This window comes from Symphalangus syndactylus, chromosome 1, assembly GCF_028878055.3.
Source record: "Symphalangus syndactylus isolate Jambi chromosome 1, NHGRI_mSymSyn1-v2.1_pri, whole genome shotgun sequence".
NCBI classification, from domain to species: Eukaryota; Metazoa; Chordata; class Mammalia; order Primates; family Hylobatidae; genus Symphalangus; species Symphalangus syndactylus.
In genome coordinates, this window is record NC_072423.2 from 150,324,401 (window position 1) to 150,456,251 (window position 131,851).

The following is a 131,851-nucleotide window of genomic DNA, read 5'->3' on the forward strand; positions in this document are numbered from 1 at the left end:
TAGCATTAGGTATATCTCCTAATGCTATCCCTCCCCCTTCCCTCTACCCCACAGCTCTTTACACATTTCTTTTCCCCGTGAGGCTGAGCTGCTTGAGGGCAGGTCACATCTTTCCACTACCCTCCTTGCCGGCACCTAAGGCTTCCTGATGGAGACCCACGTGAGCGCATGCTCCGTGGCAGACACGCCCAGGCGGGCTTTACTCACATCAATCACTTAGTACGCACACTCCCTCTAGCCAATGAGCGAATACGTACTCCTTTCTCCACCTCCCGCAGGGAGGCCACCGCCCCCTCAGTCCCTGTCCGGTCACCGCCCCAGGTTGCTCCGCCCTGCTCCGCCCCCTCGCCGCCGCGTGCTAGAGGAGCGAGTCGCGCACCACTGACGTCACCAGCACGCGCCCCGTCCGCTGCACTACGCCGGCGAGGGAGTTAACACACGTTTTGATTCTCCTGGCGTTTCCTGCCCGCTCAGTGGCCGCAGTCACCCAGGTCCAGAGGCCGCGGTATCACAGGTTCTCCGACATGTCTATGCTGGCTGAGCGTGAGTGTCGGAAGCGGAGGCCCGACCCGGGCGCGTTGGTGAAGATGCCGGGTGACGCACGGCAGCCCCGAGTGCCTGGGAGCTCGGGTTCCCTGCGCGCCTAGCGCATGGGGTCGGGGGACCGGGGAGCCGAGCCCGGCTATGATTGTCCTGCTCGCCGTAGAGCTCCCCGAAAGTTGTCCGCAGATCTGGTAGTGCGAAGGACCGCGAGTGTCTCTTGGAGACGCCGTCCTCAGAATCACTCTGGGGCGCGCGCGAAGTGGGTCAGAACACCGGGTCCTGGGACTGGCCCCGCCGCCGCCTTTTGTGGGGACCCGGACTGGTTGCTTCACTCCCCCGGACCTCAGCTTCCTCAGGTTAAAAAGAGAAGACTGAGCAGATGGATCACTTCAAACTGTAATGACATTGTCCAAGATGTCTTGGACCCAGAAAAAGAAAAATCAAAGGAGTTAGAAGTCTCAAATATGGGACGTCAGCCACTTAGCAGGGGAGTGCAGGGCTAATGAGTAATTCTAAGTGAGACTGGCGTTTTTGACCTTGTTAGTTGGCCACAGCGCCCCGTCCTGCCTGTTTACCTTTGACATTTACCTTCACTTTGTGGAGTCGGTGAAAACCCCTGTCTCTGGAGAGGCTGCTGAACTTCTCAATTGTACCTGTAGCTAAGGTCGCTTGCCACCAGATGGCAGTCATGGTTTGATCCTGAAAAGCGGGTCCTTCTTGGCGGGTTGTATAGTGAGGAAAGAACAGAAACAGCTTATTTAACAGATCAACCAGACCAGCACAGGGATTTTGTGAAATAAATGCTGTTAGCACTCTCTTTTCTAAGAGGATGGAGGACTAGGAGCGCAAAACGAAATGGGTCAGGCACCATCCCGATTTTACAGGGGCAGAAATTGACGTTCAAAGGAAAATAATTTGCCTCTAGTCACTGAGCTAGAAAATGGCAAAATTGATCCAGTTGTCTCTGTATCTTTATATTCTTGCCAGTCAGACCAGCAGAGACCCATAGAAATGAGTATGTTTTAGACTGAACCCGTGGGTTCTGTTTTTTCACCAGTAAAAAAATGAGGAGTCGGGTTTGAGCCTAGATAGCTAAGATCTCTTCTGATTTTCGTATTCTTTGGTGTTTGCCTAATTCAGCATGCACTTGGCGACTTTGGCCCTAGTTCTGCTATTCATTTATGTCTGTTCCTTTGATCAGTGTTTGTGAGGCCACTAAAATCTTTCACTATGTTTATCCCTAGGTGGCTTTAAATCAATGAGATGGTGAACGTGAACATAGATTGAAAAGTCTGAAGTATAGAGATGTACAATGCTATTTGTAGACATCAGTAATTCAGATTACATGATTTCAAGAGGATGTTTTCAGTTTTCCCCAACGTTATTCCGAATTGTCAAATCCTTGTCATTATAATATGTAATATTTTTGTGTTTTCTTTTTCATAATTTGCTAAATGGATATAGCATCTTCTGTAATTAGATACTTAGGATTGATGTTGTTAAGAAGAAAAACCTTAGACAAATTACACAGAGTTTGACTGAGCAAAGAATGATTCAAGAATTGGGCAGGCTTCAGAACTAGAACAGGTTCTAAGAACTACAGCCTGCTATGAGGTCAGGCAATATTTATGGACCGTAAACGGAAGTTAGGTACAGAGACAACTTGGTTAGGGTTACCGCTCTGATTTGCCTATTTGAATCAGCTGGCTGCCTGTGATTGAAGCTCGGCTGCTGTAATGGACTGAGACTCAGTTATATGTTACAAGAGTATACTCCTACGATAGGCTTTCGCTTCCTTTAAGTTCTAACGTAGGTTGTAGTTCCTTATGTAAGGACTCAAGTACGGAGGCCTCCTCAGGGCAAATTTAATTTAGTGTAACAATTCTCTCCTTCTGATCAACCTCTGAACTTTGAGAGATTGTTTAAAACTTCTGCCCCTGGCTCTTGGGACTCAACACGCCCTTCAGAGTAAATGGGATCCTAGCATAAGTCATGTGGTATTGAGCTGTTGTGTGGATGGTTTTTATTGGATTTGCCCCAAAAGTATCCCAACAGACCCATTTACAGTTAGATCTCCACACAGGCGTACCTGCTAGAGGATGGTTAAATACATCCCAAATAGTGATTCTGCAGATTCGGGGCATTCTACCTGAGGCCCAGCGCCATGCTGTAAACACTGCTGTTCCAGATGGTGTCAAGGGTCCCCAAGATCATCCCCAGATTCAGTGATGTGCTGGGGGATTCAGGCACAGGACTCAGCGTATAGTCGCACTGACTGCTAAGATTTATTACAGCAAAAGGATGCAGAGCAAAGCTGGCAGAAGGAAAAGATGCATGCGGGCAAAGTCCAGGGTAAGCCAGGCGTCAAGCTTCCAGAGCCCTCCCCCAGGGAGTCACACATGACACGCTTAATTCCTCCAGTAGTGAGTTCTGAGAGCAAATGTGGAATGTTGCCCACCAGGGAAGCTAGTGAGAGATTCGGTGCCAGGGATTTCCTGGGGGCTGGTCACATAGACACCCTCTACCTGGGAGGCACCAAAATTCCAGGCTCCCAGAAGGAAAGCAGGCGTTCAGCATAAACTGTATTATTTGCATAGACAGGCACAATGAGCCGCTCTTACCAGTTCTGCGAATGGTGGGAAGCCTTGGGTTCCCTGTTATAAACAGGGCTTTCAAAGAATAGCAGTCAGGCCTGCTGTATTAGTGAACAAAGCTGAGATCTGAGCACAGAACAGACCGTGGCATGAGAATTACAAAGGACATGTAAAAGGTGATCCAATTGGAAGAGCTCAGAGGCAGTCTTTTCCTTACCATGATTTTCCACACCTGGAAACCTGGGTGACATTAGAGCCGGGAAATATTTCAGGGAAGCAGGGTTCTGGTCAAGTAAGTCTGGGAAGCATGGCAGGTGTGCTGTGGCCTCCTCTAAGAGGATCTGCACATTTGCGTAGGAAAGTTCCCGGGAGATTCTTCAATATTAAATTTAGTTTAACCCAGTGTTACTCGTTTTCAATGGGAAATTGCCCCCGCCCCCCAGCTCAACATCCTTGTTTGGAAACACTGGTGTGATCCCATTGATTGAAGCTAACTGCCATTTCACCAGGAGACAGGAACTGACTTTGAATAGCTAATCTCTTGTGTAGGCATTATAGTTTATTTTATATAAGTATGTAATATGAAGCGTGTGCAGTTCTTATTGCAGAGTGTGAGCTTATTCTCAAAACTATCTCCTTCATACAAGCCCTAGTCAAAGACCCCTGGCAAGCACTGCACAGACACATGAACTCTGACACACTGATGCCAGCTTGCATATAGAATACTGGCTAACAGGCTTCTCTCTGGTGTGTTGTTCATTAGCAGAGGCAGTGTTATGCTGAGTATTTGCCAAGATAAGTAAAGTGGTAATTTAGATGGAACATTTTTAGGTCACCTTTTTTTTTCTACAAAACACTACAAATACGAGCCCAACATGTTTTGCTTTGTTAAGGGCCTTTTTTCTGCCTGTGTATTTGTAAAGGGTTTCCTATTTTTGCTGGAGTGTGCATAGTTACGGGCCTCTATTGATTTTATGCGTGGCACAGTGAGCCCCTTTGACAGGGGGTCATGTTATTTTTAAATTATGTGATGAGATGGGCAAGGTAGGAGGGGTTGTGTTGATGGTGAGAAAATGTGCTTATATTGATGTGGCAGATAAATGATAATGACACCTCCAAATTTCTCATTTGGCCACAGTCTGCTTTTGGGTTTCATATTCTTGTTCTTTGAACCTTTGGAGTTCTTTATTTTTGCCATAATTTTCCTTAAAACTACAGTGATAAACTCGAGTTCATAACGATCAGTAATTTATATGCATTTTAAAAAGTTGCTTTGATGAGATTCAAAGCAGTTCCCTTAATTCATTTGTACTCCTTCGTTCCTTTTTTCCTCTCCCTCTTCTTTCCTCCTTTCTTCCCTCTTTCCATTCTTTTTTATCATTTATTTCATTCACATATTGAGTGCCTGCTGTGGGCACGGTGATTTTTTTACTTCTTGCAATGAAGCCTCAGAAAAAAGACATGAATGTGAGCCCTAATGAGATGATGGTCTAATGGGAGACCCGAAAGGTGGATATCAATATCCCTAATACAGTGGATGTTAAGAAACAGATAAGTTATTCTAGAAGTTCAAAGAGGGGTCAGAGGGCTTCAGGGCATCTCAGTGAGAGGGATGGGATTGTTATTATCTGTAGGTCACACGTCTGGAGGGTACAGTTGACTCTCCCCAAGAGGGTAATGACTATTGTATGTTGTGGATTAAGAATATAAGCTTTGAAGTCAGTAGGACCAAGGTTGGTTTAAAGAGTCTGGTTTTTGCTTGGGGATGTTGGGCAAATTTCTTTCTCTTAAGCCTCACATTTTCATATCTGCCAGTGACGATGGTACTATCCACACTCGTTGGGTTACTGTGAAAATTCAGTCTTTATTATGTACAGCGTTTGGAGCAGATCTCAGGTTGAATAATTGGCCTTTGCCATTTTAAGTGCATCCTTGGTATTGCATATTCTTTTGTATGTAGTAACGCATGGCAGTGGAAGCTGTAATGCTGCTGCTACTACTGCTGATGGTGATGAGGACGCTGGTGTCCACAGGTGCTTTTAGTTGTGCTGATGGCGGAGTATGGAAGGCCCAGCTGTAGTATATTGAGGATTTGCTTTGCCACATTATGAGGGAACATTTCAATTTTAATCTTAAGAGGTCAACGTACATGTCTAGAATATACATTTATTAGGGAAATCAGGATAAATGATCCAGTCTGTTAACATTCTCTTGAGTGTTAAATGAATTTCTGTATTATAATGTATCTCATATTTTACATACATACATAAAATACACAGAGTTATGCATGTGTATGTTTGTGTGGTATTTTCCAGGTCTGAAAGGTAGTGGTGCATTGCTAATGATAATGATTTTTCATTTACAGGTCGGCGGAAGCAGAAGTGGGCTGTGGATCCTCAGAACACTGCCTGGAGTAATGACGATTCCAAGTTTGGCCAGCGGATGCTAGAGAAGATGGGGTGGTCTAAAGGAAAGGTATTTTGGAAAAAAGCAGAAAAAATCTGAGCTATGAAAAGAGATTAGAAATTAGGGGAAAACTTCCTTATTAGGAGACTGGAAGAAACTTATGCTTTGGATCAGTAAGTGATTTTGATCCCAAATCAGAAATTGTTGGGACCTTATGATGATACATTAGGATTGGACATAAGTGTCAACTCTATCATTTAAGCTGCCATGGTTAGCATCTTTCATAGACATTGCAACTAGGCTACACGCTTTTTCCCTTTCCATTTGTTCTTGACTCCAGTAGAGCTTCTGCTGATATCTCTGTACTTAAATGGTTCTTGTTGAGGTCTTTAGCAATCTCTCAGTGCCAAATCAGTGGGCCCTTGTTTTGTTCTCACATTACTTAACTCCTCAGCAGTGCTGGATGTAATTGACTACTCCTTGAAATACTTCTGTCTTGGCCTCCACAGTACTATTGTCTCTTCTGCTCTTCTTTTAACCTCACTTGCCACTCCTAAATGTGTTGCTGTCTGTTCTTTCTGTAGACTTTTGATTATTAGAGCTCCTTGAGGCTCAACCTCAGGCCCCTTTTTTGCACTCTGCTGCGGTGATCTCATTCATTCCTGTGCCACACTTTGAATTAGCTAAAGTCTGGGAACTGTCATTTTTCTATATCGAGTCCAGTTCTGTCCTCTGAGCTCTAGATTTATAAATTCAATAGCCTACTTGATATTTCCACTTGAGTAAGCATTTCAAGGGTATCATTTCTATTGTAAAACTTTTGATTCCCCCAAATATGTTTTTCCCAGGTTTTCCCCATTTTTCATACATGGTACCGTCTGCCTCTTTTACAAACCAGAAACCTGAGAGTCATGCTTGGTTCCTCCGCCCTCTCGCATCCCGCAGCCCCAGTCGTCATTCTTCTCCAGCCTCCCGCACCCCAGTCGTCTCTTCTCCATGCAGGGCAGAGCCCTGCTTTAGCCACTGTCATCACTTGCACTCACTGACTCCTCAGACTCTCAGCTGCCTCCCTCCCTCCCTCCTTTTTCTCCTCTGGCCCACTTGCTGTACAGCAGCCAGAACGATCTTTTAAAATATGGAAATTAGATCATGTCATTCTTAAAAGACCAGTGGTTTTCCATTGTCTTTAAAATCCAAATTCCTCCCGTAGGTTATGTGAGATCTAGCCCCTCCGTCATCCCATTTCCTTCATTCCTTCATTTGCAGAAGCCACCGTGGGTGCCTCTGAGGTTTCCCAGTACATTGAGTTTTTTCCCACCTTCCGGTCTTTGCACTTGATCTTCCCTTACCTGGAAAATCTTACAGATGAGTGCTAATTGATGCAGAGGACTTAGAGTCGTCCCCCGTGTTGCTTTGTGAAAGTATTTAATGGAGAGAATCATCTACTCGGAACACCTGCCATAGGCATCTGTGAGTTTTGTAGCAGTGCTCTGCTTCTGCGTATCAGTGAGAGGCATGTTCTAACTCTCTGTGTTTAATCTCCACAGGGTTTAGGGGCTCAGGAGCAAGGAGCCACAGATCATATTAAAGTTCAAGTGAAAAATAACCACCTGGGACTCGGAGCTACCATCAATAATGAAGTGAGCAGCAGTGTGTGCCTCCTGGGTGTCTTTGCATAATTGGCTTCAGTCTTGTAAATCTGAAAGTTGATTGGTTCGTCTGCTTCTGACCGTTGGTGCAGCACTTCTTTTTATTCACGTTTCCTCTTGAACACTGACGCTTTGAATGCGTGGCACTGTAATTCAGAGTCAGTGGCCTACCGCGCTTTTCATTTTTAGTATCATTGTTCCCTTTTGGAAAGGATCTAAACTAAAAAGTTTTGTTTCTAAGTTTTTGCAGCCAACAGAATCTGGTAGGAAATCTGGGAAATTAGTTTAGGTAAATTGAATTACTTTGGTTAGTTCCGTATCTCTGAGTAGTGGATTGGCGGAGCTAAAATTTTTAGCCACTAAAGAAAGAGTTTATATAGGGTTGATTTCAAATGTAGTTGTTGAGGGATAGATAACACAGATATACTTATTTTCCTAGAAGAAGCATTGCCCTGTTAACCTATTCCATATTCCTTTACCTTAAGCGTTCTTTTTTTTTTTTTTTTTTGAGACGGAGTCTCGCTCTGTCACCCAGGCTGGAGTGCAGTGGCGCAGTCTCGGCTCACTGCAAGCTCCGCCTCCTGGGTTCACGCCATTCTCCTGCCTCAGCCTCTCCGAGTAGCTGGGACTACAGGCATCCGCCACCACGCCCGGCTAATTTTTTTGTATTTTTAGTAGAGACGGGGTTTCACCGTGGTCTCGATCTCCTGACCTCGTGATCCGCCCGCCTCGGCCTCCCAAAGTGCTGGGATTACAAGCGTGAGCCACCGCGCCCGGCCAACCTTAGGCGTTCTTAAAAATGCGTAAGAATGTGAGTAAGGCAGATTCCTACATTGAAACCCTGCTTCCCACTGGTTTGGGAGATCTTCATTCTCTTAGAAAAGCCAGGTTCATTTTTTTATAATAAACTTATTAGGTAACCACCTTACAAATGGGAACTCATCCATTCAGGGGACTTAAGGTCCTTCCTCCTCCCCTTCCTCAGAGTTCTGTAAAATTGGAGTTGATGCAAGTCATTAGAAGATTTTAATGCTACTGAGCAAAGAAGAGCATTTCTATGTCCCTCGTGGCTCTTGTCCTTTGAACTATGGAATTTCCCCTAGTGAGAAAAAAATAGTAATTTCATTATGTTTTACTTTAACATTTAGCACACAGGTTGCCTGTTGATTATTTACTATAAATTGACGTGATCGATAACTCATTCACATTTGAAATCAGGCCTTAAGCTTCCAGGAAGTCCCTTTTAAATATTGAACTGGATAAAGAGCATTTTAACTTTATATTATTTCTTAAATCCACTTAAATTTATCAAATAGTATTTTGATGGAACACTTAAAATTTCTTAATTAACCACTGGATTTTCTTAATTCCAAAATGTATCATCTCAGTCAGTGTAGGTAAACTACAGGCTTACCTCTGTTTCATTTCTTTGATATTTTCAGGACAACTGGATTGCCCATCAGGATGATTTTAACCAGCTTCTGGCCGAACTGAACACTTGCCATGGGCAGGAAACCACAGGTAGGGAAATCAGATGACATAAGTTCTCAATGAAAATATGTTTATCTACTTTTTGTTTTTTGCTTTTATTATTTGTAATTGACACAGAATTACACATATTTATTGAGTTTAGTGTGATATGTCAATACCCGTGCACAGTTTGTAATGTACACATGTGTTATGTTCATCAACGTAATTAGCATATATGTCACTTCAGACATTATTTGTGTTGGGAGCATTTAAAATCTGTTTTTCTAGCTATTTGAAAATATAAAATAAAATATTATTTACTATAGTCACCCTACAGTGCTATAGAACACTAGAGCTTTTTCCTCTTACCTAGTGGGACTTTTACATCCATTAGCCAATCTTTAGCTGTTCCTACCTAGCCATTCTCCTTATGCAGCTCTAGTAACCACTATTCTGCTATCTACTTTTATGAGCTGAACTCTTTTAGCTTTTCCATATGAAGGAGAATATGCGATATTTATTTGTGCCTGGGTTATTTCACTTAATGTTCTCCAAGCTCACCCATGTTGCCTCAAATGAAAAACTCTCATTCTTTCGTAAGGGTAAATAGTATTCCGTGGTGTGTATGCACCACATGTTTCCCCGTTCATGTGTTGGTGGACACTTAGGTTGATTCCATATTGTGGCTGTTGTGAATAGTGCTTCAGTGAACATGGGTTTACTGGTACCTCTGCAACATGCTGATTTGCTTTCCTTTGGGTAATGCTCGGGAGTGGATTGCCGGATCATTAACTTTTTGGGGAGCTGCCATACTGTTTTCTGTAGTGGCTACGTCAACAGTGCATAAGAGTTCCAATTTCTCCATATCCTCGCCAGTAATTATCTTTTATATTTTTGATGATAGCCATCCTAATGGGTGTGAGATGATGTCTCATTGTGATTTGGATTTCCATTTCCCTAATGACTGTTGTTAAGCATCCTTTCTTCTGCTTATTGGCCATTTTTATATCTTCTTTGAAGAAATGTATAAGTACTTTGCCCGTTTTTAATTGGATTTTGTTGTAATTTGCAAGCCTTTTTATAAACATTCTAGTTTATAAACAGTCTATTCCTTGTGTATCATGTGTGAATAATCAAAAGATATTTGGTAGATTGAAAGATAATTTTGTGGAGTGAAATAATGAATTAGACTTGAGTTCAGCAAATACTTATTGAGCTGTGTGCTGGGTACTACTTTAGGTGTGAGGATCTGCAGAGGTATAAGACACAGTCCTGCTTGGAGGTAGCTATCAGAATATGCTGGTTATTACCTGGTAAAAGCACACATCTAACCACAGGAAGGTGTATTGCACTGCTGTGTGTAGAAGTGAGGCCAGCAGCATGAAGGGAAAGGTGCTTTGTTGGCATTTTTTCTAACCAGATTGGACTTTTTGTTGGAATGTATATCTTGGACAGTTTTCCTTATCCATGGGATCGTGGTTTTAAAATACCCTGACAGTTCTGTGTGTGGTCCTAATATGAAGGGCAATAATTTATTAGCAGAAGAAAAAGATAAGGAAAATGTTTTCTGAAAATACAGAGTGACTCATATTAGGCAATGCAGGATCTTTGAAGTAGTAAAGTTCAAGGACACTATTCCTTACCAATTATACACAGAAAACATCTTGATATTTACGATCACAGTTGAACTTAGTAGAACTACAGATAAGAGTGTAAGCTTGGCTGGGCACAGTGTAATCCCAGCACTTTGGGTGGCTGAGGCGGGTGGATCACCTGAGGTCAGGAGTTTGAGACCAGCTTGACCAACATGGAGAAACCCTGTCTCTACTAAAAATACAAAATTAGCTGGGCGTGGTGGTGCATGCCTGTAGTCCCAGCTACTTGGAGGCTGAGGTAGGAGAATCGCTTGAACCTGGGAGGCAGAGACTGTGGTGAGGCGAGATCACGCCATTGTGCTCCAGCCTGGGCAACAACAGTGAGACTCCATCTCCAAAAAAAAAAGGAATGTAAGCATGACCATATAAAACTTGGAGATTAAATAGAATGCAGTGGTTTAGAGACCAACACCAGAGTTAGACTGCCTGGATTTTAATCCTGGTCTGACTTTTCATTTGTATGACCTTCGGTAAATTGCTGAACATGGCTGTACCTTGATTTCCTCTTTGGTCAAATGGAAGCAGTAGTATTATCCTTGGAAGGTTGTTGTGAGGACTAAATGCGTTATAACGTCTAAGAAAAGCAAGCAGAGATACTCAGCACCGTAAGCCTCCTGATAGTGTGGCTGGCAAATCTAGAGCCATAAACCACGATTAAGGCCAGAAAATTTACTTTACTCTGAAGGATTTCATAAGGAATCTAGGGTTTTATTTTCTCTCTCTCTTTTTTTTTTTTTTTGTTGTTTTTTTTTTTTTTGAGATGGAGTCTTGCTCTGTCGCCCAGGCTGGAGTGCAGTGGCACAATCTTGGCTTACTGCAACCTCTGCCTCCCGGGTTCAAGTGATTCTCCTGCCTCAGCCTCCTGAGTAGCAGGGATTACAGGCACACGCCACCACGCCTGGCTAATTTTTGTATTTTTAGTAGAGACGGGGTTTCACCATGTTGGTCAGGCTGGTCTCCAACTCCTGACCTCGTGATCCACCCACCTCAGCCTCTCAAGGTGTTGGGGTTACAGGCGTGAGCCACTGCATCCGCCCTCATGATTGGTAGATTACAGTTAATAAAATTAGCAGATTTGTTATAAATTTTAATGAATGCTTATTAAACACATTTCTTTGGCAGTGCACCTCCTGATGAGCTGGGTTGGTGTAGGGGTGTGGGGGCTGGGCCAGCTGCTTTGATTGCTGCTTTGAGAACAGTATTGTGCCTTTTCCCTCATTGATCCCGGTAAGAGGAAAGTTGTGCCTTTCCTTTGTAAAGTGGGAGGGGGCACCTGGGAAAGAACGGCCAGATTGGCACATAACTCAGACTCCGAGCAGTTTCAGGCACAAGTGCAGGTGAACAAATAGAAAGTGATTCCTCAAGGCCTGGCGGTGCTCACGCATCCTTCTTGATACCTGCATACTGAGAAGGTAGAGATGCTCCCCAGGTGATTCTTCTGTCCTCTCAAGCCTGAGAGCTGCTCTGTGAGGGCACAGTGTGGTGGTTCAGGATGTGGCCTCTCAGTCATGTCTGCCTGGGCTTCGGTCCCATCACAGCGGCTTCCTGGGTGTGCCTTATCAGTGTCGTCCGCTGTAGTGAGTTCAGGCATCACAGCAGCTCTCTTATGGAGTGGCTGTGGGAAGGAAATCCAAGAATTCATGGAAAGCCTCCAGTTCAGCACGTCGTCCCTCATACACTTGCAGTCAGTAGGAGCCACTTTAAGCTGATAACTTCCTCTGTGATTTGTGATTGGAACATCAGCATTGAAAATGTTATGTGCCATATGAAGTGCAAAAGAAAAGAGTTTACTAGTGGGATGTCTTTGCAAGAAAATCCGAGGTGTCCCTAGGAAGTGGCTGCAAAAGAGAATGTTTCAGCTTGTGGAAATGATGAACCCATGCTGGGCTTTGCCTCGAGTGTGGAACATCTGCCTTCATGTTCTTCTGAGCCTGCTGTATAGTTCCCATAGGGAACTGTACCTTTGAAATAAGTGACTCCTGGGAGGGACTGCAGTGCAGTCACATGTTGAATGGACACGTGCTTGTTTCGCTCCATTATCAGGGTGAGAGTTTCTCTTTCTCCAATTTCTTTTATATACTCTCAAGAAGGTTGGTTTGTTGGATTTTTTTTTTTTTTTTTTTTTGAGATGGAGTCTTGCTCTGTCACCCAGGCTGGAGTGCAGTGGCGTGATCTCGGCTCACTGCAAGCTCCGCCTCCCGGGTTCACGCCATTCTCCTGCCACAGCCTCCTGAGTAGCTGGGACTACAGGCGCCCGCCACCACGCCCGGCTAATTTTTTTTTTGTATTTTTAGTAGAGATGGGGTTTCACCATGTTAGCCAAGATGGTCTCGATCTCCTGACCTCATGATCTGCCTGCCGCGGCCTCCCAAAGTGCTGGGATTACAGGCATGAACCACCGCGCCTGGCTGCTTTTTTTCCAATTTCTCTAACCTCATATCTGAATGTTCTTAAAACTATAGGAAAATTTAGTCTCTCTTCTACCCGTGATCGTTTCTGTGGCGCTCTTCTGTCTGAACTTGACAAGCAGATACAGGTGAGAGAATGCAGGTGGCTAGCTAATTTATAATTGAATCTAACCCCAGATCAACCTGCTGTGATATTTCAGGCAAGGGACTACTTTCTGTCTCACATTTTTCTTTCTGTCAGAGGCGTTCCCACTCGGATGTCTTCCTCAGTGGTGTGTTCCTGCTCCTTTTGGCCTTCCAGTTGTCCTTCCCGAAACCCTGAAAAGGTGGCTCAGAGCCAGTGCTGCTCCGTCACGCGTCACCTAATCGTCATCTCTGATCTGTATTTAGATGATCATTTAACCTGTCTTACCTTTATTCACTTTTTAAAGGAATTTTTATTTTGAAATAATTACAGGCTTGTAGGAATTCGCAAAATAATACAGAGAGTCCTGAATGTCTTTCCCTCTATTCTCCCAGGGCGGAGAGACATTACATTGCTGTGGCTTTTCGAAACCGGGAAGTTGACACTTGGTGTTACTGTTAACTGCACCACCAACCTTAGCCAGTTTTCATCGTTTTTTTTTGGTCTCCATTCATTTGTACATGGGTGTATGGTTCTGTGCAATTTTATCACAAGTGCAGATTCATGCAGCAACCACAATGGTGAAGATATAGGATTGGCCACCATGGCACAGCAACCTCCATGCGTCATCTTTGTATTTGTACCCACTGTACCTTCATCCTTGTCCCCTGGAAACCATTCATCTGTCCTCTCTGTCTATAGTTTTGTCATGTCAAGAATGTTCTGTAGATGGAGTCATATGTTGTGTTTGTAGATGGACTTGTTTGACTAAGCACAATGCCCTGGAGTTTGTCCTGGCCGTTGCGGTGGCAGCGGCCGCCCCTCTTCACTGTGGAGTGGTATTCCACTGTAAGGATGGCCCAGGGGTTGCTCAGCTGTTCATGCATTCACACGTTGAAGGACTTGGGGGTGATTTTTGGTATTTTGCTATGATGAATAAGGCTCATATGAACATTTGTGTGTAGGTTTTTGTGTGAACACAAGTTTTCATTTCTTCCTCAAAGATTTTCTAAATTTCTGGAGGGCAGCCTGGCCTGATCCATAGTATGCAAATTAAGGAAATATTTCTAATCATTTGACCCGTAGAAAGAAAACAGAAAGAAAACAGCAGAAGGGTGCTGTTGCAGAGCAAATGAATGAAAGATTTCAATCATAAATGATAGGGCTCCTAAAATTTTCTTTTAAGACTATCCACTGTTAGGAGAATAAATGAGATTGGATTACAAAGACTTTAATGTATTTTTTTCATCTTTTTTAAAGATTCCTCAGACAAGAAAGAAAAGAAATCTTTTAGCCTTGAGGAAAAGTCCAAAATCTCCAAAAACCGTGTTCACTATATGAAATTCACAAAAGGTAAGACTAAGCGTTTCTTTACTTGTTGAAATCTATGTGTTTGTCCTGAGGTGCTTGAAGCATTTTAGCTCTTGGCCAGTAGTGACTTCATGCTTTATCGACAGCCCGACTGCATTGCTGTGAAACAGTGCTGGAGTCTTCGCATTGACTGTGGTGTGCCTGAGGATCTTGTTAGAATTCAGATCTAGGAGATCTGAGATGGGACCCAGATTAGGCTTTAGACTGTGAGCAAGTCCTGTGGCTGAGCTAAAAAATGGAATCAGCTTATATTTAGAGGAAAAAGGGACTTTATGTAGCTAGGTCAGAAAATAATTTTAATTTCTTGCCCAACATTTTTAGCTGCATGGTGTTTTTTCACAGCTGAATGTTGGTGTTAAATAGCTCTTAGTATGCCAGGTTAGAGAATTATGCTCTATATTGAGACCTGCAGTGTGATAAAGCACACTCCCTGGTTGACCCTTTATTCCACTTAATTTCTCCATTTCACAGCATAGGTATTCCATGGTCATTGCCAAGTCGGGTAGAAAGCCCTTTGAGAACTGGGTGAGAATTCCTATTCCTTCATCACCATCTCCCCAGCCCCTTCCCAGTATGTGAAATCATTTGTGCGTGCGGTTGTCCTCTTCAGCCACTAGGTGGCGATCTTGCATTGGAAAGAAACAATTTAACTTAATAGAATCAACTCCCTAGTTTGCCTGTAGAGCGGTATCATGAATTAGAAACCTACTTATTTCATAGTTTACATAAGAAGCGTGATGATGCTGCTGGTGCTGTGATATCTGGTCTCTATTGATGGTTCTTCCCTGGGAGGTTGGATGTGTTTCTACCTTGATATGCCAGGAAAAGCACACCTCTTTGCTTTGGTCTTCTCTGAATGTCATGCATATCATGGCATTGCTGGGAAGCTCTTAACTTGTAGAACCATCCTGGATAGCAATGGCAGCTGGAATTCCCACTACTCTGAAGTATTGATGATGCTTTTCATTTAGGGCCAGGAGCCCAAAAGTTAGGGCTGGGTTTGGTTGAGGTGAGAGGCCGTGGCAGAGATGAGTGGATTGGGGATTGTGTGCAGGGAGAGGCTGCGCCTCCCTTCCCTCTCCAGCAGCCGTGGCTCTTTCGCTTCATCCCTTCTTTCTCTCATGTGGAACTTTCTTAGCCGTCGCCTGTATCCCTTCTGACTGGGGTTCTTCTCCACCCCAGCCTGCTATGGAACAGAATACAGGCTTCCTTGGCCCTCAGTCCTTTTGAAGATAGGGTACATGCTCACTTCATACCCAATCCCTGAAATAGCACTTCTTTTTTCATTAGACTGTAGAAAAAAACTAGAGATCACAGAAGGTGCTGTTGCAGAGCAAATGAATAAAACTCAGTGACCTGTAACTTTCAGATGATGTGGCAGCCTTTTATGCTTTCACTTTTACAGGTAGAATCTTCTAATTTTCCTTTGGTGCCAGACTGCATGCATGATTTCATCTGAAGCGTTTGCTGAGGCTGGGATAAGCCTCTGTAATCTGCTTTAATCTAGTGGATGCCGGTAGCATCTGCTTTCTATTTCTAGTTAAGCCACTCCTATGCTGGGTGACCCTGTCAGACTGCTGGGTGCCTCGTGCCTTTGTTTTCTGTCTTCCAGCAAGGGTTCTGTATGTATTAGCCTTGCCTGGAGAGAAGAGGGAGTCAGTATGCAGAACAGAAAGAGTCCTGGATCTAATGTCAGATTGCAGAGAAGAGCTGGAGTGGAGACAGGAAGGACGTGCAGACTGTGCCTATGTAGGACAGAGAGAAGGAAGCAAAGTTCAGGGAGTGAAGAAAAGAATGGTTTACCATCTAGCTTTCCAGTCACCGTGCAAACTTATTTTCAAGTTTCCTCTAGGGCGGACTGTCTTAGATCACAGAAAATCTGACTCTGGCCATTACTCGCTCAGACAAGTCACCTACCCATTTCCCTTCAGACTCAGTTTCCTCTTCTGTAAAGTGTGGATACATTTGTAAGTGACTATTAAGTTCTAAGGTAGGTTCTGTTTTATGATTTATTAGAAATGACCCATTTTATGGAACTTTTGCTTTTTCAGCATTATAGATATTAAAGATTTTAACCAGTGGGTATGCTGATGATGACAGTAACTCGTTCACTTAGTTGATGAGGATGATTCATATTGTAACTGATGTATGGTCCGGGAAATCAAACAGGAAGATGGAATATTACATAGCTTGGTAAGAGTGAAGATAAAAATTTTACTTTGTTAAGATTACAGTAGCTAATAGTGTTGTAAAAGTTGCTACTGCCTAAATATCGGCTATATCATTATTTTTATTTTTATTTTGAGACAGGATCTCACTCTGTTGCCCAGGCTGGAGCACAGAGGAACAATCTCAGCTCACTGCAGACTTGACCTTCTGGGCTCAAGTGATCCTCCTGCCTTAGCCTCCCAATGTGCTGGGACTACAGGTGTGAGCCACTGCACCTGGTTGGTTATATCGTTTTAGTTCTGATATATAATTATTCCTTTTCCTGGTCCTGAGTTTATAATTCTAACTTGGGCTAATTTATTGTATAATTTTAAAAGTCAGTTTTATCCATACTTATTTCAAGGCTCAACTCCCTCTTTGTGGTTTTTTGTTTTTGTTTTTTTTTTTTAATGCAAAAGATGTCTGCAGATAGAGGAGAAAATGTCAATCGATACAAAGCCGTTTTTGAGGTTTTCTGACTGGATGGTGAGACGCTGGCAGGAGAGCAGGCGAGCAGTGCTTCCTCCCCTCAGTTATGCAGTCGTTGGATGAAAGTTGCATAAACTGTAATTATGCAGCTTTATCCTGGGAATCTTGCAGACTTCTTAATCCTATGAGAGTTTGGGCTGTGTTATGTGCTTCTTAAACATGGAAACTACATGCCTAACACATGTTCAGGTGCTCGGCATCCTGGTCGGAAAATACAGAATTGGTATTCACAGTGCAGTCAGCCCCGCCCCTCAGTCGCACACTGGTAGAGATGAGCATTCAGTTGCCTCTTCTGATTCTTTTGACAGTTAAATAAATATCAGGTAGCACCTTGTAGGCTTTTTGAAAATTCTGACTCTTATTATTGGTTATTAGGATCTGACCTTTGTCACCCACACTGACTCTTTCCACTTTCCTGGTTTACGGTGTCTTTTAGTGGAGTTACCCTTATCTTCTGCCCTCGGTTGACTGCCAGTTCTGTGTGTTTGCAATTTAAAAAAATAAAAAAGTATGTCATTTTATTTGTCCTTCTTGATTGAATAATGCAAATGAATTTTCTAAACTATTGAAGCTACCTACATAAGCCCTAAGTGTTTTTTTATTTTAGCAAACATATTCCTTGCCCTTTGCGTGTGTTCTCTTGGCAGCTCAACTCTGCTTTTCCATAGAGTTGGTGTTTTGAGCCTCAGTTCTAATACAGCTTGTTGGGTTATTGCTAAACTGTTTCCAAATCATCTTGATTCCTAAGTTCTCGTGCCTGTAAAAGTTTTGGTTGCCTCCCGTGTGGACTTCTTGGTATTGTAAATGTGCCTGACTATAGCAGTAATGTTCCTCCCTTCCCAGTAGCTGCTCTGATAGACTGGGAAGCTGATAATCATGATTATTAGACCAGCAGCAAAAACGATCCTAAACAGAGTGTTCTTCCGTGAAAGCACCTGCTCATCCTTGCCAGAACTTTCAGTTTGACTCTTGGAGGCCTTTCTTACTGCTTCTGGAAATGTTACTCACTGAAGACTAATAGATGAACCAAATCCAGATAGATCTGTTTCCTATTCAGTTTTCTTAATTGTCATTTTCTCTGGGTTTATCAACAGTATTTTGTATGATTTGACCATAATTCAGAACTGAAACAAGTAAGCTTTTTAAATGCTTTTTAAATTTGTGGTATTTATTCAAAAGTGGCCATAATTTCCTGGTGTTTATAAGCTTTCCATCAGGACCATTAATTAGTAACTGTCTCAAGGTTACTTCCATCTTCACCTTTTTATCCACCTTTTTTGTTCCTTTCCACTGGTCTTTGACTCTTCTTTCTTCTGTGTGTTCTTGTTTTCCAGATCAAATCCAGAGCAAGGCCTGTAACAATCCTGGTTTCTATGTTTACTTAAGTGAACTTTGCTAAAGGATAAAAATTTCTGGTACAAGAATCCATCAACAAAACTTTAGACACAGTTGCACCTTCATTGGTGTAGCTTACTGTCTCTGCCAGCTTGACAGTTTTCCCTTTGACTTTCAGATCTGTTTTGAATCTCTGTGTGTTCATATTTTGACATCGTGTTTTAGAACTGTGATATCGCATGTACCCTCTCTTTCTTAATCCGTCTAGCATTTCTTTTAGTCAAATTGCTGTGAAAGAGATCTTAATTTGCATTTTCTAGAGTGTCTGTATTCCAGAGGATAGGTTAGGGGTAGATGGCCAGTACACATTTTGAATTAAGTACAGCTGCCTTTTCTGAAGTACAAATTGTGCTTTGCATTGGAAAATGGGTTGTGTTGGCAGCAAAGCTGTGAGGACATCTCTACACTTCCGATGAGCTTGTCCACCTCTTCCCACTGCAACCAGTTTTCTTCCGCACTTTCCCAGTTCATTTTCTACCCTATCTGTGATGTGCATCGTCTATTCTTAAGTAGGTTTTCCTTTGGGTCTTTCTGTGTAGGTCCTATTTAATCACAAATCAGAAGCAGGAGGGCTTAGTGTCAAGCTCAGGTAGGAAGGAGAGCAGCAGGCAGAGCCCAGAGGAGCCTGCCCTCCTGGCAGGAACAGGTCATACCGCCTGGGCCACTTCATCTGGTACTGCTGCCTAGGAAACTGGTTTTGGCACCTGCTTTTGCATTAAATTGAAGGGTGTTTTGTTTTTTTAATTTCACGGAGTCACTGAGCAATATCATATTTAAGTGCCCCAGTGATAGTCAGTGAACTAGAACCTTCTGGGTCATGACATTACTTTGCCAAGTCAATGTGCTACAGGAAACCAGGAAGACAAGTGAGTCTGTGATGGTGGAACTTGGCTTCCAGCGTGAAACTCACATTCCTGTGTCTGACTCAGAACCTCCCTCGCCCAGAGCCTCAAGCCTTTACATGGAGTAGTTACGTTTTAAAATGCATTTACCATGCAGTTGACAAATGGGAATAGATTTGGCCGACTGCTCACAGAGGATTATTGGGTAGAAGTGGAAATACCAAAGAAGTGAATTTTAAATTAGTTGGTTTGTGGGTTTGAAATTAAAGAGTTTAGTGTTTTAAATAAGAACCATAGAGCCATTTAATTTCCTGCTCTCTCTGTGTAGCCTTTTATTTACAGACAATATAGCTAGAGCAGTAAAGAACATTTTAAGAAGAAAAATCTGAAACCCTGTCTCCCTTATACAGTATTTTTTATTTACATATATTCCTTTAGAATTTCTATTTGTTGCGTTAATTATTAAGGTCCTGTGTGTCAAATATGATACATTCTCATTCATGTGCATATGTGGAGTTTGGAGCTGTGTATCTAGTAGTATTTTTTCGTCTGTATTTCATAATCTTCTAAGTAAGTAGCTCATGTCTCTGAAGCAAATGAGATCTGTTTCTAAATGAGGAACCCAGAGACCCAGGAATTGCACCTTGAGGGCATACCAGGAGTAGGGTGAGCTGTAGAATTTAGCTTTCCTTGCAGTCAGTATGCTCTAGGTTGTTTCTGCAATTAAGAGAATGTCAAGAGTTCTGGTTCTAAAACATTTACTTGGTTTTAAAATTTAATTAATTTTGTTTACTAATGAAAGAGTTGAATGAAAAAGTGGGTAGAAAGTCAGTAGTTATAAAATTGTTTCTTTCTTTCCCGAAAGCCGTTTTCCTTTGAGGTGCTGCATAGTTCGCGTCTGCGCTCGTTCCTTTAGGAAGAACGGTCTTACTGAAAAGCATCACCTTGTTTTTCTAGGGAAGGATCTGTCATCTCGGAGCAAAACAGATCTTGACTGCATTTTTGGGAAAAGACAGAGCAAGAAGACTCCCGAGGTAGAAAGCCACGTGCAGTTTCCGTGTTCCGCTTTAATACTGTCTGATTTTCACCTGTGTATAGGACTGTTTCTATGTATGACCAGTACTTTTCTGACAGTTTCCAAAACACTTTGGAGGCTTCATGCACAACCTAGATATGATCCTTTTAATAATATTAGTGGGTAGATAATATGTTTTATAAGGAATCTTAAAAAAACAAGAATAAGTGTTTTCTGGTGTTTGGCTTTTGTTCTTTTTGTTTTGGTGTGAGGACTAGATTAAACTTGGGGAAGAATACCCCTTGCCGATATAATCAGAGGGGAAAATATCTCTTCCGTGGCCAAGAAGGGGAGGGATTTTGTCCGTTCTGCTCAAACTGCATTACTCCATTTGGAATGGAGGTGGGAGGAAGCATGTCACCTTCATTCTCTAGAACCAGCCTGTCCCATTCTAACATCATTTGAGACAGCGCTAGATCAGCACCATCTATAAGGGGGTTTGATGGGGTGTTTCCTCTGTTTTACAATATTATTTGCCTTACAACTAGAAGAAAAGAATGGGGTGACTAAACTACACCCTCAATGGATGAACTCCATAATTTATTCTAATTATTAAATTGGGCTGTATAATATTGCAAAGAATTTTGTGTGCCGTTTTTAAGTGTAAGAGACAGCCCTGGATATAGTTTGACATATATTAGGATTATGGATTTCCAAAAATAACAGGCTAAAAATATTTAGAACTGGCATTGTCTGAGAAAATCTGGAATATATGGTTGTGACCACTATTACTCAGCTAATCTGGTATGTTGTACTGATGTTCTTTTATTGGTTTGTAGCCAGGGCCCTTGGTGACCATAGAACAAAAAAGAAGACTTGGTTTATTGATTCCTGGCATTTTTCCAGACTGACAGAAATCTTTATTTCTAGGGTGGTAGATATTTATTTCTTAATAGTAATAATTTTTAGAGAGTTCAGAATTACCAGTGGTTAGAAGTCTCATTTGGTGATTCCCTCTGCAGATTGGGACTAAATTCTCAGGTCTTTTAGCCCTTGTCTGCCCCTGCACCCTTAGCAGATGGAAGCAGCAGGCTGGGAGAGGATACCTGGCTTTGGTGCCTGCGTGGACTATGCTGAGTCATGGGATAGGCAGTGGTCACTAGGGAGGAACCGCTCTGACATCAGGCCATGCCGGCTGCTCCTTCACAAGGGGCTGCTGGAAAGAGCTTTGGTCAGACAGGTTGGCTTCTGGTTGCACCTCTGCCCTCAGTGCTCACCGTGAGACCTGGAGTAGGCCACTCTTCCTTGATCACTGAGGACGTGGCCTCTGGCTTATCCCAGCCTCCTCTCCAGCCCCACTTCCTTGACTCTTTCAGTCGTCTGCATCTCCTCAGGTAGAACTAGAATTCCATTTCTGCGCCTCTTGCACTCCATCTCCTTTGCTCTGCCCGACAGCTGCCCCCACCCCACAATCACACCCTGAGCCTTTGTATCAACTCCTTGTCCCTCCCATACCTTGAGATAACCCCCATCTCCCCAGCCCCGTGGGGCTCACGTGCCTTCTGTACTGGCGTTTCCATATCCCCGCACATTGATCCTCTCTCTTCTGCCTGCCGCTCACCCACCACCCCCAGCCTTTGCCTTCCCGGACACCGTCTTTGAAAATGTACAGTTGAATAGATCAGGGAGGGAAATATTACTTGTGGGCTTTTGTAGAACTTTAAGAGAATTTATGTGTTTGGTGCAGAAAGCTCTTAGTTGTAAGAGATCAGAGGTTTCTGATCCTCTGGCAGATTTCTGTTTGAGAATTTATTGGTGTTGAGTGCCTTGAGGTTTTCAACACTGTGTGGTGTTACTTGACTCTTTGGTAGCTAACTTTTATTAAAGTGAGACACCCACCTGTGTTTGAGGAGCTTCAAAAGCAGTTCCCTAATGCTAGCCCCAGGAAAATCTCTTTTGGTCCAGTGTGTGTGGAGATGATCAAACTTGATGCAACGTGGTGTTTTGTGCAAGATTTCCATTACTCACATCTTTCTCTCTCTCTTCCAGTTCAGTGTTTTCTTCCAGTGATAAGTTTAGGTCCTACCTGTTGGTGAGGCGGTCTTCTTCCAGGCCCTGCTCTCCGTCTGTAGCCATAGTTCTCAACAAGGTCGTCCTGGCATTGTCTAATGAGCTTTAAACAAACGCTAATGCCAGGGTTCTGCCCAAGACCAATTAAATTAAATCTTGGATCAGGGTCCAGGTATCTGTATTACAAAAGGAGAAAAATTAAAAAAATTTTTTTTCAATACCTCCCCAACTGTTGCAGCAGTTATTCTGATGTTCAGTAAGGAACGAGGGTTGAGAACATGGGGAAAGCCTGCCATGCAGCTGTACTGAGAGCTTCTGGCTTCCGGGTCGTGAGTAACCCTGAGGACAGAGCTCCTCAGTTCCTGCCATGTGTACAAGTCTTCCTTGTCAAACTGCAGATTCCAACTCAGGAAGCCTGGGCGGGGGCTGAGAGCCTGTACATCCCCATCCGAGGAGCTCCCAGGTGACGCTGCTGCTGGCGTGTGTGCCACAGTGAGGAGGTCGCGTCTAGGCAGTATTTTCCATTTGATATATGCCCGCATGTGTGCAGAAAACAGAATCTATTTAAATGTAATCACATTTAAGACAAACAGAATATCTTTCTATAAAGCAAAATGACCTGTACATTTATCTTTGACATCCACGTGGATTTTCATATGTTAAGTTTGCTTTTATTGAGGTATACCGGTACCTTCCTTCAGTAGACTATTGCTGAGAAACCTTACCTTGTTAGTTACAACAGCCCTTATAGTCATAGGCAGGAGGCCTTTGATCAGATTTGTTTGAAAATACAACCTCTTTCGGCTCCCATCCTCAGTTGGCGGGAATGTTGCATGTTTTTGCTTTGCTTGACTCTCATAGCCGCATCAGCCTGGTTTTATATTTGGCGTTGCAGAGGCCAAGGTGTTGCTGGAAGTCAGCTACCTCCAGTGTCCTGGAAATCATGGTAGTGCGGGCCGTTAAGGTAGCAGTAGCTCTGTGGGTGCTCTAGTTAGGTGCTGGCGCTAATCTGTCTTCAGCATCCAGAGTTCCAGAACCTTGGCGTTAACCACGTTCTTGGCTTGGGTAACAGCATCACCCTTGCATTCAGCGAAGCCTACTGATTTTAATTTCTACAGCTCCTGACTGCCATCTTAGAATTCCAATTTTATTAAGCACCGGTGTGCCAAACCCTGTGCTGGATTTTTCTCATTTCATCCTCACAGCAGTCCTGTCATGTAAACATCAGTATCCCCTCTGTAGCAGTGAGGAAACTGAGGCACAGAGAGAATTGTTAGAACGCTCCAAAATGGCACACGTGGGCTTTAAACCTGTGTCCCTCCAATTCCAAAATCAGCATTCTTTCTCCTATACAGCAGTCCTGCCGAAGTTAATGAACTCTTTCTCATTTAACAAAAAATCTACATCGAAGGGGGTTAGTTAGGCCTTAGCAGCTTCTGTTGAGCTTCACCAGAGACACCAGTGGTTGATGCTGTATCGTGACTTTGTGGGAAAATGATTGGCTGTTGCTATTTTGTGGAAAATAATGGTTTAAATTTCAAAACTTCTTTACCTTACCTCTAGTCAGAGGTGAGCTGTTAGGGGTTGACAAGCATGTGACCAGGTGTCCGGGCCAGCCTGAGGAAAGACTTGACTTCCCTGTTGGCTGGAGGCTGAATTAAGAAAGAGCTTGAGCATCTGGAGCATAGATGTTGTGTTTCTTGTGTATTTTTTCGTCTCTCTATTGAACTGGATGATCTGAATATATTTATATCAAAGAAACATCTGCAGCTCTTGATTAATAGTCATGAGGGTTTTTTCCTTAACTTTTTATAGATGAACAGGATGTTGCAAAGATAGTACAGGGGTTCTGTGTACCCTTCATCTGGTTTTCCCCAGTGGTTACATCTTACATAACTACAGTACAAGATGATGAAACCAGGAAATTGGCATTGGTACCATCTGCTCATATAGCTCTGTGCCCCTTTATCACATTTGTGGATTGTGTAACCATTATTATCTCAGTGAAGATCCTGAACTATTTCATTACCACCAAGGCCTCCCTCATGCTAATCCCAATCATAGTTGCATACCCCTCCAACACTGCCCGTGACCCTGGCAACCACAGCTGCCGACAGAATTGTCTGATTAGGAGTAGAATATCGTGTGTACAGACCACATGGTCTCTCAGTTTGATGCTGAGGCTGCTCAGATCTGCAGGGGTCACTACCCAGTGCTAAAGGCCAGTTGTCGTTTCCATGATCTACTTCCTGCACTTAGCCATGCTCAGTGTTATTTTCTATTTTATGAGTCTTTAGAGAACTCCTTGTAGAGATCAAATCATTTGATGTCTTTAAAGTTCACTCCAATTGGTTAAATCATTTACTTAATAATTTCAGGGGTATGTTAAACTGTGAAGTGATATGTAAGTACAAAGTGGTATCGTGACAAGTTTTGTCATCTGTAGCGTGCTGGTATTGGAGAGCTCATGGTGTTGGCAGTATCTCAGGGTACACTCACTATAGTGAGTTTGTGACCTCCTTTAAATTGCATGCAAAACGTGTGGGCGCACGTGCAGTTTTCATTGGATTTTTGAAGGTGTCCTTGGTCCAAAAAAAAGCTTTAAAATCTAAGACTATGCATTTAAAAGTATTCATTCAAAAAAAAATTACTTAAAATGTAAATTTTTTTTGTGAGCATAGTAGGAATGAGCTTTATGTTGTGTAGTGGAACAAACTATGCCAAGTAAAGAATGTGCTCTCTTAATTATTTTGAATATAATGTATAGAAATTAAAAGAAAATTATATCAAAGCGAAACAACAATCCAAGCTAAATGCAGGATTTCCAGGACGTGTTTATGAAACTTAAATCATGCTTTCTGTCCTCTCTCTGACGTTTTTGCATCTAATGAAGAAATTGCTAGCTGGGCGCAGTGGCTCGTGCCTATAATCCCAACATTTTGGGAGGCCGAGGCAGGAGAATTGCCTGAACTCAGGAGTTTGAAACCAGCCTGGGCAATGTAGTGAGACACCGTCTCTACAAAAAATTTAAAAAATTAGCCAGGCTCAGTGGCATCCACCTGTAGTCTCAGCTACTCAGGAGGCTGGGGATGGGAGGATTGCTTGAGTCTAGGAGATTGAGGCTGCAGTGAGCTATATTATCACGCCACCGCACTCCAGCCTGGGTGACAGAGGGAGATCCTGTCTCAAAAAAAAAAAACAAGGAAGAAAAAGAAGAAATTGCCTCACTGTGTTTTACATGTGGACTTTTTCATTTGTGGCATAACTGGCCAGCAAACACCTTAGGGAGGATTTGTGTTCTCATTTCTGGGTCCCCAGCATGTGACTGGCTCCAGTGCTTGGCACGTGGTAGGGATTCAGTTAGTTGAAGCCTCATCATTCTTCTCTTTTTAAAAAATGGACTTCGTTACCATAAAAACCATGGTTTGTATAGCGTCATGGTTGATATTTGAAATGTCTTTTCCTTTTGAAATGTTCTAATCAATAAGTATTTCTTCTCTGAGAGTGGGAAATACTCATAATCTATATTCCACGCCATGCACAATCTACTCGTGGATTTTTGAGAAAGGATTATTGAATAAATGTTTGCTCACACCATTTTATGTTTTTAAAAATCAATCCAATTTGCCAGAAACTGGCTTTCAGACCTTGCATTTCCCTCTAGAATAGTTTTTCACAGCTCTGGCTGCTTTTCATTGCTCGGAAGATAAAGCATTCCTATTGCTTGAAGGACTCTCCTCTGACTTTATTGGTGCTTCCTATTTCCTCCAGACACAGCAGCTGTCAGGAGGCGCTGTTTCCCTGCGGAATCCGGCTATTCAGAAGGACTTGCTTCAACGGTGAAAGATCATCACGAACTGCCAGTTGCTCAGAAAACTTCTCATAAACTGTTCTGTGTGGGGACGGCTGGTTGCACATTTCTAATTTCCAAGTTCTTCCTTTTCCCACCATTTTTGTTGTGTATTGATTGGAAGATAATAACTCTGGTTTGGAGTGCACCGAAATTGGAGATGTGTGCACTTTCTGTGGAGACAAAGAAATGATCGAAGATAATGAATTGAGGTTCCCAGGGCCCCTGGAGACCTGTGGCAAGTACTTGTGCTGGCCAGTGCCTGCCGGGGCTTGTGTACATGAGCATGTGTCTTTTCTCAGTTCGTTTGCAATTTGAAGTTGGAGACACTGAAAAACAAATTCCATCAGTTCCTATCTGGTTGAACTTCCTGCTACTCTTTTTTTTTTTTTTCCCTCTCTCATTTTTTTCCCTCCCCCACCTTCCCAGTTTCCTTCCTCTCTCCAGCTCGTTTCCGGATTGAGCCTTATCACTAGAGAAAATACTCCAAAACCGGAGTGAGGATGGAGAATGTGTTACCAGCATTCTCACTTCGTTTCTCTGTTTAGCATGCTTCTGGCATGGGCTCCTGGCAAAATAATTGTCCGTTTCTTCACTTCTCTAACCTGATTGAATTAGAACTCTCCTGAGAGTTTCACTCTCTCAGGATACCAAATCAATAATCATTTTCCTTGAAATTCTTCTGCTGGCTTTTGCTTTTTGAGGCAAAGCATGACTTCTTTGCAGTTTGTGTTCCTTTCTCATCTCTTTGTCAATCTGCTTTTTTTCCCCCATTGCTTGCTGATTATCCAGTCTGAAAACGAATTCCAAGTAGACGCGTTTGTTTTGCTTGGTGGAATTCATGAGGTATTTTGGACCATTCATTGTTCTGGTTGGATTCAATGCCTTAAGTTCCTCATGGGGAAGATCATTGAGAAGAGTCTCTTTATTGCCTTAGTTTTTCAAGTGCCTTTTAATTCAACGGCGTTTCTCCTTTTGTTCTGAATTTTCACACTGATACCCGACATTTATGGTTAGGTGAGTTTCAAGAGGGGTTTATACGATATGGACCCCCCTTCCTGCACCCATCGCTCCACCCTCCCCCCACTCCACATCTGGACACCAAAGTAATCTAATTAAGAACCTTTTAGTTAGGGAGACATATAAGCCCACAAACAAGCCAGTTAGTACATTTGAGTTCCGAAATTCATTTTTTTCCCAACAGTGATGACTTCAGTAATTCTTGTCATCATTTTGACCGTTGATAACTGAATCCTGATTCAAAATGATCTCTGTGAGCTGGGACAGTTGGCCAAAACATTTTCATTGCTTTAAAGTGAAAGTTTATGAAGATACGTACAGTCTCATTTAGTTCTAGAAAGATCTAATTTGGTAGCAGCTAGATGAAAATTAGTTAGAAGGTAGGACATGTATCCTGACCACAAGTTTAACCTAAGCCAAATTATGTCCGGTGGCACCTGTCCTGAGCGCAGGCTTGGTGGTGTCAGGGAGGCTGTGCTCACTTGCTGAAAGCAACAGACTGGTAGCTTGTGTTCCTCACAGGTGACTGTGCTTGAACGGCTCTGTACAGGCCTGGGTGTCATGTTTTCAAGGAGTACCTTCAGGGAATTGGCTTTGGGGACAGTGGCGTCTGGAAAGCATGTTATGCCAGAAACAGATGGAAGAATTGGGTGTGGTTATCAGGGTGACAGTTTGGACAAAGGAAGAACTAGTCCTGACCGATGAAATTCATAGAAAGGTAACAACTCAGGAAAAGGAAGCAGCCTGCATGGGCTGGCAGAGCTGCTGGCCACAGCACACGCCTCCTGGGGAGCACCCTGTGCAGGTTCTGGTAGTAGGCAAGAGTCCCAGCTAAATGCATTCAAGCCCTTCCAGCTCTGACCTTCTCTCATTCTGGAGGAAAGAGAACACGTGAAATGATCACATTTGAAATGGTGCTGGCAGGTTTAAGTCTTTACATGAAGTTTTACGTTTTCCTCGACAACCAAGAAGAGAACATTACTTGGATTCTTCTTGATTCTTACATACTTGAGCAATTTTGGCTTTATCTACTTATGCGCTTTATCCAGTAGATGAATGTGAAAGACTCTTGATGTGTCCAAACAAGAGATCAAATAGACTTCAGGTAAAATAGCAAGTCATCTGTCTTAGCAGATTCAAGACTTAAAAGAGTAACTGGAACTGTTGAGTGTCAAGGTGAAGTTACCTTCACCTTGTGGTAGGGTGTCCCTATTTTATCTGTAAACTCAGTTATCTGTAAATGAGTCTTGAGTTACATGTTTGTGTAGCAGATTCTGTTTTCCAAAGATGGCCTCAGTGATACCTCCCATTCCACATGCTCTTCTAAGTGGGCTCTTACCACCTCCACACCAGTAGGTGGAGTCTGGCCCCCTCCCGTCTACCCAGGCGGGCCTGGAACTTGCTTGTAGCCATGACAGTCTAGTAGTAGGGTTCCAGGTGACTTCTGAGGCCTCGTTGGCTGGAACACTTGCTCTTGAGGCTTTCAGGTAAATAGTCCAGCTGCCCCGAGCCCCAGGCTGTGAGGAGGCCCAGTGCCCAAGCAAGCCTCCATGGAGAGACCATGATCAGTGAGCTATGCAGGCACCCCGAGCTTGCCTGGGGAGTGGGTGCCTGGCCAGCTCCCTGCTCTGCCAGCTCTCCCCTTTTGACAATATCCACGTGAGAGACCCTGAGCCAGGACTGGCCAGCCCAGCCCTTCCTTGAATTGCTAACCCACAGAAATAATGTGAACAGGGAAATGGGTGTTATGTTTGAAGCCACTGAGTGTCAGGATGGTTTGTTGTGTGGATAACTGAAATGGCTGTCTCAAGATTTGTCTTCCTGTGGTTCTATGATTAGACATTGATACCTGGTGTCAAATATATATACCTGGTAGAACCATCTGAGCCAGTAGAATGAGGAAATCAGGTCATCTAATAAATGTTCTACTCTAGTTTCTTCTAAAGGGCAACTCATTCAGGGCCATATAGTGTTGTGAATAGGCACTTGAGAGTTTCATATGCCTGCATTTGGGCCCAAGAGTAGTTTGAAGACTGTGTGATTTGGGGCAAGTTATTTAATCTCTCTGAGCCCCAGCTTCTTCATTTGTAAATGGGGATAATAAAAGATCCAGGGAAGATTAGATGGTAAGCCACGTAAAACTCTCAGCGAAGTGCCCAGCACATAGTAAATGCCCAGTGCATCTTAGCTGCTGCTGCTGAGACCACTGTCATCACAGTCAGCACCAACACTCTCACAGTTTAAAATGGCCAATAATAACTTCTATGAAACATCCTTTAGAACTGAGAAAATTGTGTCTATGTGTGCATAGTCACAATATTTAATATAAACGTAGTGAGTAAACAGGGTCATTGCTGAGACGCACGTCCTTCTCAAAGCCCTCTAGTGAAGTGACTCCTGTCTGCCATTTTCCCATTACAGCAGTGGTAGAGGACCTCATAACGCATCAGTTTTGTGTAATTGATGTTGAAGATAAGTAATGACTAAGGCAATAACCTTCTAATACCATGTTCTCTGCAGTTTTGGGTGGAAGTACAGACATTTGGTTACTTGTTTTCCTTCACAGTAGTGAGCACCTGCTGACGTGCTCGGTGGTTCCCTTGTTGACTGCCTGCCTTCCCTTAGGAGACTGGGATCACCGTGAGGGCAGGAATTTTTATATTTCCTCGTATCTAGAACTATGCCTGGCATGGAGTGGGTTCTCAGTAAGGTTCTTGCTGAATTGAATTCATTTGTTGAAATATGCCTTAAACAATGTGGGAACACAGGCAGGGAGCTGCTAATGCTCACTGAGTCTGTCAGGAGGCACAGACACACAGAATTGGAAATTGAGCTAGGCCTGAAGGGCGGGAGTTCTCTGGCTGGACAAGGCATCAAAAGGCAAAAGCAGCATGAGCAGCGACTCGTCCCGGCCTCAAACACAAATGCCAATGGGGTCCAGGAATATAACTGGCAATGTGGAAGTCATCGTTAAATCAGTTGGGAAGGAAGGAAACAGTAGTGTCTTGTCTGAAGGCTTCTGATATGGTTTGGACGTGTGTCCGTCCCCTCCAAACCCCATGTTGAATTGTAATCCCCAGTGTTGGAGGTGTGGCCTGGTAGGAGGTGTTTGGGTTGTTGGGACGGATCCCTTATGCATGACTTGATATCCTCATGATAATGAATGAGTTCTCACTCTGAGTTCACACAAGATCTGGTTGTTTAAGAGCCTGGCACCTCCTCCTGCCATCTCACCATGTGATGGGCTGGCTCTCCCTTCTCCTTCCACCATGATTGGGAGCTTCCCGAGGCCTCACCAGGAGCAGATGCCAGCGGCACACCTCCCGTGCAACCTGCAGAACTGTGAGCCAAAATCAAACCTCTTTACTTCATAAATTACCCAGCCTCACGTATTTCTTTATAGCATTACAAAAACAGACTAACACAGCTTCCAAGATTCATAAAATAAGAGTGATGAATGAGGATGGTGATGATAAAGTGTGTGATTGCATAGCAAAGACCAGCTCCTTAGACCTGCCTTGATAAGTGTGCTGTCAGTGGACATGTTGAACATGTGCTTCTTGTCCTGGATATGTGAATATTCCCATCTGTCCTCCCCTTGAACTTCTACTTCTTTGTGTTTTCAATGCCCTCACAGCATAGGGACAGGTAAGCAGCTTAGAGAACCCACAGTGCAGTGGGATATTGGCTGGCTGGAGTGACTTTGGTGTGAATAGTGCTTGAGATGGGTTACTCACAGCATCTTCTAATTCAGAGTGCAGGGAACATCAGCCCCGTGAGTAAGAAGCATTACAGAGCTAGATTTTCTACTGAGCACAGCTTTTGATAAAAGGAAGAAGGGCTAAATATTGACTTTTGGGGGCCTGTTCTATCAGTGGTCTGTAAATCAACAGATAAATTATTGCCCTTCAGAAGCAGGAAGGCTACTCTTTCGCTTGAAGACATGTGTGCCTTTCTTTTATTTGTTCTTTCTCTTTATTGGTAGAGGATCTTCCCTCCAGCCACTTGCTCCTTAGGGGTTTTGTTAAGGACTGAAGGGGAACTGAAGGGAGCTCTTTTGATTTATCTTCTGTTCTTTCCTTTTGGTCACTCCACAGGGCTAAAATAGCCGAGTTGGCTTTAATGTGTCGCCATTAGAGACCAAACATTAGCTGAAATAAACCATCATACCTCACAATGAAAAATGTCCCCTGATTGGCTAATTAATCAGTCAAAGGGGAATGACATGGCTCTCGGCTTGAGGGACTCTGCTAGAGAGAAACAGGCTGTTGATAAATGGTTTTCCAACAAATTCATATATCAAGGAAACTTAGTCATTTTTTAACTACAGTTTGTGTGAGTGCAATTTTTTTTCCAACTTTTCCTTTTCTGCTGCTCTTGCTTTTTAGGCTGTGTTTTTGTGTTGTTGATAGAAAAATATAGGATTTTAGATATGAGAAAATAAATGCTTCCTACTTATTCATGTCAGATAGGCTGATTGGTTTTGACTATCTCAGTTTACCAATAGGTGAAAATCAGATTGTTTTTTCCAAGATGAAATTGTCTTTTCCTGGCTTCCTTCCGAGTTAAGATCTCCAGATTCTGGTCCACGTTGCGCGAGTTAAAATCCTGGCTCTATCAGTTGATAGCACTGTGCTACTAGACACGCTGTGTAACCTCTCTGTACTTTAATTTTCGTATCTTAAAACAGGGATAATAGTAACATCATCTATTAGTACTGTTGTCAGAATTAAATGAGATCACATAAAGCATTTGAACAATGACTCATACAAAGAGAGTATGTGTTAAATGCTTGTTATTTTTTAATCAAAGTAATACGTGTACCTAGATGTAAAAAAAAATTAAGCTCTACGAAACAGCTTTTAAAGAAAGACATTCTGTAATCATCCTTGCCACTTCACCTCACAAGCCTCCTCCCTACAGCACTTTCAGTTCTTCTTCAGTTATTTGGTATTTACCTTCATATTTTACAATAATAACTTGCATTGACATTTTTTCGTGTCATAATTTTTAAAATGTGGACTTCTGTTTTGGTAGATTAAGATCTGGGCCTTTACACCACTCAAACTACTGATCGTATTGTATAATAATTAGTGAATTTGTTATTTGGGGTTTATATTTTTAGTGCTATGTAAATATCATACCCTGCCAAGCCAAATAGTGTACAATAATAACATTTCCTGTAACAATTTTTGGTTGTTTTCTGATGGAAAACAAAAGCATTCTATATATCTGTGTGATTTTGTTTTTTCCCTCTAGACCCTTTGGTAGCCTCTTAATATAAAACTTCCAGAGTGTCAGCTGCATCAGATCATCTGTCAGCTGGATCTGTCTCCCAGGAGACCTCTCTCTTAGGATTTCCACCTCCCGGCTCCCTCAGTACTGGTTGCTGGCTCCGCCACTTCCCTGGCCTCCTGGACTTTTCCCCGGCCTCCTGGACTTTTCCCCAGCCTTGCTCCTTTTAGCTCCTCTGTCTCCTCACTCATCTTCTGCAGCTTTCTGAAAAGGGCACAGGTCTGAAAATCTCTATTAATACCGTGGCAGATGGTCTGGGTATAGAATTCTGAGTTGAAAATGATTTTCCTTCAGCATTTTGAAGGTATTACTCTAGTGTCTTCTGATAGCCATTGTTGCAGTTCTTATTTTAGTCCTTTGCACAGACCTGTTTATCTCACTTTCAGGAGGTTTTAGAATCTTAACATGCTCAGATTCTAAAACCTCATGGGAATATGAGTTGGTTGGGCGTTTTTATTCACCAGGCACTTGGTAGAACTTGCAGTATGAAGATTCATATCCTTTCATGAGTTCTGGAAAATTAGCTCTTTGATGTTTTGTCAGGAAGCCAGTAGTTGCACTGACATCTTGAATTCCTCCTCAGATTTTTCTTTTGTCACCAATTTTTCTGTATCTTTGTTCTACTTTGGTGAGGGGGTGGGGGGGATTTTCTTGATTTTTATTTTCTAACCTTCTTATTAGAAGGTAAGTTTTGCTGTCATTTTTAATTTTCAAAAGCTGTGTCTTAACTATCTCATTGTTTGTTATTTTTTAATAATGTCCTGTTCTTGTCTCATGGATACAACCATATGTTCCTCGGCCTCTGGAGGCATTGTGTTTTTCACAGATTCGCAGATTGTTTTCCTGTCTTTGTCCTCTGAGTTCCTCTTTTCTTTTGGTTTTGCTTTGCTCCCTTCATGACGGAGGATTTCCCCCACATAGTCTGATGATCCTTTGCCGTCCGCTCTAATTTAACAGTCAATTAATGAAGAGCCATTTGGAAGCGGTTTGCAGAGGCAGCCTTCTCAGATGGGGAGTTGGCCATTTCCTTACGGAACCCCCAGTTGTCAGAGTCGGCGGGTCTTTCTGTCAGTGGGGCTTGGCTTCTCTAGAGAAGCCCTCTTGCTGGGGCCATGGACCTGGGCTGTGGTGGACAAGTCGGGAGGTCCTCCTACGTGCCCTGGCCTCCCTCCTGTCAGGAGCGCCTCTCCTGCCCTCCGCTGCATCCTAAGTCCTGCCGGCAGAGCCTCTGGGGGTCAGTTTTTCCAGGGGTTTTACCTTCTGTTGCCTCACATGTTTCTCTTGTAGAGGAAACACTGGCTGCTTTTCCCCACTCTGGAAAGTGGTTGGGCCATTAGGCTCAGGGTATTCAGCAAATCATTAATGAAGGAAAGGAGTGGAGAAAGACTAAGAGAAAACCCTTTCAATTCAAAAGTGTAACAACCCTTTTTCTCATCCGTCGGTTCCACAATGTTATAAACCGTTTCATCTCAATACATGTGGGAGTGGTGGGAGTGGTTGCTCTTTTCAAATCCTAGCCCTGGCATCATTCCCATTTTAAAACATAAACAGAAAACACAAAAACTTACTCTGTTTGCTCCTCAGATTGACTTCCTTATGAGTTGTATTTAAGTAGGGCTGTGGTCTCATGGAGACCTCTCCCCCACATGTGCTCCCACTGCAGCCTGTTGGATCCAAACCTGAAGAAGGCTGAGAAAGCCCCTGCTGTGCAGTGAAGGAGATGGTGCTCTGCCTCCTCCCTCAGCACTAGTGTGGCCTCTTCCTGTGCTCTGTCTCCTCCCCTCAGCACTAGTGTGGCCTCTTCCTGTGCTCTGCCTTCTCCCCTCAGCACTAGTGTGGCCTCTTCCTGTGCTCTGCCTCCTCCCTCAGCACTAGTGTGGCCTCTTCCTGTGCTCTGCCTTCTCCCCTCAGCACTAGTGTGGCCTCTTCCTGTGCTCTGCCTTCTCCCCTCAGCACTAGTGTGGCCTCTTCCTGTGCTCTGCCTCCTCCCTCAGCACTAGTGTGGCCTCTTCCTGTGCTCTGTCTTCTCCCCTCAGCACTAGTGTGGCCTCTTCCTGCACTCTGCCTTCTCCCCTCAGCACTAGTGTGGCCTCTTCCTGCGCTCTGCCTTCTCCCCTCAGCACTAGTGTGGCCTCTTCCTGTGCTCTGCCTTCTCCCCTCAGCACTAGTGTGGCCTCTTCCTGCGCTCTGCCTTCTCCCCTCAGCACTAGTGTGGCCTCTTCCTGTGCTCTGCCTTCTCCCCTCAGCACTAGTGTGGCTTCTTCCTGTGCTCTGCCTTCTCCCCTCAGCACTAGTGTGGCCTCTTCCTGCGCTCTGCCTTCTCCCCTCAGCACTAGTGTGGCCTCTTCCTGCGCTCTGCCTCCTCCCTCAGCACTAGTGTGGCTCCTTCCTGTGCTCTGCCTCCTCCCTCAGCACTAGTGTGGCTTCTTCCTGTGCTCTGCCACCCACTCAGCACTAGTATGGCTTCTTCCTGCAAGTTAAGCATGAATCATCCGAGTACTCTGGTTGTCTAAAGTATATCATGGAAATATGCCATTCCTAACTTATCTTACTGAAACATGGGGTGGGTTGCAGAAAGTGCTCTGAGCCTCCATAAATACATGCTGGTTGTTATTATCCTGACTTGGATGTCTTTTGCGTGTGCCTCCTGTAGCCAGCAGGCTGTCTGTGCTGGATGGTTCCTCCAAGCACACCCTGCAGGAGGTCGCACCAGGTCAGATAACTTGCCCCTGGCCCCATTTTCCTTTCCCACAGAAAGAATGTGAGGTGTTCTGCCGGGAGAGACAGGCCTCACCTATTGCAGGTTTGCCTTTCTTAGTAATAATAATTGCCCTATTGGGAAAGATTAGTGGAATCTATAGTTGTGATATGGAAGAGAAAAGAGGAATGAGCTGAGTGCCACCAGTCTTCACTTCAGTCCGAGGTCTGAACTCCCTTTGTAGCGTCACACCAAGTCTTCTCGGGTCCTTCTTGAGTTTTTGATGAAAGCATAAGCAGGGTCACTTCATATGAGAATGATGTTGAGTGGATTAAACCCATACCCAGGGTTGTGGGGGAAGAAGTACAAACACTAAGCACATTTTTAATAATTGGATATCTTACTTAGCTAGAGTTGTTGGATCTTGAGTGTGATCTGTGATTTCTTTTTTTTCTTTTGACATTACCAGGGTCTGCTGATTTTGTGTTTTTAATCCTCCACCATTCATCCTGCTTTTTCATTCCTTCCGATGAAACCATTCCTAATCATTATGACCCCTAAATTATAATCTGAAGTAGCCTCCCCGGCCCCAATGTTTCCTACTTGCAGGGCATCCTTTCAGAGCGTTTTGAGCGCTTATTCTCAAAATCGGCTCTTCTCCAGTGCTGCTGTCCCATGTCAGCAGTGCCCAGCATATGACAGATGCAGCTCCTTTAACGCACCCATCAGACCCTTGCCCAGCTCACGCTAATCTGCTTCCCTGATGCCGACGCTTGCTGGCTCTGGGTACAGACCTCCCGGGACTCTTCTCACCCAGCTCTGTGTCACCCACTCTGCTGCCGCCTCTTTCAGGACCCTGAGCACGTTCTGGCTCATTATTTTATTTGGCAGGTTTTTATTAAATTCTTCTGTGCTAGGTGCTGTTCTAGGCTCTGGTGATGCGAGTCACTGCCCCCGGCGGCTAACACCGCAGTGACATCTTCATGCAAAGTTTCCTCATCTCCATCCTGCCTCTCACTGCGCTCTGCGTTGGTCTGAATTTGCTGATTACTGTCTGCTGCCTGGCATGCTCTCCTTTCAACAGTGTGTGTCTTCCTCTTCTGCCCATACGACAGAGGCCATGGCTTTGTCCCTTCACAGGCCCTGGCTCAGGGTCGTTAGTAGTTGCTCACTAGGTAACTAGGTAACTATGAGTTCGTTGGTATAGTTAAAATGATGGCTAGTTTGAACTTCTTTAATACTCATGGGAATCAAGGGTAGTTTTACACTGCAGGTTGATTTCCTTGCTTCTTAATTGATAGCCCTATGAAAGAATTATTAAGTTTCTCCTTCCTACTAAAATCCAGACACATTATCCACTATACTAAGAGTTATACAAAATTCACTTTCATAGTAAATCTGTTTTCAACAGAAAAAGAATATTTCAGTCTAATAAAGAACCTACTATTTATGGTTCAGCCTTAGTACCACAGAAGTAGAACAATCAGACCTTGTGTGCTCCTGACATAATGCAGTATAAATCTGAACTCTTCCTGCCAAAAAGCTGAATCTAAATCTGATCAGATCTCTAGAAGTATTTTTCATTCGCAGAAATTACAAGTTATAGAGATGCCGTCTTAGAAGGAAACAAACAAAAACCCAAAATGTGAGACAGAGCTCAAGACAATTGACCCAATTTCTACAGTAAGTCAGTGGAATGAAAAAAAAATACGGATTGTGGGAAAGAATAGGGTGTGGTAACTAGAAAAAGCCTGAAAGATACAAGTATCATGCGCTATTGTAGGCTTTATTTATGAGCTGATTTGAACCATAAAAAGACATCCATGAGCTGGTGAGGAATCTGATTATAGATCGTATTAGATGCCAAGAAGTTATTGTCTATTTGATTAGATGTGCTAATGGCACTGTGATTGTGTAAGGAAATTTCCGTACTTTTTAGTGGTTTTTACTGCAGCATTCAGGATGAAATGACTTGATGTCTGGGATTCACCTTAAAATACTTTAGCAAAGAACAAAGCAATGATGTAACCGTGTGTCAAACTTTGTTAATTGTTGATAGGAATATTAGGGTTCACTAATTTTTTTTGTACATTTGAAATTTTTTGCACAATAAAGAAGTTTTTGTCATCTACTAATAATATGTTCTTTAACATTTATTTAGTCCCACCACAGAATGGTTTAATTTTGTGTGACATTGAAGTTCACAATGTCATGGTCATCCTGCAAGTGTGAAGTTGTTAGTGTCCAATTTATTTTTGCCCTCATATGTCCTAGTTTACTTCTTCCTTAAATCCTTTCAATAAGTCTTCTTGCTGTGTATACTAATATTGGTAGAAGTCAGGGCTGGAAGCAAACAAAGAGAAGAAAGATAGTTGTTCCAGGAGAATCCATATCTTGGTTCTTTCCTGGAATATAATTCCCCAGTCTTCTGAGCACAGCATCCCATCCCCCACCCTGGAGGTCTGGTACATTCCCCTCACAGAGATCTTCACCCAGATCGCATGGGACAGAAGTGAGGTGTAGAAGCAGTAGAGTGCCTGGTTCCTCCGGGCCCCTGCCCTCTGTGCACTCCTGGCTAGTGGGGAAGTCAAGGTTGGGAGTAGCAAGCAGTTAGGAAGATTTAGGAATGCAGAGTAACCAATAGGTTTTTGTTGATACTGGGTTCTGGCAAAGAGATAGGCGTTCCAGAATGGGAGCAAGCCCAAAAAGCAATTTTTAAATCATAAGATGATGGAGTGGGGTGCAAAGCTATTGCAGGCCTGGAATATCCATATTTGATTGATGTCTCCAGAGTGCAGGTTGTCTTCATACACGTCAACCTTGTTCTTGTCTGTGGGGTGAAGCGCTCCGAGGGAATGTCATGAGTGTATCAGTGTACGAGTGACCTGCTGTGTGTAAGTCACAGAAGTTTGTCTCCTTGGCAACGGTTCCCCAGGTGCGGTCAGCCTTGTGAGCTTCCCCCTAAAGCAATTCTCTCTTCCAGGGGAGGGAGTTCCCTGGCATTGAATGCTGCAGGCTTTTTGACTTGTTCCAAAGAAGTTCTTGATTATGCTAAAGTTTTTTTTTTGTTTCCTCTGCTCTTCCATCCCCCAAACTACCTTTTTAACTTGTTCATTTCTTTGAAGCATTTGGGCCATTTGCTTTTTCTTCCTTCTACGTCTTCCAGTTTGTCAGTAGGATGCAGCTGGCACTTGTACGGCACGCAGTGCATCTTCTGCTTCTCCGTGGCAGGGATGGGGCACTACTGTGAGATTGCTGCGTTCCAGTGGTGTTTGTGCCTTTGATGTTTTCCTTGACACTTCCTGTGACAAGGTCTCTCATGGGGCCAGGACGATACCCATGGTCGGCGATGGAGGTTCCTTTATCTTTTAGGCAAATCTGTTCTCCTAGCAGTCTGGATTCTTGAGATATTGCCACAGGTTTAAGGCATCCAGGAGCCAGGTTAGAATGATACCAGAAATTCTTTTTCATTAGAGGTGGTTTGGTGTAGTTCTGTAAGGATTGATTGTTTTAAAAGTCAGAAACTTAGGCTCAAGTCCCAGCTCTGTCACTGAACCCTTAGTGTGACTTTGGGCAAGTGGTAGAATTTTGTAGCTGGAAAAGACCATCTAGGTCTTCCCTGGACTTCCAGAAAAGGAAACTGAGGTTTATAGAGGTTAAGCTTGCCCACTTTAGAGCTGGGCAGAGAGAATTCCAGCTTTTTGCTTCTAGGTGAGGGGACCACACCACACCTGCTCTGATCTTCTGCCTCCTCACTTGGGGAATGTGGATGACAGCCTATGCTCACTTTACTAATTGATGAAATTGTATGGATTGAAAGTACTTGGAGACTCTTTAAGGCATAATGCAAATGTGCAGTCATCATTGTCTTGGAGGAAGTAAGTCTAAGCAGATAGCTGGGGCACCCTCATCCTCTCCTCCTTTAGCATATGGGAGGGGAGTTGGAAGCACGCTTTCTTAAGCCATCAGTGGAAATCCATCCCTTTCCTCTATTCACTTCCCCCTTCCTTCCCTTTCTGCAGGATAGACGTGATTAATCTGTAGTACTGGGAAGAGTTCACTGAGGTTTTTGTGTTCTGGAATTCGGTTTTCTACTAGCAGTGTCTTCCTAAAATATATTTCTCTTTATCTTGCTGAGATCATGATAAAATATAGAGCTTCTACTCCATTATCCATCTATTAAGAAAATAGAGAGAGAGAGCTGAAGAGACTGATGCCAGGGACTCCCTCGGGGGCCACCATCTCACACTGACTCAGTGTCTGTCTTGCAGAAAGGAGAATTGGGACAGATTTGTCATCTGCATGCTTCAATATTTGGGTCCTGTAAGGTGAGCGCCTGAATCAAGTGGTATGGTCTGAGGTAAAGCAAAGAGAAGAGAGTGCCATCCTTTTTCATTTGAGGCTAGTGTAACATTAAGAATTTTTACTTTATTCTTGGCCGGGCGTAGTGACTCACACCAGTAATCCCAGCTCTTTGGGAGGCCAAGGCAGGTGGATCACTTGAGGTCAGGAGTTCGAGACCAGCCTGGCCAATGTGGTGAAACCCCGTCTCTACTAAAAATACAAAAATTAGCTGGGTGTGGTGGTGTGCACCTGTAATCCCAGCTACTCAGGAGGCTGAGGTAGGAGAATTGCTTGAACTCAGAAGGCGGAGGCTGCAGTAAGCCGAGATCACGCCACTGCACTCCAGTCTGGGCAACAGAGTGAGACTTGCTCTCAAAAAAAGAAAAAAAAAAAAAAGAAGTTTTACTTTATTCTCAGTCAGATCATGTAAATAAACTCCATTCTTTTGTTTTAGAATGACCATGACCAAGAAAAACCCAAGTTACTTATAACAGCTCTTTCAGTAAAAGAACCACAAAATAATTATCATTGACATTGTTTCAAACCCTGGGGTAACATCTAATTGCATCAGTGTGGTTTAGCAACAGGTTGACTCTTAAGTCGGACAAGTTCATTTACACATACGCAGTGTTCTTATTCGTGAATCCTTAAGAATAATACCAAATGCTATACATCAGACTCTTGTTAGGTAATATTCCTGCACCCAAGATCTCACTTTGTGGAAGTGACAGTGGAGATAGAAAAAGTGTTATTTCCATCAAAGCTGAGAAGGAAAACAATCCTAAAGACTAGTAGTAACAGATGCAAGAATGGTGTAGTAGAAAGAGTCCAGGCTGTGTCATCACGCAGACCTGGATCGCAGTCTCGGCTCTGCCCTCGTGAGTCATACGACCTTAGGCAGGAATTTAACCTTTCTGAGCCTTAGTAGTCAGCTAGTGGAATGACAAATAGCCCAGGAAGGACTAACTCAGACCCTGGTTGAGAACATGTTCCCAGTTCAGCTTTGTTGAAAGTGGCGCTAACTTGGAAAAAACCTACTTTGCCCAGTAAAATTCCCAGCATCCATGTTCTAGTCTATAGTACTTGGACATCGTCCTCCGTTGATCCACTGCCAGCGGCTCCTCTTATCTAATGGCCCTGTGTCATGTCTCTTCACTCAGACATGCAGGGGTTGTGATTTTGTCTACTGCTTCCCAGTTTAGAGAGGGACGTTAAGTGGGATTAGACAGCTGCGGGGTGGTCACCAATCTGGTCTGAGTGGCTCCGCTTTTCCCTGAATCCTTTCTCCCAGTCAGGCCGCTCACCTGTCCCTTTCAAACTGTATTGAAGATGGACCTCCATAAGCCAAGCAGGTGTGTTAGGGAATGAACTGGAATCTTTGGTGGCAGGTCTAGAATGCAGAGTAAGAGAAATGGCAGAGCCAGGCAGAAGAAGTATGGAAACAGGAGCAGGCACGTCTGTCGCATCATTTCCCCAGCAACTGTCAGGCCTCTGGGGGCCTCAAGGAGAACTGTTCACTTGTAAAAGCAACAGCAAACACGTGAAGCATGACAACACCCTTTAAAGTCTCATCAGTTCTGTTGAGACCATCTTAAATTGATGATTGTATTCAAATATAGTTAACAGCATAAAACATAAGTTTAGGTTTATAATAAAATTATTTAACTGAATCTATTACTTTTTGCAGTTACTCTGTCTAGATATAGATTCCAAATGCACTGAAGTAAAAGAAAAAATGACAAGCTAGAAAACCTTTTTTTAAATACTGTGTTTTATTGAAATAAAATTTAAATATTATGATACAGATGATCAGCTTCCCAAGAAAGTAGGAAGGGTTCTTACCTCTAATTTCCTTGCTGTGAAAGTGAATGTGAGTACAAACTCATTTTCTTACAAATCATGTGATGGAAGGGGCAACCTTTCTCACAGAGAAAGGGCAGAAAATGATGTGCAGACAAAATATGTAATTTGGGAGTCATAAATAGTCAACATAACTAAGAAAAGGGAGAAGGATTTTTCTCTCAGAGGGCAAGCAAATGGCCTTTTCTTCCATCACTCTTACTGATGATTTGGATAATGATTCTTCTAACATCAAATCATTGCTGCTTGTGCACAATTTGGGAAAACTGATTATTTTCTGAAAAGGTAACACCAGGAGGAGCTACTGAGCAGTAATTGATTCACTGCCTCCAGTTCTAAGCTGGCAGAACCACCCGGTGGAGTTACTAGAAATGAATATTGTAGGATCTGGCTGGACACTAGAAATCAGCGTTTTTAACAAGCTCCCAGGTAATGTGGTATGTAATTTCAGAAACACTGACCAGGCCATTAGACTGAAAATAATTCACCTTTTCTGAATTTAGAAAAGGTGGCTCTACGTTTTGATAGAGATGCAAAACTAGTTGAGGAGGAGATGGAAAGAGTTTAGTTTTACCTGGCTTACTGGCGGGAGATTTTCCTAAACGGCCATCGGTGCAGCTTTTGAATTGCCTGGTTGGCTTTTTTTACCCAGGAGTCTTGCCTCCATGTTTGACTGATAAAAAGAAGTTATTTTTCTCTTCTTTAGTAATTTCCACTGTTATATTTTCTTTTATATATATCGAGTGGAAGTGTAACTTCATATTGACTTTTTAAATCATGTCCTAGTTAAAAACTGGTAAAAATGACATGTTGCCACAGTCTCATTCTGATTTGTTTCCAGTTATGTTTGAGGGAAATGGATTTGGGAGGGGCTGGAAGTCAACTTGAAGTAATAATTTCTCAAGGCTGGAGCCTGTGCTGCTCTCATTATTTCGACAGCACACATGTGAGCATGCGTACACGCACACTTTAGTGGGCATTTAATAAGCATTACCCAGGCCACATGGACTCTAAAAGAAATTCAGTTAAGTTTTCAAAAATGTTGGCTGACCAGTTTATTCAAAGGCAGCCTACGCATGTCTTATAAACATCCCAGAAACATGTGTGTGGATGGGGCAGTTCCAGGATGGAATCTGTCTCCCCATCTGTTCCTTACTTCTAGTGTAGCTCTTACTCCTGAAAAGTCGGTTCAGTACTTCCTTATTTTCTTCAAGAACACTTGCTTTATTTCTGATAGAGTGAAGTAGTAGTCACTGTTTAGCTCATCATTTAGAGTGTCCCGCCTGCATGCATTGGTAGATGGCTGAGATTCTCCTGACATGGTTGTGTTAGTGTAGATTTCTTCTCTCCATCAGACAGCGGAGAGGTCACTAGTTCCTGCTGTACCATTTCCTAATTCAAATTTTTGAAGAAGTTATTATGAATTATGAGTTAATAAATTTCTGTGACTGAAAATATGCTGTTTTCTTTCTCTTCAAATTATTTGAAGATAAGAAAAGGTGGTTTGAGGTACCTTTTGCTGTGATGATGAAGCGCTAGAAATAGTGAATTTCAGGTGCCCCTTGGTGGTCCTCAATGCTTAGTTTTCTTCTGAGTCTCTGATTCAGGGGTCCTCTTTTTATTTTGAATAAAATATTGGCTTACAAATATTCCTGAAGCTGCAGTAATCTACATGACTTAGTCCCTGTTTGTTTTTAGAAAGTTGTTTCTGTTTTTTGTTTTAAACAAAAATATTGTCTCCTATAACCATGTGTTCAAAACTTTGAGATCAGGAGAGGCCACTGTTGACTGTTTCAGGCTCTGCTAGCAGGCTTGAACTAAGTGCAGTAGAAGTGTCTTCCAGGACACCCTTTCTGTCACACAGTCAGTGGCTTACTAACAACAGTAATGCCTTTTATTTGAGGGAGCTTTTGGTTTTTAGAGTGCGATTGAAACACTGTTTCCTTCTAGGTCCCTGAAACACCAACCCTGAGAGGTAGGAACTACTCATGAGGAAGCTGACGAAGGTTAAAGTAACCTGGCTGAAGACTAGTGAGCGTGAAAGACTCCTGCTGAAAAACCAGGCCCTTCTCCCTCCACGGCAGCAACACTCTCTGTCACCCGCTTTACTGTACTGCAGGTTCACCTGTGTTGCAGGGTAGGGGAGACAGAGAGTGGATTAGCTTCCATTCAAGCTGTGGGGCTGTTTCTTCTGCTTGGTTCTTACTGTCAGCACTGCTGTAGGGTAGAGTTTCCCAAAACCTGTTCCTTGGAACCATCAGTGTTGCTGGTAGATGTTTGGGTTGGGAGGAGGGGAGTGCTGATAGTTGTCATTGTCGCATAGTCAGATACATTTGGGAAACATGGATTAAACATGTAGATATTTAACAACTTTTTTCATTGCATCCTTCTTAGAGCCTTTTCTGTGGAATGAACATGGTTCATCTCGAAAACTTAATGTTTTTTTTTTTGACTGGAAGGCTTTTTTTTTTTTTTTTTTAACAGCTCTTAGTATAAGTTGAGGAAAGCTACATAAGGTTACTAAGGGAAAAAAATCACAGATAAAAAATGTAGGCAGAGTAATGGATTTTTATCACCTGTCTGGAGTGAACAAGTTTGTTTTCTAGGACTTCCCATATTTTAAACATTGTATCTTTTAAAGGAAATCTATTATCAGAATAGAACTAAACAAAGAGAACAGCACCCTAGAAGGCATGCCTGGCCAGCTGAGTCGTCGTCTCATAGAGAGTTCTTCATTCCCTTTCCCAAGCTGCTCTCTGGAAGGGGGGCTGATGGCTGAGTGAGTCTTAATGGTAAATGCTGGATACGAGAGGTAGAAATGGAACTCATCGGATTCTTGTGGATGTCTCTACTCTGGTTGAAATTAAACAAATTGCATCTCTTTTACTGTCCATTTCCCCCTGGGGGATCCTGTGCCTTTCATATGCCTGGAGTCTTTGACTTCAGATGGAAGTTCTTTTCCCCCAAGCTGCCCTGTTTCTTGGGTTTTGCTCACAGTCGCTTGGAAGCCTCTCTTATCTGAGCAAACAAGCTCCTTCCGTGCACTCAGCAGATATTCTCTGTGCTCTTCTAAGTCATTATCTGCTCTTTTCAGAATCTCCCATCTAGTTATCATTTGAACTGACTGGTTCTCCAAATCTCTAAGCTCTTTCACCACTTGGCCTGCAAAGTCATCAGCCAGTTCGCTTTTGAAACACCTGTACCTTTCTTCTGTGATGATAATAGTTTTTCTTAAACCACCTTTAGGCAACTAAAGCAATGAGTCTATTTTATTCATGCATACAAATCTTTGTTCAGTTGAATGGGACAGAAGCTTAGTTAGGCATCATGAAAAAAAAATGAAATGGGATTTGTGAATAGGGCCTTTTTGTTGTTTTTTGCTAACTGTCATAATATTTGGCATTCCCTAACAGAGATTTTGGTTTAAAAAGTGAGATCACTTTACTTTTAACTTTACCTATTTAGGTAATACAGTATGCTTTGAGAGTCTTGGGATTTTTTCTTACAAGCAGTGACTATAAAAATAAGTCATAAAGTCACAAGTTAAAGACTTTTATTGGGCTGAGGTGAGCGGATCATGAGGTCAAGAGTTCGAGACCAGCCTGGCCAACATGGTGAAACCCCATCTCTACTAAGAATACAAAAATTAGCCAGGCATGGTAGTGTCTGCCTGTAGTCCCAGCTACTTGGGATGCTGAGGCAGGAGAATGACTTGAACCCGGGAGGCGGAGGTTGCACTGAGCCAAGATCGTGCCGCTGCACTCCAGCCTGGGCGACAGAGCAACACTCCGTCTTGGTTGGGGGGAGAGAGACTTTTAATTTTTACTTAAGGTGACGTTGATTGTTAAAAATGTTGCCAGCGTCTTTAGAAAGGACCCTTTCTGCTTCATTGATTAGAGCAGCTAAGACAGCCTGGGAGCAAGCCAAGCCCTCTGTTTGTAGCCAGGTCAAGGACAGTGCCATGAACTGAACTTGGCAGAGGCAGACGTTTGATAATCCTTAGCCATGGAGATTTGGTGAATTTTCTTACTTTGATATTAGGATTTTCACCCAACCCAAGTGATTTTTTTTTTGAGTGAATTAATCTTAGAATTTTGCATTTATAAAGTCAAGAAGCTTTTGGATTTTGTCTTCTGATTCTCTGAATGCGCACCCAGTTTCTAGATGAGTACGATGTTTGTCCTTTTTAAAAGTATTTGGAAATGTGAGGTGTTCATTTCTAGTGTCACCCTCCTTTATCACCACCTACGTTCTTCAGAATGTTAAATTTCTCAGTCTGACACAGACAGGAAGCTTGCCCTGAATACATACAGCAGATAAATGGTCTTTCTGTTCCTGGGAGGACTTCAGAGCACTTGTTATATTGATGTCACTAAAAACAAAATGCAATGTTAAAAACATAGATGCACTCAGATTTTAGTTTTAAACCCCTAAAAGTCTAATTTGAACACATCTTCCCACTCATTTAAAAGTAGTAACAGCAGCTCAGTGTGGTGGCTAATGCCTATAACCCCAGCACTTTGGGAGGCCAAGGCGGGCAGATCACGAGGTCAGGAGTTCGAGACCAGCCTGGCCAACATGGTGAAACCCCGTCTCTACTAAAAATACAAAAATTAGCCAGACGTGGTGGCAGGCGCCTGTAATCCCAGCTACTCGGCAGGAGAATCACTTGAAATTGGAAGGCGGAGGTGTTGCAGTGAGCCGAGATTGCACTGCTGCACTCCAGCCTGGGCAAGAAGAGTGAAACTCCATCTCAAAAAAAAAAAAAAAAAAAAAAGTAACAGAAGGGTTTGCTCCTTTTTACTTTAATACTGTTCAGATATTTTAAGTCAATATATGATGAAGCTACTTTTTGTGAATAAACAAAAATTTCTTTTCTGTGTAGGTTAAAGGAAATATTTGAAATTTTAAGATCTGTATGTCTTAAAGTGTAATTTAAAATTTTATTTTTAAAAAATTGTAATTTAAAATTTTAATCGTGATATATTACCAATGATTGAGGATTAATATTTTTGTTCATCTGAGCCCATTTCTAAAAATACGCCTTCATTGCCACTTCATAACGTTCTCACTTTTGAAGAGAAAAATTAATGAAGAGAGTTATTCTGGTGATGACAGCTGCTTAGCAACTAGCAAGGCCATTTTTTAAAACAGTTTACGTTTGTTCAAATTTAAAAACATTCCAGATCTTTGAATGTAGTTATGTTCTTACACGAAAGCTATGTTGAGCAGCGTAGCTTTTACACACCCCAGTGAAATTATTTTGCCGCCTCTTTGAATCTGTTACTAGATACTCATTGCAATATTTGTTTGAAGTTTATCTTAAGTTAAATCTGTACAGGTAATAAGGAATATACTAAAAGGCTCCTCAGTGACTCATGTTGTCATGATTTGTTACAACAGCATTAGGTGTATTCATGTTGCTGCTTTGACAGAGATCCCTGAGGCAAAATGGTTTGTAAATTCACTGTACTTTTATTTTTCAAGTAAGGTTTCTTTTTTGTTGTTGTTGAAGTTAATGACCTTTTGTAATTAAAATTAAAACAAATGCCCCCGTTCCAGTGGACGTCTGTGTCCTTTCTTTGGCATTAATTCCTTAGAAGCTTTTTGGTAGAAAGGTAATGGTGTAGATCAAGCTTGTCCAGCCCATGGCCAGTGGGCTGCATGCTGCCCAGGGCAGCTTTGAATGTGGCCCAACACAAATTCGTAAAGTCTCTTAAAATATTGTGAGATATTTTTGCAATTTTTTTTTAATAGCACATCAGCTGTCATTAGTGTTAGTGTATTTTATGGATGGCCCAAGACAATTCTTCTTCTCCCAGCATGGCCCAGGGAAGCCAAAAGATTGGACACCCCTGGTCTAGGTGAAAACATTTGGGCAAACTAAGCTCAGGAGCATAACTCTTGGCTCAGAAGAACTTGTCAATAACAATTTGGTTTGTAGACCAGTTAACTGAGCATTATGTAGATAATATGCTTGTTAAAATAGTTTAGAGGATGCAGACACTAGGAGTTACAGACTTGGGGGCAGGAGCTATTCAAGCTTACACTTCTTGAAGTACCTCAAGGGGAAGATCATGCTTTCGTTATCATGTGTATGTGCCCCTAGCAGAGCATTCGCGCATAGTAGGCACTCAGCAGATGTTAGCGAGGGTCAGAATGCCGTGCGGGGAAACACGTTCATCGGGAGCGGGATCTAGCAAATCCATGGAAGTGGGAACAAGAAAGTCTGGACAAGGGCTGAGGTGCAGTGTGCAGTCAGCTTCCACCTGGAAATGAAAACTGCATGACTGGGAGAGGTAAGGGGGCATCTGAGATAATGAGATGGTGTATTGTGTATACTCACACTAACTAACATAGTAAACATTATGAGCTAAGTAATTCACATAGGTGACAGCTATCCCGCGAGGAATACAATGTAGACTGCTGTGTATCACATCACAGCAATTAATCCTGTCCCTGAAGTAGTTCTTTTTTTTCCTATTACAGTCACCTATAGATACAACTATTTAATGTCGAGATGCTAAAAATACCTTTGCCAGAGTACCGGCGGCGTGTATGTGGTGTGCCATCTGCAAGTCTCATGAATTCTGTCCCTGAGAGTATTTCTGTTTGTTATGAATCTGCTTTACTTCATCCATTTCTCCCAGAACCACTCTTGAGTGGTGCCGGGTGCCAGGCGCTCTTAACCATGGACTGTGAAGAAGAGGCACAGTCGGTCCCTTCAGGGAGCACACGGCGTCACGGGGGAGCGACGGTCGATGATTTTGATGCAGTTTGGTAACTGTTGAGCTGGAGGCAAGGCGTGCACGTGGCCCCCGGGGCATCTCCCTCTCAGGTGGGTTCCTGCCGTCCTGGAGGAGTTGTTGTCCTTGCTAATCCATAAAGGACAAAAGGGTCAGTAAGAGAAGATACAGGAGGATTTTCAAGCAGAAGTAGCAGCGGGTGTGGACATGAAGTGGAAAGAGGGCGGAGAGGAACCTGCAGCTGCAGGCTCATCCAGCACGGAGAGTGCAGGGAGAGGAGGCCAGCACATCTGCGGGGCCTGCTGTCATCCAATGAGAGGATAATTCTCTAGGTCTCTAAATAGCTGGACCTTTATGCAGAGACTCAGACTCCAATAGCTGATCGTAATCTCCAGTGCTACCCTTGCTGGTCCTGAGCGGGAGAGAGGGGGTGGTCATGGCCAGCACGGAGAGTTAAGAGTCTCATCACTCCCAGGGGTAACTGGTACCTCTGTGGAGAGACTGAGATGGGGCATGTTGTCCTGGGGGTCTCAGGACCTTCAAAAGAGCTACACGCTTCTGGTCAGCCTGGAAGAGGGCAGTATGTCTCCCCGCTCCCAGGCAGGAACCATGGCAGCACCACAGGCCAAATGCAAGTCCTTTGCCTCGCGCAGTGCTGGCGAGAGGTTGCCGCCACCACCCTGGCATCTCTTCCAGGGTTTACAGTTTGTAGTCAGACTCTCTCTAGAAAGCCGGGGGGCCAGCAGATCCCCCAAGCACATCAGCAGCAGCCACAAAGATGGGGGCTGGAGCTCCCCAAACCAAAATAACCCACCAGTCCTTTTAAAAGAATATAGCTATGTTTCCAACTTTGCACTGAGGCCTAAATTCTAATTGTAGCTTAACAAGCAGGTTTCAATGGTCCCCTTTATTCTTAGGCAGAGTTTACCAGCTGGCATGCCACAAGTGGATTGTTGGTGATCCGAGGGGTTGATCCCCTCAGCCCTTGTCACAGCCAGGAGCCTGGAGCAGCTGCCGTCCCTAAGCTGGTCACTTCATATGGTGCCTGCAGTGACCCAAGGATGCCGTGTACAGAGCATTTGCAATGTGTGCTTCCACCGAGGAGGGATGGGAGTCACTAGAGGCTTCAGATGCTTTAGGTGCAGCTGGATGTTGTAAAAAAGAGTCTTGTTATGAATTAATTTTGACTTTTTGGGTGGGTGTTGAAAAATGAGCTGAGGATCTAAAAAGGGGGGGATTTTGGCTGGGCCTAGTGGCTCATGCGTGTCATCCCAGCACTTTGGGAGGCCGAGGCAGGCAGATCACGAGGTCAGGAATTCTAGACCAGACTGGCCAACATAGTGAAACCCCATCTCTACTAAGAATACAAAAAATTAGCCAGGTGTGGTGGTGCACACCTGTAATCCCAGTTACTCGGGAGGCTGAGGCAGGAGAATCACATGAACCTGGGAAGCAGAGGTTGCAGTGAGCTGAGATCGTGCCTTTGTACTCCAGCCCAGGCAACAGTGGGATACTCTTGTCTCAAGAAAAAGTGGGGGAGGGAGGGGGATTTTTTTTCCCTGAGAGCCCCCATTAGACATCTGCAGGGAGCATAGACTGTATATTTTGCATGTACTTGAGAGCTCCTGGGGCTTTGAAGTATGGGACGGGGCTGGTTGTTTTTGCATTTTAGAAAAATCCCTTTAGCAGCAGAGATAAAGCACTAAGAATGAAGAGGGCAAGGAGGGGCCGAACTGAGGCAGGCAGGTAGAGGCTGGTGTTCCAGAGGACGCCAGAGCCCGAGCCTGAGCCTTACCCTGAGCTGCTCAGTGGTGGCAAGACCTAAAGAGAAAGGGGCAGCTTGGTGGAGGCATGTTGGGAGGTGGAGGCATGTTGGGAGGTCGAGGCCCCAGGACTGGGGGCCAACAGTATGGACGAGTTGAGGCTCCGACAGCTTGGATGGATGGTGACACGGCTCCCGGGAGAGGAGCGCGCGGCAGGGTAGACGTGCAGATGGGAGCAGCTCTGGATGTGAAGCCTCTGCTGGCGCACCCTTGCTTCCTCCCGGTCGCTTGCCTGTTAATCTCATCGCTCATGCTGTTAACTTTTCCTCCACATCTGACCTGATGCTGTGAGGTCCTTCACTTCTTTCATGTACTCATCAATGCATGTCAGAGCCCTCTCTGCCATCGAGTTGTGACTTCGTGAAAAGCCTCCTTCATTCTCATTTGAACACTTTTTCCTGTCATTTGCTGTGCCAGAAGACTTTTTTATTTAGCCCCGTTAGATCCCTTACAGACAAAGCCAGTGGGGTGTGCTGGGGAAGGAACCTTGAGAGAAGCATGGGGACCTTCTGGAAGGGAAAGGGATGAGGAGGGAACCTGAGTCCTGAGAGTGAGTGCGGCGGCACCTCCACCTGTGTCTTGTCCAGAGATGAGGGTCAGCACCTGCCGCTTGGCTGTGACAGCATCCTGGCCTCCTGAATGCAGTTGTCCTCACAGAGAGCACTCTGCGGTAGGCTTGTAGGGTTTTTTCGGTGTGAGTTTTAATTTCAAATATTTTTAAATTATAAAAGCACTACCTGTCCACTCTAGAAAAACCATGACCTATACGTAGTACATTATGAAGAAGGAGGAAAAATCCATGATCCAAACAGCCAGAGATAACCGCAGTGAAAAGCTGGGCAAGTGGAGGTGTGTGCGTGTAGTCTCAGTGGTGTGTACCCTTCCTGTCTGTCTCAAAAGCAGGGTCATTGGATACGGACAATATTGAACTTGAAAAACAATTGAACACTTTGTCTCTTTAGCAGCTTGCGTTTTTGGCTCTGCCACTGGGCCTGTGACATGTGTTGTTTATGGTCCCTGTGCTATTTGAGGACATTCCTGAAGTGCTACTCCTTTGACCACTGCCCTCTCTACATTGCAAGGGAGCTCCCCTCTGGACAGAGGCTAAGATGAGTAAGTTCTGGAGACCTAACACAGTATGTTGACCACAGTTAATAAGAACACACTGTGTACTCGAAATTTGCTAAGAAAGTAGATCTTAGGTGTCCTCACCACTCCCAAAGGTAACTGTGAGAAGTGATGCATGTGTTAATTACTGTGGGGATCATTTCACTGTGTATGTGTAGATCAAAACATCACATGAGACACCTTAAACATAGAGTTTTCCTCGGTCAGTTATACCTTATTACATCTGGAAAAAAAGGATGCTCGTCCAGCATAGCTCCTCATCTCACTGTCCCATCTTCTGTCTATGCAGGGTCCCCTCAGTTACACTGTAGTTACATGATCAGTTACCGTCAGCCTTGGAGAAGGTGGGATTCTTTTATTCCTGCTCCATGTTTTGTCTGCCTATGAGATGCCTGCTCATCCCGGGAGGGAAGGCGCTGCAGGAGGGAAGGGGAGGCTGGCAGGAAGCTGGTACTGGGCTTGTCCCTTTCACGCTCCCACAAAGGGCTCTGCTCTTCCATCCCCACGCCCACCCTCATCCTGCTTTTCCTGAGCTCCTCAATTCTGGTATTACATAATATTCCTGTTAGGACCAGTTCCTGTTTTGCCAGGGAGAGGAATTGTGACTCTTTCAGGGAAAAACCCTGTTCTAACATTAGTAGCAGTCGCTGGTGGCCAATCCATGATCTCATAAGGGAAACCCACCACTTTGCTGTCTGAGTCAGCACACAGATGGGGTCACCTTTCTGCCTTGGTTGGCTTCCTCTCAGCCTTGTTTTTCTGCGAGAGTCCACGATGATTTCTCCTAGGATAATGGAACTGCCAGGCTTCAGGTAGGCCACTTTCTGTGACCACTTTCACTTAGACACAGATGCCTTGGGTTACTGACTGCACTCCAGGAAAAACTCTAATGATATTATACCAACAGATATACATTCACTTTTTTTCCCTTTTTTTTTTTTTTTTTTTGAGACAGGGTCTTGCTCTGTCTTCCCAGGTAGAGTGCAGTGGCACGATCTTGGCTCACTGAAACCTCCGCCTCCCGGTTTCAAGCGATTCTCTTGCCTCAGCCTCCTGAGCAGCTGGGATTGCAGGCACACACCACCACGCCCAGCTGACGTTTTTGTATTTTTAATAGAGACAGGGTTTCACCATGTCTCCAGCTGCTGGTCTCCAACTCCTGGCCTCATGTGAGCCGCCCGCCTTGGCCTCCCAAAGTGCTGGGAGTACAGATGTGAGCCACTGTGTCTAGCCTACATTCACTTTTTAAAACTGTTGCTTATGGAGAACTTTACATGTGTATAAAAGTAGAGAGAATAATAAAGGAGTCTCTCTGTGTCCATTACCCAGCTTAACAATGATCAATTCGTGGCCAGCCTCATTCCAGCTGTACTCCCACCCCTCTTTCCCATTACTGAAGCAATTCCTAGACATCACATCATTGTATCTGTATGTATTATATATCTAAAAGTTAAGCACTGCATAACACACAATCACAGTATTGTTATCACACCTAAAAAAATTAACCACAGTTTCTCAGTATCATCAAATCCAGTCAATGTTCAGGTTTTCCCAGCTGTCTAATAACTTTTTACTTTGAATAAGTATTTGAATCTAACAAGATCTGTGTATTGTAGATTAATTGATAATGTCTTTTAGACTCTCTTAACCAATAGGTTCTCATTCCTTCTCTCTTTTTTCTTTGCAGTTTATTGTTGAAGTCACTTTGGGTTCCTTGTCTTACAGAATTTCCCATGTCCTGAATTTTGTTGATTTCACCTTCCCAGTGGGCTTTAATATATTCACTTTGTAAAGAGACCCTACAGTGACTCACTTTACCATATAGATTACCATCCCTGCTGAATCCACATTTATCCTTAATTTCCCTTGTGTGGCTCTTTACCAAAAGGTAAATGATTCTTGCCATCACATAGCTTACAGTGTAATCTGAAAGATAATAATATTGTAAACTCTTTCAAAATACTAATGTCAAATAGAAGATACGTCAGCCAAGGATGGTAGCTCACGCCTGTAATCCCAGAACTTTGGGAGGCTGAGGTGGGCTTGCTTGAGCCCAGGAGTTGGAGACCAGCCTGGGCAACCTAGCAAGATCCCACTTCTACAAAAAATTTAAAAATTAGCTGGGTGTGGTGGTGCATGCACTTATAGTCCCAGTTCCTTGGGGGGCTGTGGTGGGGAGGATTGCTTGAGCCCAGGAATTTGAGGCTACAGTGAGCTGTGTTTGCGCCACTGCTCTCCAGCCTGGTGATAGAGCAAGACTCTGTCTCTTGAAAAAAAAAAAAAATGTGTGTGTATGTGTGCATTAAATATGTGTATGTGTATATATATATAAATACATTTATATATAATATGTCAAATATAGACATTTCTGCTATAACACAATTTATGCATTCATGAAAAATATTATATTTTACAAAAATATTATAAAAATAACAGAGCTCATGGGAAAAACTGGGTAAGAGTCACACTGTTAAAATGTATGTTGTTTTGCAACCAGAATACTTGTTGCCTACCCCTCCACACGCACAGTAATTGTTCCCTGATGAGATAATTCACTGAGATCAGGGGGGCTACTTGGGAGTCTTAAAAATGTCCAAAGACAGTCGAATAGACATGCTCCCCATTAGGGGTCCACAGTGGGGTGCAGTCTGCTACCAGCTGAGGGCTATATGGGGAGAGGCGCTGGGTGCAAGTGCATTTGCAGGTTCGTTCCTGGGAGTTGGCCTGCAGAAAGTTCCTAGGAGTGCTTTCAGGACTGATTTCTGGGGGAGCAAGAGGGAGGAAGCAAGACTACACAGGGAGAGGATTTGGCCTGCAGTATACACTGAAGTTTTCAGCTGACTCCACAGGGAGCTCTTCCCAGCTGCCTCAGATCTTTGGAGGGGGCAGAGCCTTTGTGCCCCCGCATTGAAAGTCACAGGGTCCAACCCTGTGGAGTGAGCCCTTCCGGGGCATAGCTCATGCTTAATTTTCCTAAAGTAGGCTGGAGGGGTCCTGCCTATGCTGCAGCCACGCTGAGACTTGGGACTTTTTCTTTCTTTCTCAGGGTTATAGTTCTAATCACACTGTCTTGGCTCCCCTTGCTTAGGAAATGTTACGTTTGAACCGTGCAACTCCCCGCTTTTACTGGCACCATCCCCCTGTTGACCAAGACAGGCACGCTACTTGGTGTTGTAGAGAGAGCCAACCGTGCAAGAGCGTAAGAAGGCCTCTTCACTTTCGTATTGGCTTCCGGAAGGTGTTGATGCCGCTTATAGACCTAACCCTGATGTTCAATTATTGGGTTTATCAGTCCCAAGAAATTCTCCTGAAATGTAACGTCTCTTTAAATATATTGGCAAGGAAGTGAACAAATGATTAAGAATAATTTTTTAAGATAACAAGGCATTTTGAATCGATGAAAATGTGAAAAATGAAGGATTGTAAACCAAAGGCACCAGTGATCCACATACAAGCTGGATGTCCTCAGTGAGGAAAGTGACTGCCTCCCTTTTACTCACTGTGGCCTAGCTCTGCGGTCGCCACATAAACTCTCTTAATCTGGTAGTGATATACCCAGTCCAGAATCTTTTCAGGTAGCTTATCCTTCCATCTTTAATTTGATTTTCCTGGTAACAAACCTAAACACTTGTCTAGCTAAAGAGAAAAGAACTATACTCAGTACATTATTTGTGTTCCATTAAGAGTATGTAGTGTTTGTTCCTTACATGGAGTGGGGTGCTGTACACACGTATATGTAGGTATACATACACAAGCAACAGACCTCCACACACTGGGTACTTAAAAATCAGTCTTTCAACACGAGTTAGTTCAGTGTTGTGAAAAGCATTTGTATTTAAGATCTTTCTTACTTGAGTTTGGGGTTTAAGAACTTTTGTTCTAGAGGAAAAAACAGCTTCAACCCCAGCTTATTGTTCAAACTGTCCCAGTGGGATTGCTATAATAAGAACTAATTGTAATTAGTACAGCAAATGTTTGTATAAGTGAGTGTTATCCTACTGCTTGAAGCTACCTGAAAGTGTTTTTTTATAGTAATTTAAATAAACATTTTCCTGTGCCTTAGGAGTTCTTTGTAATTCAAACTGTTTGTAATTGAGTCATTTGGATAATTTATCACCGAAGCATGATTGGATGGAGTCTAAGAATCTTGTCTTTTAGTAGACTGGTTCTAAAGTAAATTATTAAAGTAAGATTCTGATGTGTTAACTTGCTAGGCCAGTCCTTCCATAGAATAAGGCAAGAAGCAGCTTAAACTTAGCCTGAAGTTAGTAGGATTTCCTTAATAGCTCTAAGTGTAGTTTAGACTATCTCTTGATGCTTATCTGTCATTAAATTGTAATCTTACATCGTTCCATTGGAACTACTTTGTAACAACCAGAAATTTCTGTTTAAAACACAATCTTGAACTAGCTTAAAACTTTATGGGAATTTTCTAAAAAGAAGTTTTTTTCCTTGGTAAGATTTAAATGATACCCTCTTTATGTTTATTACGGATCAGAGTGCTGGTAGGTTTTTCTGTTTCTCAAGGTTCTGTTAATTCTTATCTGAAGCCGCCTGAGCCTCTAGGAAGTTCACTCAGAGTTTGTATTTCTTCGAACAGCGGGCAGTCTCTGCCAAAGAGCACAAGGCTGAAATGCGTTAGTCTTTGATTTGTCATCTGTTGTTCTTTGACAAGTTTATCTTTTCTGCATCAAAAAGGCTTGCTTTAAGCAAAGTAGTAGCAGTAATAACATCCCCCCTCCAGTCACCTCTGTCCCCTAATTTTAGTCCAGGCTCCTGTAATTCACTTTCTGACTCTTAAAACCACATGGAGGTTTTAAATTTTACCTGACTGGTTTTGAAGCATTTTGTGGGCCTGAACTCCAAATAGCTTTTTAACAAGTGCTTAAACTTACTTTACGCCTTTCAGTAAACTAGGTTTTGTGAGGTTTATTTTTCTGCAAGCAGAAAAGCTAACCTAGGAAAGCTACTTTACCTAAGTAAATCTGAACATTTCATGTCAGCACCCTTTCTAAACGGAACATAGCTTTTATAGGAAATTGTTGAGTAGGCTTGGGGAATCAGTGCCGTTCGTTTTATTTATTTCTAGGTAACACTGAAACTTGTAAGTAGAGTATCAGCTTTAAAATAATTTATCCAATTCTGATCCCAAATTGCTAAAGTTTTAGATTGGATTTGTGTGCCTGCTTACTTTGTGAGCCTAAGGAAAGCCACTTATAACTCTTCTAAAATGTATGATGTGCTTTATAAAGTAACACAGTGACATTATTCATTTAGTTAAATCAGTCATTTCATTTTAGATCAGCCCCCTCACTCTCATCCCCTGTGTCCTCCCTGCTATTGAGATCTGTGTGTTATTATGCAGGCAGAAGCATGACTTTCACATTTTTTTTTTTTTTTTTTTTTTTTTTTTTTTTTTTGAGACAGAGTCTTGCTCTCTCACCCAGGCTGGAGTGCAGTGGCCCGATCTCGGCTCACTGCAAGCTCCGCCTCCCGGGTTCATGCCATTCTCCTGCCTCAGCCACTCCGAGTAGCTGGGACTACAGGCGCCCGCCACCACGCCCGGCTAATTTTTTTGTATTTTTAGTAGAGACGGGGTTTCACTGTGGTCTCGATCTCCTGACCTCGTGATCCGCCTGCCTCGGCCTCCCAAAGTGCTGGGATTACAAGCGTGAGCCACCGCGCCCGGCCATTATTTTGTTTTTTTAATGGACCTCAGATACTCTAAATTGGATTAATTGCGATGCATGACACATTATCATCATTGGTTAGAGTTTATTTTAGACTCCTTATAGGGATTCTTACAAGGCTGTAACCACTGTTAGGCTCATACTGTGGAGGCACCTTCTTAACATTAGTGAATAAAATCAGCTGTCTTTGAGTTGAAGTTACAAGTAATCCATAAACAGAGCCTACTTTCTAGTCATCTGTGTCTTAAAATGTTAGGATCAGGCTTGAATTGACTCAGTGTCTTTACACAAGGCTATAATCTTAGAATGACTCCCTTCAGGGTAATAGCTCATTATTTCATAGTTCTAAGTAATAGTACTTTAATCATTTTCTTCCTATCTCGTTCCTTCTCCCCTCCAATGCCTTTTCCTACTTAAGTCAGATGTTTTTCTTGCTACCCAGTAGCATTATTGCATGACAGATGATTAAATGGGTACGGTATAATCCCTGTTCACAACCTCGTCAGGAAGTCTGGGACATTCACAGTCAGCTGGAGCAAAGGCCTTGAGTGCTGTGCCAGAGAACTGGGGGCATATGTGATGCAGAGCTGGATTCAGCTTGCAGAGTTCGAGGAAGATAACCTTTGTATGTGTGTTGAAGGAGCAGCAACTGGCAGGTTCAGAGGCTTTCCAGAGAGAAAAAAGACCATATCTGCAAAGACACGGGTTCTTGAAAGCACAGGTCCTTTTGGGGAACAACAAACATACTGATGGCTAGTCTGTAAGTGCTCCAGACACTTCTCCTTTCTGTGTTACTTTGAAACAAATCCATCCCAGAAATCAATATTTCATCCACAGGTATTTTAGTACTTGAGTATTTATCTCTAAAGGTTAAGACGTTCTTTTTTAAAATGTATAACTCCAATGCCATTATACTCTATAAAAATTTATAGTAATTGCATACTATTAATAAGTGTTCAAAGTTCAATTTTCATAAATGTCATAAATTTGAGTTTTCTTTACATTTTCGTTGAATTAAGTTTCAAATAAGGGTCACATGTAACAATTGGTTTATGTATCTTTTAATTTTCTTTCAATCTATGGAGTCTCCCTCCATATTTCTTCCTGTTCTTTCATTTTTGGAATGTGTATTTCCCCTTATTAGTAGATTACTCTGAGGCACAGTGCATATAGGAAAGACAGAATAAATATTTATATCCTTTATTTAGCAATTTCCAAATGAGGAGGTGCTCTAGCATTCTGCAAAGATGACTGGAGGGTTTTCCTTTTTTTATTGCTCGTGAATTGAAATGTTTGCTGTTTCAGTGCATTGCAGCTACTATCTTGATTGGTGATCAAATTTTCCATTTCTACCCAATGGGAGCCTGGCTCCTGAGTACTTTTTTTTTTTCTGGACAGATCTCGCTCTGTAGTCCAGGCTGAAGGGCAGTGGCACCATCTCGGCTCACTGCAACCTCCACCTCTTGGATTCAGGTGATTCTCCTACCTCAGCCTCCTGAGTGGCTGGGATTACAGGCGTGAGCCACCGCGCCCAGCTAATTTTTGTATTTTTAGTAGAGACGGGGTTTCACCATATTGGCCAGGTTGGTCTTGAACTCCCGACCTCAGATAATCCGCCTGCCTTAGCCTCCCAAAGTGCTAAGATTACAGGCGTGAGCCAATGCGCCTGGCCTCTGAGTACTTTAAAAAAAACAATTTTTTTTTTAATCGAGTATATTTAAAGCTGTACATGTTATGAGTTACATACATGTAGTGACATAGTTACCCGTTTTCCCTTCATGGCAAGAGCAGGTGTAATCTCATTTAGTGAAACTCCTGACAGAGTGCACTCTTATTAGCCACAGTCCCCGCACCATACCTTAGATCTGAAGTGCAGAGATCTAAGGTACAGAGTGGGGACCTACACACCTACTACTTTGCATCCTTTGACCTACATCTCCCCATTTCCATCCCCCACCCTGCTCCAGTAACCATGTTTTATCTTACTGTCTGTTTCTGTTCCATCTAATCAGTGAGATCATGGAATATTTTTCTTTCCTCTCTGGTTTATTTCACTTAGGATAGTGTCCTCTAGGTTCATCCATGTCATGGCAAATGGCAGGATCTTCTCCTTTTTAAAGGCTGAGTAATATTCCACTGTATACATACATACACACCACAGTTTCTTTTTCCATTCACCCGTGGACAGACACTTAGGATGTTTCCATGTCTTGGCTATTATGCAAACTGCTGCAGTGAACATGGGAGTGCAGCCATCTTCACAAGGTGATTTGATTTGCTTTGGGTATATTTCCAGAAGAGCGGTTGCTGGGCCATACAGTAGTTGTATTTTTAATTCCTTTGGGAACCTCCACACTGTTTTCTATGAGGGTATGCCAGTCTGCATTCCCACCAGCAGTGTACAGGGTTCCTGTTTCTCCACACTCTTGCCAACACTTATTATCTCTTATCTTTTTGATAATAACTCTCCTAATGGATGTGGGATGATATCTCATGGTGGTTCAGATTTACATTTCCTTGATGGTTAGTGATATTGAGCATCTTTTGGTCATGTGCATGTCATCTTTTGAGAAATGCCTGTCCAGCTCCTTTGCCCATTTTTTAATCAGGTTATGTATTTTCTTGCTATTGAGTTGCATGAGTTCTTTTTAAGTTTTAGATATTAACTTTATATCAGATACATGGTCTACAAGTATTTTTCCCTAATTCATCGGTTGCCTTTTCATTGTGTTGATTGTTTCCTCTGCTGTGCAGAAGCTTTTTAGTTTGATGTAGTCCCATTTACATATTTTTGCTTTTGTAGCCTGAGCTTTTGGTGTGATATCCACAACATTGTTGCCAAAAGCAGTGTCAAGGAACTTTTCTCTTGTGTTTTCTTCTGGGAGTTTTATGGTTTTAGGTCTTATGTTTAGGTCTTTAATCCATTTTGAGTTGATTTTTGTATATGTTGTAAGATAAGGTCCAATTTCATTCTTTTACATGAGAAACCCAGTTTTTCCAGCACCATTTATTGAAGAGACTATCCTTTCCCCATTGTGTCTTCTTCATGCTCTTGTCAAAAATTAGTTGACTGTAAATGTTTAGATTTATTTCAGTTCTCTATCCTGTTCCATTGGTCTGTGTGTCTGTTTTTTTGTGCCAGTACCACACTGTTTTAATTACTATAGCTTGTAGTATAATTTTAGATCAGGAAGTGTGGTGTCTCCAGCTTTGTTTTTCTCTCTCAGAATTACTTCAGTTATTCGAGGTCTTTTGTGGTTCCATGTGGATCTTAGGATTGTTTTTTCTATTTCTATTAAGAATGCCATTGGGATTTTGGCAGATTACACTGAATCTGTATATTGCTTTGGGTAATATGGACATTTTAATAATATTCTTTTAATTCATAAGCATGGAATATCTTCCCATTTATCTGTGTCCTTTTTCGTTCATCAGTGTTTTATAGTTTTCATTGTACAGGTCTTTTACCTCCTATGTTAAATTTATCCCTAAGTATTTTGATTTTTTTTTGATGCTACCGTAAATGGGATTGTTTTCTTGATTTCTTTTTCAGTTGGGTTTTCATTTGTTTGGGATTTATCCTTGGTGTGCAAGGCTGGTTTAACTGTGTAAGTCAGTCAGTGTAATGCATCATATTAACAGATGGAAAGACAAAACCACATGATCATCTCAGTCAACACAGAAAAAGCATTCAGCGTCCTTTATTGGTAAAAACTCTCAACAGTTAAGGTACAGAAAGAAAATTTCTCAACAAAATAAAGGCCATTTATGAAAAACGCATAGTTAGTGTCATAACTGATGGGGGGAAAGGTGAAAGCTTTCCCTCTAAGATCTGGTGCAAGACATGGATGTCCATTCTTGCCATTTCTGTTCAACATAGTACTGGAAGTACTAACAAGAACAGTCAGATGAGAAAAAGAAATAAAAGATCTCTAAATTGGAAAGGAAAAATTAAAACTATCTCTTGTTTGCAGATGACCTGATCCTGTATGTAGAAAACTCCAAAGACTACCAGAAAACTGTGAGAACTAAATGAATGCAGTAAAGTTGCAGGATACATGATCAACATACAAAAATCTGTGGTATTTCTATACACAGATAGTGACCTGAGTACTGTTGACATGACCCTAAGTGGTATTTAATAGCTTCCTTCCAATCTAGTGTAAGAGTTTCCAGGTCCACTGTGTACATTTTCTGTCCCACACTTGGAGTCGTCCCTTTCTCCCTGATTCCTTTCTTTGTGGTAAGTGATATTTAGCGACACAGGCTAGGCATTGGGGTTGTTCATTTATTCCTAGATTGGTCTGCATTTGTAGGCCTTGTTACATGTATAAAACTATAATTTCTTTTTGATAAAATATATCCTGAGTTTATAGTCATATTGCCAGATTAGATTTAGGACCACAAGGACTTAACCCCACTCATCTTTTATCTTTACTTACCCACAGTAAGATTCCTGGAATCAACAGGTTCCAGAAATAAAAGCATTAAAATACCACAGTATTCATTTGCTTGTTTCCCATTATACACACAATAGTCACAGAATAATGCCAATAACTTGATCATTTTAAAAAAAGAGAGAGAGATTCAGAGGGTTTGTTTTGGGTGTATGGCAGTTCTTTTTGTCTTTATGTATTTCCTATTCAGTCTATACAGTTAAATTATTATGTTTTAAGTCATTTGGAATTTCTTTTTGTGTGGCTCTTCACCAGCTATTTGCAGAATCAAGTTTGTTTCATTTCACTTTTAGAAATTGCTTTTTTGAATTTGATTTTGTTATATGTCCATTGACTTCTGAGTTCCATGTTTTATTCACTTGATTATTTTATACATTTATTCTTGGTTCTGTGGTTTGAACTTTGCACAGCCTTTAAGTGGAACCTGACGCCCAGGATCTTTCTTCTTCACAGTGGTCATCTCACTGTCAGACTCTGCAGGGCTTGCTGCTTACACATAATCCTTTAAAAAATGCGGCTTGATTGCAGGCAGTCTTAAAAGTAAACAGAGAAAATACATCCATACTTGGCATCATTTAGGATATGTTATTTCTCCGCTACCCTCCATTCCAAAATGGAAGCGTAATTTTTCTCAACCTAGGAACAGACATTCCCATTTCAATCGTGTGATAACTAGGAAAGACCTAACCTCTCCTTCCAGAGGCGCTCTGCAAGCTAGTGTCCATAGTGGGATGCTTGCCAGGCCCTCTTTTCACTTCCCTGCTATGATTTTGTCATTTTTGCAAAAACTTACATTGGTAAAAGCCCACCCTCTTGGACAATCTGGGACAAAACAAAGATTTAACCATAAGATTTAACAAGAGAACTACTCATTTTATCCAGATAATGGAACTATCTGTTTAAATAGCCCTTTCAAAGTAAGTTCAGCAGAGCACTAATTTCATGGGATGCCAGTGGGTGTTTACCAAAAAGGGTTCTAGGATCAAATAAATGTGGGCCATTCTGAAGTTTAACAGCGGCCACGTGTCTCAGATGGTGATATGCATTATGAATCAAAGGAGTAGCAAAGGCTTGTTTCCCAAACTTACATAGACGATGAATCCAGCCCAGTTTTTCATAAAACAACATGCTGGCGTTGGAAAAGTGCTCCATTAGAAAGTAAGGCTGCCTCTCACTTGAACCCCACAGGAGATACATGAGACAGAGAAATGTGTTAACCTATACCACAGGGATACATTCAGCAAAAATCTGATTATGAGAGAACTTTACAGGACAAATGGTTTGGTTTCATCAACAACAATTTGCAAAAACAAGAGAGGGATGTTCAACCTGGAATATCAATTTAGCATATTTATATTGATATTGCAGGTTGAATATCCCTAAATCAAAAATCCAAAACTCTTCTGGTCCCAAGCATTTCAAATAAGGGATACTCAGCCTGAACTTTCATGAGTTTATTATCAAAAACTGAGTCCATTATCAATAACTGAGTCCATAACTAAGTTAAAATTTCCCTGCTTAGTCTAGGTTTTTTTCCAAGAGTTATATTCACCCCCTCCCTAACCCAGCCCCCAAAGACCAGGGTTTCTAAAGAGTGTAATCCTTCGATTCACAGATGTTATTTGTTGCAGAACAAAGCAGCTCATTGATGCCATTCGTCTGTATTTGGAAGAGTGTCCCGTAGCCTCCCTTGTTCCTTTGCACTGTGAGGTGGATTGTCCCGTGTGAGGAAGCGTGTCCTGGCCCCAGGAGATCGCTGGGTGTGCACATAGAGGCTCGCGTGCCTGTAGAAGGCACCCACTCTGCAGCCTGGGCCCGCAGTCATTCCACGGAGCATCTGATAGCAGATCCATCCTGTGCTACGTGCCCAGGAGCCAGTCGCACAAGGCAGTGACGCGCAGGGCGCGAAGCAATGAAAGTGGTGGTTCATTCTAACCAGAACGGAAGTCCTTATAAAAACATCTCTCCTAGTTGCTGCAGTTCCAACAGAGATGCAAAATCCATCTGTTTAAAAAAAAAAAAAAAGCAATTTTGGGGGGACCAAACCATTTTAAGATACATGGAAGAACCTCTTCTCTTCCCTTTTCCCATTCTACACCCTGCCTACCTCACCCCCTGCAGTCCCCAAGCCACTCACACACCCAGCCCCCCTTCAGCTAGCTTCGTTCATTGCCAGCCATGGTGCTGTCTGCTCTGGAAAGTGGCAGGAAAAGCTGATAAGGTGCTGAGGACAGAATCTCTGGTCTTATCTCACTCTAGCACATGGTGCCGAGAGTGCATCCTTTTCCTGTCCTAGGACAAGAGACATAAACTGGCCATCTCCCGGCAGCAAGGACTTCAAACGGGGCTTGGGCCTGCCTCTACTTTCTAGAGGAGCCAGAAAGGAGAAAGTGGGTCATGACTTTTTGAAAGTTGTATTAGTACCAGTAAAAATTTATGTCGTCTTGTAGATCAGCAAACATAACTTCATAGTAAGACACTCATAAAGAAGAAATGAGAAAGCAGTGAGGGTGAGGGCAGGGCCTGCCAACACACCCAAGGGTTGGAAGTCGCTGGGCTGTTTTGTTTGGTTAGAGCTTCACCAGGACATAGGTTTGGCCTGAAAGGATTAGATTTGGCCTTTTGTTTGTTGACAGATGAAGCAAGTGGTTTTAAGAGCTTTTGTGATAGTAAGAAACTGACATACATATGGTCTAGTGCAGGAGAAGAGGAGGGAAACACTGGCTCATTTTTCCTTCTGTCCTTCTCTCTTGCCAGGAAAGCAGAAATAACATTCCTCCCCAGATTTTCCTTCTGTGACGTCATGAAAACAGGAAGAAGGGGGACCTTTCTTTGGGTTGCAGTGTGGGGGAAGGGTTGGTGGAGAAGGCAAAGCTCTGCGTCTCCAGCCGTAGTCTGAAGGGAACAGGGTGGCGACTCTGGTGACAGGTCTGGGCAGCACCATCCCGTCCCTTGCTTCCCCTTCCTCGTGGTCCCTTCCTGACCTCACAAGGCAGAGCCGGAAGAGTGGGCAGCCTGAGGTCATCATCAGCTGTTGTGAGCCTCAAGAAGACCCAGTTAGCAACTTGAGGCGGGAGTTCAGTCTTAATTCTGTGTTACTATTTTTGGAAGAAATTGGTTGGCTATACAATTCTGACAGCCAATTGTTGACATTCCAAAGGTTAATGACAGTGTTAAGAATTATATATATTATATAATGTTAAAGACCAATTTATTTTATTTTTATGTATTTATTTTTTGAGAGGAGTCTCACTCTGTTACCCAGGCTGGAGTGCAGTGGCACGACTTCGGCTCACTGCAACCTCCGCTTCTCAGGTTCAAGAGATTCTCCTGTCTCAGCCTCCCAAGTAGCTGGGATTACAGGCCGCACCACCACGCCTGGCTGATTTTTGTATTTTTAGTAGAGATGGAGTTTTGCCACGTTGGCCAGGCTGGTCTCGAACTCCTGACCTTAGGTGATCCACCTGCCTCAGCCTCCCAAAGTGCTGGGATTACAGGTGTGAGCCAGCGCCCCCAGCTCAAGACCAATTTTATTCTCGAAAGCTTTCGCCTTCTTCTGCTGAGTGCTATGGACTTATCTAGGCTATAATGAATGCTAGAATTGTAATGGACCTTAAAAATGTAGCTGTTGATTTTCAAACTGGATTCCATAGAGTTCTAGCATCCCCAGGGGCTTTTACAAGGGGATTCAAGGGGAGGGTTGGGACATGAGCTTTGGGTTGCCCCCACCGCGCTGCAGCCAAAGCTTCCTGAGATGTTGTCCAGATTGGCCTTCTGTTTAAGATTGTGTTTGAAGAGAGGCATGTCAAAAAACTATGCTGAAAAAAGTTACTGAGGAGCCCTATTTCTCTGTCTTGCAAATGATTGCATTTGAGGCCTGGAAAGGCCCGTGACTTGTCCTAGATCACACGTTTTGTCAGTTGTGCTTCCAATCTTCTGACAGCCAGGCCATTGCCACTTCTACTATCTTAAATTGAGTACCTGTTTTCTGTCCTTTGCTAGCTGATATTTTATAGCAGTGCCACTCAAAGTATGGTCCATAGACAAGATAGAGACAGAAATTAAGAGTAAGCATTTAGAAGCTTTTCTAATAGTTTGACAATAATTTAGGACTTGGGTTTTAGATGTCTTTTTAAAACTTCATTTTTCTGGTAACTTTTTTAACTTTAGAAAAATCTTGTCCTGTAATCCTGTAATGGATTCAAAATTTTTAAAGGCAAAAACAAAACAAAACAAAAAAAAAACCCACAAGACAGACAGAACTAATCCTTTACCCCTGATAGTTTGAGAAGCAGCATGCTGGAGGGCATTCAATTTCTGGTGGTTGGGTGGGTTCAGGACTGCAAGCAATGCTTTGTTGCAAACGAGGCAGCTCTTGCTGCAAGAACCTTTTTGGATTCTGAGCATGCAGGGAGACAGTCTTTCTTGTACTTTCTCACTTAAGCTTTCAATATATTTTTTGTTTATAAAATAAAAAATTATAGCTTATATAAAACTAAGAGAAGAGGTTATAGGATTGTATATTTAATAGCAGTAACAATTTTTATTTTTTATGAGCTCCTTGGAATTACAGTGTCAGTGTAACTGGTTAGGGTTTTTCTTGAGTAGAATTGGCTTTGTAGTTGGTTTGTTGTTTAGTTTTTGTCTATGCTAAAAATAAGTTGTGCCGGTATATTGTCTTTTTTTATTGTGATAAGAACACTATCTGGTGTATTATTTTATGTCATTTACTTCTTTAACATGACTAATTTTGGAATTTTATTTATTCTTACTAATTTCGGTATCTTTTAAACATAGAATGACTTTACTTTGCCAAATTTACTCCTAAAAATATTTCTCCAATATTTTTATTTGCTACATTGATTTCTGGTGAAAGAAAGAGTATGTGAAAATATTAGCCTTATGTAGTTTACAAGAATTGAAAGAGGAGACTTTTTTTGTTAGTCAACTATATTCACCTAATTTACCATCTTTTTATAAACAATCATTACTGCTTAATTATTCCGTATGACTATGCATACCCTATTCCTAGTTTCAAAATAAATATTTTATTCTCTAAGAAGACCTTATTTGGCCGGGCACAGTGGCTCACGCCCATAATCCCAGCACTTTAGGTGGCCGAGGTGGGTGGATCACCTGAGGTCGGGAGTTCGAGACCAGCCTGACTAACATGGAGAAACCCTGTCTCTACTAAAAATACAAAATTAACTGGGCGTGGTAGCACATGCCTGTAATCCCAGCTACTTGGGAGGCTGAGGCAGGAGAATCACTTGAACCCGGGAAGCGGAGGTTGTGGTGAGCTGAGATTGTGCCATTGCATTCCAGCCTGGGCAACAAGAGTGAAACTCCGTCTCAAAAAAAAAAAAAGACCTTATTCTTTTTAGAAATTAGAAGATTTTAGATTTAATAGAATCCTCAAGAACTGCTGTGCTTTCTATAGTAAGGAGTCTGCATTTGAGTTGTCATGGTTCTTCAGCAATTTTCACCTCTTCGTGTGGAATAAAGATGGAAGAGACAGAACCCTCTGGAAGCTTCTGCTCTGTTCTGCGAGAGGCCAGTGCTGGGTCTCAGCTGTTTATCAAAGCTGTTTGTCCTGCCTCTGGAGAGCAGGGGAGAGAACCATTTGACCTGGAATTATAAAATGCAGTCAATTTGGATTATTTTTAGACATCATTCACAGAAGTTGGGGCCTACGTCAAATTGATCATCTCCAGCTCTGGAGGAGCCTCGTTTATCTTCCATGGCCAGTATGTCAGGAAAGGTTGTCAGTGCAACTCTCCGAGCCTGAGGACCTTTCAGGGAGGCAGGAATCCTGCTCCTCTTTCTCTTTCCTCTTTTTCCACAGAGGCTTGATGACTCTTGTCAGTGATCCTGATGTTGGTTACTTGAGAAGCTGTTGTCATAGAGAACCATCCTTTTAAAACATGTTTATGTCGGCTTTTCCTAATAAGTGGCAATCGGAATAGCTGGTTAGTCATATGGGAAAAGATAAAAATAAAAAGACATAAAATTAACAGCTCTGTAAGCATTGGCCTTCATATGAGGAATTTGGCATTCTGTGTATTTCTCTTCTAAAGTCCAGCCAAGCTATTCTGTCCCTTCTAGTTCGCATTATCTTCTCCAGTGTCCAGTGTGTCTGTTTGTAAATTCCAAGCGGAGTCCTGATGCCTAATTATTAGAAAGGTATCTCTGCATACTTACTGGGTTGCTGAGAGTTCTCTTTGACGTCACATCACTTATTAAACAAAGTTTTTCTTTGTCTGCTATCTTGCAACGCAAAAGCAGGCAACAGTTAGCAGCCTCTCTGCCGCTTGCTGACACAGTTCAGAAAGGTAGGCATTCTGTCGCTGGCGGGAGACAGAGCTTGAGGACTTTGTCAAAGCCCAGTGTCCTCCAGTTCCATACGTGTATATATGTACATGCGTGTATATAAAGATATATCATGTGTGTGCACTTGAAAAGCACCTGCCACTTCCAAAAGGCAGCAGTATTGTGTTCACAGTCGCAGAGCTGATTTTATAATACATTTATTCAGTAAATATTTACTTAGCACCTATTGTATGTACTTGTATAATGAGAAAGAAAAATTTTCACAAGATTTTTACTGAGGAAATTCAAAACTTTAAGGACACTGGTATTTGAATTTCATGTAATTTTTACATGTCATAAAATAGTTTTTTGTTTCCTCCTAACCATTTAGAAATGATTTTAAAAAATCATTAAAAACTAGGCCCACGGCCATAGTTCACCAGTCTCTGTTCTAGAGAGAACCCTCTGGAACCCCTGCGGAGTGGGCTTCTAATACATGCCACAGATTCTTACACCTGTTTCACATGTGCACGCACACACAATTTCTGTGTTTTCCAATTGAGTTGCTGCATAATTCTCATTCTGTTATTATATCTTTGCTTTTTAATACCACTTCAAATCACAACTCTCTTCAGTCAGTGGGGTTTTATATTTGTTTTTTACTCTTGTGATACTTGCTAATGCTAAAATTGATTGCGTCTCCCAGGCAAATTCCCTGAGGCTGCTCATTGCCGAGACTTGGTGTGTTTAGCCTAATTCCAGATATGAGCGATGAATGTCTTGAAAAATGTACAATATTTCACACTTGAAAAGCTTTTTGTGAGTGTAAAAATAGCTGTTGGTCAATAAAACACTGGATGTTTTCAGTTATGTGGAAACCACGAAGGAAAAGCATGAAGCCACAGAGGTTCCATAGAGAGAAGAGCAGGGCCGCACGCCATAGTGGCTCGGGGCAGGCTTTCCGATGAACGACTGTGAGTCACTGCCTAGCTCAGCCTTCAGTGGCAAACCCATTTCAATGACTCCCTAGAACCAGCTTGCCCAGGTTGTGTTTTCAGCTGAGACATAATGTAGGCTGTGCCTTCACAGCTTGCTACCAGAGGCTGCTGGTGGAACTTCCATCACACTGCTGTTCTCCAAATGAGCTGCTTACCTTTGTATCTGATATGCCCGAGAACTCTCTTCTCTTTACCAAGAACAGTTCTCTTCTTTAGCAAGAACAGTTCAGTCTCTACTGGCATTGCTTGTGTTCAACTAATCCCACAAAAAGAACATGGCGGTTTCCATATCACACAGTACCTTGCTTTTTTCCAATTGACTTATCCCCTCCAAGGCAACTATGGTAACATGTGGAATGATAGAGCAGAAGGAAAAATGGATGGATCACTGGACTGAGTTTCTATTTATTGCTAAGGGCCAGGAAGGAACTGGCTGACAGCAGATGACACTCAGATGTACCCTGCAGTAGTTAGAGAAGCAGTTTGCATCATGAGGCAAGGGAAGGTGCTATCTGATGAGAAGGGGGTGGTTTCATGTGGATGGGAAGAATCTGCACTCAAAATGCTGATTCTCTTCTTACCCTCCCACGCCCCTTCTGGACATTAGACCTGCCTGATGTGCAGACAAGTTCGTGCTGACAAACACAAAGCATTTGGGACCAGTGGATGGTAGTGAGAGCTCTTCACAGCCTTGGTCCAGCTGGGTTTGGTGTCTTTGTGCCTTTGTTGAGCACTTACTGTGCCTTGTTCCTCATTAGGGAGGTTGTGGATCGTATGAATACAAATGAAATATAAATGGCCGCTGTCCTCAAGAAACTTGTTTCCTTGGGAAAATGGTAGCAAAGCAAATTAAACAAATACAGAAAATAGAAGCAACAAGTTGCTATTATGGGGAACAAACAAGAAAGGATGTTCACAGGGAATTGGACTCGTGGAAGGAAGCAGTCTTACACTTGATCTTCAAGAAAGTGATGCACGGGACTGTGTACAGGGGATGTGGAAGAACATCGTAGGCCAGCATAGGGAGTGACTGGGTCAGTTCATCCTGTGCCTTCTGTTGGAGGAGTTTAAAGTACTCACTCAGCTGACAGTGGGGTCTCCACAATCCCTTTGTTTTGAGGAGTCACACAGAGTCACTTCATACCTGAAGGGATACATTAAGACATAATTTGTGTTTGTCAGAACTGCCCCACTGAAAAGTTTGGAAAAGATACAGAATGTTTTGTCAAACCACTCACTTGCCAAGCTTTCTTAACTTTTCACAGACTAACCCAGCACAGGCTGATGACAGACAGGCTGTGGTGGCAGTGAGCATTTGTTCATCACAGGCAATAGCCATCAGGGCTCACAACCCCAGTTGCTAAATACATTACCCTTGAGCTCTGGGTGTCTACTTTGTTAACAAAGTTCATTGAAGGATTACTGTTGCAGCATGACCTCCCGTGTCTTAATGTGGAAATCAGAAAGCTTCCACCATCCTGTCACTTAAGATCAGTAGTGATGTATGAGCAAGGCTGGCCAGCTGAAAGACTTGCCTTGGACTGGCGTGTTGATCATAAGTAGGGGGATTCTATAGTAAGGTGCATCTGCTCCAGGCACTTCAGTAAGGTCTCTGTGCAAACTACTTCATTTCCTTGCCCCAAAAGATTCTCTTGAGAATAATGGAGAATCCTCTCTGTTTGGGCATTTTACAAATAATCCATCTCAGTGTACATGTTTGAATGACACAAGAGCAAAGTCCTCCGTAAGCCCAGAGGAGCTTGCACAGATACTCATGGAGCTGCAGAGTCTCCAGATGGAGGATCCTAAAAGAAGCAGACAGACTCTATTTCTGTAGACACCTGAGAAGAGTTGATACATGTAGCTTCAGGCATCTTTCAGGGACCGGAGAGGACTGTGGTGTATTGTAATTGATACCTGTAGGGACTCTCTGCAGGGGCAGCTTGCCCTTGTGCCCATTCTTTGTTTTTTCCTCAGTGGTGATTCGGAATTGCCAGAGATGGCGTTAAGATTCTCCAGCTCTAATCGTGACACACAGTGTACGCCCATGAACCACCTGAATTGACCTGTTGCTGATGAGGAAACTGAGTCAGAGAACCAGAGCAGCCACCTTTCCATATTGGCAGTGTCTAGGTGGAAGCTGTCCAGCATCTGCCTTGAGAGGGCTTCTTGCCTGGGTGGAAGGTTTGGACTTGGATTTTACTCTCTGCTTTAAAACAGTCACACTTTTTCAAGTGAATGTACATGGTAGTTTGATAAATTATAAAACTCTTAAGCCTGGCTTCAGGGTGTTTTTTATTTATATGAATTGCAAACCGAGATGATGTAGTTTTTTTCTCTTTTGAAAGTACTATTTCTGTGGATATTTTTTCTACATCAGTCAACTTAGGTGAGTGTAGACCTTAGTCTCTGGATTGTGATTAATTGATAAATACTTTAGTTTTGGGGTGGCTTCTGAAGAGAGAGGAAAGGTGACAAGGCAGTCCATGAGATGGGAGCTAGGAGTCGGGGTCCTGTGGTACAGGGAGCAAGGGCTTTGCACCCGGCAGCCTTAGGGCTGTCTCTTTCCTGCCGTGTTCCGGCTGTGAGACCTTCTGCGGATTAAGTGCTAGGGGTCTCACTCTCTGCCTGTGTCATGTGGAGAGGACGCCTCTCCTCAGGTTGCCGTAAGAGTTGGCTGAGATGCCGCTTGATGTCACGTGCCTGGCACGGTGGTGATAGATGCCTTCCTCAGGATACCCAGGCCGGATTACCTTTGGGTGAAGCTTCCTCATGTGATTGAGCAGAGTGATCCCATGGGCCTGGCTTTAAACTCTCAGGGCTCTGTGAACTGGGGAACAGGTGCTCCGGAGTCATGTCAGTTCAAAGCCACAAGTACTTATTGATTGGGTAGAAATTAAGGCCTACTTACCATTTGGGAAATTCAGTCATCAAGTGTTTATGACACATGCAATGCACTCATTAGCACTGAAGGAAGGGAGAGGACCGTGAGGCTTGCTGTGAACAGACAAGGGCAGTCCTGCTTATTTTGTTAGGTTGGTGCAAAAGTAATCACGGTTTTTGCCATTAGTGGCAAAAACCTCCTTTAGCTGAACAGCAAGCACTGTAATTTAAAAAACAAAGAGAGACATTTCCTGAATCCCTGAGCTTAAATCACATTTGGCAAGATGATTAACCATATTTCTTGGTAGTATTTTATATGGAACCAGAAGTTTTCAAGTTACTCTTAAATTTGTTTCGTTAGTTTTTGGAACACAGTTAGCAAACTGACATTCTCAACACTTACGAAGCAGTGAATGTCGCATTTAAATATTACAGATATTATTTTTTGAGGTTGTATTGTGTTTAATGGAAATGTGGGAAAATGCAAGTTATTGTCATTTCAAAATGCTTAGAAGTAACTTGTTTTTCTCAATACTTGTTTACTTTGATAGAGACTAGATATAAAAGCGTTAGTTTTCTTGAAAAGATGTGTATATTTTTATGTGATGCCATGGTCAAGAATGCAGAAGCAGAAATGCAGTGAAACTGAGTTTCTGACTTTGGTGTATAAAAGATGAGTCCTGGCCATTGCTCCTGCAGGAGTCAGACTTTCAACATATTTTTCCTTTGAGTCCGTGGTCTTGTAAAATAGGCACATTTCTGTGATGTGGGAGGGTGGCTACCCCTCCGTTAAGCAGCTCTCTCTAGCCAGTCATTGTGTGGCCAGCACTTTGTTGGGAAGAAGTAGGACTCAGGTGCTGGCCCCTCTCTAGCCTGTCTCCATGCCCTGCGAAGCCTGCGCAGTGGCCCTTGCCTATTAAACTTACATCCCAGGAGTTGATTATGAGCATACTTACTTTCTGGAGTTAGGAAGACCCACTGAATTCAACAAGTGACTCAAAAATGGTCTTGTATTTCCTGATAATAAAAAATGTGATTAATACCAGCAATTAGTTCTTGTGATTAAAATCAGGAATTGACAAGGTAATAAATAGATGAGCAAGGTAAGGAGTCATAGGATTCGACTCAGATGTGAGTTCCAGCCTCACAAATACATTCCAAAGAGTGGCCTACAGACTGCAGGCTCCTGGAGTGCTACGAAACTGTCAGTGAGACTGACGAGCCAGCCATCGTCACCGACTCTGTGTTGCTATGAGGGTGACTGGTCACTGAGCCTGTCCCCATGTGGCTGTGATGGTGCCTGGTCACCGAGCCTGTCCCTGTGTGGCTGTGAGGGTGCCTGGTCACTGAGCCTGTCTCTGTGTGGCTGTGAGGGTGCCCGTCTGTGGGAGGCAGGATCTTTCTCGTTCATGAGCCTGGGATTGGCTTGTGCCAGGAGAGCCTTGAGAAGATCCTTCATTCTGCTGTGCAGCATTTCAGCTCTTTTTCAACATTTGAAGAACAAAAAGACAAATCTCCTGGGGCAGATATTTTTTTATTTTTCTCAAAATCACCCCATGGAATTCCAGCACAAATTGAATAGTAATAGATAAAATTAAAACCTCTTCCCAAAACTCAGTTGATTTATTCTTCATGTTCTGCCTATTTTGAAATTCCAGAATTGACCACATGATTTTTTTTTTTTTAATGTACCCTTTGGTGAAAGCTGTCTGAGGCACTTGCCACTGAAGGCCCAATTGTCCATTGATATATAATAATATCGTTTCTGCTGGAACTGCAAATGGGACATTATGTTGGATTCCACTGAGCTGCTTTTTGAGGACCACTGTGTGGAGACAATACAGGGTCTGTTTACAGGTGGTTTGTAATCCAGTTACCTGCACAAGCAGAACCTTGCCATCCAAGTTTAGGATCATTAGTAGAATCCTGATTTGGAGATTGCTTTATTCAGGAGCCCTTTCCCACCCTCCCAACATGAAAGCGTGGAACACCCAGCCTCTTCTTGTGAGATAAATGAGTATGAAGGAAGAAGCTGGGTGACTATGAAAACCTAAGTTTAGCACGATTGCTTAATGACTTACTTCCAGAGTTTCTGTGGGCAGAGTTGCTGCAGACATTGATTTGACTCCGAGCATACTGCTTATAGTCTTCAACCCGAAGGCGCTTCCTGCCTCACAGGCACGCCTCCTCACCTTACTGCCAGCCGCAACCCAAATGGCGATTCCAGCATTTCATTCTTTATCCCAGCCTCTCCCCTTAGGAATTTTCTCTCGCTTCTCAAGCTTTACAGCAAAATGTACTTTCAGATGTATACATTTTTCACATTTTTTCTTATAGCAGATACTACCTGACAATGCGATATACTCATTTAAAATTAAAATCCAAATCCCAGCTGTTATGTGTGAGTAACTTACATTTAAAAGCAGCCCAAACACAGTCCTGGGTATCTAGTTTTTGTTAGGGAAGGAGGGGGCATTTCCCTACTCCCCACCCCCAGCTGAGGGAAAGAAGCCCCCAAGCTGGCCCGTTCGTTCAGGGAGGAGGCTGAGACACACAGAGTCTCCACTCTGTCCTCCCTTCAGGAGCAGCTGCCAGAGCGGCCACACTCCACCTTTGGGGGAGAAAGGGTGCCCCCCGGAAAGCCAGGTTCCAGGGTAGAATGTAGCTCCTGTCCTCGTGGAAGGTTAACCTATCCAGGTGGAGTCTAAGTTTCACATCAACACAGAGGCCCATGTAACCCGTAATGAAGGTGAAATCAGTGTCTAACAAAATCACCAAGCTCTGGAACACCAGTGTCCCTGTTTCTGATGGGAGATTCTGGGATCTTAGTCACCACAACACTTGTTTCTAGGGAGATGTTTACTCAGAATTCCATCGAGGCGGCTTGCCTGCTCCCTTCTGACATTAGCTGCTGCCTGTCATCTGCCACCCCACCTAGTACTCAGCTGGAGTGTGTGGCCGCCTTGCTCCGGGCCTGCAGTTCAGGCCGACCAGAAGGGAGAGAGGCCAAAGGGAGCTTGGCACTCAGCCTTGTCTCCTAAGTGCCGGGTGTGGGTGCCGGGTGTGAGCACCGGTTGTGAGTGCCGGGTGTGGGTGCTGGGTGTGGGCGCCGGGTGTGAGTGCCTCCTGGGTGCGGTGAGGGGTGAACAGTTGATGCTTACCTGCCTTTTAACTCTTCTGCCCACCATAGGGTGATGCCAGTCCCTCCACTCCAGATGAGAACGAAACCACGACAACCAGCGCCTTCACCATCCAGGAGTACTTTGCCAAGCGGATGGAAGCCCTGAAGAACAAGCCCCAGGTTCCAGTTCCAGGGTCTGACATTTCCGAGACGCAGGTGGAACGTAAAAGGGGGAAGAAAAGAAACAAAGAGGCCACAGATAAAGATGTGGAAAGTTACCCCCAGCCTAAGGCCAAGAGGCACACGGAGGGAAAGCCTGAGAGGGCCGAGGCCCAGGAGCGAGTGGCCAAGAAGAAGAGTGCGCCAGCAGAAGAGCAGCTCAGAGGCCCCTGCTGGGACCAGAGTTCCGAGGCCTCTGCTGAGGATGCAGGGGACGGTGTGCAGCCGCCTGAGGGGCGGGACTTCACCCTGAAGCCCAAAAAGAGGAGAGGGAAGAAAAACCTGCAAAAACCAGTAGAGATAGCAGAGGACGCTACGCTAGAAGAAACGCTAGTGAAAAAGAAGAAGAAGAAGAAGAAAGATTCCAAATGAATCCTTCCCAGCTGGGGCCTTCTGACCACTAAGCTGTCAGGGCGCTGCGGGGGCAGACACCTCTGGCCTGAAGTCAGAGCAGAGTTCACCCCAGAGCGCCTGGACGCATCTTGTGACATGCCCATGGGCTGCCGAGTCCTGCCCTGTCGCCACATTTCCCCCAAGTTACATTCCCAGGAGGACCTTTTTAATGTTCTAAATCGTGGCTCTCAAACACAAATAAATTTTTTTGTAAACTCTGAGCCCTTCGGCAAGAGAGTTTAATTATAATCATTACAAATACATGCATTCATGTAAGTGTACACACGTGTGTGTGCATGCGTGCGTCTGTGTGTGTGTGTGTGTGTCACTATCTCCATTTGCTCTCAGTTCCCCTCAGTAACAATGAATGGTGCTTTCTTCTGAAAGACTCAGCCTAATTAAAGGATTAAGAGGCAATAGCTTGGATTCAGATTGTTCTTTTTGTTCTATAGCCAACCAACATTTTTGCCAAGTAGAAATTATATGATTACATTCCCAAATCAGAGAGGTTTTTTGTTATGTTTTGGTTTTGATGGGGAAACGTGTTAACGCCCTCCCTTCCACTAAGCAGTGGCAGCCGACTGTTCTGAGCGTTTCCCCCGCCTCTGCCAAGCTTCAGCAGTGGACAGACTCAGGGCCAGTGTCATCTCTCAGCTCTCACAGGAGGACTCTTGCCGTTCCTGTGCCGAGTGTGGGTACTCTCATATGTTTCCCATTGGGGGTCCTTCAGAAAAAAATCACCTAATACTGATTTCTCCGTCACATGGCTATAGATAGTGACTTATTCGTCATGATCAGGAGGTCCTCAGAAGGCTTAAGAAACTGAGAGGCTAAGGCCGTGAAACTAAAGTCAGTCTTTGGATTGGGACTGCCTTATGAAAGTCCTTAGAGCAAAAGACACCTTTCAGCCCTGCTCCCAGAGTAGTGTTGCAGCACCATGCTTGTACTGCCCTCGCCTGCCGCGCCTTGGCCCGTTTCCCTGTGTGGCAACCGAACTTTCCCTGTGGGTTCACTAGGATGCTTGCAGACACTTCACACCATCCCTGGGACACAGGAGAAGAAAACGCTCAGCTGAGGTTCTGGAGTCCAGCCCTGCCACCTTCCCAGCCCTGTGTCTGCCGTTCTGCCCTCTGCGCCGCCTTCATCTCCTCCTGCTATTCCTCTTCATCCGCCTACGCATTTGTTCCCTCTTTCTCATGTTCCCCTCCTAGTTCCAAATTTCCCTGCACCCCCTTTCCCCAGGTCCCCATGTCCCCAGCCTACCATGGAGGCTTTGAGGCTGCGTGGCCCTGCCGCTCAGGCGGTGTGTTGTCCTCCGTTTGATATAGAGATTGTGGCTGGTGACGGGAACTCAAACTTGCCCCCAATTCGGTGACCTTTTCCTCTTGATTTTAACTCTCAAGGTCACACATTAGATAGGAAGAAGCATGGTCCCGAGATTCTTGAAATGTAGAGAAAATACATGAAGGACATTTGGCTGTAGTCTCTAAGGATACTGTGCAGTGCTATTTGTTTGAAAAGACACACACACACACACAGAGAAGAGTCTTATGAATATAGAGCCTGATGACTCGTCTCCGAATTTTTCATGTCCCCCCGAGTTTAGAATCCCAGGCTAATAAAGCCTCAGAGGTTTCTGAAGTCACTTTCTCCACAGAGGGCACATGCCCAAATTCTCTCTGCCTGTCTCATCTTGCCTGTGAAACCAGGGATCCGGAAAGAAGTGGAATGCATGGAACCTAAGGGGAGCTAACTTTCAAAAATAAATAGATGCTGATTTTTTTTTTTTTTGGCCTTTTGTTTTAACTTCCTTTACCAGTAAAAATTAGAGCCAGGAGAGTATACCAAATTGTGTGCAGGTGTTAGGAGGCAGGTGGAATGCATTTAGGTCAGACATGAGTGCAGGGGCTGGGTGGGAAGACCAGAGGAGGGAGGTGCGGAAGGGAGCTGGTAGTTCCTGGAGTTAGGAATTCCAACGCAGCTGGACTGTAAGATGGTTCACTTGCAACTGTTGTTTTTTTCTTTCTTTTTTCAGAGATAGGGTCTCTTTCTGTTGCCCAGGCTGGAATGCACAGGCCTGATCAAAGCTCACTGCAGCTTCGAACTCCTGGGCTCAAGCAATCGTCCCGCCTGAGCCTCCCCCCAGCAGCTGGGACTGCAGGCATGTGCCACCACACCTGGCTAATGTTTTTATTTTTTCTAGAGACACGGTCTTGATATGTTGCCCAGGCTGGTCTTGAACTCCTGGCCTCAAGTGATCCTCCCGCCTTGGCTTCCCTAAGTGCTGGGATTACAGTTGTGAGCCACTACACCTGGCCCACATGCAGCTTTTACTGAGAGAATGTAGAATCTGGTGATGACTGTTTTCATAGGCTGGGGAAAGGCCTCCTGAATATTTTGTTTGTTTGGTTTCTTTTGTTTTTGTTTTTGTTTTTAGGAGAGGGAATCTCATTCTATAACCCAGGAGGGAGTGCAGTGATGTGATCTCAGCTCACTGCAACCTCAGCCTCCCAGGTTTAAGCGATTCTCCTGCCTCAGCCTCCTGAGTAGCTGGGATTACAGGCACGGGCCACCACGCCTGGCTAATTTTTGTATTCTTAGTAGAGACAGGGTTTTGCCATGTTGCCCAGGCTGGTCTCAAACTCCTAAGCTCAAAGTGATCTGCCCACCTCAGACTCCCAAAGTCCTAGGATTACAGGTGTGAGCCACTGCTCCTGGCCCCTTCTGAATTATTTTAATAATTAAGTGGGCAGCCTGAGAATGAGTCACATGCTTAGCAAAGAGCAGATTTGTTCCAAAGGAGGTGGAGACTCTCTTTTCTCTAGATACCCTCAGCTTTCATTTTTCTGTCTGTTTTTCAGTCCACTTGGTTTTCTGGATCTAAGTGGAAATCAGAACAACAAAACAAATACTCTGCATTTTATGCTTGATACTTTAAAAGTGAGTAGCATATGAACCCTGTTTTTGCCTTGAATTATTTCACCAGGTAAAAATACATTGATTTTAGTATTATTCAGTGCTTTCCTTGGTTCTTTCAGTTTAAAGAGGAAAAGTAGGCTCCCAAGAAAATATTTGTCCACTGAAGAGACTCTTCTGCGTTGTCCTGCAGCAACCTTCTCTCCTTTTCTGTTAATTTTAATGCATTATTGTTATTATTGTATGAGGTCTTGGATGCCTGGCCTTATTCCAAGTACTTCAAATAAGCCAACTCATTTAGTCCTCAAACAACCCAGGAGGTAACCATTATCATCACCCCTTTTACAGAAGGGCCTCGCAGCCTTTTAATTAATTTATTATTATTATTATTATTTTTTGAGATGGAGTCTCACCCTGTCACCCAGGCTGGAGTGAAGTGGTGTGATCTTGGCTCACTGCAACCTCCACCTCCCAGGTTCAAGTGATTCTTCTGCCTCAGGCTCCCAAGTATCTGGGACTACAGGCATGCACCACCACACCCAGCTAATTTTTGTATTTTTAATAGAGACAGGGTTTCGCCACATTGACCAAGCTGGTCTCAAAGTCCTGACCTCAGATGACCTGCCCGCCTCGGCCTCCCAAAGTGCCGGGATTACAGGCGTGAGCCACTGCGCCCAGCTTTCAGCCTTTTTATAACTAGACTGATGCTGTTCCCAGAGGCCCCGGGATGCCCCAGCCCACTATCTACTGTAGTCACAAACCCACGCCCTTTTTCCTCCATCCTTGCCACAGCCAGTTCCACCTGCAAAGCTCCCGATTGCAGATGCTCTTCACCTGTCATTGTTACTCTTAACTGGGAATGGATTCGAAAGCAGCAGGCAAACTGCAGAGAGTTTCACAATTAATTTGAGTTAGTATGATTCGGATGAGCTATAGCAAATACTTTCAGGTATGCTGCACATGAGACATTCTCAATGGATTTTCTTTTCCAACTTAGTCAAGAAGTGGGTGGGAAATTGGGTGAGTTGGCTTCTTAAACGCTGTCTGCAAGTCTGAAAAAGAATGTTTTCAACTTGTAGAAAATATTGATGCTTTTGAGAGATGAAATCCCAGTGAGCATCTCTTTCCTAGCGGAGGCCATCCCTTTGCCTCCCTCCTCCTCCGCCTGTTCACTGACTGGCAGACACACGCTGAGACCTGTTTACTGAGAGACAGCATCAGAGAAGGCTTTCGGCACGGTCTGTCTGAGTGATCTCAGCCCTTGGATCAGCAGGCAGCAGCTGTACGTAGATTGGAGTAAGAACCTCCTCGTCACCGCCCTGTTTATCTTGCTGGTTCTGCAGCTGCTGCATTTCGGAGCCTGTTGTGCCGGCGGGCAGGGCAGGAGGTCAGGTCGGGTGCTCGGTGTGTGATTTTATAGTGCTTGATTATTAATGAGCAAATTAGTACCGTGTCCTAGTAAAGTCGATGACTAAACTCCTTGCATAAAAGTGTCCGATCTATTTAGGAAATACTGAGTATACTGCAATGACTTAAAGCCTTCATGGAACCAGTAAAAGGGAGGAATAAGCCAGAGAAAGATGGCAGGTAAAGAAGGGTGGGTGGGGCCGGGCCTCGCCTGCTGTGGACCGGTGGGTAGGGGGCTGGTGCAGGCTGCGTGAGGCGCACTTCCTCCCACCTCAGCTGCCTGTTGGGCAGGCATTAGCAATGAACTTTTAAGGAAAGCAGCAGTGAAGTCTTTAGCTAGGCGGGAGAATTTTGTAATCAGTTATAGCTGAAATTTTCTGTTTGTATGTTCTGTGTTGTTTCCTTAGAAGAAGGTGCGTGGGTGCTGAAAGCAGTTATTTGTTCTGAAAACATTTATTGAACACCGACTCCGGGCTCCAGGCCAGTTGACAACGGAGTGACTGACGCATTACAAAGCCTACCCACATTCAAGTTCTATGAATATGTGTCATTTAGAAGGTACTGCCATGTCCTGGATTAATCTCAATACATTTATGCCCGGGATGCAGCCTCCTCCGCCGTGGCTAGCAAGTGGCCTCTCCCCTTTGGCATTCATGCATGAGCTGTGAGAAGCTCTTTGCCAGCTCATTTGACTTGAACCTGAGGAGGAACTGTCTACACTTAACAGCATTTCTAACTCTGTGATAAATTCGCCAAATTATAGCATGTGCCTTCCTCCACATAGAATGCATTAGAAATGTGTTTCGCCTACGTGGAATGGCTGTTAACAGGTGAGTCTGAAGATAAAGCCCAGCTTCCTCCCGCCTCTCCTGTCTCCAGAGGATCTACTGAGCGTGCAGATGGGGTACACAGAGATGGGAGAGGAGAGGTGGCCTCCAGGTAGCCTCCCTCCACCCACTAACTGGGGATGCCCCTCGAACCTGGATGGAACAAAAACAGGTATCAACACACATTTGTTACATGGAAAACTGCTGAAGGCAAACTCCGACTCCGGCCTTCAAACCTTAGAGAATCAAGGTCTTGAGCAATCTAGAGTGACCCCAGCACCTTGATGGAAGGAAGCACCCTGGTCTTCACCTTTGTGAGGTACGTGGCAGCCCCGGTGAGTAACTGCATCTCAGACCGTTTAGTCTCCTTCTCCAACTGTGTCGACTCCATGCAGCTCCTAAGCCTCCGCCTTTTCTGAATACTCCTTGGCTCCTCCTCCTCCTGCGGTCAGCTAAGTGTGGGAAGATGGGACACCCTTGAGTGTTTCTGAGCCATGGGTTCTGTCCTCTCACTATCCATTTTCTGTATACATCTGCATGGCCGGCGTTTCTGCTGCCTTCTGTGTGATTCTCAGGTCAGCATCTCTGTCCCCACTATTCTCAAGCTTTCGTCTTGTGTCTCCAGCCGACCGTCCAGAGGGCCTATCAGATTCAGTGGGTCTAAGAGGAACCCATCCTCTCCAGGCTGCCTCCTGCCCCCCGTTATTATGGGCACCCCATGCTCTTTTTCATTCTCACCCCAACATCAAGAGGCGTTATCAGCAGTCCAACCTAATCAAGTGTCTGCCACCATTGTACACTAGGTAGGTCCTCACCTTCAGGAAGCTCCCAGCTCGACACCCCTCTGTCTGACCCCTGTCTGGACAGTACTGCCCTGCATCTCCCATTGTTTCCTCGGTAATGCTGCTCCCCCGGACCTGCACTCCCGGCTCTGCCTCCTGCCCACAGTCCCTCCCCTGGTGCATATCTGTGGCTCCGACCAGGCTTCCCTTCTCCAGCCACTGGCTTCAAGGCCCACCACAGGTGCCATCCACTTCTCCAGCCTGTCCTGATCCGGCCCCCTGAAGCAATCTCTCCATTTTCTGAATTTTCATAGTGCTCTCTGTGCTCATCAAAGTCTACTTGTGTTTTGGAGTATGTCACTTTCCCCATTCAACCCTAGGACCTCTGAAGGGAACCTTCATCTTTGTATTCCTATAGCACCAGGACAGTGCCAGGCACAAGGAAGGTACAGCTTGCTCGCTCACTGTCTCTCTCTCTATCTCTATCCCCCTCTTTCTCTCCTCTTTTTAAAGTAGAGACAGGGTCTTGCTTTGTCACCCGGGATGGAGTACAGTGGCACAATGAAAGCTCACTGCAGCCTTGACCTCCTGGGCTGAGGTGATCCTCCTGCCTCAGACGCCTGAGTAGCTGGGACTGCAAGTCCACATCACCATGCTCAGCTAACAGGATTCTTAAATGAATACAAATGAACAGACCACACCCAGGCAAGAACCCGTGTTCTGAAGGCGTCAGGTATATCCCAGGATGAAGGTGTCTAACCAGGGATGCTCTCCTGTGGCTACACCCCGCCCCCCGCACTTGGGGTTCCCTTGACTCCCAGCACTGCATTCAGTAGAAGAGACCTCTTCACCCACCTTGCTTGAAAGCTTGATTCTGAATTCGTCTGCATGTCTCCCTAGGTTTTCCTTGTAACTGTCCCCTGGCCACTGGGATCTCAGCAGACTCATTCCCAGGGCCTTGTTTTCAAGTCTTCCTTGACCAAAGGGTGGTTGTAGGATTAAATGAAATGTGGCTCAGCAAAATACCTGACAGCAGGCATGCAATGCATTTTTCTTCTCTCCCTGCACACATACAAGAGGAGAAAATGAAAAGGAAGTGCTGCGGAGGATTTTTAGGGCAAGGAAATTATGATCCTAGAATGCTGGACACATGGCATCATATATCCGTCCAAACCCATACAATGTGCATGTGAACTGTAACATAACTGTGGCTGTGGGGGATGATAATGTGGCGATGTAGCTTGATCCATTGTCACAAATGTACCACTCTGGTGGGGGGTGTTGATAGTGGAGGAGGCTGTGCCTTGGTGTAGGAGAGGTGGTATATGGGAATTCTCTGTACCTTTTAATTTTGCTGTGAGCCTAAAGTGGTTCTAAGAAAATAAAGTCAATGCTGGACGCATTGGCTCACATCTGTAATCCCAGCTGTATTCATTTTCACGCTGCTGATGAAGACATATCCGAGACTGGGCAATTTACTAGAGAAATTTAATTGGACTTACAGTTCCACGTGGTTGGGGAAGCCTCACAATCATGGTGGAAGGCAAGGAGGAGCAAGTCCTGTCTTACATGGATGGCAGCAGGCAAAAAGAGAGCTTGTGCAGGGGAACTCCCCTTTTTAAAACCATCAGATCTTGTGAGATCCATTCACCATCACGAGAACGGCACAAGAAAGACCCGACCCCATGATTCAATCACCTCCCACCTGGCCCCCCACCAACACGTGCGAATTGTGAGAGTTACAAGATGAGATTTGGGTGGGGACACAGAACCAAACTATATCATCAGCACTTTGGGAGACCAAGGCAGGAGGATAGCTTGAGGCCAGAAGTTCAAGAGTGGCCTGGGCAATAAAGTGTGACCTCCAACCTGGGCAACGTGGTGAGACCCCATCTGTTACAAAAAATAAAAATTAGCTAGGTGTCGTGGCACGTGCCTGTGGTCTCAGCTACTTGGGAGGTTGAGGTGGGAGGATCACTTGAGCCCAGGAGGTCGAGACTGCAGTGAGCCATGTTTGTGCCACTGCACTCCAGCCTGGGTGACAGAGCAAGACCCTGCTTCAGAAAAAAGAAAGTCTTTTTCAGAAATGCCAAGTACTCCTCACATGATACTAGGGAACCCAGTCCTGGTCAGGAGGGTAGCTTCCATCCTCTCTCCGATGAGGAACTGGCACCAGCAGGCCCCGTCCTCTGCAGAGCCATCCCTAAGGCTCCTGAGCCACTTTTTACCTGCTCCTGTGACTGTCACCCAGGAACAACAAGCTCCAGGATGTGCCACAGGAAGGTGTGTCCAGGTCATCCTGGAGACAGTAGAGTCCCAGGGAGGTTCAGGGCTTGCCACTGGAGGTGGTAACCTGTGCAGGCCCTCGGCAGGCCTGGGGTGTGGGCACAGTGACTCAGACTGCTCAGGTGACAGGCTTCAGGTCCTGCCCTTGCCCAGGACTCCTAGGCAGCCCAAACAGAGCAAGTTAATTGCAATTTAGCCTGGAGGGATTACAAAATCCTGTAGCGATGGGCAAGGCCCTTGCAATCTGCGATGAACAGCTGATGTTAACTGAACTGGAAGAGGGACAATCAGAGTGTATTCGGGACACATGAGCCAGTAGGTCTTCCAAATCAGGGGACCCTTCCCGGCATTCATCCCTGAAACAAGCAGTCCTGCTCAGCACAGCCCCGTAAGAGCCGCATTCTTAACGCTCTTCATTTTTTAGGTGGAGAAACAGACTCAGAGTCAATAAGTAGTACCTTGGCCAGGCTTGCCAATTCATAAAGGGGTGGCAGAAGGCTGTGACGTCCATCACCCCAGGCTGGCCCGCCCACCAGGACTAACACCTTTTTCATCCTAAAGATGTGATGGGGACTATGTTTTATTTTTGTTTTTAATAATTGAATTTCTTCTTCATGTTATTTAGTCCATTTTGGCATGTAGTGTACCTTTGTGCTAACTGCAGTGTAATTCATGAGTTAGAGGAGAGATACAGAAAATGCTGTGGGAAAACACCATCAGATGTGTTCATTCAGCCATTCGTTCCACAAGCTTCAGTGGTGAAGGTTCTGTGCTAGGGGCTGGGAATACAGGTGTGAAAAGACATGGTCCCAGCCCTCAAGAGCTCACCATTTAGCTAACTGTGTCACTAAAGTTGGAAAAACAAAGCCATGTGCCTCCTTTGGATAGTCACAATTTTATGTATCCAAATTCAAAAGGATGCTGTCAGCCTTAAGAGAGTTTTCAAGCCAAGGAATGCTCATTTGGTGTCCAAGGCAGCGAAACCCCTGCACATGAATGCACAGGTGTGAAAGCTCAGAGTTAGAAGAAGCTTGTGCCCGAGTACATTTTTCTCTTCACAGTGAAGTTCAGGAATGATGACTTTGAACCCCCTTGCTGGGGTTTGACTTTTTGTGTTTTGTGTTTTGAGTTTTGCTTCATGGACCTTGGATTTTAGAACTGAAAGGAAGCTTAGAAATTTCACCAGAGAGGTGCAAAACAAGGCAATGATTGGATGCAGAACAACCTCAGACAGAAGAAAAGGGGTGGGTGGCATCTTGTGACCTCTCCCTGGGCTGGGGTCTTCTTCTGGCTCATTCCTGAGGGGTGCCAGGCAGCAAAGACCGCTTGGCTGCAACTCTACTGACTGTGACACTATGTGAGTCTTGAGTTTCAGGAACCCCAGTCCCTGCATTTTTCATTCCTAGTGTTTGACCAGGATGGTGGGAAGAGGTTATGGTAACCAAAGAGGCTACCTGATATGTATGTCTCATTATCATTACTAATCCTTTATTGAGCTAGATGTTTTAGAAGTATTTTCTAGGCCCGGCGCAGTGGCTCACGCCTGTAATCCCAGCACTTTGGGAGGCTGAGGCAGGCAGATTACGAGGTCAAGAGATCAAGACCATCCTGGCCAACATGGTGAAACCCCATCTCTACTAAAAATACAAAAATTAGCTGGGCATGGTGGTGCATGCCTGTAATCCCACCTACTCAGGAGGCTGAGGCAGGAGAATCATGTGAACCCAGGAGGCGAAGGTTGCAGTGAGCTGAGATCACACCACTGCACTCCAGCCTGGTGACAGAGCAACACTCCATCTCAAAAGAAAAAAAAGAGAAATATTTTCTAATTTATTTTCAGAGCAATGTATAGGTAATTCTGATTACTCTGATTCTGGGTATGAAAAAAATGGGACTCTGGTTGATTGACATTTTCTCAAGGTTACACAGCTGGCAAACAGCCAGGTCAGGACTGGAGCCCACACCTGCGTGACTCTAAAATGCCCACTCTTCTGTGCTACAACAGCCTCCCAGCTATTCCTTAGGGTCATATTGTGAACATGTTGTGGGGGAAAACACAACGTATTCATCATTCAGAGCTTAGTTCAGCAGCCACCCGCTTCCCTAACACCCTGGTCTGGGCTGGATGTCCCTCTCCTGCACTCATGGAGTGCTGAGTGCATGCTTATCACAGGAGCAGCTTTCCCTGCTCTGTATCCCAACACCCGGTACTGTCTGTCCCCTAATTCATGTTTAAGATATACTTTTAATAAATAAATTTAACAAATAAATGATTAAATGAGTAAGTGAGTAAATGAAATTATTTCCTCGTATTTCTCTATTTTTAGGCAAGTGGGGCCTTTCAGCGTGGTAAGTGGGCACCTGCAGGCCAAAGAAATCTGTCTACTGATCAAGATTGCATTTATAAAATCAGACTTATTAAAGTATAATTTACAAACAATAAAATGCACCACTATTAAGTGTGCAATTTGATCACTTTTGAGAAGCATATGCAGGTGTGTAATGACCACAACTACTACGATATAGAACATTTCTATCTGCCAGTATGTTTCTTCAAGCCCCTTTACAGTCAATCCTCTCTCCGCCATGCCCTTGCCCCTTGCAACCGCTGATGTGCTCTTTACCATTATAACTTTATTGTTCCCAGAATCTCATATACATAGAATCACTCCCACTTAGCATAATGCTTTTGAGATTCAACAATGTCCATAGTTTTTATTGCTAGCTAGTTTCCATTGTATGGATAGATGACAGTTTATTTACCAGTTGATGAACTTTTGGATTTATTTGCAGTTTTGGACTCTTGTGCCTAAAACTTCTGTGAACATTGAAATACAAGTCCTTCTTGGGGCATACACTTTCATTTCCCCTGGAAAATGCCTAGGAGTGAACAGGTTGGGTCATGTGATAAATGTTTGTTTAGTTTAGAAACTGTCAAACAGTTTTCTAAAAGGTACCACTTTCCATCAAGAAGTTCATGAAAGTTCTGTGTGCTCTGCAACCTCCCCAGCACTCGATATTCTCAATCTTTTTAGTCATTCTAAAGCATAGCGGTATTTCATTTTGCTTTTGGTTTGTATTTTCTTCTGGATAGCTAATAATGCTGAACACCTTTTAATATGCTTATTGGCTATTCTTATATCTTCTTTTATAAAGCGTCCAAATCTTTTGCCCGCATTTTCATTGCATTTTTCTCTTATTATTGAGTTTTAAGATGATTGTTCTACATAGAAACCTCTAGAAATCTACCTAAACCACCTCCCTGAACTAATAATGGATTTAGCATGCTTACAAGATACAAGAACAACACACAATTTTTATACTTTAATGAACTGTTGAAAATAAAAATTAAAAGCACAATATTTGCCTGGCAAGATAGCTCACTCCTGTAATCCCAGCATTTTGGGAGGCCAAAGCAGAAGGATCACTTTGAGGCCATGAGTTTGAGACCAGCCTGAGCAACATAGTAACACGCCATCTCTACAAAAAAGTTTTTAAAATAGCCAGGCAAAGTGGCGTGTACCTGTAGTCCTAGCTGCTCAGGAAGCTGAGGTGGGAGCATCACTTGTGTCCAGAAATTTGGGGTTACAATGAGCTGGTTGCACCACTGCACCCCAACATAGATAACAGAAAGAGATCCTGTCTCAAAAAAAAAAAAAAAAAGCACAATACCATGTACAATCACTTTCTAAAAGATTAAAATACTTGAGGACATCAACAAAATGGCAGACCAGGAAGCTCCAGGCCCTTATTCTCCCATAAAACTTCAAATAAACAACTATAGACTGACTAAAATCACTTTATAGGAGCTCTAGAAACCAACCAAAGATCTGTAGCAACCAAGCGAATACCAATGAGAAAAAAGCCACACTCAGAATGGTAGGAAATTCAGTGTTGTTTTTACTTGCTCATGTCTCACCCATGCACTGAAGGCCAGAGGAACAGGACCAATTTTTGACTGTCTCCCTTGGGCCAGAAAGGGCAAAGTGCAAATTGTTTGTATAATTCTCGCCTATCTGTGGGATGTCCAAGAAACCAGTATCTGTCTCTCTTGCCTCAGATGGAAGGGTAGCATAATTTGGAGCTTAGGCTGGAAGCCTCAGAAGGAAGTGGGGTGCACCATGATGTGTGAAAACTGAAGGGGGACTGTAGATCTGAGGACAACTGTGAGCAAGAGATAACGGGCAGAGGAATACAATAGGCCATCTGAGGCTCTGAGAAGAAGCTGAGGTGGGACGCTTTGGAAAATTAAGACATTTGAAAGCAGCCAGAAGAAATGGGGAAATACACACACATAGGCCCAGATAGGATGCATGCCCAGAAGACCTGAGCAGCCCTTAAGCCTTTACCCTGGGCTGATCTTTAGGTTCAGGGGCTTCATAATAAATAACTCTAGTCTTCAAAAATTGGAAGAGGTGTTCTTCAAACGTCCATTTGATTACAAGACATACAGAGACACAGGCAAACATGGTCTATTCAAAGGAACAAAATAAACCTCTAGAAATAGTCACTGAGGAAACACACAGAGTACTCACTAGAAAAAGGCTTTAAATGACCATCTTAAATGTGCTTAAAGAGTTAAAGCATGGGCAAAAAACTAAAGAAAATCAGGAAAACTATATATATAGTTATATAATATATAATATATAGCTATATATTATATAGTTATATAATATATATTATATATACTTACATATATTATATATACTATATTATATATAGTATATATATTATATATAGTATACTATATATAGTATATATATTATATATAGTATATAATATATATAATTATATATAATATATATTATATATTATATATAGTTATATAATTATAGTTATATAAGATATATATAATATATATTATATATAGTTATATACTATATTATATATAGTTATATACTATATTATATATATAGTATATAATATATATTATATATAGTATATATTATAGTTATATAATATATATAATATATATTTTATATATAGTTATATATAATATATAGTTATATAATATATATTATATATAGTTATATGTTATATATAGTTATATAGTATATATAGAACATATATATAGTTATATATTATATATAGAATATATATTATATATAGTTATATTATATATAGAACATATATTATATATAGTTATATAATATATATTATATATAGTTATATAATATATATTATATATAGTTATATAATATATATTATATATAGTTATATAATATATATTATATATAGTTATATAATATATATTATATATAGTATACATAGTTATATAATATATATTATATATAGTATATATATTATATATAGTTATATATATTATATATATATATAGTGGTGAAAATAAAAATTAAAAAGCACAATACTTGCCAGGCAAGGTAGCGTGTGTGTGTGTATATATATACATATATATATACACACATATATATGTATATATATGTGTGTATATGTATGTATATATGTGTACATATATGTATATATATGTATATATGTGTACATATATGTGTATATATGTATATATGTGTATATATGTATATATAGAGAGAATATATACACACTGCATATAGAGAGAATATATATACTATATATATAAACAAAATTAGAATATAAACAGGGAGATAAAAATTATATATTTAAAAAAGAACTAAACAAATTCAGGAGCTGAAAAATACTTAAGGGTATTCAAAAATTCACCAGAGAGGCTTAACTGTAGCCTAGAACAGAGGGGGAAAAAAGCAAACATTGAATTTGAACACCAGTAATTTGAAATTATCAAGTCTGAGAACAAAAAGGAAAGAAAGAAGATGATAAAAAATAAAAAAAATGAGCCTAAGGGACTTATGGGACCTGAAGAAGTAGACCAATATACACATTATAGGAATTCAAAATAGAGAAGAGAGAAGGGGATAGATTATTTGAAGAAATAATGTCTGAAAACTTCCCAATTTTAAGGTAATACATGGAAATACAAATCCAAGAAAGTCAAAGATTTTCAAGTAGGATAAACCCAAAGAGACCCACACCAGGATACATTATAATCAAACTGTTAAAAGTCAACAAATTTTGAAAGGAGCAAGAGAGCAATAACTTATAATGTACAAGGGATCCTCAATAAGACTACCCGTGGATTTCTTAGCAAAAAAATACCTTACAAGCCAAAAGGCAGTGGGATTATATATTTTAAGTTATGAAGTGGTGGGCGGAATTTATCAACTAAGAATTTAATCTCTGGCAAAACTATCCTTCAAAAATGTGGGTGAAATTAAGACATTTCTTGGTAAACAAAAACTCAGGGAGTTTATTACCACTAGACCTACCCTACAAAATTATTTTAATTTTGGTTTTTAATTGTTTTTATTTTCTACAGGATTTGTAAGGCAAATTTATTAAAATAAATACAAATCTATAATAATGGAAATAGACTGGCCACAGTGGCTCACACCTGTAATCCCAGCACCTTGGGAGGCTGAGGCAGGTGGATCACCTGAGGTCAGGAGTTTGAGACCAGCCTGACCAATATGGTGAAACCCCATCTCTACTAAAAATACAGAAATTAGCCAAGCATGGTGGTGTGCACCTGTAGTCCCAGCTCCTCAGGAAGCTGAGACAAGAGAATTGCTTGAACCCAGAAGGCGCAAGTTGCGGTAGGCTAAGATGTGCCACTGCACTCCAGCCTGGCTGACAGAGTGAGACTCCGACTCAAAAAAAAAAAAAGGATATAAAGTATATACAAATGTAAGTTGTGACACCAATAACACAAAGAGGGGAGTGGAGGGAGGATCTGTAAAGGAGTAGAGTTTTTTAATGTTACTGAAGTCAAGTTTGTATCAATTTAACTTGCCATAAGTCTAAATGTTATATTTAATGTCAACAATAACCACAAAGAAAATATCTAAGCTAGGTGTAGTAGTTCATTCCTGTATTTCCAACACTTAGGGAGGCTGAGGCAGGAGGATTGCTTGAGCCCAGAGTTCAAGATCAGTCTGTAGACTAAAAAATTAGCCATGCATAGTGGTGCATGCCTGTAGTCCCAGCTACTGGGGAGGCTGGGAGGATTGCTTGGTCCCAGGAGGTTGAAGCTGCAGTGAGACATGATGCACCACTGCACTGTAGTCTGGGCAAAGAGTGAGACTCTGTATATACGAAAAAAGAAAATGAGACGGGAATATGTGCCACTATAAAAAGTCAGCTAAACACAAAGTAAAGCAGTAATGGAAAAAGTGAGGGGCAAGAAAGCTGTAAGACATACAGAAAACAACAAAATGACAAAAGTAGTGCTTTCTTATCAGAAATTGCTTTAAATGTAAATGGATTAAATTCTCTAATCAAAAGACATAGAATGGCAGAATGGATTTTAAAAAAATAGAATCCAACTATATGCTGTCCTCCAGAGGCACACTTTAGATCTCATGACAGAGACTGAAAGTAAAAGGTTGGAAAATGATATTCCATGCAAATAGCCGAAAGAGGGGAAAAGTTGGCTATAATTTTAAATACAATAGACCTTGAGTCAAGACACTGTTACATGAGACAAATAAGGACATTAAATAATAAAAGGGTCAGTTCACTAAGAAGATAGCAAAAACATAAAAAGTTAAATTATGTTTTTGGATTTTGTTCTTAGATTATGTTCAGTTATAACATAGGAAGTTCTAGTGTTTGTACACAAACATTAGAACTCCAAATATATATGAAGCAAACATTGACAGAATTGAATGGAGAAATAGCCCTACAATAATAGTAGGGGAATTCAGTACCCACTTTCAATAATGTATAGAATAACCAGACAGAAGATCAATAAGGAAACAGATGACTTGAACACCAGTATAGACCAATTAGACATGAACGACATATACAGATCACTCCATCCAACAACAGCAAACAGATTTTCCTCAAGTATATATGGAACATTCTCCAGGAAAGACCGTATTTTAAGGCACATAACAAGCCTTAATGAATTTTCAAAGATTGAAGTTATACAAAGTATTTTTTCTGAACACAATGGAGTGAAACTAGGCAACAACTACAAAAGGAAAACTGAAAAATTCACAGATTTGGGGAAATTAAACAACACATTCTTAAGTGACTATTGGGTCAAAGAAGGAATCACAAGGGAAACTATGAAAGATCTTCAGATAAATAAGGATGAAAATACAACAACAAAAACTTACATAGTAAAAACAGTATTAAGAGGGAAATTTATGGTATAAATGCTTACGCTAAAAATGAAGAAAGGTCTCAGATCAGCAACCTAATTCTACACCTTACAGATCTAGAAAAAGAGCAAACAAAACCCAAAATAAGAAGAAAGGAGAAAATAAAAATGACTGGAACAGATAGAAATAAAATAAAGAATAGAAAAACAATAGATAAAATCAACAAAAACAGGTGTTGGTTCTTAGAAAAGATCAATAAAATTGACAAACCTTTAGGTAGCTTGACTAAGGAAAAAGAGAGAAAAGGCAAATCAGAAATGAAAGCAGGGACGTTCCACCAATTTTCCAGAAATAAAAAAGGTTTCTAAGAGAATACTATGAACAAATGTATGGCAATAAAATGAATAACCAAGATGAAAAGGCCCAATTCCTAGAAATACACAGCCTACCAATACTGAATATGAAGAAATAGGAAATTTGCATAGAGCTACAACTATTAAAGAGATTGATTTCATAAGCAAACACCTCCCAACAAAGCCTGGGATCAGATGGCTTAACAGATGAATTCTGCAAGGTATTTAAAGAAGGATTAACACCAATTCTTCTCAAACTCCTCTGAAGGTTGAAAAGGGGGAAACGCTTCCAAATTCATTCTATGAGTTTGGCGTTGCCTGATACCCAAGCCAGATTAGAACACAAAAAACTACACAATAGCATCCCTTTTGAATATAGATTTTAAAATGCTCAACTAGCAAACAAAATTCACCAGAATTTAAAATACTAGCTGGGTATGATGTCAAATGTCTGTAGTCCCAAGCTACTTGAGGCTGAGATGGGGGGATTCCTTGAGTCTATGAATTTGATACTGTAGTGTGCAATGATAGCACTTGTGAATAGCCACCGTACCCCAGCTTGGGCAACAGCATAGTGAGACCTCATCACTAAAAAATAAAAAATAAAATACTAGCAGACTGAATTCAACAGGCTATTAAAAGGATTCTACACCATGATCAATTATGATTTATTCCTAAAATACAAAGAATGTTCAACATGTAAAAATCAAGGTAATTCACACATTAAAAGAATTAAGGAGGCCAGTCGCAGTGGCTCACGCCTGTAATCCCAGCACTTTGGGAGGCCGAGGTGGGAGGATCACGAGGTCAGGAGATCGAGACCATCATGGCCAACACGGTGAAACACCGTCTCTACTAAAAATACAAAAATTTAGCCAGGCATAGTGGCGGGCGCCTGTAGTCCCAGCTACTCAGGAGGCTGAGGCAGGAGAATGGTGTGGGCCCAGGAGGCAGAGCCTGCAGTGAGCCGAGATTGCGCCACTGCACTCCAGCCTGGGTGACAGAGCAAGACTCCATCTCAAAAAAAAAAAAAAAAAAAAAAAAAAAATTAAGGAGAAAAATATGATCATCTCAATTGATGCAGAAAAAGCACGTGATACAAATCAACATTCTTGATTTAAAAACAATTAACTAGGAATAAAAGGAAACTACCTTAATATACTAAAAGCCAAATATTTATATAAGCCCCATAGCCAACATCATACTCAGTGGTAAGAGACTAAAAGCTTTTTCTCTAAAATCAGGAGCAAGACAAAGATGGCCACTCTCACCTCTTCTATTCAACATAGTACTATAAGTTGTACCAGAGCAATTATGCAAGAATTGGGGGAATAAAAGGCATTCAAATAGGAAAGGAAGACATAAAGCTATCTCTATTTACAGCTGACGTGATCTTATAGTGTAGAAACCCCTAAAGATTAAACACACACACGCAATAAGAAATCTTCTGCAACTAAGAATTCAGCAAAGTTGTAGGACACAAAATTGACATTCAAAAATCAGTTGCATTTCTATTCACTAACAAGCAACAACCTGGAGAAGAAATTTTAAAAATTTCCCTTTACAGCATCAAAGGGGTAAAATACTTAGGAATAAACTTAACCATGTAGATCAAAGAGTTGCACAGTGGAAACTACAAAATGTTACTGGAAAAAATTAAACACACAAATACATGGAAAGACATCCCACATTCATGGCCTGGAAGACGATATTGTTAAGATGTCACTACTACCCAGAGCAATCTACAGATTCAATGCAGTCCCTATCAAAATCCCAACATCAGTTTTTTATAGAGATAGAAAAATCCATCCTGAAATTTTTATGGGATGTCAACAGTCCTTGAATAGCTAAAACAATCTTGAAAAAGAATAACAAAATTAGAGGTCTTACACGTTCTTTTCAAAATGTACTACAAGCTATGGTGATCAAAACAATGTGGAAATGGCTTGAAGACAGACATAGAGCCCAATGGAATAGGAAGAGTCCATAAAGAAATCCTTACATTTATGGTCAAATGATTTTCAACAAGGGTGCCAAGATGGTTCTATGGAGAAAGGACAGTCTTTTCAACAAATGTTGGGAAAACTGGTGCTGTGGTTTAAATGTGTCCCCCAGAAGTTTATTTGTTGGCATCGTAATTGCCAATGTAACAATATTAAAAGGCAGGACCTTTAAAAGGTGGTTAGGTTGTGAGGGTGGAGCCCTCAAGAATGAATTAATTCTTATGAGAACAGGTTCTTATAAAAGTAAGCTTAGCTTCCCCTTGTGATCTGTCTTTTGTGCTTGCTTTTGCCCTCTGTCTTTCTGCCATAAGATAACCCTCACCAGATGCCAGTGCCATGCTCTTGGATTTCCCAGCCTCTAGAACTGTAAGGAATAAATTTATTTTCTTTAAATGTACCCAACATATGGTATTCTTTTATAGCAACAAACAAAATGAACTAAAACCACCGGATATCCACATGTAAAAAAATAAACTTGGACCTTTCCCTTACACCATATACAAAAGTTAACTTGAAATGGAAGAAAGATCTAAATGTAAGAGCTAAAACTACAATACTCTTAGAAGAAAACATAGGGGAAAATTTATGACATTGGATCTGGCAATGTTTTATTGGACAGGACACCAAAAGCACAGGCAAAAAGAGAAAATACATAATAAGTTGGAGTTGTCAAAATTAAGGATTTTTTTTTTTGAGACAGGGTCTCACTCTTTTGCCCAGACTGGAGTGAAGTGGCACAATCTCAACCTCCTGAGCTCAAGCAGTCCTCTCACCTCAGCCTCTGGAGTAGCTGGGACTGCAGACACATGCCATCACACCCAGCTAGTTAAAATTAAGAAACTTTGTGTGTCAAAGGGTATTATCAACAGAGAGAAAAGACAACCCCTGGGATAGGGGGAACTATTTGTAAATCATATATCCAATAAGGGATTGATATTGAGAATATAAAAAGAACCCCTACACCTCAACAACAACAGAAAAAACATGATTTAAAAATGAGCAAAGGACTTTAATAGACATTTCTCTAAAGAAGATACACAAATGTCCAATAAGCATGTGAAAAGATGTTCTACATCACTAGTCATTAAATGCAAATCAAAAGATACCATTTTATACCTACTAGAATGGCTACTATCAGTAAAACTGTTGCCAAGGTTGTGGACAAATTGGAACCCTTGTGTATCACTGGTGGGAATGTAACATGGTGCAGCCACTATGAAAAACAGTATGACAATTCCTCCCAAATTAATTACCATATGATTCCACTTCTAGGTATATACACAAAAGAAGTGAATGCAGGGATTTGAATAGATATTTGTATACCTCCAAAAGGAGGAAGCAACGTATGCATCTATGGACTGATGAATAAATTAACAAAATGTGATATATACATACAATGGAATATTATTCAGCCTTCAAAAGGAAGGACATTCTGACAAGTCACACAAGAATGAGTCTTGAAGACACTATGTTAAATAAATAAACCAATAAAAAAAAGACAAATACTGTATGACTCCACATTTATATATATTCCCTAGAGTGGTCAAATTCATAGAGGCAGAAAGAATAGTAGTTGCCAGGGCCTGGGAGGACAGGGAATTGAAGAATTGTTGTTCAGTGAGTGCAGGGTTTCAGTTTGAGAAGATGAAAGTGTTCTGGAGGTAGATGGTGGTGATAGTTGCACAACAGTGTGATTGTACTTGATGCCACTGAACTGTACATTTTTAAATTGTTAAAATGATAAATTTTGTTTTGTGTATTTTGCCACAATAAAAAAAACTTAAATACTTAGGTTTACACCTAACACGACATGAATAGGATATGTATGTGGAAAACTAAACAATGCCTTTCACATGCTTACCTGCCATCTATATATCTTCTTTGGTGAGATAGTTTTAACCATTTTAAAATCAGTAGTTCATTTTCTTATTGGGTTTTAAGAGTTGAGTTTTAAGAGTTCTTTGTATATTTTGGATGACAGTCCTTTATCAGCCATGTCTTTTGCAAATATTTCCTCCCAGCCTGTGGTTTGTCTTCTCGTGCTTTTGATGCTATTTTTCTCAGAACAGAAGTTTTTAATTTTAACGAAGCCCAGCTTATCAATTTGTTCATTTATGGATCATGCTTTTGGTGTTGTATCTAAAATGTCATTGCCAAATCCAAGGTCGTCTAGATTGTCTCCTATGTTATCTTCTACAAGTTTTTTAATTTTGTGTTTTACATTTAGCATGGTGGATCTTAGCTCACTGCAACCTCCGCCTGCAAGACTCAAGTGATCCTCCCACCTCAGCCTCCAAGTAGCTGGGACTACAAGCACAAGCCACCACACCCAGCTAATTTTTTGTAGAGACAGTTTCACCATGCTTGTGTTTTACATTTAGATCTATGATACATTTTGTGTTAATTTTTGTGAAGGGTGTAAGTGTCTGTGTCTGGATTCATTTTTTGTTTGTTTTGCATGAGAAGGTTCACCCGTTTTAGAATTATTGAAAAATCTCTTCTTTCTCCATTAAATTGTCTTTGCATCTTTGTCAAAGATCAGTTGACTATATTTCCATAGGTCTGTTTCTGGGTTCCCTATTCCATTCCATTGGTACATGTGTCTGTTCTTTCACCAATACCACACTCTCCTGATTACTATAGCTATAAAGTTAGTAAGTCTTGAAGTTGGAGAGTATCAGGCCTTTGCTTTGTTCTTCAATATTTTGTTGGCTATTCTAGATCTCTTACCTCTTCAAATAAACTTTAGAATTAGTTTGTCAATATCCACAAAATGACTTACTAAGATTTTGACTGAGATTGCAATGAATCTAAACAACAAGTTGGAAGAAACTGACATCTTAATAATATTATCTTCCTATCCATGAAATGAGTATAGCTCTCCATTTGTTTAGTTCTTGGATTTCTTTCATTACAATGTTGTAATTTTCCTCACATAAATCTTGTACAATTTATTTTGTTAGATTTATAATTAAGTATTACGGCGGGTTTTTTGGTGCTGATGTAAATAGTGTTGTGTTCTTAATGTCAAATGCAAATTGTTTATTGCTGCATATGGGAATACAATGGAATTTTGTATCTTGCAATCTTGCTATAATTGCTTGTGAGTTCCATGAGATTTTTTTGTTGATTCTTTGGGATTTTCTACATAGGCAATCATGTCATGTATGAACAAAGACAATTTTATCTTTTACTTCTCAATCTGTATACCTTTTATTTTCTTTTCTCGTTTTGTTGCCTTAGCCATCTTCTAACACAATGTTGAAAATAGTAGTGAAAAGGATTACCCTTGCCTTGTTTCTGATATTGACAGGAAGGCATCTAGGTTTTCACCAGTAAGTGTAATGTTAGCTGTATTATTTTTGTAGATGTTCTTTGTCAAATTGGGAGTATTCTTCTCTGTTTCTTGTTTCCTGAGATTTGTTATCGTAAATGGGTACTGGATTTTGTCAAATGCTTTCTCTGTATCTATTGGTTCACTTTATCTAGGTTATCAAATTTGGGGACATAGAGTTGTTTATAATTTTTTTATTATGATTTAATGTCTATGGAGTCAATAGCTATTTCTTCTTTTATTTCTGATATTAGCAATTTGTGTCTTCTCTCCCTCTTTCTTAGTTAGCCTGGGTAGAAATTTAGCAATTTTGTTAATCTTTTCAAAGAACCAGCTTTTCGTTTCAATGATTTTTTTCTATTGGTATTTTGTGTTTAGTTTTATTGACTTATGATCTAGTTTTTATTATTTTATTTTATTTTGCTTACTTTGAGTTTAATTCACTCCTCCTTTTCTTGTTTCCTAAGGTGTAGGCTTATGCTACTGACTTTAGTTATTTCTTCTTTTCTAAAGTATGCATTTAATATTATAAATTTCCCTCTATGTAGTGTTTTCTGTACTTTCCATGAACATTGATAAGTTGCATTTTCATTTTTGTTTAGTACAAAATGTTTTAAAATTTTTCTTGAGATTTATTTTTTTGACCCATGTGTTATTTAGAAGCATGGTGTTTAATATCCAAGTGTTTGGGGATTTTACAGCTATCTTTCTATTATTGGTTTGTAGTTTAACTCCATTGTAGTCTGACAGCATACATTACGTGGCTTCTCTTCTCCTAAATTTGTTTAAGTGTATTTTATGGCCCAGAATGTAGTCTATCTTGGTGAATGTTCCATGTGAAATTGAGAAAAATGTGTATTCTTCTGTTTTTAGGTGAAGTAATAGATAGATGCCAACTATAGCTAGTTGATTGAAGGTGCTATTGAGTTCAGCTATGTCCTTACTGATTTTCTGCCTGCTGAGTTTGTCCATTATGGAGAGAGAATGTTGAAGTCTTCAACAATAATCCTGGATTCATCTATTTCTCCTGGACATCTATCAGTTCACTGCATGTAGTTTGATACTTTGTTGTTAGGTACATATACATTAAGGATTGTTATGTCTGTTTGGAGAAATGACCCATTTATTATTATGTAATGCTTGTCTTTATAGCTGGTAATTTTTCTTGCTCTGAAGTCCATCTGAAATTAATATAGCTACTCTAGATTTCTTTTGCTTAGTGTTAGCATAGTATATCTTTCTCTTTTTACTCTACCTGTGTCTATATATTTAAAGTGGGTTTTTTTATAGACAAGTTATAGTTAGGTCTTGTTTTGTTTTGTGACAAGTCTCTTACAGTCCCTGTCTTCTAGTTGGTGTGTTATATAGTTTGGATATTTATACCCACCCAATCTCACATTGAAATGTAATCCCTAATGTTGGAGGTAGTGCCTGGTGGAAGGTGATTGGATCATGGGGGTAGATTTCTTGTGAATGGTTTAGCACCATCCACTTGGTGCTGTCCTCGTAATAGTGAGTGAAGTCTGCTGAGACCTGGTTGTTTAAAAGTACATGGCACTTCCCCTCCTTCTCTCTCTCTTGCTCCTGCTTTTGCCATGTAATGTGCCTACACCCACTTTGCCTTCCACCATGATTGGAAGCTTCTTGAGGCCTCCCCAGAAGCTGATACTGCTATGCTTTCTGTACAGCTTGTAGAACCGTGAACCAAATGAACTTGTTTTCTTATTAATTACCCAGTCTCAGGTATTTCTTTAAAGCAATGTGAAAATGGCCTAATACAATGTATTTGGAACATTGACACTTAACATGATTATTGATGTAGGTGAATTAATATGTACTGTATTTGTTACTGTTTTCCATTCGTTGCCCCTATTCTTTGTTTCTATTTTTGTCTTTCACTCTTTTTATGCCTTTTGGGGTTTTAATTAAGGGTTTTTTATATTTCATTTTTCCTTCATCCTTTAATCACCTTTTTTTTTTTACTTTCTTAACGGGTTGCCCTAGAGTTTGCAATATACATTTTACAATTAATTCAAGTCTACCTTCAAGTAACACTATATTGCTTCACAGATAGTGTAAGTACTTTATAATAGAGTATTTCTGACTTCTCCCTCCTATCATTGCTGTCATTCATTTCACTTATCCGTAAGCTATAATAATCACTGCATACATTGTTATTTTCATTACTTTGAATGAACTGATTATCTGTTGGCCAGGTGTGGTGGCTTTTGCCTGTATTCCCAGCACGTTGGGAGGCTGAGATGGGAGGATCACTTGAGCCTAGCAATTTAAGACCAGCCTGGGCAACATAATGAGACCCTGTCTTTGCAAAAAATAAAAAAATTAACCAGGCGTGGTACTGCACACCTGTGGCCCCAGCTACTTGGGCAGTTCGGGTAGGAAGATCACTTGAGCCCAAGAGATTGAGGCACTGCACTCCAGACAGGGTGACAGAGTGAGACCCTGTCTCAAGGAAAAAAAAACAAAAAAAGAAGAAGAAAATTATGTTTTAATTTTGCCTTCATTTATTCCTTCTTTAATTGTCTTTCTCCATGCAGATATGAGTTTCTAACCTATATAATTTTCCTTAACTTTGAAGAACTTCTTTTAACATTTCTTGCAGGGCATATCTACCAGTGACAAATTCCCCCAATTTTTTATTGAACTGAGAAAATTTTTATCCTCTACTTTTAAAGGATAATTTTGCTAGATACAGAATTCTAGGTTGGTGGGGTTTTCTTTGGATGCTTAAATTTTTTCATTCCACTCTCTTCTTGCTTGTATGGCTTTGAAGAGATCCAATGTAATGATTATCCTTATCATTCTATTGGGAAGATGATTTTTTTCCTCTGGTTCCTTTCCAGATTTTTTTCTTTGTCTTTATTTTCCATGACTTGGATACAATATGCCTACGTGTCATTTTTGGCATTTATGCTACTTGGTATTTTCTGACTTCCCTGAATATGTGGTTTGGGAAGTTCTCTGTCATTATTGCATCAAATATTTCTTCTGTTCCTCTTGCTCTTTTGTCTGCTTCTGGTATCCCCATTGTGTGTATATTATATGTAATTGTGCCACAGTTGGTGGATATTCTGTTCCGTTTTTTCTCAGTCTTCTTTGTTTTTCAGTTTGGAAAGTTTCTACTGGCATATTTTAAAGATCATTGATTCTTTTTCAGCCATGTCTAGACTACTAACAAGCCCATCAATGGCATTCTTCATTTCTTTTACAGTGCTTTTTATTTCTAGCATATCTTTTGGATCCTTTCTTAGAATTCTCGTCTCTCTACTTGCATTACCAGTATGTTATTGCATGTTGTCTACCTTTCCATTAGAACCCTTAGCATGTTAATCATAGTTATTTTAAATTTCCAGTCTAATAATTTCAACATCCCTGACATATCTGAGTTTGATTCTCATTCTCTGTTTCTCTAAACTGTTCTGTTAGCCATTTAATATGCCTTGTCATTTTTTGTCATAAGAGGAACCTGGTACTGACTCCTGTGGAGGTTTCTGCTCAGGTTTCTGCCCTGGTAAGTTGTGATTCTCTGTATCCACCTTTTTGTCTCTTCAGTCATAGGGTGGTGGCTTGCTTTATGACCTGAATTATTTGATAGAGCTAAGAAGAGTTGTCAGTTTTCAGTTTGTTCAGCTTTTTCTCTTGTTGTTAGGATGGGATTAATGATTTCCAATCTCCTTACATGCTGGACTGGGTATAAAAAAATCTCATCCTTTTACCTTTAGCTAATCTGTGTCTTGTGTTTAAAGTGGATTTCTTTAAACCATCATATAACCATATAGTTCTATCTTGCTTTTTCTTAAAATCCAGTCTGACAATCCCTGCTTTTAAATGGAATATTTAGGCCATAAACGTTTAGTGTGATCATAATTATGGTTGTGTTTTAATCCAACATCTTACTATTTGTTTTTTATTTGTCTCATCTATTCTTTGCTTCCTTTTCATCCTTTTCTGTCTTGGATAGATTTGATTAATTGAGAATCTTATTATTCCATTGTATATACCTCAATGGCATATTAGCTCTTTTTAAAAAGTGGTTGCTCTAACGTTTACAGTATACATCTTAAATGGTCAATCTATCATCAAATAATGTTATACCTCTTCACATATATATACAAGAACCTAACAAAAATATATTTTCATTTCCCTCCTCCTGATCTTTGTGCTATTGTTGTCATAAAATTTTACTTCTACATATGCTATAAATTCAATAATACATTATTTTTGCTTTAACAATCAATTATATTTTTATCAGATTTTTAAAATAGAAAAAAAGTATTTTATGTTCACCAGTTCCCTTGTGTGTATCCAAATTTCCATCTATATCACTATCCTTTGCCTGAAGGACTTCCTTCAACATTTTCCATGATGTTGGTCTGCTAATGAATTCACTCAGCTTTTGTGTGTTTGAAAAGTCCTATTTGGCTTTTATTTTATAAAATAATTTTGCTAGGTATAGAATTCTAGGTTGAGTGGTTTTAAAAAATTTTTTCTTTCAGTACTTGAAAAAATGTTACTCCATTGTCTTCTGGATTGCATAGTTTCAAGCACAAAGTCTGCTTTAGTTTTTATTTTTTCCTTCTGTATGTAATGTGTCTTTTTCCCTCTAGTTGCTTTCAGTATTTTCAGCAATTTCATTATGATGTGCCTTAGTATGGTTTCCTTTCTTTCTTTTTTTTTTTTTTTTAGGTGGGGGATTGTTGGACTTTTTGAATCTGTGAATTTATAGTTTCCATTAAATTTAAAAAACATTAAGCCATTATTTTCCCAGATAGGTTTTTTAATCTCTCCCTTTTCTTCCTAGCCCACTACTTTTATGTTAGGCCACTTAATATTGTCTCACAAGTTGTTACTTCTGTGTTAATTTTCAGTCTTTTTTCTGTTTTTCCTTTTGGATCGTTTATATTGGCATGTTTCTTGGTTACTAATATTTTCTTTTGCAGTGTCTAATCTACTATTAATCCTCTATAGGGTATTTTGTATCTCAAATATTGTACCTTTCATTTTTGATTTGGCTCTTTTTTTAGATCTTTTACATCTTGTTTTCAAGAACTGTGATCTTGTTTTCCTCTACCTTCTTGAACACAAGGAGCATATTTAAAATAACTTTTTTTTAACATCCGTACCTGCCAATTCCATCATCTTTGTTATTTCTGGTGCTGTTTCTATTGACTGATTTTCATCCTGGTTGTGGATTGTATTTCCCTATTTCCTTTTTCAACAGACAGTAGTCTTCTGAGGATACTACCTGATGTCCCATGTATTAGGAGGTCTTTCCACCCTGTCTTGTGGGAACAGAAACTGTTTCTGTCCTGGTATGAGCTCAGGAAATTATTCTACCTAATTTTTTTCCAGTGATTCTTTCCATGGCCTTAGGATTTCTTTCACATACATGTGCAGATCACTGTCAGCAAAAATTCAAGAAGACCCCTCTTCAGATCTCTGAAGCCCTCTGTCTATGCAGACTCCTCTCTGCTTCATCCTCTCTCAGCTAAGAACTTTGACTTTTCAACTCAGCAACACTCTGGTTTCTGTTCTAGTTCCCCTTCCCTGCATCATGGCCTGGAGACCTTCTTCAGACAATGATCAGGGGCACGTATTGGGTTCACCTCATTTGTTTCTCTTTTCCAGAATTAGTGTGTGCACTGTCTGTTGTTCAGTGTCTGAAAACTCAGACATTGTTTAGTTTTGTATTTATTTAAGGTGGAGGGTTAATCTGATCCCTGTTACTCCATCATAAGCAGAAGTGGAAGTTTTTATAATTTAAAACTTAGTTTCTTATATGTGATGTTGTTTGTTTGGATCCAACTTCATTTCATTCAAGCCCCAAATCCCATGGAGAATTAAGCAATGAATGATATTTTGGAGAGAGCCTTGAATGGAGTCATTTTGCCAGGTCTGTCACTTGCCACCTGTCATTTCATTTCTATGAGCCTCAGTTTCTCATCTACACAATTAGGGCGATAATCAAATACCTTCCCAGCTTACCTTATAAGGTGTTTGAAAATGAAATGAGATGGTATGTGTAAGAGCACCTTAAAAATTCTATTTACACAGGTAAACATGACTGTGATTAGTACTGCTCCACATAATATGTGAACTAGATCCAGTGTCAGAAACGTAGGGGATGATGGCTATTCAGAAGCCAGTTGAAGAAGGGCTTAGAACGCATTTTCTCTACCTGCACTGAAATTCTTTTCAAAATATCCTTGATAACTCCCTCTGATCAAACCTTACAAATTCGAGTTCCAAATATAGACCCATAACTCATTAAGCTTTTTTTCAAATACAACTTCAATACCCATCTCCAGCTCTATCCTTTAAATTGCTTTATATTTCTAAGCACATCTTGTGCCTCAGCATTCTCTGTCTCAAAAATGAAATTACTATAGTCCTATTTCTATTAGTTTCTTTTGAAGAACTTTGAAAAACCTTTTAAAGGAATGGCATTGTGTAAGGCTTCATTTAAGTGTGTGGAAAAAGAAGGTGCACTTCTTTGCCCTGACATTGGCCTTGGGGTGGGAAAGAGTGTTATGAGTTACAAAGGTAGCTACTTTGTATGTTATAAACCTCTGGTGTTCTCACTTCCACCATCTCACACATACACATACCTCATGGTTTTAAAACACAGCCACAATTCTGTGACACTCTCCACTTTAAGAGGTGGAGGTCTATATTTCCTCTTGTTAAATCTAGACATACTTGTGACTGCTTTGACTGACAAATATCGGTTAGAGGTGATGTTATGTGACTTCTGAACCTAAGTCTTAGAAGGCGATATAAGCTTTGGCTTGTTTATGGGAACACTCATTCTTGGCATCCCAAGTTGACATATAAGATTTACTCTGAGGCCACCGTGCTAAAAAGGAAGCCAAAAACATATGGAGAAGCCATGTGTAGACATGCCAGTCAACAGCCACAGCTTAGCCCAACCTTTGAGTCACCCCTCCTCTGGTGCAAGACTTGTGGGTGAAGAAGCCTCCAGATAATTCTAGCTTCTGGCCATTCAGGTGACTTCTAGTTGTTCACGTCTTTCCAGACTCAGACACAGTGAAGCAGACACAAGCCATACTCAAATTTTCCATTAATGTACTATATTTTAAACCAGAATGGTACTCAGTCCCTGCTCTTAGCGAGCTTAAAACTTAGTGGTAGGGAGCCTTAAAAATATCAGGGCTCGCAACACCTGTTACTTGATCTGACTGCTGCTTATGTGGTGTGTTCACTCGGTGAAAACCCCGTGCACTTCTGTGTAGAAACACATTTTATCTTATAAACAAAACTTCTCTTCAACGCACATTTTATCTTACAAACAAAACATAGTAGTTTGAAATCCACACATTAAAGCAATCTCATAAACAAATACAAAGTATCTTCAACTTCTCACACTGGAATTGTTGGCTGATGACAGAAATCTCTGTGATGAGATCTCTATGTAGGCTGTCTCATCATTAGCCTGATCCTATTTACCCAGAAGTCAGATGTGTGTACAGACGTCCTAAGAAAAAGCTTATTTTCCATGTTGTATTATTATGGGTGGTTTCTAATCAGTTTCGCTTCTTCATCTTAGACATTTGGAAAAGAAGAGGCAATAGGATAAAAAGAAATAAATATCCCCTTAAACCAACTGCTAATTTATCTTGTAGTTTGTTAATTTTTCTATTGAAATTTGTCTGAAAGTCTAGCTTCTGACCAATTAAATAAAGATTATTTCTATGCAGTAATCTGACACACCTGCCCCCTTAAAGGAAACCTGATAATTGTTCAGAGTGGAGTGGAAGAGAGTTAGTGTAGAAAAAGGGTGTTCTTGGCTTGGGACTCACGTCCCTCAGTGGTAGGGAGAAGCAAACACAAATCACAGACTGAGCATTAGATTATCTCGGTGCTATCCAAGTGGACAAAACGTGACAAGTCCTTCATCTCTCAGGGCCTCACTGAGGCTCCGGAGCCTGTGAGTTAACCAGTGAAGTGACTTGCTAAAATGTGCACAGACAGTAGTGGCAGGTTGGACTGGCCTTGTGGCTTCTGGCTCCAAGTCAGTGTTCTTCCCACCACGGAAGTTTTATGTATTATCCACTGGAAACATGATTCATCAGAGGCAAGTGGTGGGTTAGGGGTGCTCACAAGCGTGTGTGTACAGGGGGGCCTCTGTCGTAACCAGGAATGCCTGACCCTGGGAAACTGTACCTTAGAATTTTAAGCAACTACAAAAAGGTTTTGATGTTCTAAGGGGTCTACACTACCCACATTCAGGAGCAATCTAGTCCGAAAACAATATTCCTTTTTCCCAAGGTTCATGTGGAAAAGCTACTGGACCTGAGATTCTGTGAAACTGACCTAATGTCCTTGTGTTCTGCCTGCTTTAGTCAGCGCAGTGAAACTGCAGGTGTACATCTTAAATACCTGCTCAGTGTGTGTGTGTGTGTGTGTGTGTGTGTGTGTGTGTGACAGAGTTTTGCTCTTGTTGCCCAGGCTGGAGTGCAGTGACACGATCTCGGCTCACTGAAACCTCCACTTCCCAGGTTCAAGCAATTCTCCTCCCCAGCCTCCTGAGTAGCTGGGATTACATGCGCGCGCCACCACACCTGGCTAATTTTTGTATTTTTAGTAGAGACGGGGTTTTACCATGTTGGCCAGCGTGGTCTCGGACTCCTGACATCAGGTGATCCGACCGCCTCGGCCTCCCAAAGTGCTGGGATTACAGGCGTGAGCCACCGTGCCCGGCCAATCCCTGCTGTTTTAATCACAGACAGTTATTCTGAATTAGGAACTTGATGGGTTTCTCTTCGATGACTATGGAGAGATTTCCGTGGGTTGAACAAGCAGCTCCACTACAGCGTCTTGTAGAAAACCCGAGTTGCGGATTCCTGGACCCCGCACGGCGCGGGAGGCGGGGCTGGCAGGCCTGGCTGGGTCTCCCCTCTCTCCAGCCCGCACCCTCGGCCATGCCCAGCAAGGTTTGGCCCCTTGCTTTTCACGTTACCTTGTTCAGGACACGCCTTAAACTGAAGGCACCGTTTGGATGAGGATAGGTGCAGTGGAACTTCCAGAGACCAGGCTAGAGGGGGCGCAAAGCCGGGAGGCGTCGCAGCGGCTGGTTAGAAGCACTTCCCTCGAGCTGGGGCACTACCTGGGCGCACAGGAACCTTGTGCACAGGAACCTTGTAGTCCAGGCATGAGGTCAGGAGCCGCGCGCTGGGGTCTGTGCTCTGGCATTTGTAGCTGCAGCCTTACCCGCCTTGTCTGAGAAATGGCTCAGTCCTAAAACTCTGGGCCTTCTGCTTCGAGGGTTGTGTGGAGGCGGGGATGAGCTAGTGAATGGGAACCTGCTTTGCAAAGACTGCCAATCAAGTACAGACAAATCAGCGTGATCAAAGATGGTGATGATAATGACTTCAACCTCTAGCCTAGGAACTAAAAGCAACCACAGAACACTTGCACCCAACGCCTGCAGGCGCTGCTACGGGCTTCCGGAGCATGCGCGGTGGCCCAGCCCAAGGCAGGCCATGGGCCCGGGACGTGCCTGGTCCGGTTCAGAGCTCCAGGTTCGGGTTCGCGGCGGGTTCGGAGTACGTGCCAGGGGTACTGTGGCGGGATTCCCCTCTCCCTCCTCCTCCTTCTCCCCCTACCCCTCTTCCTCCCCCTTCTCTTCCCTCTCCCTCTCCCCTTCCCCCCAGAGCAGCTGAAATTCCTCTGTTTGGAATAGAAGAAGAACAGCTCCTGAATAGGAAAGTTGTGAAGGCCCGACTTTTTTTTTTTTTTTTTGGTTTTCGCCCACTCACGATTTCATATTTCACAACTCAGAAAAGTCTACGAGGAGCTTTTACAAACACTGTGTCAGCCACCTTGTATTATCCCCATTTTACCGGTGAAGAAACTGAGGCCGAGATTAGTTAAGTGAGTTATCACAATACAAGTGAATTGCAGAAAATTGGAATTGGGCATTTCTGGCTTCAGGCCCTGTGTCCTTGGAAACCAGTGTTCACAGAACTACCGAGCTAAACGGACAGAGAAGGGGGTCGGGGAGAAAGGAGGGAGGGAGGGAGAAGGGAGGGAAGGAAAAGGAAAGAAGAAGGAAGAAAGAAAACATCTTTTAAGAGAGTGCAGTTCAGGTAACTCACGCGGGAGGAGCGAGCTCCGGTAATGCCGCCAGGCCGGCTGCGTGGAGCACGCGCGGTGTCCAGTGTGCCCCGCGTCATCACACCCGGCCCTGCCCCTCCGCCTCTGCTTGGCGGCCCCTGCGGGAACCCCCAACCGGTCCTGCTGCGGGTTAGAGCCCCGCAAGATCCGGCCCGGTAGCCCTGGGCGTCGACCTTTCTCCGCCAGGTCTTCCAGGGTCCGCGCGGTGACGATTCGCTGCACCTAGCCTCGACCCAAGAGCCGCTGGACCCATAGCTGGCCGCGGCCCCGAACCCAGCGCTGGCGACAGCAAGTGTCGGGATGCCAGGCGCTCTCCCCCTCTAGCTCAGCCCTCCGAACTCCAGGCTTCGCGGTAGCGTAGGGTCGGCGCGGAGCTCTGGAAGGACTGAAGCTCGCAGTCACCAGAGAATCGGCGAGGTTATGGAGACCCCGCGTCCCTCGGCGTCGGCAGCACCAGGGCACGCTCGCGTACAGTTGCCAAGGTGCATAAATGCGTCGACTCAAGGGAATGATGGAATGGAGCGAGCGAGCCCGGCTACCGCGGTGCTGACAATTTCCAAGCTCCCGGCGGCGCCCGCGTCAGCGCTGGGAAGGTTAATGCTCACCTCCTGGACAGCCCAGGCTTGCAAGCTCGCTGCAGAGGAAAAGCAAGAAACTAAACAAGTGCAGACAACAATCACAACACGTATTCTCTGGCCCCGTCCCCGCTGTTTTCTCTGTTGTTGCCATAGGTGTCTGGGATCTAACTTGACCGTTCCGTGTTCCCTGGGGAGGGCGCATCTTCCTAACCTGGTGCCCGGGCGCGGCCCCACGGCTTGCGCGCTCTGCTCTGGGGCCATGCAGGGAGGGCGCTACAGGCTGGGGCCAGGAGTGGGGATGCCCGTCGTCGGGAAGGGGACGCTGTCCCCTCGTGGCCTCCGACCCTGCAGAGCACTGCCACCGCCCTGGAGCTCAGTAGGGTCAGAAAGGGTCGGCGACGAGCTCTTCCCGGCATCCTCCGCCGGAGCGCAAGCCCCGCCGTGGGACCTTCTTTCTCCCCTTTCTCAAATAGCTCCCTTCTCCTGGCCGGGCGCGGCCCTGGATCCCAGGAGGCGCACTCTGGCCTAGGGGTTTTGCTGGAGGCACATGCGGGAAAGGGGTTGGCCACTGGAAATGGCCTGGGCTTTGCAGGGTTGGGAAGTCTGCCTAGATGTAGGACGCACTCTCTGCAAACGGCCCCAGCTGGGTCCCCCGCCGCTTCGCCTCTGGTTCCAGGATGCTGCCCCAGCGGTGGGCACCCTGTTCTCTGCCCGCCCTGCGCAGCGCGCGCCCCGCCCCACACCCTTAGATTCCCGGCCCACCAGTGCAGCTACTGGGGCGCACCGGCCTAGGGTGCTGTTAGTGAATCCTGGCTGGAAAAGAGGGGCAAACCCAGCCATCTCTTTTGTGCAGAAAGCTAATTCTCGGATGAAAATTGTCCCGGGCTCTAAAGGTAAAAATTAGGACGTGAACACAGAGACGCTGCAGTTCACCTTACACTTGCCGGGTCTTAGCCGTGGGGCCTGTTGCATGTTGCATGCATGGCATCGGTCGCTGCGCGCGGGGACATTGAAATCCGGACTCAGGCTCACGGGCTTCATGCCTAGAGTTATATTAACATCAAGCATCACAGGGAGGGTTGGAGCTTTCTCTGCATTTATCTCACTGAATCTTCACAACAGCCCTGGAAGGTCAGTCTTATCATCGTCCCGTGTTAGGATTAGGAAAGGAGGTCCGGAGAGATGTGACTTGTGCAGAGTCGCGCGTTCAGTCACTTGAACACTAAAACAGGTCCTGACTCAGGTCCCCACGGCACCCCCCAACCCGCACAACGCTGCCTCCTTCCAGGATCACTTCTGTGGAGCCCCGCACATGGGTGGCTCTCAGTAAATATTAAATTCCAGGATCTAGTCAAACCTGGTGACTTTGATTCAGTAGGTGTCTGAGCTATATTTGCTCACTCATTCTGCAGGCCTTGAGCGCCTACTGTGTGCCGGCGCTTATATGAGAGCGCGGGAACAGCGCTCCTCACAGGGGGCCGGGTGACAGGGGAGCTGCGGTGAGCGCGGGCGAGAGACGGCCGTGAGCTCCCAGCCTGCAGTCCCCAGGCTGCACGTGGGCCCGGCCCGCACCGTCGGTCTACACCAGGGTGTGCAGATAGGGAAACTGGGGGAGTTCGCAGGTAGCAGCGCAGCCAGGGGGGACGCAAGAGGGCGGGAGCGACTCCACTCGGAGAAGCGGGACTGCCAATTGGAGGAAGAAAGAAAAAATATAAGGAGAAAATTCAGGGTGAGAAGAGCCAGAAGTGAGGGAGCTGGAGGCCTGGACCCGGAGACTGGGTGCGGGTGGAGTGAGAGGAGAAATCAGTCAGGTGGCTGAGAACCAGAACCACGGCCTTGCCCTCCTGAGAGCCAGGGGCGGCGGGGGCGTCGAGGGGTCTTGGGTGAGCACTGCACAGAACCCGAGGCGGGATGCAGCCCCCAGCCCCGGCTCCGGCCGGCCTCTGTGGCGGCCCAAGTTGGCTGGGGCTGCGGTGGCCAAAGCCCGGTCATTTTCGAAAGGAATGGAAGTCGGAGTGTTAAGAACGGCTGCTCTGAGGGGTTCATGGTAAATGTCTCTCACACCCAGGCGGGCTCGGCGAAACCTGGTTGCGTTGGATATTCCGAGGCTCCACGCGCACGAGGGGCGGTGGAGTCTGGCCGGGGCAGGCAGGGGCTGGAGCGGGCCTCCAGCGGCTGCCTTGCGGCTCTGCAGCACCTGCGGGTCCAGGGCAGGGGGCGGGAGGCTGCCCGGAGCAGCCGGGCGCAGATCCCCGGGCGGGCCCCGGCGGCGGAGGGGCGGGCCGGGGGCAGGCGCGGGGAGGAGGGCCTCCCTCACTCCCTCCCTCCCTCCTCCTCCCCGCAGGTCGGAGCGGGGACCCGGCGGCGGCCCGGGACGCAGGGAGGGGACCTGCGCCGACACCGAGGGAGGGGCCGCGCCGCCTTGGAGAGTCATTGGAGGACGCGGCCGCCCAAGCTGATAAATCAGGGGCCAGGTCGCGGCTGCGGGCCAAGTTGGACGCCCCGACCCGTGCGAGGGCTAGGTCCGCGCCTGCCCCGCCAGGCGAAGCGAGGCGACCCGCGTGCGGCCATGGCCTCGCTGTTGGGAGCCTACCCTTGGCCCGAGGGTCTGGAGTGCCCGGCCCTGGACGCCGAGCTGTCAGATGGACAGTCGCCGCCGGCCGCCCCCCGGCCCCCGGGGGACAAGGGCTCCGAGAGCCGTATCCGGCGGCCCATGAACGCCTTCATGGTTTGGGCCAAGGACGAGAGGAAACGGCTGGCGGTGCAGAACCCGGACCTGCACAACGCCGAGCTCAGCAAGATGCTGGGTGAGTGAGCGCGCGGCCGAGCGGGCTGGGGGCCGGGGGCAGGCGGCGGGCGGCTGGCGGCCCGGCAGGGCGGTTTTGCGAGCGCGGAGCCTGGGGACGACGCGGCACGCGGGACGAGGGCCCTCTTCGTGACCGCGTGGCTGGCCATCTGCTCGAGCGTGGGTGCTCGCGGTGCCCAGGATTCAGAGCGGGGGCACTTGGCGCGGTCCAAAGTGAAACCGCGCGGCGGGCAGGGGAGGCTCCTTTGCTGGGACAGGAGCGGAGGTCGGCGCCCCACGGGGCGGGGAGACGGGGCAGCGGCCAGGGCGGGACGCCTGGCGACAGGGACCGGCGCGCATGGACAGGGCAGGGACGGAAACGTTGAGGCTGGGTGGAACCGGCGTTTACTAGGAATACCGAAGCGGGAAAAACCAGCATTCCCTGGACCTTACAATTGGGCTATCTCAGAGGAAGCTGTCACAGGTGAAATTATAATTAACGAATATTCCTGAAGAGAGACCCTGCGGAACGAATCCTTGCTTTAACTAAACAAGAGAAAAACAAAACAAAACAAAAAGCTTACCCAAATAGACTGGATTCGTTCGTCTATTGCTCAGTCTCGGGGGTGTAGATAACTTGATTCGGATGCTTGGGCTGTCCTGGAACCCAGCCTCTTCCTGCGCTGTCCCCGCAGGGACTGGGGACACGGACCCACCAGGTCCAAGAGGTCCCGAGTAAGGCTATTAGGACACACCCGAACAACCGGAGTTCCTGTGGGGGGTTCTTTTTTCTCCGGTGTCGAGCTGAGTACTTTTCAACCCTGCCTAACCCCTGACTTCTTTGCCTTTCGACGCGGTTTTCATTCGTTTTAATCGGCGAAAACCTTTCAACGCACTTGGTACACGCAGCGGGAGACAGGCCCTGTAAGAAGGGACGCGTGGGCACCCGAGGCCGGCTCTACCCTTCCCAAACCCCACCCGGTCCGGAACAGAGCCCTTCCTTTTTTCATCGGAGTTCAGAGCTCAGGGCTCTTTCCCGAGGCGGAACTTTGGGGATAGGACTGACGCCCCTCTTTCTGCTGGTTAAAGCCGCAGGCCCGCAGAGGGGGTCCCAGGCCGAGCCCTCCTGCAGTTTAGCTGCTGTGCAAAGCAGTTGATGGAGTGCTGGTTGCGAAGGGCCCAGCCTGGTGAAAGGCTGCAGCAACTCGCCTTAGTGGTCTGGGGCCTTCTGGGGCCTTTCCCCTCATCAAAAATAGTAACATTTATATTTTACACAGTGTTGGCATAAAGACAAATGTATTAATATGTACGATAATAAAACATTTTATTTAACCCATAAGTTTATATTTTTCTTCAGATTTTAAAAGAAATGAAAATATGTTTGTTGTGGATCCCCAAACGTTTTTTTCCACGGACCCTGGGCACTGTGCCTGTTGACCATGCTGGCCTGGGGGAAGCAAGCCCCTGCTGTGACCGTGATAGAGGAGGAATTCTGTGCAGGCCTGGGCCAGGGATGGGGGAGGAGGGAGGGGTGAGGAGCATGGCTCTGCAGAGTTGGAGAAGCAGGCTCCCAGGAAAGGGGCAGGGACAGGGACACAGGAGACAGATGCTTCCTGCGAGTTGGTCCCCTTCGGGGCCTGCACTTCAGCTTCAGGAGGTTACAGTTCATTCTGCAGAAAAGACACGGATTCCTTCCTGCTGAGCCGTGTAGCTCCTGGCACTGGGTGACGGAAACCGCAACACTGGTGCTGTTCACAATGTGGACTTTGTGCACCTGTTAGCAGGGGGCAGCAGGGTGATCCCCTCCACCTGTGTGACATTTCCTTCTCAGCTCTTTCCTTTCTGACCTGAGAGGAAAAGGCTGGATATGAGAGTCTCAACTTTTTCCACTATAAACCTTCCAAACCTTAACATTGAAAATGTGACCTAGTCACATTGGTATTGAAAATATATTATGAATGAGAAAGTGCATAAAGAGAAGTAGACATTTGGTAGCATTTTAAAATGAACACATATTTTATTAATTATATAACATCCAGGTACATTTAGAAGCTACGGCCACATTTTATACTGAGACCACAGACAGGGTATGGGGTGCACCTGGATCTTGGGCCACTTGCAACAGCTTTGTAGCCTCAGCCACAAGCTGGGAACTGATAACCAGCCCTGAATCTGCAGCTCCTAACACTTTCAAGTCACCCTTTTAAGTGACAGCTAATTATGTTAATTGAAAGCTCCATGGAATTTCTATAAACTTTCACCCAAGTGGTACAATGCCCTTAATCATTGCCCTCCTCTGGCCCAAGGAGCCAGTCGACAGAGACACTGAGGGCTGCTGTGTGCACGGCTCTGCACCTGGCCCTGTGCAGGATGTGCTTAGTGGAACACAGGGCCCTTTCCTTTGGCCTTAACCTCTAGGCTAGCAGGTCTCAAACTTCAGGACACATTAGTGTCATGGGAGAACATGTTAAAGTTGTAGAATCCTGAGCCCACCTTAGGAGATAGCAAAGCAACCCAAGGGGTCCAGAAGCCCCCCACCACTAGAAAACACTGCAGGAGGGGGTGCAGTGCACACTGGGAGACGAGGGAAGATGCTCCGGGGACTTGAAAAGCAACAGACAAGCCAGCGATGGTGAATAGAAGATCAAGCGCAGCCAGCATATTAGCACCAGTGGGTTGCAAGCATGGAATAATTTTTAAAGAGAGAGTTTGGAGCTGGAGAGTGTCACAATATCTTTATTTTATACTGAAGAAAATAGAGACTCAGGAAAGTGCAGGGAATGGCTTCTGCATGGAGATCTGTGGCTAAGCAGGTGCCTTGGCACCATCAAGGGTCCCCAAAAGATGGCTGGCTGGAAGTGACGGTTTGCATGTATATGTGTGTGCATGCATGTGTGGGTGTGCATATGTGTGTTGCAAGCAGGTGCTAGCATTCTGGCCTCGGTCATCCAGCAGGGCCCTATTCGACCTTCAGAGGTAAGGACTAGGTATTTGTTAACCTAAGTGAGAATCTCAGATTTACTGACATCTGTGAAACTATTGACTTAGCCTGGGTTCCCTCCCAGAAAGGGCTGTGAGATTTATGCCACAGGTAAATATGATAGTATTTCTTTAGCCTGCACTAATCAATGAAGGCAGAGATTTTCATGAGAATGCACAAATGTTTAGAATGGACCCTCGAAGGGTAAAAAGAGCCCCAATCAATATCGTGATCATTAGATATTTTCTTCTTGTAGCTGACATATGGTCAGGTGGGCTTTTCACTGGGGACCCCGCATTGTAGCGTGGACATGCTCTGGCGGCTTTTATATGAGAGGTGATGCTTTCTGTGTGCACCGTGCACGATCTGGCTTTGTGGATGCAAGCCCAAGGGTTGATTTCGCTTCACTGTGCCTGCAGGATCTGGGCTGGGAAGAGGGTGCAAGAGGTGCCCGTGTCCTCTGTGGCTGAGAGGGGGAAGGGAGGTGTGTGTGCATGTGCACGTGTGTGTGCACGCATGTGCATGTGTGATGCCTGAGGGGCACAACACTGAGCATGGCCTCCTCTGCCTTGTGTGAGCAGGAAAGTCATGGAAGGCGCTGACGCTGTCCCAGAAGAGGCCGTACGTGGACGAGGCGGAGCGGCTGCGCCTGCAGCACATGCAGGACTACCCCAACTACAAGTACCGGCCGCGCAGGAAGAAGCAGGCCAAGCGGCTGTGCAAGCGCGTGGACCCGGGCTTCCTCCTGAGCTCCCTCTCCCGGGACCAGAACGCCCTGTCGGAGAAGAGAAGCGGCAGCCGGGGGGCGCTGGGGGAGAAGGAAGACAGGGGTGAGTACTCCCCCGGCACTGCCCTGCCCAGCCTCCGGGGCTGCTACCACGAGGGGCCGGCTGGTGGTGGCGGCGGCGGCGCCCCGAGCAGTGTGGACACGTACCCGTACGGGCTACCCACACCTCCTGAAATGTCTCCCCTGGACGTGCTGGAGCCGGAGCAGACCTTCTTCTCCTCCCCCTGCCAGGAGGAGCATGGCCATCCTCGCCGCATCCCCCACCTGCCAGGGCCCCCGTACTCACCGGAGTACGCCCCCAGCCCTCTCCACTGTAGCCACCCCCTGGGCTCCCTGGCCCTTGGCCAGGCCCCCGGCGTCTCCATGATGTCCCCTGTAGCCGGCTGTCCCCCATCTCCTGCCTATTACTCCCCGGCCACCTACCACCCTCTCCACTCCAACCTCCAAGCCCACCTGGGCCAGCTCTCCCCGCCTCCTGAGCACCCTGGCTTCGATGCCCTGGATCAACTAAGCCAGGTGGAACTCCTGGGGGACATGGATCGCAATGAATTCGACCAGTATTTGAACACTCCTGGCCACCTAGACTCTGCCACAGGGGCCATGGCCCTCAGTGTGCATGTTCCAGTCTCCCAGGTGACACCAACGGGTCCCACAGAGACGAGCCTCATCTCCGTCCTGGCTGATGCCACCGCCACGTACTACAACAGCTACAGTGTGTCATAGAGCTGGAGGCGCCCCGTCCAGCCAGCCCTCGCGCCCTCTCCTTCCTGTGCCCTGAGTGGCAGAGGAGCCGTCCAGCCACACCAGCTTTCCTCCCACCGCTCAGGGCAGGGAGGTCTGAACTGCGGCCCCAGAGCCTTTGGCCTAAGCTGGACTCTGCTTATCCGAGTGCCGCCTCTATCCCCTTCCCTACGTTCCAGCCCCTGCAGCCCGCATTTTAAGTATGTTCCTTCAAGTGAGTTTTCCTCCAGCCCCTGAGAGTTGCTGTCTCCCAGTAGAATGTTCACTGACCTCTTTTCTTTGTAGCCATCATTGAAACTAATGGTGGGACAGACTTGACAGCCAAGGTCCCTTCTGGTCCACAGTTTTCTGATTTAGGGTTCTCCCAAGATTAATAAAGGAAGATGGGGAAATGTTACTCATTAAGGAGCTCGCTAACCTACGATCTGGTGATAATTTTGTGTGCACAGCCCAAGGACCACGAGGCTTTCTGCACTTTCTGCACTCCCTTCCAAAATGACCACAAAATTCCAAAGGGACTCATACAATTTGAGAAAAAACAGTCAACCTGACTTGAGAAATTAACCAGTATGGCTAACTATATCACAGAAAATGGGATTGAGTTAAAACTATTTTATTTTAAATATACATTTTAAAGCAGTTCTCTTTTTTTAATTTTTTTTTTTTTTTTATTATACACACACTTCAAGAGAATATGCACAGTCTAGGCCGGGCACAGTGGCTCACGCCTATAATCCCGGCACTTTGGGAGGCTGAGGCGTGTGGATCACCTGAGGTCAGTAGTTTGAGACTAGCCTGGAGAACATGGTGAAACCCTGTCTCTACAAAAAATACAAAATTAGCTGGGAGTGGTGGTGCATGCCTGTAATCCCAGCTACTTGGGAGGCTGAGGCGGGAGAATGTCTTGACCCTGGGCGGTGGAGGTTGCAGTGAGCCAAGATTGCACCATTGCACTCCAGCCTGCGCAACAAGAGTGAAACTCCATTTCAAGAAAAAAAAAAAAAGAATGTGCACAGTCTGAATGTATGCAAGGAGTGTGAGAGACACGTGCCCACTTCATGCAACTCCTAAACTCAAAGTCTAAATCAGATATTTTTATTAACAATGACAACTTCTTGCCAGCTCCCTGTTTCTAATGACCCAAAGAGCCAGGGTACCTAAAAGGACTTTGCAACAAGCAAAGTCACTCTCTTCAAATCTGGATACACACTTTCCCCTGTGTAGATTCAAAAGGTGCTTCCTTCCCGGCTGTCTCCAGCTTCCTTCCTCTCTTTTCTGGGATTTCTTTTTCTCTTCTTTCTGCTCTTCCTCCACTGCTGAACTGGTCCCTAACTCAAACAGCCTCTGACTTAGCCCAGGCTTGCTTCCTCTAGCTGCTGTGAGAATTTGTCTTCCTCACCAGCCAGGTCCTCGGGCAAAGTCCTCAGCCAGTGCTTTACAGCAACTTCCCGCAAATCAGAAACTCACTGTGATTCCAAAAATGTTTCTGAGCCCTGGACCCCTGCCCCCAAAATATTTTCATCTTTCCCCCAAACCTCCTTTGAAGGAGCATGCATAGCAGTGTGCTGAAAGACAGTTGTTGGTTTTTTGATTTTAGCATATTATTTCCTGTATCAAATATGTTTTATATAATCTCCTATTATTTTTACCTTATGTTTTGTATTGTTGATAAATTCTTTTTGTCCTTCCGAGATGTCGTATTGTAAAATCACTTATAAGATATGATTACTCTTTATGCTATTACTTTATATGCCATTTGGTAATAAATAGTAAATTGTTGAGGATGTGATTGACTGGTGCGCAGTCCAGAGCATGTATGAATAATCTCATAAAACAGTATCACAGACATTAAGCTACACTGTTTCATTTTTTTGAAAGAACGACTCATACTTTGGAACCGTTGTCAATATTAATTTGTTGAAAATATTTAATTTAAATAAACGTTTTTGTACCATGACTGTTCTATCTTTTGAAACATAGTTTTGCAAAAAGAAAAGGTTTCCAAGCAAGACATAAATATTACATCGATCGCTACTTGTGGTATTGATCAAAATGTTTTCTAATTTTAAGAAGTTGTTCTCTGGTAGGGATGGTTTATTTTATTTTATGAGTTATGCTAGAGAGATAAATCCAACTTTTATGCATTGGAACCTGCTGTTTTTATTGACAATGAAAGAAAACGTCAACTCATGACCTACATGTAGAACAATTTTCTCCTCGTGATGACTTTACACTCGTAAAGTGGAATGAGGTGACTATCAGGCTGTATGAAGAATAAAGCAAGTTTTGTCTACTTGTTTGCTTACTTAAGACTATCACAGCTAATTTTTTTTTTCTTTTTTTTTGGTATTTTTAGTAGAGACGGGGTTTCGCCATGTTGGCCAGCCTGGTCTCGAACTCCTGACCTCAGGTAATCCACCTGCCTCGGCCTCCCTAAGTGCTGGGATTATAGGCGTGAGTGTGGTGGCAGGTGCCTGTAATCTTAGCTACATGGGAGGCTGAGGCAGGAGAATTGCTTGAACCCAGGAGGCGGAGGTTGCAGTGAGGTGAGATGGCGCCACTGCACTCCAGCCTGGGCAATGGAGTGAGACTCTGTCAAAAAAAAAAAAAAATACTGTCACATTTTTTTCTTCTTTTTGAAATAATCTGGAAACACACCTGTGTTTATGGATGTGCTGTGGAAATATATCACAGGCTCTCAGAACTCACTGGGACATTGTGGAGAAGGCAGGAGAGCACACAGTAATAATGAAAGGATGCAAATCTAGTGAGGGTTAGGAGCAACATCCCAGCCAAAAAGCACTGGAAGAAACTGAGGATGACTCAGTCCCTGTGCAGGTCACCTCTGTCTGGCTTTTGTCCATGGGGAAGCAGTTGTAACTTGTTGCAGTTAAGGGCAGCTGTGTGTTTTCCCAGGCCCTCTGGGCCAAGGAGTGGGTCTTGGGAGAGTCTAAATGGGCATGCGTGTTCCCTTCAGTTTTGATCCTAATCTATAGTCATTACTTTAATAGCACTTTATAGGTGTGCAGAGTTTTACAGAAAATTTTATGGGCTGTTTCTCATCCACAGCCCCAGGTGGGGCCCGTCACCCACCCACCACATTGTGCAGCAGGGGGACACGAAGGCCCAGGGTGGGCGTTGGCAAAGGGTGGCTGGCTCGTGTGCCATGTTACCTGGGTTTTAGCATCGTCAGATGTGTGTTGGCAGCATTCGTCGGTCTCACTGCTGGAGTTGGTGCTGCCTGATTTTTCCCACTTTACTATGGTATGGAGTCATAGGCGGTCCAGTTCATACCCATCATGGCCCAGGGAAAGAAAGAAAGAGGAGAGGAAATCATTGGCCAGAGTTAGATGTTGCTGAAGACCTTGCTATACAGGCCGGTGGCTGCAGCCGTGGCCCGTGCCAGTCTGCTGTGTCACCGGCTGCCTGGAGCTCCTGTCTACCAGTGCCTGCCCCGCACATCAGCCCGCCACTGCTCATGGACATGTTTCATTCCAGGACACACTGTGGGGACATGGTTTCTGTCTCTGGGAGGGCAGGAAGCAGGCTGACAGCCAGGCCGCTCTTCCACTGTGCTCAGCTATGGGTGAGACAGTCGTGCCCAGGAACCAGGGGCATCTTTGAGTTTTAGTTGCCCATTCTGGGCACATCGCTGCCTCTGGTGCAAAGAACATGTCTTGCTTTAGCCAATGGGAATCAATGGCACTGCACAGTTAGAAGTTCCTTTTCTGAATCTTATGTGCTGCAGTTTCACCCTTTTCCCTAAGGTCCCTCAGCGCCAGCTTGTTGCCCAGGGCACACAGGTAGCACCAGGGTGGTTTCACTGTGGCTCCCACTCTGGGCCCCTCACTGTGCAGGGTCCTGGGAGGGGCCTAGTCATGTGTTCACATGGCCATTGGTTTGTAAAAACTTTCTCTGCTGTCTTCCTTCCTCCCTCTCTCTTTCTCTTCCTTTCTTTCTTTCTCTTTCTTTCTTTCTTTCTTTCTTTCTTTCTTTCTTTCTTTCTTTCTTTCTTTTTCTTTCTTTCTTTCTTTCTCTTTCTTTTTTCTTTCTTTCATTCTTCTTTCTTTCTTTCTTTCTCTCCCTTTCTCTTTCTTTCTTCTCTATTCATCCATCAACCTACCCACTCATATATCTGTACATCCAGCCAGCCAGCCATACATCCTCCTACCTACCCACACCTCCATTAATCCATCCCATACCTTACCTGCCTTCTCACCCACCCATCTATTATCTATCCATCCATCCACTCCCCATCCATCCATCCATCCATCCATCCATCCATTTATTCACTGATATTTCAGTTCTCAAAAGGGACATATAATGTTTGTCAGAAGTATAGAAAAAAAAACACCATAAAGAAAAAAGTAAGTCATCTATTGTCCACAACTTAGAGACATTAATGGTAATACTTTGGGTACATATCTATCAAGCCCCTTTTTCTTTTTTTGATGTAGATGTAATGCATATATACATGTCTTTTGTAATAGACATTTTATACATTAATATTAAATAAACTTTTTTCTATGCCACTAAATTTAATTTTTCTGCAAAAGATGTTCTCTTCCTAGTTGAAAGATTAATATAAAAAAACTGTGGGGGGCGGGGCGGAAAGAAAAACCACCCACTCCATGACGTTTTTTCAACTCACTTACGTTTGTACAGTGAATTCCCTAGTCCCACATCCATGCACAGGCAATTGTACATGCTGTGAACATTGTGTAGCTATAGATGTCACTTGCATTCGGCTTTCTCAGGTCAACATTCTGTTGTAGAAATTTTACCACATTCATATCCGTCTTCATATTTATCATTTTTGATGACTGCAGAATACCGCAGTGAATACAGGGATCTTATTTTACTCGACCATTCCTTTGCTATCAGATCACTAAATTGTTCCTTTTTTGCCGTTATCAACAGCACCGCGGTGAACATCTATTGGTTTGCATCCACAGCTGGATTCCCAGCAGGGGGTCACTTGGTCTAAGCACATGAGCATATTTGCAGGCTTTGCTTTAAATGGTTCGTTGGTTTCCCAGAGTCTCAACTGACGGTCGAAGGGAAAATGACTCCATTCTATTCCCTGAATGAATTCACTTTTTCTTAACGGGAAGAATTAAAGTCTGAAGACTATTTATAAGACTGCCTTCAATCTGACTGGGCTCCGTTGCGTCACTTGTCCTGGCACCTCTGCCTTCTCCTGTGCTTCCTGACGGCTTCCAATAGCAAATCGGGAACGTCCCCTTCCCCAGACACCGCCGTGAATGACACACTCTTCCTTGGCTTCTGACCCATTTCTGCTGCTCTCAGCCCAAGACATGTGAAAGTGGCTTTTATCCTGAGTTTAAGCGTCAACCTCTTATATGGGGCAAAGGATTGCTCTGTGAGTTACCAAGGCAACTGGGTTGGTCCTCCCAGGTTTCCCAGGTGCATGCGCCCATGCTGCTGGCAGCGTCCGCAGGTTGCTCGGAGCTCATGATACAGGGGGAGGATGCCCGAAAACAGTCGGGACCTGGGGGCCCGGTCTGGCCCTACCCATCACTGGATTTTAGTTGGGACTTGGGTAAATCCCTGGACCGTTTCTGTCATCTAAGGAGGTAGTGAGTGGATTCATATGCATTTTAGAAGTGGCGCAGCTTTATGTGAATGCATAGGAGGACTGTTGCCTATTTTGGAGTTCTTGAGACCATTTGGACGTTTTTAGGCCTGGAGGCGGACACTAGCTTGAAAAATCCAGAGCCACGTGTGCAGCGATTGTCACAAGATATGGATTGTGCGGGAGAAATGAGGGGAGAGGACCCCCTGAGTAAACCTAATGTGGACTTTAGAGGAACTCTGTCAGTTTCCTTCTTTGGGCACAAAACTGGGATTGAAAGAGACCATGTGGGTCCTTTTTTAGCCCATTCTCCTTTCTCTAGTGAGGATGGCCTCTTTGCCATTCTTGGCAGATGGGCTTCTATTTGGTTGGAGAATCCTGAAAAGAAGAGGGATTGCTTTCTATAAGCTAGTCTAACAAGCTCCATCATCCAAAAGTCCTTCCTTCCATCTCGCCTAAGTCCCTCCTGCTGCAGCGCAGGTCCATGTCTGCTGACGTCATCTGCAGAGGTTGGAGTAATCCCGGTCCCTGCAGGCTGGCAGTCACCCTTCTTTCCCCTGGGGACTGTGTTTGAGGCTTGTGTAGGGCCTGTGGTTTCCTCCAGACCCCCTCTCTGGTGTGCGTTCCCCTTACTTAGAGGCCGAGTGTCGCATGGATGTGGGGATGGGAGGGAGGAGATAAGGCTCATGACACAAAGACTGGGAAAGGAAAGTGGGGTTTCAGCAGGGGGTGAGAGGGGGTGCTCTGCGGGTGCTTCTGGAATGTTCTGCATGTAGGTGTAGGGTGTAGTCATTTCTCAGAGGCTCATGCTCATTCCTGGCTCAAATGGTGGTTGGTTCCCCATCCCTGGCCACTGTCCTTTCTTATGGTCACTCATCTCCATCTGTCTGAGGGGCTGTGGGGTGGCGTGGGTCTGGGACAAAGTCGGAGGGGGGATGATAAAACATGGACAATATTCCAGAAAAGTCACTGGCTTCTGATGAATGAAAGGTCTGCAGCCTCCAGGGGCCTCAGGGAGGCTGGTCATTGGGTTTAAATGTTCCGATGTCCACACCTGCGAGGTAAGGCTGTGACTTCCAGGCCTGAGAGCTCGTGCAAAGTGGGTGGGTAGCTAGAGGCATCCCTGGGTTCCTGCTGTCTCAGCACAGTAGCTGGTGTTCCCATCCTATCAGAGAACCCAAGAGGGCATTGTAGCTCCTCTATCCCCATCCCTGGGAGCCACAGAACTTTCTTTTTCTTTATTCCTTTCCCTGAAAAACAGCAGCACCGGCTCCCACAGCTCCGGGCACCGCCAAAGTCACAGAAAGCATGAAACATCTTAAGATCTGCAGGAGAGAGAAGACTCTAAGGGATCCATGCTGCCCTCCCATCAGGCCATTCGGAAGCGTCCTGAGGTAAACAGCAGAGTTGCATTGGTGCCAGAAAGAACCAAGGCTTGAAATTAGGAGATTGTAATCCTTAATCAAGCTCTGTAACCTTGAAAAATAAAATCACTGACTGTTTAGGCTGGCAGGAGTCACTGTCAAGCCCAGATTTGATGAAAGAGGAAGTGGAGGCCCAGAGTGGGAATGGTGTCCTCCCCAGGGTACGAAGCAGAGAGAAGTCGGTGAAGGATTGTGGGGGGAGCATGGGTGGTAGCGGGAGAGCTGGGGAGGTGCGATCCCCCGGAGCCAGGGTGAGGGGCACAGGGCTGCGGAGAGAAGCCCCCAAGGACGATCTTTCAGAAGGGCTCAGCTGCTTCAGGGTCTCAGCAGGGGTCAGGGGCTGGCAGCAGAGCTCCAGAGGTGTAGGGTGAAGCGAGGAAGGGGTGAGTGCAGACCGGAGGGCATACTGAGGCTTAGCGCTTCCATGGATTTAGGAGACTTCCCAAGGCCTTTGCTCTCATGCTGCTTGTCTCCGTGGGTGCTGGCCCAAGACAGCAGGGCTGAGAACAGGCTCCAGAGGAGGGGGCGTCCCAGTGTGCACCTGCGGGAACAGGTGGTGGCTTCTGACAGCCCGGGCTAGCATAGATGGGTCCAAGGAGCCCACCCCGACATCCCCAGCACCCTAGGCCCTTCTGTCGGGTTTCTGCCATACTGTGACCGGGCTGCAGGGCCCTAGTAGGCGGCGGGTGGTCCAGGGCGCCTGGCGGGGCAGGCAGAGCTAGGGGCAGCAGACCCAGCACACAGCACTCCAGTCTGCAAGGAGGAGGAAGGCTCACAGGAGGGGCCGGAGAAGGCCGAGGAGCAGTGGCTGCTGAGTGTTTTCCTGCCCATGGGAGCTGCTGTGACCAGGAGCAGGAGGATGTGGCCGGAGCCCAGTGTTTCCTGCCTGATAAGCCGGCCCCTCCCTGCAGAGCCCTGGCCGCCCTACCTTCGCGCCTGCTGAGAGCCCTGCCCAGGGAAGGGCTGGCCCAGGAGGAAAATCACTTCTCCAGATTAGCTCGCTCCGGCCGGTCTTCCTTCCCCGCCCTGTCCCAGCAGCCGCAGGAAGCCGGCGGGGGCCCAGCAGCCCAGAGGTCCCTGCCTCGGAGCACTCGGCCTCTCTGAGGGCCCCACCACCCCGATCTCCCCCAGAATGGATGCCTTCTTGCTCCAAAGTCAACCATTTTCAAGGACAGCAGTGACTGCACATCATTTGTCTTTATCAGACCCCTGCCCAGCATTTGGGCTTAGAAAATTGGTGACTTTATTCATGAACAGTCCCTGGACCAGCCTCCTTCCACCCGGTCAGTTGCTGTCTCTGTGGCCACCTTGGAAGGACATCCTCTGAGCTGAGGGCTGTGGGCTTTGGAGGCAGACTGGCACAGAGAAAAGGCAGGGCCTGGCATCCCAGGACCCCAACACCACCCCGGCTCTGCCCTGAGCCGTGTGTCCTGGATGAGTTCCCACCCCTTCCTGAGCCTCGCTGCCCGTCTGTTACTGGAAAGGCTGAGCCACATGGCAGCTCAGGGTCTCCCTCCCTTCCAGAAGCATCAGGAATGAAGAGGGGTGCTGGCCACTCCCAAGGGCAGCCCAGAGTCCCGGTTCCCACTGAGGAAGAGGGTGGCGGCTGGAGGGAGAGCTCCCCCATTTCAGTGTCATCTTGGGCTGACCCTCTGGTTTTTCCACTCTCTGTCCTGCCCATCTAGGGCCAGTCTCCTGCCCTGGGGGACTGGGGTGTGTAGTTCCAGCTTGGGAATGGGAGGTGCACAAGATGGAGGGACAAGAGAGGGGCTGGTCAGGAGGCCTGTGTTCGGGAGAGACGCCTGCAGCATCTGCCAAGTGCCCTTCTTGTGAAATAAGGACTGAGGTCCTGGGAGACTAGAAGCCTGCTCAGAGGCACAGTCGCAGATGTGAGCTTCCCCAGGCCTGCGCCAGCTCTCAGACAAGCCTCCTGCTGCAGCACGGCTTCCGATGGGCCCTGGGCCTAAGGGAATCCCCTCAACCTGTAGGTGGGCCCCACCTTCCCTACAGACTTGCCTCCCGAGCCCCACTGACACAGGCACTCCCGCCTTCCTCAGGGAGCTGGCTGTTGGTAACAAAAGGTTCATGAAGGGGGTGTTTACTGGCCAGAAAAGATGAACCTATGCTTGCCTTGGGGACAACACTGGCATGCGTGTCCCCGAGAGCTGACTGCACAGGCACCTTGGAGAACGGGCAGCAGCTCTGCCCTTGGAATCTGTGAGGTGCGGCGTCACTTCAGGATTTCATGCGACCCTCACGGCAATCCCGACGCAGACATGCTTCTGTCCTTTCACAGGTGGCAAAGCTGATGCTGAGGCCGGGTGAAGGGCCAAGGGAGGCCACACAGCTGGGTGGGCCGGGTCTCCACCGATGGAGCGGCACACACACGGCTGGGGAGTGGAAGCCTGGCCCCCAGCTCCCCTAGCCTCCCCCACTCTCCTGCCCCGGTTCATGCCCAGGAGGGGCGGCCATCACTGGGGCTGCTCCTGGACGTGAGCCTCCCCCAGCGGAAGCTAAGCCTGGGGTCCTGAAACGGCTGGTGGGTGGCCCAGAGGCAGGCGGGGAGTTCTCCGTGCAGTGAGACCATCTGCACCCAGGCGTCTGGCACTGGGCTGCCCCTGCTGCCTGTGTCTCTCGAGCATGGAGGGGCGGGTCAAGGAAGGTTGGGGTCTATTTAGGCCTTTTCATCTAATGCTCTGTGGGGCTGCCCACTGTGTGACCTTGGGCAAGTTGCTTCACCTCTCTGGGGCTTAGTAAATTAAGAGGCAGGACTCGACAGTTTCCAAGAGCTGGAATATTCCTGCTTCTCTGAGTCTGTGAAAAGGGAGCAAGGAAAAGGGGAGGGTCCCCTCCTCTCTGACCCTGGCCTTGGCATGGGGTGGTCTCTAGGGAGGTGGCAGCAGGGGAGTGACCTGGGTGGGGGTCCCACTGCGCACAGCCGTGGCAGGGTGAGCCTCGGGTGCTGTGCACAGCTGGGCTGGAGCCACAGTTACTGCATCCAGGCAGGGAACACCTCCTACGATACCATCTCCATCCTGCCTCAGCTGCCCTGGGCTGCTGCCACACCTTCTGTCACCAGGCCATGGCAAGGGGCCCCCAGACACCTGGCCTGGCCCTGTTCCCATGCATAACCGGCCCTGGCCCCACCTTCTGGGAACTCTGCCCTGCCTTGCCCACATCACCCGATCCCTCCACCCCTTCACCCCTCCACCCTGGGTGTTGGGCTGGACGGGATGGGGCAAGAGGCCGCTGTCATCTGAGCCCAACCTTGTGGATCCTCATGTAACCTGGCACTCAGGAGTGCCCTCCCTGCCAGGCAGGGCCTGGTGTGAGGCTGCTGCTGGTCTCCTGTGGGAGGCAGGTGTTCCGTGTCCCATGGACTCCCACATTCCATGCTTTGAATCCTAACATGACTGTCCGCCCCAGACTGTCACCCCGTCACTCACTGGCTATGACCCTGAGTCTCCCCTGTCCCATCCAGCTAGAGAGATGATGCTTCCAGAAGATCTAACGACATTTCCTTTTTATTTAAAAAGTTTTATCTGGCCGGGCGCGGTGGCTCGCGCTTGTAATCCCAGCACTTTGGGAGGCCGAGGCGGGCGGATCACGAGGTCAGGAGATCGAGACCATGGTGAAACCCCGTCTCTACCAAAAATACAAAAAATTAGCCGGGCATGGTGGCGGGCGCCTGTAGTCCCAGCTACTCGGAGAGGCTGAGGCAGGAGAATGGCGTGAACCCGGGAGGCGGAGATTGCAGTGAGCCGAGATCGCGCCACTGCACTCCAGCCTGGGTGACAGAGAAAGACTCCGTCTCAAAAAAAAAAAAAAAAAAGTTTTATCTGTCCAGTCCTGCCAATCAGGTAAAGCTTAAACTTCACAGGGGGACATTCAAGGCCTTTTATAATCCAGTCCCAACTTACCTGGCCCTCGTCACCTTACGCAGTCCGCATTGCACACTGTGTGTTCTGGGCATGGCCAATTTCCAAATAGGATATGTTGCCTCATACCCCAGTGCTTTTGCATAAGCTGTTCCCTCTGGAATACCTTTCCCCACACCTTTTCTCAGTGGGCTCCTGCTCCTGTCTCAGCACCCAGCACAGTGTTCCCCCTCTCAAAGAGCGTTTGCAACAGCCCTCCACCCACTCAAGCCTACCCACGCCCAGTCCCCAGCCATGCAGTTTGCAGGCCCATTTTCTGTACATTCTCACAAGCCTCTCAGATAGCTCTCACAGCGTCATGATGCAAGCTCTGTTTTTAAGTCTGTCTCCTCCCACTAGTCTGGGAATGTATTTATCGGGGAAAGGAATTTTATATATCTTTCACACCATGGGGCCTGCTTCATACCAGGCACATAGTAGGTGTCCAATCAATGCTTGTTGGAGGGTTGAATAGCTACCCAGGGTGCAAACACTGACTGGTCCACCCTCTGCTCAGCCTGTGATCTTAGACCATTTGTTTCATTTCTCTGTGGTTCAATCTTTCTATCTGTAAATTGGTCCTGCTTTTGGCCAAGAGGTTTCAGATTACAGTGATAGAAGCAACAGGAATGGCTTAGGAGAGAGCCGAGGGTGAGATGTTAATTCCTAATACAATCGACTCTCGATGATCCCTGGAAAAGTTTAATTCTTCACTGGATCCCTGTCACTTCCTGGGCTGTGTCCGTACCCCACCCTTTCCATCAGTCAGGAATGCTATTTGTAACACTGTCCTCACCAAAGTGTGTGATTAGGAAGAAAATATGTGTCACATATGGACACACACACACTTCACAAAATCTGGCTCTCCTGTTGACCTCATTGGAACAGATCCTGGCGGGGCTGACACTGATGATTCATGTTAGGATTTATCTCAGTAAGGAGGAGGCTACTCACTCTATGGTAATAAGGGTGCTAAGTTCTCTTTGGAAGTAAAGTGGCCCTTTGGTCAGTTATTCTTCCAAGCCCAATTACAAGCCTTTTATTGTTAAACATGTCGTGTAAGTACACGTAGGAGACTTGGAAGTACAGAGACACAACGAAGAGAAAGCTTGCAGCGGGAGATTCCCCTATCGTCTCACCGTGCAAAGGCATCATTTGTTAGTATCTTGTTGTACTGCTTCTAGACATTTTTTTTCCAGATGTGTGTGCTCATGTAAATATCTTAACTTTCTTTTAGAATGTTGGGTTTGCATTGTTTTGGAAACTTACTTGCTTTTTTTTTTTTTTTTTTTTGAGGTGAGAGGGTGTGATGGTTAATACTGAATGTCAACTTGATTGGATTGAAGGGTACAAAGTTTTGTTCCTGGGTGTGTCTGTGAGGGTGTTTGCCAAAGGAGATGAACATTTGAGTCAGTGGGCTGGGGAAGGCAGATCCATCCTTAATCTGCTGGGCACAATCTAATCAGCTGCCAGCAAATATAAAGCAGGCAGAGAAACATGAAAAGGAGAGATGGGCCTAGCCTCCCAGCCTACATCTTTCTCCCATGCTGGATGCTTCCTGCCCTCAAACATCGGACTCCAAGTTATTCAGTTTTGGGACTCGGACTGGCTCTCCTTACTCTTCAGCCTGCAGACAGCCTGTTGGGGACCTTGTGATTGCGTGAGTTAATACTTAATAAACTCATATATATAAAAATATATGTATATATATATATAGAGAGAGAGAGAGAGAGACAGAGAGAGGAGAGAGAGAGAGAGAGAGAGAGAGAACCCTGACTAATACAGAGGGTCTCACTCTGTCACCCAGGCTGGAGTGCAGTGGCACCATCTCGGCTTAGTGCAGCCTCGACCTCCCAGGCTCAAGCCATCCTCCTACCTCAGCCTCTTGAGTAGCTGGGACTACAGGTGTGTGCCACCATGCCTGGCTAATTTTTAAATTTTTTGTAGAGACGGAGTCTTGCTATGTTGCTCAGGCCCAGGCTGGTCTTGAACTCCTGGGCTCAAGCAGCCTCCCAAAGTACTAGAATTACAGGCTTGAGCCACTATGTTCTCACTTTGTAAATGTTAAATTCTGTTATTCCATTGAATATCTGTTTCCAAAGAACATGTTTCCCACTCCACTCACAATCATCCGATCCCCTCCCCACCCAGCCAGTTAGCCCTGGTTGGAAAGGCCTCTCTCGCAGCCTGGGACATAGGGATGCCCACTTTCAATTCCATGCTGGGTACCTAGGAGGGAAGTGACTTGTCTGAGGGTTACAGGGTGAGTCAGCAGCTTGGCCCCAGCTACCCCGAGTGCTGGGAACTGGCCCCGGGTTGGCCTCAGCCTCTGACGTGTGCCGTCTTGCTCAGGGCGGAAACCTCTCTTCCTGGGGAGGAGGGGCAAAGGCCCCGGGGTGCCCCTGGCCTGGAGATGCCTCCCTCTGCTAGAAACTGCACAGGAGGCTGTGGTGGGCATTTTCCTAAGTGTGTCTCTCCTGTCCAGCTGGATTGTGGCCCTGCAGGATGTGGTCTTCCTGGTTCCTGTGCCCCAAGGTGGAGCCCCATCCAGCTCACTGCTGAAGGGAAGGGAAGCGACCCCTCAAAGGGGAGCGACCTAGGCCCAGTGTGCAGCTCCTCCACCTGCTAGCTGAGACCCGCATGAGTCATTGCATTCCCCTGAGCCCCGGCTTCCTCATTTGGAGGAATTGGGATCCTGAGACCCCCTCACCCAGTGGGGAGGTGCAATGACTTTCACACTGTGGCCAAATGACTCAAAGCAAGTGCTTGCTCCATAAATGGGCACCTTTCCTCCTGCTTTGTCCTGTCATTGCCCATCTTGGAATCTCAGAGACTTCCTATCAACAGGACCAGAGCTCGGAGTGTCAGCCTCACATTCAGGGTCCCTGGCCACATTCCCCCACTAATGATTGTTGGCACCAAGACAGGCTTGGTCGAGGGCATGTGGCACCTTGGTAAGCACGTGGTGAAAAGACAGTAGGGCGCACTGTGCAAAGGCAGCTTTGAGACAGGGCTCCGAGTTCCGATTTTGAAGTTGGTGCACAGGAGCTCCCCAGTTGCCCCCTTACACAGAAATTTTGGAACCCATGGCTCCGTCTGGCTCCCCCAGGCAACCTGTCTCTGACCACTGCCTTTAACTACCTTCCAGTCTCCTTCCGCAGTCAGCCTCTGCTTAGTTCAGGGTTGGCCCCGCCCAGCCTCCCTCCCAGGCCTCCTGTGCCCAAGTCCTGACTCTTCTGTGATGGGGTTCTGCCTCTGTGTTGGGGGGGATGATCTCCTTAGGGATTGAGTGTGGGATATTTTGGCCTCTGGACTTGATCAGACTCCTAGAAGAGTAGAACGTTGATCAGTGTGCAGGGTGATTTAGGGAAAGGAGTGGACGGTTAGGTCTGCTGGGCCTGGGGTAAACTCCAGCCAGTTACTTAGCTAGGGAACAACAGAAATTACCCAGTTCTTATCCATAAAATAAGGATAATGAAGTGAAATACCTGACCCTTGGTAGATACTCAATATCAAGAGAGAGACTACTTTCATTATATTATTTTTGTATCCTCCTCTGTGCCTCACGCATTCCAGGGCTTCCACAAATGCTCATGAAATGTGGAAGCTGCCCACTATCAATGTGGCAGCTAATGTGACCAACTGGGTCACTGTGAATGGCTGGAGCATTGAAAATGACTGGATCAGTGTGAATGACCTGGTCAGTGTGATCGACTAGATCAGTGTGATCAGCCGGGTCAGTGTGATCTAATGGAACTGTGTGATTGACCAGGTTTGCATGATCGACTGGATTAATGTGAATGAGAAAGTCTGTGTGATTGACTGCATCAGTGTGATCGCCTGGGTCTGATCAGTGGGATTGACTGGAAGAGCATGATCAACTGGATCTGTGTGATCAACTGGATCTGTGTGATTGACCAGGTCTGTGTGATCGACTGGATCAGCGTGAATGATTGGGCCAGTGTGATCAACTGGGTCAGTGTAATCGACTAGATCAGTGTGATTGGGTCAGTGTCACTGACTAGATCAATGTGATTGGATCAGTGTGAATGACTGGATCAGTGCAATTGACCAGATCAGTGTGATCGACTGCATCAGTATGATCGACTGGGTCAATGTGTTTGACTGTTAGTGTGATTGACTGGGTCAGTGTAAATAACTGGATCAGTGTGATTGACTGGGTCAGTGTGATCGACTGGATCAGTGCGTTTGACTGGGTCAGTGTGTTTGACTGAATGAATATGATTGACTGGATCAGTGTGATCACCTGGATCAATACAGTTGACCAGGTCAGTGTGATTTACTAGATCAGTGTGATCAACTAGATTAGTGTGATCGACCAGGTCAGTGTGTTTGACTGGGTCAGTGTGATTGAATGGGTCAGCGTGATTGACTGGATCAGTGTGATTGACTGGATCAGTGTGATTGACCGGGTCAGTGTGGTCAACTGGCCCATGACTGGCACCAAAGCAGGCCAGCCTTTGGTCTGCGTGAAGTGGGCAGTGCTACCCAGAGGCATTTTTGGACCCGAGTCTGAACTCCTTTTCTACGTTGACAGCCTCAACCTGTTTATAGGTTCCCTCCTGTGCCCAGTTTCTGAAAAGTTTTCAAAAACTGCTTACAACAGTTTGGAGTGTGGCATTTTGGGGGATGAAGATTCACAAAAAACCCAGGAGGTGGAGTTTCCTATGAGAAAGGCCACAGTCTTCACATCCCTTAAGCTTGCATTGAGGTGTGACATGGGGGACCTGGGTGGGAATCCAGGCCCTGTGTTGCAACCTGCACTGCCAATAACCAAGACAGTGACTTTGGACAAATCCCCTTCTTCCCGTTTTCCTTTTCCTCAGCCAGAGGTGGCTGAGGTGGGTTACCCCTAGGATTCCAAAGCTCTAATATTTTAGGACCCCGAGGTCACAAAACCTTCTAGTCTCAAATAAGTTATCAAATTAATATTTTATTCTAAAATTTCAGGAAGAGTAGTAGTGACTACGTGGGTTGAGGGAAGGCTACCGTTGATTAATGGCTGGTTGCATTAATTAATTGATTTCTCTACTTAGTTGTTTATTCAAGTCTTCATTAATGTAGTGTTCTGTGCCAGTGTGGCAGGATAAGAATGGCTGAAAATGGCTTGTCACTCCCTGAGCTAAGAGGTATGTCTTACTTTCCTACCCTCTTTCCTCTGGGCCAGGCCTTAGACTGCTTTGAAGTGATGCTCTGCCTGTTCTGACCCTTTTCAGAGAACTGTCAGCTTCTGTTTCCTCCTTCTTACAACCCAACTGCCATGTTGTGAGGAAGCCCCAAGCAGCCACATGGAGAAGCCCATGTGGAAGGGAATCAAGGCTCCCCGTCAACAGTCTCTGTCAACGACCAGCATCAACTTGCCACCACAGAGGCCACCTATCTTGGAAGTGGATCTTTCAGCCCCCTTTGCGCTGCCCTAGCTGATGGCATGTAGAGCAGAAATGAGCTGTTCACATGAACCCTGCCCAAACTGCAAAACTGTGATTGTTGTTTTATTTATTATTATTATTTTTTGAGATGGACTTTCACTCTTGTTGTCCAGGCTGGAGTGCAGTAGCACCATCTTGCTCACTGCAACCTCTGCCTCCTGGGTTCAAGTGATTCTCCTGCCTCAGGCTCCTGAGTAGCTGGGATTACAGGCACACACCGCCACGCCCAGCAAATTTTTATATTTTTAGTAGAGACAGGGTTTCATCATGTTGACCAGGCGGGTCTCGAACTCCT

General features: G+C 44.3%; 2 protein-coding genes across 4 annotated transcripts; both read left to right on the forward strand.

The window, feature by feature from the left end:
• Nucleotides 1-369: 369 nt before the first annotated feature.
• Nucleotides 370-75,294, forward strand: PINX1 (PIN2 (TERF1) interacting telomerase inhibitor 1). Of its 3 annotated transcripts, none has more exons than XM_055288477.2 (7): nucleotides 370-543; nucleotides 5,503-5,612; nucleotides 7,091-7,183; nucleotides 8,635-8,713; nucleotides 14,110-14,202; nucleotides 20,112-20,188; nucleotides 74,531-75,294. In XM_055288477.2, the coding sequence occupies exons 1-7, from the start codon at nucleotides 525-527 to the stop codon at nucleotides 75,050-75,052; spliced, it is 993 nt and encodes a 330-aa protein (XP_055144452.2). In that variant the 5' UTR covers nucleotides 370-524; the 3' UTR covers nucleotides 75,053-75,294. The 3 variants fall into 3 exon arrangements, with proteins under 3 accessions (XP_055144452.2, XP_055144443.2, XP_063469647.1); XM_055288468.2 differs by having other exon boundaries at nucleotides 381-2,895; XM_063613577.1 differs by lacking the exon at nucleotides 370-543 and adding an exon at nucleotides 565-1,207.
• Nucleotides 75,295-110,367: 35,073 nt separating this feature from the next.
• SOX7 (SRY-box transcription factor 7) lies at nucleotides 110,368-117,126 on the forward strand. The gene is made up of 2 exons (XM_055288445.2): nucleotides 110,368-110,683; nucleotides 114,223-117,126. The coding sequence occupies exons 1-2, from the start codon at nucleotides 110,446-110,448 to the stop codon at nucleotides 115,149-115,151; spliced, it is 1,167 nt and encodes a 388-aa protein (XP_055144420.1). The 5' UTR covers nucleotides 110,368-110,445; the 3' UTR covers nucleotides 115,152-117,126.
• Nucleotides 117,127-131,851: the final 14,725 nt, after the last annotated feature.

Bases quoted from the DNA above. Each gene is read 5' to 3' on its own strand.
- SOX7 (XM_055288445.2), top strand. From the start codon at position 110,446: ATGGCCTCGCTGTTGGGAGCCTACCCTTGGCCCGAGGGTCTGGAGTGC. The intron at 110,684-114,222 runs GTGAGTGAGCGC...TTGTGTGAGCAG, and splicing joins CGAGCTCAGCAAGATGCTGG to GAAAGTCATGGAAGGCGCTG.
- PINX1 (XM_055288468.2), top strand. From the start codon at position 2,874: ATGCATGCGGGCAAAGTCCAGG. The intron at 8,714-14,109 runs GTAGGGAAATCA...TCTTTTTTAAAG, and splicing joins CCATGGGCAGGAAACCACAG to ATTCCTCAGACAAGAAAGAA. The intron at 14,203-20,111 runs GTAAGACTAAGC...TTGTTTTTCTAG, and splicing joins CTATATGAAATTCACAAAAG to GGAAGGATCTGTCATCTCGG.